Here is a 121,896-nt window from a genome sequence, read left to right on the forward strand (position 1 = left end):
AAATCTTGAAAATGGACAATGGGCATTGTGGATAATATGTTATAAAATGCACTATTTCTGAGACTTAAAATTTTTTTATTTTTCATGGTCATACATCTAGATGTCGAGATGGTCAATCAAAGGGTTTTTCAACATTAAAACTACCTTGTCCGATGGATTTTTGAGGTGCATCCGTAGTTCTAAATTATAAGGTTGCATCCTTATATAAGTTTGCATAACGATGCATCGTAGGTGTAGAGGTAAAATGCAACTTCAAATTTTATCCCGGTATATAATTTTGATATAAAATGGTCTTAGGATTATCTCAAAATCTATTTTTATATCTAATTATAAAATTTTAAATTTCAAAAATAGTTAAAATCAAGTAGACCTATAAACATATGAAAATTTTAAAAATAGACGGTGTAGATAATATGTTGTAAAGTGCGCTATTTCTGATACTTAAAATCTTTTTATTTTTCATAGTCATACATCTTGATGTCGAGATGATCAATCAAAGCATTTTTCAATATTAAAACTACCTTTGCCGATGGATTTTTTAGGGGCATCCGTAGTTCTACGTTATAAGGTAGCATCCTTATCTAAACTTTTTTCACATATATGAATTCATCATAAAAAGTTAATTTGATGTTAAAAAACCCTCTAATTGATCATATCGACATCAAGATATGTGGATAATACGTATGTGTGTTGATAATGACTTCATTGGATATTATTTGCATCATAAAATGTGTGTTTAACATTAGGAAAAGTTTTTAGTGAGTCTGCCAACTAATAGATCGGCCACAACTTTTAATAGCTTTAAGACCAGTAACACATCCTAGAACACTACAAATTCATCCCACAGATCCATGAATTTGGAGTTCCGAAAATAATGTAGACCTGATGATCTTCAAAGAATTGAAATAAATGGTCCATAAAAAGGATACATGATGAATTCAAGGGGCTTCACAACCAGGATCATCCAAATATTGACTTGCCATTAACGACTTTCTAAGAGGGACATAATATTCAACAAAAGGGTGGAATCCAGCTCTCTCTCTCTCTCTCTCGCTCTCTCTCTCTCAGGGAGATAATGTTTATTGTAAGAGTGTGGAATCCAGCTCTCTCTCTCTCTCTCTCTGAGGGAGGAGATAATGTTTATTGTACGAGTGTGGAATCCAGCTCTCTCTCTCTGCACATGTGTGAGGGTGTGCATGTGTTTTTCAGTCCTATTAACTGAGTTGTATCTTCTCTTTTAAAAGTTGTTTTTATTTTTTATTTTTTTGAGAAGGTTATAAGTTGCTATCTTGTTAGTTGTTAATCTTATTCTTACTATTATGTATTTTTATTGTTTCTCTAAGAACATAACAAGTCTCAATATTAACTGAGTTGTATCCGTTGTCTTTTGTAAGTTGTTAATTATTCTTAATGTCAGGTATTTTTATTGTTTCTCTATGAACATAAACAAGTCTAGATATTCAGTCCTGCCCTTCATTAATCTCCAAGGCACAAATCAACTCAAACCAATAACCTGCAGCTTCATCTGATCATGATGCATGCGTAACCTTTGCTTTGGAGCCTTTTACATAACATTAACGCTTCATTCTTGTTGAAAGTATCCCGTGTCAACATTTAGACACAATGTCAACATATCCAGTCACAGAACTTTAAAAAATGCATAGAGCAGAAGGCAGTTGAACCCAAAATGTCGGGTCAAATTCATGTATCAACCCCTTCACCAACCACATCTAAGCATAGTAAATATGAATTATTCATTTTATTGTTCATTTATATACATTAGGATTCTATTATTTTATTACAAAATAATAATCATATGAACGTATTTGGCTTTTTAGAACAGTGCACTAAACAAGCAGACATTGGATTCTAATACCCATCTTGTGTCTTGGTGTGTGCGTGTAGAGAGAGAGAGAGAGAGAGAGAGAGAGATAGAGAGAGAGAGAGAGGATTAAATTGCTCACCTAATATTTGTGGTCTGACAGCACAATAATCGAGTTTGTCAATGAATGTTGAGAAATCAAAGTTTTGTCCGTTGGAGAAATAAACCAGCTCCATAATGAGCACTGCAAAGAATAAACGTGAAACAAAAGGTTAATATGTAGAAGAAGCTGAGAAATCCCCTGAAGAGCAAATGGAAGCTCTGGTCAATTATAAGGATATTAAATCCGCAAAAAAAATATAGTTAAGAAGGCTATGGTTGATGAAGGCCTGAAAATATTAAAAGCATTTCTAACTCAAGACAGTCTTGACTAGCATGAACGAAATGCCAGTTATAGCATGTATTATTTTGCTAAGTTATGCCATATATATGTTATTTCCGAGATGGTAGCAGGGCTTTAGAACTTGGTGAAGACCGGAGATCCAACCCAGCCTGTGTATATTTTTTAAACTCGAGAAAGAAATATATAAACTTCGTGGGAGTTTTACCGAGTTCACCGTTTAACTCGGTGAGTCAATGCAGTTTTGGAAGGGACAGAGTTGATCACTGAGTTTGAATATTAAAAAACTGGCTTGAAGCCTTGAACTAATGGTTTAGGCTGAAACAGTTGCTGATCATTTCTTTTTAAAAAATAAATTACAACGACTGGAATGCCTATATGTAATACTCCCAGAAACCCAGAACAATGAACAGACACCTCAAAATGTCAAGAGTTTTTTTCTGGGACCAATCTGCTCTTCCTAGTGAGGGACTTCTATAGCAGACCAAATTTTTCTTTTACTGAAGATGTGGTAGATGCTTTGAACACTAGCCCAGGAAGGGAGATGAGGCAAAAATCAATCTCACTGGATTTTACCATTCTGCCCTCCCCATTCCTGCATTTGAACTGGACTTTTCTTAAATAGAAATAATTATTCATCTATTTCAAGAACAAGCTGGGAGGGCAAAATGGAAAAAGAAAAGAAGGAGAAGCGCCGCCTAAAATTATGGCTCTCGGCGATGCCTGAATCATATGCAAGTGTGCCAGCATTGTACTGTAATTTTCCACATAAAAAAGGAAAGAAAGCACAACATTTTTTTGTTTCTGTTTTTTGAAAAGTTGATATATATATATATATATATATATATAGAGAGAGAGAGAGAGAGAGAGAGAGAGAGAGAGAGAAAGAGAAAGAGAGAAAGAGAGATGGTTTGCACACCTGCATAGGTTTATACATCTAAATTTAAGCATGTGCCTAGATGTCTTCTTCATGCTGAGAGATTAGCCTGCAGTTCTTATTCTTGCAAACACTTGTTGATCACCAGTAATCCATGCAAGAGCAAGACCCCCCATTAAAATGGTGGAAGCGAATCCGATCCCTAACAATGATTTCACGCCCAAAAACCTTACTTACGAGCTTTGTAACAGAGTGGCAATCTCCACAGACCCTTAGGTTCTTTATCACTCTGATAGGTACATTTGGACCATGGCTCATAAATCCAAAAGCAATGGCCAACTTCTCACTATGCTCACTCACCAAACTCTCTTTCTCCTCCTCATCCACATCAAATGCCGAGCCCGATATGTCTGGCTTGTATCCCTCCAATCTCAGCTGTCGATTTATCTCCTCCCACATCTTGCGTATCTCTTTGGCAAGAGGGTGTTTTCTCTCTCCTGCAACAAACTCATGCACAAACCCATTCACCTCAATAGAGCTACTGCCGGGTGTTTTAGAGACCCCATTTTCCTTCATCATTGTCATTGTTTTCCCAGAAAGATACCATTTTCCAGCAGCCGCATAAATGTTTGAGAGGAGGGAATAAACCCCACTATGAGGCTCCAATTGTAAGAGATGATTTCTTGCTAGTTCAGAAAATCCAATGTCCCTATGATTCCTTGAGGCACTAAGCATAGCCCTCCATGCAATTGCTTCTTCAGGCCCATGCATTCTTTTTAGCATCTCTTTTGCCTCTTGGAAACGCCCTGCTCTACTCAAGAAATCCACAACGCATGCATAGTGCTCATGCTGTGGTTTGATACCATAGACTATGCTCATTTTCTCAAAGAGCTCGCACCCTTCTTCTACTAAGCCTGAATGGCTACAAGCAGTAAAAAGAGCAATGAATGTGAGATCGTTGGGGGAAAAACCCATTTGTTGCATCTTGGTAAAGAGAGCAAATGCTCCATACCCATCCCCATGCATCGCAAGCCCACCAATCATCACATTCCAAGAAACTACATCCCTTTGAGACATCTTATCAAATAGCTGTTTTGACTCCTTTAAAGACCCACATTTTGCATACATATCAACCAGTGCAGTGCTTAATTTGATGCTTAGATCCATTCCCCAGTGGATATTCGCATATTTATGAACCCATCTTCCCAAATCTAGAGCACCAAGTTGGGCACATGCAGTGAGAACACTCCCCAAGATGGCCTCATCGGGCTTTATGCCCTCTGCCTGCATTAGTCGAAACAGTTGCAGGGCCTCCTTGGAACAATTGTTTTGTGCATAACCAGCAACCATAGCACCCCATAATTTCAGATCTCTCACAGGAGCTCCTTCAAACATAGACCATGCAGAGTCCACATCCCCTTGCTTTGCATAGCCTGAAACCATAACAGTCCAAGAAACTAATGTCTTTGTTGGGCTACAATTAAAGACTTCGATGGCTGAATCAGTTCTCCCACATGCCATGTACATGAGGATCAAAGTATTAGCAACATATGGGTCAGAGCCAAACCCTAGTTTCAAAGCATTGTCATGGGCCTCTTCTCCAAATTCATGGTCACACATATGGGCACATGCCTTCAACACATACGGAAGCGTGTAATTATCAGGTATCACATTAGCCTGCAGCATTCTATGATAGATTTTCATGGTTTCCCGGAGTGCTCCATTGTTTAGTAAGGCTTTAAGCATGGTGTTCCAGATGCAAATCGGTCGGTTCTCAATCTGGTCAAAGAGAAGGCATGCATAGTTGAGGCTCCCTCGATTTGGGTTTGAGCAGAAGGCTACGAGCCTACTGAGTACATAATCATGGACTCCAAGCCCTCCTGTGATAAACTGTGCATGGGCTTGCTTCAGTTGTGCCATGGTAATGCATTTCTCCAGAAGGTTAAGGAGTCTCCTCCCAAGTAACATGGCATGGAATGACACAAGAACAGCTGCTATGTGATCATGCCATCATGGAACCAATACTAGTTTAGGAAAAGCACAGGGAAATGTGTTGCCAATACTGTGCACGGGCTTGCTTCAGTTGTGCCATGGTAATGCATTTCTCCATAAGGTTAAGGAGTCTCCTCCCAAGTAACATGGCACAGAATGACAAAAGAACAGCTTCTATGTGATCATGCCATCATGGAACCAATACTAGTTTAGGAAAAGCACAGGAAAATGTGTTACCACTTGTCAATGAATGAAATGGGTCTTGTTCACACGTTTCTTTTGAGACAACATGGCACCACTGCACAGGCAGGACATTTGGGAATGGCTTATGTAAAAGTAATTCCCCAGAGAAGTTTAAATAGTGATCCGAAGAGCTCTTTTGTTGTGGGAATCCTCTGGCAGCCATCTTGTTTAATTCCTTCCTTCTATGCATTGTATCCACTGTTTAATAGGGTTTATCTGATTCCCAATTGTCACAGGATGCTGTGATTAATAGTTCTTTGAAACAGCCCATCTCATAGTATCAGCATGCTCTCTTTACGATTCTTTGAAATGGTTTCTTTCCCTCCTCTTCCTGAATTAGAAGAAGAACAATTGAATTCCTGCTTGAGATCCCTCAAATACTGCAAGCAGGGCGTGCAATAAAATCATCACCAAACAACTACTTCAGACCAATTGCTTTACATATACTTGTACAAGTACATAAGATCAAAATATCAAATGCTTTCATCTTTTGCATTTTAAGGTTTCATATTTGAATGGAGAAAAAGAGCATGCAAAACTTATGGGTGCATGCAGGGGTTTTGCATCACCTCAAAATACCATAAGCACATGTTTAGAATGCACCATACATAATAAGTTTCTATAATAGGAACACTACACAAAAATAGCATAAATGCTCCGGTGAGAACCTTTTTCTAATGAATCCATTGGATGTGATGCATCAGTAATAATTAAGTTACTAATTTGACGTTTGATGCAATACGTATCCCAATCGAATTGCTTGACTGCATGTCACAAAGAAACATGAGTCTTTCATCAATGGTCGATCTTCTATGGCTATCAACACCTTGAATGACTGATTAAGGGGACTTAAATTTAAAGATTGTGGATGAAGCTATAACGTGTGGTCATCAATACCAGATAGGCTAAATGCTCATCACTAGTGAAACTAAAGTAACAAGGCCAAATCAAAAGGTTAGGTTACAAAAATGATCGATACCATTCTCATGTCTCAGATGGTTAGTGTTGAGGATTGATGTCTTGTATTCTGAGGAAATAGATCTGCCAAGGTGGAGTAAAAAAGACAACTCCGGAGGGCCGAAGGCTCTTGTACATGGGATTCGATATATTTGGGATTTAATATATATCCGTATAAGGGTATTTCGGTAATTTGTACCATCTATCTGAGACTGGATATATATTGGTGCGATTGGGGGTTCATCAAGGATTAAGGGAAAAACACAAATTACTTTGTAATCAGAGAGGCGTGAGGAAGAGAGCTTTTGTAATCCTATTCTCCATTGCCAGTAAAGAAGTTCTCAACTCCCGTGGACGTAGGCACGTTGCCTAACTACATATATCATTGCGTTGTGGTTGGTTGTCTCTTTCTTTTGTGTTTGTTTCTTCTTTCTAGTTTTCGTGGATTGCTTTTCGTTTCTACAGTTAGTGCCTCATATGACTCATGTAGCATACATAAGTCATGTACTAAAGTCAGCGTTACCCCGACACTTCAGTTTTCTTCTTGCGTCATGTGTCGACACTGATCATATCGACACAACCAGATAAGGGGCAGACACCTGGTCCATACATGTCTGACAAATTCTAGGCCGACAAGGCATGTCAACAGCTTATAAAACATGTCTCAAATAGAAACAATATCACATTTGATATATATAACATACCATTCACGTTCATGGGTTTTGAATCCATGACATCCTCAACTACACTTATACTTTATTTTTCAACAATTATTATAATAATAGCTAATAGCTAATAGCTAAAGTGTATCTTAGGACATAAATGCCCACTCCAACAACGCATGTGTTGGTGTAAAGAAAATAAACAATAAATTAAGTGATTCACCAGAATTCCCAAAAAAGTAGCATTTATTGAAAGCATTTATTGTAGTACAAAACATCAAAAAATTATCATATCCGTAGTGTTGCATGGGCACCAACCAGTTGTCATGTCTAGTACATATCTGAGGTGTTGAGGGTGTCAACCTAAAAACCCAATACGGCCCTAACATGTTAATACAAATTTTTATAATAAATAATATATACATAAATAATAAAATAATTTCAAAAAATAATAAATAAAACATAATAATCAGAGGTTTCTGTATATAAATTTAAAATATGATTTTATTTTATACAATAAAATTAGGAAAAATTATTAAAACACCGATAAAAAGTTCACGATCATGAGTTGAAATAATGTCAAAAGTGTAAAATGCTAATAGTGCATCTCTCATGGGTATTCTGATAAATTTTCCATAAAAATGTTATTTTTCTAAAGAGTTTCAAAAAATAATAAATGAAATATAATAATTAACATATTTCTAAAGAGTTTCAAAAAATAATAATATAATAATCATATATATATATATATATAAATATAATAATCATATATATATATATAAATATAATAATCATATATATATATATATAAATATAATAATCATATATATATATATATGATTATTATATTTATATATATATATATAACATAATTTTATTTTATGCAATAAACTAGGGAAAATTATCAAAACACCTATAAAAGCTCTAAAACGTAAATTTATTTTATACAATAAAAATAGGGAAATTTATCAAAACACCTCTAAAAAGCTCATTATCATGAGTTAGAATAGTGTCAAAAGTGTAAAATGCTAATAGTGCATCTCTCATGGGTATTTTGATAAGTTCTCATAAAAATATTATTTTGCTATTTAAAACCTTCTTAGTGATAATATTTTGCTGCACATCAAACAATTTTTATAGTTGTTTTGATAGAACCATTTATTAGGGGTGGCAACAGGTTGGGTTGGATCCGAGTCACCGAACCCTGAACCGGACCCGACCCTGACTGGGTCTGGAGTCCCCATACCCAAACCCGAATTGTTTATAAGGTACCCAAACCCAACCGGAAAATCAGAAACAAAGAGAGGAAGGAGAGGGAGATACAAAAAAGAAACTAAAGTTAGTTATGAGAGGATTAATCCCCATAATTCATCTTATAAAAGAATAACAGCGGGGATAACACATATTTCATAAATATGTTAAATATATATATATATATATATATATGTGCATTATTTACATGTTATAATACATATTTGAAGTAAGTTAATAAATTTCAGGTCGGGTCCAAGATTTCTTGGACCCGGACCCGACCTGCCAGGTCCAAATCTTGGACCCATACCTAGATCCAAGTCGGGTCTACCCGTCGGGTCTCGGATCGATAGGTCCCAATTGCCACCCCTACCATTTATATTCACCCTAGAAGAATGCAAGCTCAAATCTCTTAAAGGGCAGTTTACATTTTACATTTTAATATCAACCACATTTAAACTTTAGAAATGGTATTTTGAGTGTGTGGATGTGGGGCTATATTAACATTTGATTCCATTTGAGACCATTTTTTTTTTTTATAAAGCTTGTGACGAACTATAATAACATGATAATAATATGATTTTTTTTTTTTGGAGTCTCATATGATAACTCTTTAATGTTTTGTACTACAACAAATGCTTTCAATAATGTTGTTTTTTCTGGGAATCCCATGTAAATCACTTAGTTTATATTTTATTTTTTTGTACCACAGTACACATCGTTGGAATGGGCATTTATGTCTTGAGATACACATTAACTGTTAGTATGATAATTGTGAAATATAAAATACTTAATTAAGGACGAGGTGGCTACTACTTTCAATGTCCCATCAAAAGGTCAAGGATTCAAAACCCATGAATGTCAATAACATGTTTATATAAATTAATTAGGATACTACATGTCTATTATTGAGAAACGTCTTACAACCATGTTAAGACAGCATGTTGGCCCAGAAATTTTCAGACACATGCACTGAACCAATGTCTAGGCGTGTCAACATATGCCTGAGTGTCAACAAGCGACACAAGAAGAAAACTAAGGTATCGGAGAAACATTGCATATAAGACTCAAAAAAGAAAAAAAAAAAAAACTCCCTTATAAAGCATTCATGCATTTATTCCAATGTTAGAAAGTGCGATTCAGACAGGACCGAGCCAATTACTCGGGCTGAGTCCAAGTAGCTCGGCCCGATAAATGCCGAGTACTGTAGCAGCAAAAAAAGGTATAAAAAATATAAAAATATAAAAAAAATCCAAAAAAACAGAAAATGTATGTTTAAAGTAAGATTAAGATAAATAATTCAAAATGATGTTAAAAAATTAAAAAATAGATTTTAAAAAATCAACTTGTAATTGGGGGTATTTTTGAAATATCAGAAAAAGATGGGAAAATATGTGTTTATACCCAAAAACTTTCCAATCTTTGCCAAAATGATAGAAACATAAAAATAATAAAATAAGAATAATAATATACATATATATATATATATATGGAAAACACTACGCAATGCCTATAGGCGAAAATGAACAGTGATTTCGTCTACCCCCATCACCGTCCAAAGTTTATCTCGCGGTCACTATTGTCCAGTAGTATTTTATTTTATTTATTTTTCTATAAATCGGAATGACCTGAAATTTGGAGCATATATAGGGGAATCTTCAAAAAATATAAAAAAAATATTTTACATGAAAAAAATTGACCAAAATACCCCCAAAAAATTTCGTTGGTATTTTGATCAATTTGCTTTTCGCGGATAATTTTTTTTATATTTTTATTAGAAGCGCCTCAGTAAGATGTATATGCCATCTAAATTTCAGGTTATTCCGATTTGTAGAAAAAAAATGAAAAATAAAACACTACCAGACAATCGTGACCGCACGATGAAATTTGGAGGGTGATGAGGGTAGGCAAAATCACTATTCATATATATATATATATATATATATATATCCAAAATAAATTCCTTATTTTTTAGGATTTCTATGATATTTTTACATTTTTGTAATACCCCTGAGTTGGACACCCAAGCTCGGGGCAACTCGAGCCCGAGTAACTCGGCCAAGTAGAAAGGACTTGGCCGAACTTTCAATCACTGATTTGTTCATATGTTATTATCATATTAGTATGCTTCCCCACAGACTAGATTAAAAAAAAAATGGTCCAACACAAAATGTTAATATACTCCCACACAAAAAATGTTAATATTCTACCTTTTAAAATGTAAATTGCCCTTTAAGAATTTGAGCTTGCATCCTTCTAGGATCAGTATAAAAAACGCATCATTTTGGGGGGTAAAAAGAATAAAAATAAACTCTATTGTTTAAAATAAATTTCTATTGGTTAAAAATAAATTTAGAATACCTGCATGTATTTTATTGTTTAAAATAAAATTCTATTTTAAAATTATATACTTTAATTTTATTTATTATTTTTTTACTTATTTTATGATTCACGTATAAGCTAAATTTATATATAAAAAGTTGGACAAACATGTAGGGGCTATTCTAGGTTTAGGCCAAAGTATTAGATATCTAAGAGATGTACTAGACATGACATCCATATTGTTGTCCATGCAACACTACCAACAGGCGTATACCCAATATGGCTCATGTTTGTGTATAATCACCGGTACATTGTAATTATTCCCCACTCAGATAGTCCTCATCACGTGCTTTAAACCAATTGGACCTAGGGTCTGGCATTGCTCAATGCGACATTAGATCAATAACTTAGCCAACTTGTCATTGGATCAATGACTCAGTATTTGCTCAGCAAACCACTGACACAATATTGGTCGGTAGCAAAAAATTGCATTGCATACCCATCACAGATATGGTTCAGTAACAGCAATTTTCTGAACATTGAGGTACAAGACCCACTTCCTCATGGACATCTATAATCATCCCAAAAGTCAGGCGCAAAACCCACTCCATCGAAAGGCGTGTGTCTCGTTCTGAATAACGCTGAATGTGCACATACGACTTTGTAATCACACTTTCAATCCACTACTTTGATAAATGGTCTCATCTCAAGCAATCATCTCCACTACGTGACATATTTGCAAAAGCCTATAAACACCGGAAGGAGCTTCGCAAGACAGACTGAGACGAAGAGAACAGAGATAAAGAGCAAAAGAAAATAAAGAAAAGGAGCTGGGAAAAAAAGATATACAAACAGAAGGCAAGTCAAAGGAGCTCTAGAAATACTTGCAAGTATAATAAAATTTTAGGAGCAAGGTACAAGCGTAAAATACTCAAGATGTATTTTCTTCTCCAAAATTGTATTTCTTCCTTCTAATTAGCAGTTCTCCTCTCTCTTATTCGAAAGATGCAATTGTTTAAACACCACGGGATTGTTAACATGTGTACTTTTCCAAAATGACACATTTTGAGCAACTAAGATGCTTATAAATATGTTTATTGGAGCATACTAAGATTTTCTAAAGCTTTATCTAATACATATTTTTCTATTTGTAATGAAAATTAGGCATTCCTAGATTACTTTTGTAATCATGAAACATCCCTCACCCAGATAGAAAAATGGTGATACAAAGATTAATGGTTCTTGTCATAGGTATACTCTCAAATAGTCAAAGGTTGCATTAAAATTCATATTTCCAAAAGCAAATGATGGAATGAGTACTCAAAAACTTGAACTGAGTTTTTGCAACTCTCTGTTCAACTTGACTTACAAACCTCGAGTTTTCTTCTGAAAACATTTAGTATGAATGAGCTTTTCAATTTTTCAAAAAGATATGCATGAATTAATACCAAAATATCTTTTGGGTGTCGTGACTTGGTTTCAAATTTGGAATCCAGCTGACATCAGAAAATAGATACAATTGTGTGATTTGACTCGGTTGGCTGTAATCAATTTGGGGAAACAGTTTGGGTTTTTTATTATATATATATATATATATATATATATATATATATAGGAAAACACTGCAAAACGCCTATAGGTGAAGTTCTATAGTACTTTACCTACGGCTTTATCACTGTTTAAAGTTTATCACACAGTTACGGATGTCTTATAGTGTTTGAATTTTAATAGTTTTTTTACAAATCATAATTATCTGAAATTTTATAGGTGTGTGTGCCTTAGTGAGATGCACATGAACAAAATATAAAATAAATAATTTGAATGATAAAAATTACACAATATACACCTATAAAGTTTCAGGGGTAATTTTATCATTTTGTTTTATGATTATTATTTTTTAATAGTTTATTTTGATGCGACTTGGTCCTATATACACACGCCCCAAATTTTAAATAAATCTGATTAGTACAATAATTATAAAACTTCAAATACTACCGGACAATTGTGACCGTGTGATGACCTTTGGTTGGTGATGAGGTGTAGGTAAAGTCTGTAGAACTTCACCTATAGGCGTTATGTAGTATCTTCCATATCTACATATATATATATATATATATATATATATATATATATATATATATATATATATATATATATATATATATATATATATGTAAAAAACTTGGGTGAACCCATTAACTCACAAGAAAAAATGAGCCCAACGGCCCAGATTGAATCTCGGCGGATCTGACGATCACGGATGTTCGGTAGTGTTTGAATTTTAATTTTTTTTTCTACAAATCCAAATCACTTGACATTTTAGGTGTGTGTTCTTCTCATCAAGCCGCACCTAATAAAAATATAAAAAAAATAATTCGTGAAATTTTTTTACCAAAATTCCCCCGAAACTTTTCGAGGGTATTTTGGTCAATTTATTTCATGTAAAATATTTTTTTGATATTTTTCGAAGATTCACCTATGTTTTACGTACACACGCTCCAAATTTCAAGTGATTTGGATTTGTAGAAAAAAAACTAAAATTCAAACACTGACGGACATCCGTGATCATCAGATCAGTCCAGATTCAATCTGGGCCGTTGGGCTCATTTTTTCTTGTGAACTAGTGGGCTCACCCTAGCATCTTCCTATATATATATATATATATATATGAAAGATACTACAAAACACCTATAGGCAAAAATGAACAATGACTTTGTCTACCCTCATCACCGTCCAAAGTTCATCGCACGGTCACGATTGTCTGGTAGTGTTTCATTTTTCATATTTTTCTACAAATCGAAATAATCTGAAATTTAGAGCGTGTGTTCATCAAAAATAGGCAAATCTACTTAAAATATCAAAAAAATATTTCACATGAAACAAATTGACTAAAATACTCCCGAAAAGTTTCAAGGTCATTTTGGTCAATGTTTTTCAGGAATTATTTTTTTTATATTTTTATTAGGTGTGCCTCACTAAGATGTACACACACTCCAAATTTCAAATTATTCCGATTGGTAGAAAAAAAATGAAAAATTAAGCACTATCAGACAATCGTGACCGTACGATGAACTTTGGACGGTGATTAGGGTAGGCGAAATTACTGTTCATTTTCACCTATAGGCGTTGGGAAGACTTTTCCTATATATATATGATCTCGAGCAAAAGGTAACTATGTTACAAATAGAACCAATATAATTTAAGAGTGACATACAAGTTTCCTAAAACAAAAAGTATACTTCAAACGGTTTCCTATCCACATTGCTCTACATTCATTATGATCATATTTCATGAGTTTTCTCTTCCCAAAAGGTCATCTTCTTTCCTCCAAAACTTCTATATCATAGTCCCTAGCATGCTGGGGCCTAAAGGAAAAATGAAATATTGAATATACATAACCAATTAATCTTCACTAATTAATGTTCATAACATTTGATAAAGGAGATCTTCTATGTGATATGATGAGATGGGAATTGCAAGCAAATGTTATCACGACCATTAGAGGAAAGCAAGTATCCCTTACAACCCATGAAATTCTGGTAAGCCCTTTATACCACTTCCATCACATACTACTACAATCACTGCTCACTACTGCTGCTATCGTTACCACTAACACTACCCACAAGAATAAGAACATCAAGAGGAAGAACAACAATAATGAGAAAAAGGCCGTTACATCCTCCATAGATATTGCTATTAGTGACTTAGCAAATTGTAAATTTCATAGTGCATCAGGTGTTGGTGATGCAGTCATTTGGGATGCTCCACATAAACCGATGGAAGACTGATATACTGAAATCTCATTGTTCATTGGTTAAGACCTAACATGCCTGGTTCTTTATAAGAAGCCAGAGCAAAGATCGGACATGTTGCAAATACCATATTAAAAATCCAATGGGAAAGGACAGGTAAGATATTTAAGAGACTCTTCCTCTACCTCATAATACGCAACCTTCTCTAGAGTAGAAACTGAGATTATTAAAATTGAACTCCTCATGCATCATAAAGTTGATATTCATCATACCCATGATCAATAAGAAACCCATTAATTTCGACATCTAGTTAGTTACGACCACCCATCATTCATAGCCTAAAGCTTTCTATAGTAAGACCTAGCAAGCACCAAACCCACAACCCCCCCTCCCCCCCCTTCCAAATAAAAAATAAAAAGTACATAAAATTTAGACTAACCAACTCCCCTTCAAGATATATGTCCCCTTTGACAAATCAAAAGCTAGAATAGACAACACAACATGTCATTCCAATAGTTGTAGAGCCAACAAACAACCCACACATGACTTGCATATTAACCCATGAATAAACTCATAGCCTGGCCACTTTAACTGAATCTCAGCCTGAACATCATGAGTATAAAAGTACAACCACATCTAGATTTCAACCATGGTGTCCTTGACTCCTCCACCTTACCGACAAACTAAGCAAATCAATTCCTAGTTTGCGTTTTTTAACATCCCAACTTTATAAGAATGCATAAATATGACTCTTTCCTTCCTTCTCCATCACAGACATAACTCGTACAGATTTTTTAAGCTATTTCTTTAAAAGACAAGGAGAATGATAGGTCAGTTCCGAGCTTCCATAGGGTCACCCACATTCATTTCCTTGGAAAATCTAAAGTCAATAGTACTTCCGTACAAAATAGTCGCATCACTCATTCATACATCAAGAAAAGGAAAGAAAGAAACTAGGTTAGCTTGTTTGAGCTTTTTGTGACAAACTTCAAATGTATGAACCCTTGACTTCCTTCGACGAACCAATAGGTCTACCACTAAGCCAAAGCTAAGGGACTCCTTGCGCTTCGTGCCCCAGGTGACTCCAATATATCCATTTCAAAATTCAAGGCATCACTCACCAGTTAAAAAAAAGGCAACTGAGTGAGGTGCATCGAGGAATACATATCGTGCGCGCTAGTCAGGGATAATCATGAATTCGGAACATTGAATGTGAACCAGGCTGGTTTCTCAGGCAATGATGAGCATTATCAGATACAGTTTTGATGAACATCAAATACAGAATATATAAATCAGGACCTACAAGGCAGTTGCATCCGGTTCCTGCTATTTCCATCGCAGAGATAGCAAGAAATGGGTTGATAAATGCAAGCAGTGTATATTTACAAGGATCTTACAGTTGTGAAAAAAAGTCAGCAAATAATATCCACATGAGAAAGAAAAAGACATTGATTGAACAAGAGAAACTGAATGCGTAAAATAAATAATACTCAGAAAATTGATGGAAGCATAATGCAAGGCATGAATTGAAGATCGGCTAACCCAATTTTTTCAGAAATTTGCAGATGCATAAATCATGGCCAAGAAATCCAGGAAAAAAAAAAAAAAAACAGAATATCGAATTCATCAAAATTACAAGTAAAATGCATCAAATTGAACCAAAGCCCCAATCTAAAACTTCGAATCAGCTTTTGATGCAGAATTTTTGAGCATGGAGGCCGTTTGATAATTATTTTTGATTGGGAAACCTATCGCACAAACTGAATCAGAAAGGCTATCGGAATTTGTAAATATAAATTGACGAATTATTACCTTCATTTCTCTCATTTGTTCAAGCAAACCTTTGTCTCTGAACTAAAATTTAAAATTGACCCATCGGGAGCTAACTAGCAAGAGAGAGGGGGAGATTGAAAAAGAGAGACAGGAGGAGACAGAATACTGGTTATTCTGTTAAAAAAAAAGTTGTAGAAAGATAGAAACCAGGACATTCCATCGAATTAAGAGAGAGAGAGGGCCCGATTATTCCATCAAATAAAAGAGAGTGACGCAGAGAGAGAGAGAGAGAGAGAGAGAGAGAGTAACGTGGGTCCATAAGTCCATTTGACGGAGCGCGAGGGTTCATGTGCGCGCGCGCGAAATAGGTAATAAAACGAATGAGCGCGGTGCAAAGATATAAAATTACTAGAAATACATCTTTTTTCGTAAAACTTTCCTAAGGGAAATTTATCAAGGTTACAACCGTGTAAAGTAGAAGCTTCACTAAATGAGCGTTTCGAAGTTGAAAAACGTTCTAATTATTCATCTCTATCTCTAGACATATGCAGAGGAAAAAAATAATTATAAGAATGTTTCATTTCAAGATTTTCAAGTTCTTGTTCTATTCGATTTGCATCATTTTGTAAATCTTAAACTTCACAATTAGGGTTGAATATGGACTTTCAAGTCATCATAAAATTTTCAACATCGGAATTGCATATTCAAAACAAATTTAGAGGTGCGCCTTAGCTGTATAATATAAGGTGCTACCTTATACCATATATAAATGAGGTACATCTTTAAATTTTGTTGTAAGATGTAGTTTCGGCCCTATAAGTTTACAATGCCTTGAAAATCCAAGTTCAACTTTTATTATGAACTTTAAGATTCTAAATATAGTGAAGAACAAGTAGATTTGTAAGCAGTTGTTCTATGTACTATTTTTAGGATTTGAAAATATTTTTTTCTTTATATATATATATATATATTGATATTGAGATGTTCAATCAGAAGGTTTTCCAACTTTGAAAACTCCTTTCTACTCGATTATAAAGTGCACCTTATCTCTACAGTATAAAGTTGCAATTGCATAAACTATTTCCTTCATGAAATTACTCATAAGTTATGAGCAATTTAACATTTTAACCATAATTTTTTATTTATTTTCATAATGCTTGTGAAGGAATACATGCGCATGAGTTGGAATAATTCATCTATTGTGTGTATTTTGATAAATTTCTCGAATTTTGAATACATTAATGCAAGGAATGGTATACAAAGAGACAATATACTTTTAAGACAAGGAGCTCGCAAGCACTCTTATTCGTCATATTTAAAATCGGATGGTTGTAGATATGTTATTAACTACACTCAAAATTCAAAAGAACAATTCTCAAACTGTATTACATGCCTAAAGCCGTCCAAATTGACATCTAATGGGCAGGAGGAATTGTGACCGCCTAATAACAAAGAGAAATAATATCATAGTACCATCCCTTAATTTAAATAGTACCCTACATCTTTAGAATCTTTAAAAGTATACAAAAAAAGTATATATAAGGTTGACACATTAAATTGTAGAATTAAAGTGCACCTAAAAAATGCATTGGAAACCACTATTTTGATATTGAAAAATCATATAATCATCTTGATATCGAGATGTATGGATATATAAAAAAATAAAGATTTCAAGTCCCAAAATAGTACACTTGGTTTTTATAGATTTGCTTGATTTGAACCATTTATAGAATTTAAAAATTATAATTAGATATAAAAATAGATTCTCGAGCCATGCTACAATTCGTGACACCAAAACTTCATCTTTACTTACTATGATTGTTTATAATTGCAACCTTGTGCAAACCTCACCCTTCAAAAATTAATGCTGACGCCATTAAATCATATCAATGAACATTTGCTTCACTTAATTTTAATTTCAAAGCATGGGCTTTGGCCAAAAAAATAAAAAAAACAACTATGATAACACTCATGTTACCTACTGGACAGTGTGCCATGTATTAGAAATATTATAACACTCGTACTGCAGTGTACCATAAACTTATAAACCAGCTTGTATGTATTATTCAATACTCGTACCCGAGATCCAATCATGTGTATACTTGTCATTGGGCGTTGGACTACATGTAATGTGTGTATCTGTTACGTTTCTACTTGTCGTGAGGCCTTGGTGGTAGTACCAATGAATCCTATGATGAAGTTTTTGACTCCATTATTGTCAAAAAAATAAGGGCCCGAATCTTTTTTTTTTTTTTTTTACTCAAGCCTAACATCCAATCATATATACCTGTCCTTGTGCGTTGCAGCTTCAAGCGTGAGTTTGGATTCATTGAAGATTGTATTATGATTGATATTAAATTTGACTTATGATACTTCATTTTTTATGTGAGATTGAACATTTTACAAGCAAGATTCAAATATGGATGTAGACTAATTTCTCGTGGAATAATTTCCACACTTGTGTGTTACACGACTACCTTTAGATGTGTTTAGGAATCCGAACAAACGGGGTTTAAAAGCACAACAACTCGAACCCCCAATCCGTCGATAAATTTTAGCAGTGGGTCTTCAATATGCGGCAACAGGAAACATTTGTGATTGGCATAATCATACAAGTAAATATTTGTGATTGGTATAATCATGATTAGGGTACTCATACCGACTATCCATAACCCCATGTAAAAAGGGGTTAGTAGGTATGAGTACCCAAATACCATACCTTGTTATACTGGAGAAATATACTACCCTAATCATAAGTATGGTCTTAGGTATTCATATTCAACATCCATGACTTGTGGGAGACAAACTATTGTTCATATTCCAAAGTTGCTCCTATTTTTTCATGGGAACAGTTACTTTCCTTCCTCGAGACCCGGGACCCAAGGGGTAGACCCTATCCAAGTAAAAAATTTGAGCCCATAGGTCGGGTCCGGGTTGAAATATTGGACCCAAATGAATACCATTCGGCTCCCGTTTGGTCTAGGCCCGAATGATCGAGTCCAGTAATATTTTTCAAGTCCTAATATATGAAACATATTTAAATACATCAGTATTTTAATTTGTCGGTCATGACCCGACCCGACCCGACATATTGCCACGTAGATTACGCTGCTTGAAGCCCAAATGCATGACGTACTGCTTCTCATCTTATCCTACAAAAAAAAAACGTGCTGAGTGGCAGCCTAAAAGTTTGACTACCCTCACCATCCAAAAAATTCCAAGTGCAAAAAGTAGGGATAAAACTTCAACACAGATTCATGTTCCGTACGAAATTTGCTTGCTGCCCATATGTAGCAGGTGTGTGGCGGACCATTAAAACTCACATGCTAATTGTGAAAGCGCATATCCCATGTGCAGTACAAGAAGCAACAAAACTTCATGGAAAAGAAGACAAGAAACGATAAAGACATTCAATTACGGAAATACGTATTGTTTTCAAGAAGTGACTGATATAGGAAAAATAGTAGTCAGGAAAATATAGTATGTTTTCAAGAAGTAGTTGATATAAGGAAAATACCGTATAGTCCATTGGGTGTATACTGTAGCACAAGCCATTTTGAGCTTGAAAATCTGATGAATGAAATCTATATGTTACTGTTGTAGAAAAACTCGTTTTGAGCCGGATGGGATCGCTGGACCCAAAATTTGCACGTTTATAAGTCCCATTTGGATAATTAAAATTAAATAAACTGTTTGATATTATGTAAAAAAAAAACTTGGAAAAGTAAGGGATTGTCTATAAATACACCATTTATCTTATGTAAATGGAGGTCACAATTATTCTTATCTATTAAATTTTAAAATGGGTGGTTGTATAGGTGCCATTAAATAGACAAAATGTTTTAAAATAATTCTCATACTTCGTGAATCACACCCCCAAACCATCCAATTTGATATCTAATGAGTGTGAAAAAATGATTGTGATCTCCATGAATAAAAAAATAAATGGCTTATTTGTAGATGATTCCAATATATATGTATGCCATTTTTGATGAATGCTTGTATGCCATTTGGTGGATTATAATTCCATGCCTTTAAGAAAATCGGAGTCAACTATTATTTCATGATAGATTTATCAAAGTACCCATGAACATGAAAGATGGGCTGTTAACAATTTGTCCATGCCTTTTAGTTTTATTTTAAAATACCCATGAAAACACCCACAACCATGAGTGGAAAGCACTTATAAATGTGTAAAATGTTAAAAAATGTATTTTAATAAATTTGCTCCCAAACTTCATGGTATAGAAAGCTTCACCATGACATTATTTTGATAGTAGAAATATAAGGGAGGGATTCAATATCCTATTATTAAAAGTTAGGAGGATTCACCAGTTTTTTACAGACTCGAGGGCGGGATAAAGTCTACCAAAAGGAGGCGAGCGTACTGTTCCCTAACAAATAGCACTCGAGCCCTTCTCATTAGGAAAATGGTTCGATAGGGATGCAGCCTTATCAAAAACAAGTGAAGTATTGATAGGAAGTAAAGCCTCATCTTATAACGGGATGCAGCCTTATCGAAACAAGTTAAGTCTTAATAGGATTGCACCCTGTCCGAATAAATAAAGCCTCATCTTATAACTCATCGAAAGTAATTGAAGCGTTGGAAAACATTTAAATCCATCATCTTGACTCGAACATTATGGTTATGAAAAGTTTTATGATTTTAGATTTAAAAATAATGTATGTCGCAAGAAATCATCTAGACCATCTATTTTTCCCTGAAAAGAAATGTCCACATATCTGCAACATCTATAATATTATTTGAGTTTCGAATTTTATTATTGGTGCCGGCAATTGATTTTAGAGCCATTATTGAGATTTCTAATACCAAAAATACTTTTGAGACGGGAATTTGAAGTGAGGCTCATTTTGTTTTCATAAAGCCTAGGTCTTATAGAAACTTCATCATTTTATACTATTTTCAATTAATTGGAATCGGCTGAATTTCATTTTGCTCTATTTCAAATTAATTGATATTAATTTAAAATATTATTTAAAAAAAAAGAAACTTTATTTTCATAGAGCCCAGGTGCCACCGAAAGCGCATCCTTTCAATCAATCAGTTTCATAGTAACATGAGTCGGATGAAGTTTCTACAAGACCTAGGCTTTTTCAAAATAAAGTCTCCCTCTGTGTCTTCTTCTTATGTTTTTTTTAAAATAATATTTTAAATTAGTATCAAAATACCGATCCCAATTAATTGAAAATAGTTTAAAATGATGATGATAGATCAAATAGTCCGAAAGATCATCCCCAAAAAGGCGTTATTTCCTTTCAATTTATTTATTCCCTCTTCGCGGCTTTAGTAAAAAAGTTCAAAACGGTGAGAAAGGGAACATTTTTACCAGATTTAGGGTTCCTCCATATGAATTCACGTCTCGCGGGACAAGAATTTGGGTTTGAACTAGCATTACAAACCCCATATTTACTGTTCTAGTCCTAATTTCTGAATCATTAGGTTAAACAAACGCTGGATATCTGTGGCTTATTTGACGGGAATAATGCTTTTCATCTGAGTCTCTGTTCTAAGAAGCTTGATCAATGGTGCAGTCTCCCTCTTGTAAGTTTCGTCTCTCATTTTTATTTTATTTGTATATGTTTTGTTTATTTATTCACAGGGTTCTCTGGCTTTGTATGCTTCATCGGATTGAAATAAAATTTTGGACTTCTTTTGTGGGAAAATCAAGTTCTAGTTCAATGAAAATTCAGGGTTTTTTTTTTTTTTTCCAGAAGATCAAATGAATGCATGCCTTTTTGACATTGGAAATTGGTTGCATTAGGTAGTGATTTTTCTATAGGGGTTTGTGTTTGCTCTGCTCAGTGATGGTGCCATTATTGAATTACATGGATTCTGGACACTGGAATTTGGGGTTCATTGGCTAAATTTGGTATTTTTCTGTTTTGCGTATGGTTGTTTTGGAGGCTTATATTTTTGAAGAACGAGCACAAAGCTGCTCGTTTTTGGGGGGCCTTTTAATGGCATGTACGATGGATATTGTATGTGATTGTTTGTGTGTGTGTATGTGGGGTAAGTGTGATTATTGCATGTAGCAACAAGTAATTATAACTGGCACAAAACACCACAATTCTTCATTATCTGGTTCTTTGAGTTGGCCCTCTTTCATATGGAAGAACAAACCATACCCGAGCACTTGACACTGTACGGTATGCACAGGGATAACCACCTCTCGGTACTGATGATGGATGGTGGAGATTAACTGTAAATTGCGATGATGACAGTCACCAACATTATGATGAATCCCTTATCCATCATTGGGAATGGAAGGTGGATATCTTTGTAGCTATACCATACACCACCAGCATACAATATATTTACTGTGTCCGCATTCCACTCCCCTCATATCACATTGAATTTCCACGAAAGACCATCATGTAAGTATGACGAGACATTAGTCATTCAAGCCATGTTATGCATCTTTTTGAATAATAACACGTTCTTAGAGATCAGTCATTAAAAGGTAAGGTACTGATATATTTAAAAAAAAAAACCAAAAAAAAAAAAAAGGAAAAAGAAAGAAGAAGAATCAATAGGTATGGTCCTGCATTTATAGGCTCATATGGTTGCTTGTAGTAGGAGTCATGGATTGGTCATATACAAAGGGATGAGTAGTTGATTGAAGTAACAGTTAGGAAAGATGGGCCCCCACCTCTAAAGCAGATATTGTTCAATAAGATATAATGTCTATTACTGGACCATGTGTCGACAAAATTGGGCTTGCCCCCTCATCATATCACATGCAATAGATGGAGGCTTGACTAGTGTCTTTTAGGAAAGTTTGGTGTCTGAGTTGCGCTGCTCATGGCTGTTGTATATGCCTTTAGTCATGGGCACGATAGCCCATATGGGGAGGTGATATTGGCGATACATACTGAAGCCGCAATAGAGACATGACTAAGCTCAAATGTTGCTCAGGCCTGTTGTATATGCCTTTAGTCATGGGCACGATGGCCCATATGGGGAGGTGATATTGGTGATACATACTTAAGTCGCAATAGAGACATGACTAAGCTCAAATGTAGACTATGCAGGTTGAGCTAATTCATCACGTTTTTGCTAAATTTGATGTTAATGGGTGCTAAATATAATCTGCAGAGTAGTTAGTGGGTGGGAGCCACATTGTGCAGTCATCTATGTAGGGGTTATTGTTTTGGCATAGCTTCACTCAACATGGGTCGAGGAAGTTTTCCTATGACATAGGGAGATGGGTAGCTCATAGACCTTCATTTTGCCTGTGTTTTTTTATATTGTTGGGCTTTTGCCCGACCCTGGCTCTTGCCCTGTGGATTAGAATGTGGCCCATGTCCGCTGGTTTTAAACATGCCTTGTGCATGTTTTAATGTTCTAAAGTTTAGGTATTGTTGTTTTTTTTGTTTGTCTTACCATGCTTGTGGATAACGTTCTTTTTTTTTTTCACCTTTTCATTTGCAACTCTTTGTATCATTGTCATTTTCCAGAGTTTTCTATTCTACCCTGTGGTATATGTTCTCTATTGCATGTATGTCAGGGCCTGCCCTGAGTTATTTGCTTGCCTTTGCATATATCACAGGGCTTCAGTTATACTCAGTAGATATTCATATCTAGAAGCCCCTATCGTCCTTGGGGTTTTTTAGGCACCTATGGCTGCACCTCAAAATATCGCACTTTCAATTGGTCCCTCCGGTGTTTTAAAATGCGTTCCCGATGCGGTCAAGGGGGGGGGGGGGGGGTGAGGGATTGCGGCAATCACACTGATGTGGTCAATATATACGAAAAAATTCTAAAAAATCTCAAAAGAAAGGTTAATGCATGAAAAAAAATATGGAGGTGATTTATGTGATAGTAGGTATTTAATTTATTAATTAACTCCAAAAGTATCAGCTGTCAAAGATCATAGACTACACTAAAAAGTAGAAAGTAGAAACTTGAAACTTAAAACCAACTTCATAGAAATAATAGAACTTAGAAGACATCATATTATCATAATTCATAAACCTTCAACAACTATATCACAAATTCACAACTGCAAACTTTAAAGTTACAAACTAAAGGTCTATGAAGATTGAAAAGTTCAAAAGTCAAGAGAAATCATCATCATTTCTAAGTCTCTATTCTAAATCATCAATATCAACCTCGGCGGCCTCCACATATTCTTCTTCTTCCTCGGAGTCAGCCTCATCCTCCACCTCAACCTTTGGAACTAACAGGTGACTGAACCAAGCTTTTACTGTTTTGTGTTCTAGTGTTAGGCTATATTTTTTCATTAGCCCTTGCAGCTAGCTCAACATCAAAAAAATTTCTGCCATTCTTTTTTTTAATCAATTTAATGTAGAAAAAGCCACGAAAGTGGGTGTTTTTGCTGTTTTGGGGGGTTTAAACCCCCCCACCCCCCAACCCCCCCAAAAAAAAACACTTTCCCCCCCTTTTTGGGGGAAAAGTTACCTAAATACCTCTTTTTGAGGGTTTTTTTTTCCGTCATGCTGATGCGGTGCATAGCGGTGCGATGAGCTATGCAGCTGAATCCCACAAAAGTGCATGTGCATTTTTTTGATGCCTCCTGGCGCATACCGCATGATGTGGCTGTATTTTAAAACAATGGGTCCGTCCCGCCTCCCACAATGATCGTTTCCCTAGATCTTGAGAACATTTCTTACAAATTTTTTGCCACAAGAGGAAACACAAAAGGAAGAAGTCCCTTCTTCCTAATTATTCAATTGCAGAATTTGGTACACCTTGGTGTAGGGTTTGTAAAGCCACTGTTACTGCATGGGACAGGTCCTTTAGTGGTGGGGTGTGCTTTACGAAGAAGGCAGCCGAGCAGTCTGATGCGGAGGAGGCTTATCAATTTGTCAAGACCGTGGGTTTGGACACCTCAGCCAAGGAGAGGCTTCACGAGAGTACCAAGTTACATGAGTCTCAGAGGTCTGAAAACCATGAATTTAAACATGATACTAGAACTTGAGAAGTCGAATAACCGAAAATGAAATGAGGAGATAAGGCTCCTAAAAGAGGAGGTACTAGTCTCACCTCTCAGCTAGAGCAACTCATGGCTGCACATTGGGTTGTTCGGGTTGCACATAGTGAGCTATCTTCTCATTACCATGTTGTGGAAACTGGTGCCGCCCCTGTTCTTTACCTAGCAGCTTGCTAGTGGACAAGGCGGGACTAGCCTTATCACACTGGTCATGTCCTGCCCCAGATTCATGGATGAGGATATGGCCCTATAGGGAGTATATATGGCATTTTTTTGGGGTGCAACATTACACGTTTTTTTTTCCGCTATGAAGCCATACCCACTCTTTACTTTCTTATGGGGCTTCTTCCTCGGCGCTGCCCTGCTCCTTTCTGTTGTTTTTCTGGGGGTGCAACACCATGTTGTTTTGGAGAGCTCTTGTCCACTGGTTTCTTTTGGGCCTCTTTTATCCTGGCTGTCTCCGTGCTGCCCCTGTCTGCTGGTTTTTTTGGGGTGCAGCACTATATTGTTTTGGAAAGCTCTTGTCCACTGGTTTTTTTTGGGGCTCTTTTATCCTGGCTGCTTGTGTCCGTTTTGTTTATCTTTGGTACATAACCACTGTAATGGAAAGCTCTCTCCTCGCTTCCCCCCCTCTCACTATGCACATCCACCTTGAAAGTCTCTCTCTCTGCACTTCCATGATGGAAGGGTCTCTCGTTCTTTCCACCTCTTTTTGCACTTCCACGACGTACGTTTCTCTCGTTCTTTCTCACTCTGCACTTCCATGATGGATCTCTCTCTCTGCTCTCTGGCACTTCCTTAATATAAGGGTCTCACCATCTCTCTCTTGTTCTTAATCTTTCTCCTGTTTCTTACCTGGACTTCAGAATCGTGTAAGATTTCTCTTTTGTACATCTCACTATGTATATAATGTAGCACTTCTTTGTATGCTTTTGGCCCCCTCTATTTTTTTTTATAAATGTTTTGCTCCCTCACCCTCTATGTCGGTAGAGCGTTGAGGGAAATGGGGGGGGGGGGCGGTAACCATAGGCAGAGAGGGTTGAGAGAGAGACAGAGAGATACAGGACACTGCGTCACATGATAGAGAAAAACACTGAGGTTAGATAGGGAGAGATATGGAGAGGCCGAGAGGGGTGAGATAAAAGTGTGGCACATGGAGAGGCAAATAGAGAGACGGATATAAGGAGGAGAGATCAAGAGAGACAGAGGAAGATTGAGCCGAGGAAGATTGAGACTAGATAGTCCCCAAGAGAGAGGCGAGATAGGGAGAAACATAGAGAGAGATACATGGGGGAGTGAGATAACGAGAAACAGAGAGAGGTAGATAGAGAGGCAAAAGAGAGAATATAAAGATAGGTGAGATAGAGACATAGAGAGAGACTGGCCAGATAGTGGAAGAGAGATGGATAGTGATTGAGAACCTAGTATGCAGAGTTGCAGACAGAGAGAGGTGATCCAAAGAGAGAGAGAGAGAGAGAGAGAGAGAGAGAGAGAGAGAGAGAGGCAAGGTAGGGAGAGAGACAAATGGTTAGTGGAAGAGAGTAGACTAATAAGAATGGACAAGATGCCATAGAGGGAGACAACTTTGGATATGTTTTTTATTTACTTATCTTTCAAAAATGTGTTACTCTTAAAACTCATTTTTTTAACTCTTGTTTAGAAAATATTTGTGAATTCCACGATTGATACGGAGGAGGAAGGCATGCACGTCGATATTATTGGATCTGATAATGTGGCCAAGGTTATAGAAAATGAGATCTAGGAGCCCACAAACACTCCACTATGGAAATACCTAACCGTTATCGGTAGTTGTGGAAAGGGTTCCGGTGGAACAAAGAAGTGGACCTGTAATTTTAACTACAGAGAAATACATTTTGTTGGGTCCTATGTCCATGTAAGGGCACACCTATTGGGGTATCCCTTGGGAATTGGTCGAAGGAGATATCACATTGCCCCAATATATATAATGAAGAATGAGAGGCACATGTATTGTATGGCAGTAAATCTCAAATTCGAAATGAGGTATTGTTTTTGTTGGATATGTCGTTGTACCTTCCTTAATGCAATGAGAGTACTGACAGGAAAGGGAAGGGCAAAATTTAGGTGAAAGTCCCACAATTGTTAATGTCCAGCAATAGATGATGTAGACATTGCAGTTGTGCGAATTTTTTATGCCCATGGCATTTCATTCAATGTTGCAAAGGGACCCAGATTGTAAGAAATGGTTTCTGCTCTTAATCATGCTCCAAAAGGCTATGTGGTGCTGAAATATGAAAAGTTTAGGACAACCTTGCTTGACAAAGAGCGGAGTAGGATCGATCATGCATTGGGTTCAATTAGAATGAGTGGGGAACTTATGGAGTGCCGGTTTTGTCAGATGGTTGGAGCGATGTTAAGGATGAGCCTCTAATTAATGTCACGGCTGTGCCAGGGGGAAGGCTATACTCTTGAACAGTCTTGACTGCTCTTCGGTTGAAAAGTCGAACCAATTTATTGCAAAGATCCTTTTAAAAGCTATAGAGTCTATTGGAATGTACAATGTGGTCGAAGTTGTCAACAACAACGCTGTCAATTGCAAAGGTACATGGGTCATAATTCAATGCCGTTATCCTCATCTCTTTTGGTTGGGTGGCTTGGCTCACACATTGAGTCTTCTCATGAAAGATATTGGTAATAAAAATAAGAAAATCCATCTTTCGTTTTTGTTAGAAAGCATTGCAAGCAGACAAAAGCAGTGGTAAAGTACCTTCGTAACCATACTAGGTACCTTTACATTTTTTGCACTCATTCTAATTTCTTAAGGCTAAGAAGACCAGGTTTAGTTATCACATCATGCAGAGGAGCTTGATGGAAGTGAGGGCCCCTTGTGTTGGGCAGTGAGTGGGAGGGTTAAACATGGTGCAACAGATACTAAACATGGGTTGGTCTGTGATACAATCATGAACAATGAGATTTGGAAGACGAATAAATTGATACTATGTTTTGCAAGACCAATATGGAAGATGATAAAGTTTGCTTATAGTGGCAAGGGTGTCAAAGAAGATGCATATGAGCATGTGGATAGTATGCTGAACGAAATTGCAGTGGCCCTATATGACGATCTTGTGTTAGTCCAGAGGGTGAAGACATTAGTTGTGGCTCATTGGGACAGGTCAAATCTTCTACTGTATTGCTGGGCATTCCTTATTAGTCCCAAGTACTATTCTTGAGAGTGGTTGGCCATGCCCACTCCTTGAGGGGAATAGAGGATGAAGCCCCATCAAGATCCCAAAGTTTATACCAGTTACCTTGTAACTCTTAATGTATTGATTCCAGGTGATGCCGACTGGGGAAGGGCACGACAACAAATTGGTAATTTTGTCAGTAATAGAGGGGTTTTCTCTCTCCCAGTGTGCATAGCTGATGGGGTTATTATGCCACCTGTGTTGTGGTGGGACATGTATGGTGGTGGTGCTCCTGAATTGCATACAATTGTGGTGAAGGTGTTGTCATAAAGTGTCAATTCTTCATGTGCGGAGAGATGTTGGAGCACATATAGCTGCATAAATTGTGTTAAATGAAATCGGCTTAATGTGGATCGATCCAAGTCATTGGTAAGCGTTCATTACAATGACATGCTGTTAAGTAGATTACAGATAAATTATGAAGCTACATATAAGAATCAAGACTCTCATCCTGAAGACGATTACCTGGAGGACAACATAGAGGGTTTGACAACATTGGATGCATTTGTCGATGCTGATCATGACAAGTGTATGCCCAACGTCTTACCGACTTTGGGATTTGCAGTCTCCCAAGTACTTCAAGAGAGCCGCCAAGTACTCCAAGAGACATTGATGATTTGGCAATTGAAACCACCTTCCTAGCGCAAACCAAGCGAGCCTTTACCTAGTCCCTCTCAAAGAGTGTCTCCATCATCATCGTTTGTCACACAGAAGCTCCTCGCTGCGGCCCAAAGGGGCGGAAAGAAGAAGAAGAAACTGTAGCCTTGCCCCCCACTCTTTCTCTCCTTTCTCTCTCTCTTTGGGCAATGTTCTCATCAGTGTGTAATGAGGGCATTCTATCTTTTATTTGTTCTTGCACACAATATATTATCTCGTACTATCTTCCAATGTCAGAATATCTATCACTCTCTGTCAATGTGTGTGCTTGATGTTTAGACTTGCAAATTTTCCCTTGATGCTATGGTACATTGTTAATGTAAACAAAAAGAAAAAAAAAGAACATGGTGTCCAAGATCATGAAGGCTTGTCATTTTTTAAAATGTAATTGAAATAAAGAATAGGTTTGATTCGGATCATGTTTCTAATAGTGCTAGGACCGGCTCTGATCACATTTCTAATAGTGCTAAGATTGACTGCCTTTTTTAAAATATAATTGGTAAAGAGTTTTACTCAAATGGGATTGGACCATGGCACATACAAAATCCTATTCTGAACTATAATAATGAAATCAAAATCACTATAATATTGCTAGGATTGATTGCCTTTTTTTAAAATATAATTGGTAGATATTTTTACTCAAATGGGATTGGACCATGGCACATGAAAATCCCATTCTGAACTATAATAATGAAATCAAAATCACTATGTAAATATACATGAGATAATATTTGTATCTTTTGTAGACAATTTACCTAGTGGACTACGAGTCTCTATTAATTTACCTTACTTCTAATGCTGTGTCTAAGGCTCAATAGTCAATGCATTTTCTTCAAATCTAAGAGACCTCTTGTTCAGGTCTTAGAGACCTTTGATCTCGATCGCTTGATGAGGTTTTAAGTTATTACGGCCCAAGATGTCGTTGATGTAGGAATCTTGATTCTAAGTGGGTTGAAACTTGACCCCTAGAGTTACAATTCTCGATGGCCTAGTGGGTCGAAACTCTATTCCAAACTGATGTGAATTTTAATTCCAAACTGGTATGAATCTCGATTCCAAATACGTCAGAAACTCGATTCCAAAGATTTTGAAAATCGAAAAGGACTCTCGATTCCATATGGGTCGATTCCAAAGAGGTTAGAATCTTGATCCATATATGTAGGGATATCAAAATTTCATTTGGGTCAAATCTCGATTCCTATAAAGTAGGAATCTCCTTCCCGCAATTCCCCTTGTATGGATGTTAATTCCGAAACAGGAATCTTTTAGCCAACTGCAATTTTGTGATTTTGATTCCTGAAACGATTTGGAATCTCAGGTGTTTCCATCAACCATGTGCAGTATATGGTTCCCTTGAGTTAGCTCGGCAACGAACTCTACCTCTCCCTTGACTAGCAGTAGATGTTCTTCTCTTATCAGCAAGTAGTGCAGTGTGCTCATTGACAAACTCTTCCTCTCCCTTGACTAGGAGTAGATGTTCCTCTCTTGTCAGCAAGTAGTACAGGGTGCTCGTGGATTTTGCGAGTAGATGCCATAACCCCCCTTGTCTTTATGTCCTTAGGAAAAGATTGTAAACAACATCAAGGTCCTAATTATCTCATACTGGACGTTGTATCAGAAGTAACGACCTGTCTTTAGGTCATTTTTCATGAGCAAGAATTTGGCTCCTAACTATCTTATACTTTTCGTTGTGTCCTGTTAGTAATTCATAGTTTCTTGACTTTTTAACCTTGGTAATATATTTTTCTAGCCCTTTGAGGTTTAGAGATTAGGGACTTATTGTTTTTGGGATCTCCCACAAACTTGTGGGCAGTTTCGGCTCTCTAGCTTTCGCTCCTACCTTGGGACCTTTTCCTGGTATAACGGTGCTGAGCATCTTATATGGGATCGATTGCCACTTCGATACCGTGTAAAACCTATGAAAATCTGAAAAGGAATTGACTTCTTGATAATGAAAAATGTACTCAGTTACAGTCCATTAGGGCTTCATTGGACTATGTATGAGATCTAGTATATCTTTGCCCTCTATTCAGTTAGTAATTACACATTTGATTTTTGGACTACAATGACAATCTTACTGCTACGGTGCATAGTATACTCCACAGACTATATACAACCTATTTTGTACAGGAAAGTAGGAAAGTGAGAGAATAAAAAGTAATTTGGGAGAGAAAAAGACAAGAATGGAAAGTACCCAAGGAAGGGATATGTCAAGGTTACATCCGAATTCTGTGTTCCATTTCCATATAAAATATCCACCCTGTTGATAGCCCTTCCTTGTCCAAACTCCATTAGCTAGCACATCTGCCTCTCCATAAAACACAGAAGGGTTGGGTCCCTCTGATAGAAACCATTTTTTTTATAGTGTTAGATGCATACCCCTCTATGATCAGGGATTTGGTTGTAGAGATGGTCTTGAATAAGGCCGTTTTGGTTTCTCATGAGATTCTTATTATTGTGACAAAATATCTGTGGCAAGAATGTTCATGATGTAGTTAATATTCAAGATTCGGAAACTATTATTTATGTAATCTTTACTTATTCCTACAGAAAAGGACTTGGCAAGAAGCCGATTGGTTTTCCATAAAATGTCCCATTTAGTTAGATGCTTAGATAAAGGCTCTTTGTTCCCCTTCCTAGGGTTTTAATAATGAAGTATCCCACATGTATGGAGATGGAGCCAAAAGTACTTACGATTCACAAAGTAAATTTTTGAAGTCTATATTGATACATCAGGAGCGTATTTAGGTAGGAATGCTTACAAATGTAAGAGGAAACCATGCATGTCTGCGTTAGTTTATTTTCTAATATTGATCGATGGACATCATAAGTTATGCTATTAAGGTTGTGCTTGTTAGTGGAAATGGCTTGATAATGCTTAATGCATGCAATTTGGGGGCACTATTGCAGTAAACAGGATGTGGATGTGCAACTACAATTTTTATAATCCCTTTTCTTATTATTTATTTGGCCAGGCACGTAGTTGCACTAAATTTGAAGTTTGTTGCTAATAATCGGTGGACATTTAGTGGTCCAACATCTTAATTGTGTGTGTGGTTTATGGTTTTCTATTGCTTCTCCATATTTCAGGCTTTGAAGTGTGTTGGCAGTTACCCATTGTAAATTCTAAGCTCCTCGGGGCTTGTCGTAGCTCATGTTTTGATTATCTCAAGATTGTGTTTCTTGCCATGCAAATAGATTTGCTCTGCAATTTGGAGAACTTAGGTGATACTGACAGGCTGGATGATTTCTCATTTGGCCTCAATGCACCGTCATGGTGAGTTAGGAACCACTGGATATTGACTTCAATCTACGCTGCCGTAGAAATCTTTGTTTGTATATCTGATTCGCATTCTAAGTGTTTAGCAGTGTTGACTCAACATTTGCAGAATGAGCATTATTTGGAGTTCCCCTTCTGGACATTTTGTAGAAGGCTTGATTTGTATGGATATTGTTCACCTTTCTTCTTCGGATAGTGAAAATGAGACGGAAAAAGGGTCCCCAGTTCAGATTAGAAAGCTTCCAGCGTGGTCTTTTACTCCTGACCCCAAATCTAGAACTGAAGGTATATTCGATGCTTTTATTTTTCATAAGACCATCACATTTTTGTATTATTGTTCACTAAACTTTTACAAAATTTTAATGCAGGTTCTGCTGAATCTTTTCAAAAGTTGCCTATCTATAAGGAAGTCTCTGCTGATCGCTATGGGAGCTGTAAGGGGAACAACCAGCAAAGGATGGAAGGACAATTACTGCTCCATGCAGGATCCCCACCACTTTGTCAGATGAACGGACAGGTTAAATCCTATCATCCTTTACGAACTGGTAATGAAGCACTAGATGAGAAGGCATATGGGGAAAGAATAAATCCACTTGTTGAAAGCCATGCTCAAATGGTCAACTCTGATAACTCGATGGACCATGGTCAAGAACCACAACTTTTAATGAGCAGAGAGTCCATTTCTGAATCTTTTGGTGGATTAAGGGATGATTATCCCCGCATACCATTTAATATGGTGCCTGATAATTATTTAATTCCCAATGATGAGGCGGGGAATATTTTCCACTCTTCAAGAACCATTTTTCAAGGGACGCCAGCTTTGACCTCTCTCGAGATGCCTTTGTCTCAACAAACATCAGCGAGAAGTTCTCCGTTTTATATTCAGTTGACTGGGGTATCTAATGACACAGAGCGACCTCCATTTTTAATGCATGACAAGTCTGTTTCTGAGTCTAATGGTGGATCAAAGGATGATCATCCATTGGAACCATATCTTATTGAGCGTGATCGTCAATTGGTTTCCCCTGACCAGATATGGGATATTTCCCACAATTCAAAGGAAGTACTTAAAAAAACTCCTGTTTTTGCTACTGATGATATGCCTTTGCCTGAGCAGGCATTAAAGAGTTCTCCATTTTCCATTCAGTCAGCTGGGATATCCAACAATACAGATTCTTTTGAAAAGAATGAACGGGGGCCTCAATTCTTTGATTATCATAATGAACCCTATCATCTTAAAATTGGTAATAATTCACATCAAAATACTCCTAAGAGATATGATTTACACAATGACAATGATGAGGGCATCAAAGAGATGCCTTTGCCTCATCAGACATCAAAGGGCAGTCCTCCATTTTCTGATCCGGCAACTTCGGTAACCAATGTCACAGAATGTTTTGTAGAGAATGAAACTGGGCCTCAGCATTTTAATCATCTCGATGAGTTTCATCGTCCTAAATTTTGCATTAAATCATATCAGAATTTCCCTAGGAAAAATGATTTGCATATTGATGATGATGAGGACAACAAAGAAGTGTCTTTACCTCAGCGGACAACAAGTATGGGTCCATTTTTTAGACGGCCGACTATGGTAACCAGTAACATAGAACCTTTTATGAAGGATGAAACTGGAGCTCGATTTTTTGGTCATCACAATGAGTTTTATCACCCCGTGGTTGGTGATGAATCAGATCAGAATATCCATGAGAGAGATGGTATGGGCATTGACAATGATAAGCACATCAAAGACATGCCGGTGTCTAGGCAGACATCAAAGAAGAGTCCTCCATTTCTTTTCCCGCCAGCTGTGGCTGCGAATGTCCCAGAACCTTTTTCAAAGGATGAAAGTGAGCCTCAGCTTTTTAATAATCATAGTGAGTCTGATCCTCCCATAGTTGGCAATGTGTTGGATCAGATTACTCATGAGAGAGATGATCTGGACTGTGACAATGACAAGGGAATTGGAGAGACACCTTTGCTTCATCAGACATTAAAGCGGAGGCCTCGTTCTTTTATTTGGTTGACTGGGGAAACCAATGTCACAGAACCTTTTGTAAAGAATGAAACTGGGCCCCAGCTTTTTGATCAGCACAACAAGTCCATTCCTTCCATATCTGGTGATGTATCAGATCAGAATGCTCATAAGACTGATGGTATAAGCATTGATAATGATGAAGATATCAGACATATGGCTTCGCCTCATAAGACATCAGAGAGGAGCCCTACATTTTCTACTGGGGCAACTGGAGTAACTGATGTTTTAGAATCTTTTGCAAATGGTAAAAAAGGGCCTCAGCTTTTTTATCATCACAATGAGTCCAATCCCCCAATAGTTGGTGATAGATTGGATAATAATATCCGTTGGAGAGATGGTTTAGACATTGATAGTGAGAAGGACATCAATGTCATGCATTTGCCTTGGAAGACATTCAAGCAAACTCTTACTTTTTCTCGTCAGCCAACTGGGGCCACTAATGAGGCTGAACCTTCTGTAAATCATGAAACTGGGCCTCTGCTTTTTGGTTTTCGTAGCAATTCCAATTCTCCCAGAGTTGGTGACAAATCAAATCAGAAGATTTATCAGAATACCAATGAGAGAGATGGTTTAGACATTGACATTGAAGAGAAGAATAAAGACATGCCTATGCCTCAGCACGAATCAAAGAGAAGTCTCCCATTATCTCTTCAGCCATCAGTGGTGACTAAGGGCACCAAACGTTCTGTAAAAAATGAAACTGGGACTAAGATTTTTGATCATCGTAGCAATTCTGATCTTCTCATAGTCGGTAATAGATTAGATCAGAATACCCATAAGAGAGATGACTTGCACATTGACATTGATGAGGACATCAAAGAGATTACTTTGCCTCATCATATATCAAAGAGGAGCCTGCCATTATCTTTGCCGGCTGTGATCACTAATGATAAATCAGATCAGGATGCCCATAAAAGAGATTATTTTCACATTGTCATTGATGAGGATATCAAAGAGATGCCGTTGACTTTAAAGAGGAATCTTCCATCTTCTCTTCAACCGACTGTGGTAATGAATGGCACAAAAATTTCTGGAAAGAGTGACGCTGGACCTCGTCTTCTTGATCTACACGGCGGTAATAAATTGGATCAAACTGCCCATAAGAGGGATCGTTTGCACATTGACGTTGATAAAGATGTGAGTATCTGTGAAAGTGAGAGTAATTCAACTATCTTTGAAAATGCCAGTAATTCGAGACGCCTTCCTGCATATATGATGAATAGCAAGTCTATAACTGCCCCACAGTCAGCTGTTATTGGTGACTTTCGCCGTATTGGAACAGAAGAGAAGCCAAGGGAAGATGATGAGAGGCTTATTTTTCAAGCAGCATTGCAGGTAACACATTCTAGCGTGAACTGGTTATTTTAGTGCTTCATACAGCATTAGGATGCCTTTGGAAATTTTGCATTTTTTTTTTCTTCACTAGCAGTAGCTTGCGGTGCTTTAAACTGCTCAATACTTGGACAACCCTCTCCTGCCTGATCATTGAATTGGTGTCGTTCTTCGTTTCTTTTCTTTGAAATCATTCATGGGTTCCCATTGTTCATTTGGGGTTCTTAAGTTTTTTGAACTCATGGAAAATGTAAGTTGCTTCTTTATGATTGGCAAATGCCAAGTGTTGTATACAGAAAAGTGTTATATCTTGATATTTGTTTAGCTGTCTTTTCCTGATACTACTTTCAGGACATAACAAATTACTGGTTCTTTAGAATTGTTTTGGTGACTTGCTCGTGGTTGAGTAACTCTCTGTCGAAGGGAAGCATATTAATCAATTTCATTGAACATAAAAGTTGGGGCAAGGTAGTTTATGATGCACCTTAGGCTTAAGTCTTCGATCAGGATTCTTTTTCTTGTCTGCTAAATTATGACTTTTAAGGCCTCCTCAAAATTGACAATATTAATCCATACTACTGAAAGAAAACATGGGCGAGTCAACTCAGACTCCCGAGTCACCAGGACTTGGCAGCCTGCTGAGTCTGGAACAGCCCCCAACTTGGGGTATATTTTAAATTATTCACAAGTAATAAAATTCGTTTATAATTGATTCAATTTCGCTTAAAAGTGATTTATAGGTAGTTTTCTAATACTTTTTTTTTTATGTATGATATTGAATATTTCTTATGATTTTTCTATTGTTCATCATTATTTGTAGAATTTCTTAGAGAATCATATTTAACCAGTTTTCTATTTTTTTGAATTTTCAAATTTTTATATTCTTTTTATGTTGTTTATCATTTGTTTTTTCTTATTTTGACCTTTTCATATTTTTCCCAAAATTTTTGGATTTTTTGGCTCTTTGGAGGTCTCGGGTGACTCGACCCATATTCGCCTGAGTCACTTTGCTTGCCCAGGGGATGAGTTCCAAGCCTGAGCTATGATTGTTTTTCTTCCACTTAACTGTATTGAGAAATGTGTGCAAAATCTTGGCTATTTTTAATTTCTAAGTAGAAAAAATAATATAGGAATTCTGTGACAGATTATGTATTTCATCTCCAATATCTGCTGTCAGAGGTGTGCTACCACACAAGTTCGCCGAACAGCACAACTGTCTATCTCTTGCAGCATTGTGGTTGATTTATGATATTGTTAATAGATATATGTTTGATCTATGATACTGAAAATAATTGTGTTTTATTTATGATTCTAAAAATTGTCTATGTTTTTAACTTAAAATAGAAATAAATTTATGCTTTTTCAGGATCTTGCTCAGCCAAAACTTGAAGCTAATCTACCTGACGGTGTTTTGGCTGTTCCCCTTTTACTACATCAGGTAGGTATTTGCATTTAGAGAGAGAGCATGATGATCATAAGACAAGTTTAAGTGTTTCTCCATTGTAGTGAAAAAACATGACTTGCACTCTTAATGCAGAAAATCGCGTTGGCATGGATGGCGTTCAAGGAAACATCCAGTATTCACTGTTCAGGGGGGTTCCTGGCGGATGATCAGGTTATTAGCCTTGGCTAATTAAGTTCCTCTTTCTTTTATTGATATATTAAAGATCTTCTTTATTTGATATTTTCGTTTTCAATATTTGTTCTTTGACATTTTTAGCAAGACTTATACTCTTGTTATCTGACAGGGGCTTGGTAAGACTATTTCGGTCATTGCACTTATTCTCTATCAGAAGCGACCACCTGCTAAAACCACTGGTGATGAATTAACCCTTATTAAAAGTGAAGCTTTTAATTTGGATGAAGATGACGAATGTGTTGGGTTGGACAAAGCTAAACGACAAGGACAATCTGATGACCTGGACATAAAACCAACAGTCAAAGAGGAAGTCCATTCAAAATGCAAAGGGAGGCCAGCTGCTGGTACATTGGTTGTGTGCCCATCAAGTATTCTTCAACAGTGGGCTCAGGAGCTGAAAGATAAGGTTACTGATTCTGCGAGGCTTTCAGTTTTAATTTATTATGGAAGTTCCCGGACAAAGGATCCCTTTGAGCTAGCCAACTATGACGTGGTTCTCACAACATACTCCATCGTAAGTATGGAGGTGCCAAAGCAAGCTCTTGATGATGATGAAAATGATCAAAGAAATGGAGATCATTATGGATTGCATCCGAGTTTTTCTAAAAAGAGGAAAAAGCCTTCAAATGAAGGTATGAAAGGACAGAAAGATAGGAAAAAGGGAAGTAGTTCCTGCCTTGAACGAGATATCAGTCCACTTGCGAGGGTTAATTGGTTCCGGGTGGTCTTAGATGAAGCTCAAACTATTAAGAACCATAGAACTCAAGTTGCTAGAGCATGTTGGGGTCTTCGAGCTAAGAGAAGGTGGTGTTTATCAGGAACTCCTATGCAGAATTCAGTTACTGACCTTTTCAGCTACTTCAGATTCTTGAGATATGACCCATATGCTGTCTACAAGTCCTTTTGTTCTATGATAAGAGATAAAATATCCAAAAATGCAAATGATGGCTACAAGAAGCTTCAAGCAGTGTTGAGGACAATAATGTTGCGCCGAACAAAAGGTGACTAATTTGCATGTGATGCTCTTTTGTCCAAGTCTTTATAGGACTGTTGATTTTGTTATCATTGTTTTCTTTTCAGGAAATGTTTTATTTTTTTTTTGGAGAAGCTGCATGCCAATCTGCATTTTTTTTGAGGTTGTTTTGCTCTTAATCTTATCTTTCAGCTCCCTGCATAAATAAAGTAAAGAGATTCAGTGGTCTTCTGGTATCCCTAAAATTCTTTATTTGGTATACGTTCCACCATCTCTTCCCCTAAATTCCTGCACATTTGTTGGCTGTCCAAGACACTACATTGGTGGCATTATCATTGTTATCTGTCTCCGGTTTCAAATCAAATGTATTTATTTTGTATATCTTTAACCACATTGTATAAGGACTTCAAGTTGCTTTGGTATAATATTTGCATGGAGTTAGGGGTGTATTAATAATATTGATTCTTTCGGTGAAGGTACACTAATCGATGGGCGACCTATTATAAGCTTACCACCGAAGATCATTAATTTGAAGAAGGTAGATTTTTCTCCAGAGGAGCGCGACTTTTATTCCACACTAGAAGCTGACTCGCGCTCAAGATTCAAGGTATTTCTTCTTGTATTATGAGGATTTTGTGTGGCAAAGGTTGTCTGTTGTTTTTAACTTCTAAATCTAAGGGATATCTTGTTATCATCTAGTGTGATTTGATTAATGTTTTCTGACATGAGTCAAGACCTTTCTTAAGTATAAAAAGACCTTTGTTAACTTTTTTTATAATTCCATTCACAATTTTATATGTTTTGGTTTGGAATGACTCGTATGCCTTGTGCATTCCTTTAAAGTGTACCCTACTTGTTGCAACTATCTTAGTGTACATATTAATCTTTTGTGAAATATGGTTTAGTTCATTCAGGCCTAGTGGTTCATTTACCAAAATGTTGCGGTAATTCTACTGTCTTGCTTCTCTCCCTGCGAAACTTCCAGCTGCATGTGCTTGGTCAAACTTCTGTAAATACATAGGGATTTCAACCTTGATATCAGGAGATGCAAATCACACTTTAGGTCAGACTTTTGAATATTACATAATTGCTGCTGGAAAATTGAAATTTTTGGATTAGGATGGTAATAGAGCAGTGATCTATGTCAGTTTTTGTGGAAGTTCTTGATTGATTATGAACCTTATACTGCATACAATATTTTTTTAATTGTGTATTTTATAGTATTCTTTGGGCCTTATCTGTGAATGACATGTCTATGATTATTAGTTGGGTTTTCCTTTGGTGACTGATTTTATTATTTCAGGATTATGCGGCTGCTGGGACTGTGAATCAAAATTATGCAAATATTTTGCTGATGCTTTTGCGACTCCGTCAAGCTTGCGATCACCCTCTTCTTGTTAAAGGGGATCGCATTAAGAATGTTGGAAAGCCCTCTTTGGAGATGGCAAGGAAACTTCCAAGGGACAAGCAGATCAATCTATTGAAGTGCTTGGAAGCTTCATCTCCACTTTGTGGTGTCTGCAATGTATGTCCTCATATATTCTAATGACTTCTTCTTTCATGTGTTTGTGTATATATATTTATGCATGTATAACCTGCGATTTAGTTCAAGTGGAAGGCTCTAAAAGAGCAAGGGAAAGGCTTAAAAGGACATGGATATAATTAGTGAGAAAATATATGGTGACTTTTGGTAGTGGTTCTTGATAGAGAAGAATGGAGGAATAGGATTTATGTAGCCGACCCCAAATAATTGGGATAAGGCTTGGATGATGATGATGATATATAACCTAGTATTCATAGAATTCTGAATCCACTAGTCTCATGGGGAAAGAATCCCCAGCCCCATTTAGAATTTACTTCTCACGAAACCCTCTTGGGTTGTATACACGGTGAAAGATATCCGAGAACCTCCAGTAGGTTAATATGCTTAAATGTGTTTGATGCCCTGGCTGCTGCTGCTCCTTATGAAATCATCAGGCACCATAAGTAAAAAATCCTGCAAAACTTCCATGATCAAATCCACAATGAAATCCCAGGAAGCCTATAAAGTGTGGAATCATCACGGCCAAGAGCCTAATTCTAGTCTACCCTAGAACTGGCCTTGTAACTTAATCCAGGAAAAGCCTTTCAGTTCAGATCGTATTACTAGTAGGATTTTTTTTCTTCTTCCTGATTATGTGTTTCATCAGGAAGTTAGTCACTGAATGTCATTGAATTCTAGGAAACAAGCTAAATGCATGTGCATTTTAAAGGAATCATTTCTGATATAAATATCTTTAATCATCTGTTTTCCCCGCTTGGGTTTTATAATAGTATTTGAAGGTTGTAATGTCAAGAATTCCAATCCTACCCTGTCAACATTCAAACGAAAAGAAAGTATTGGAAGGTTGCATCTATTCTCAAGCGTACCAAGTGATCAGTTGAGCCTACCTACTCCCTCAACCTATCAGCTTTAGTAGCTGCCTTTGGAATAGATTGGAAGTGTAGGCGTCAAAGCCCTCGCTCGCAGGCTAGGGAAGGCTAGTCGTTCATTAACCAGTCCTTAAAGAGTGTGCCTACTCTGATGTGTATTATTTCTTGACAATTTTTTTCTTGTCATCATGGATGTTGTCTCTGTTGTGTACCTCGTTGCTTTTCTCGAGATTGTGTTGATGAAATTGCCACTTCGTGTTTTATTGTTGGCCAATAACTCTTGATGATGTTTGGGAATTAATTTCCATAAATGGAATGCAAAGATCGGAATAATGAGTCTGTTTCTACTCTTATGCTTCTGATATTAAAATTTGATTACTGCTGATGCAGGACCCACCTGAAGATGTGGTTATTACGACATGTGGCCATGTGTTCTGCAAGCAATGTGTATTTGAGAAACTTACAGGTGATGATAACCTGTGCCCTGCATCCGCCTGCAAGTGTCAACTTAGTGCTGATTCAATATTTTCTGGAGCTACTCTGAGAAGTTGCGTCTCAGATCATCAGCTTAGTGGTGGCAACTCAACCCATAGTATGGCCGAGTATTATGAAATTCAGAGTGAACAAAATACTACTTCCTCTAAGATAAATGCTGCTCTCGAGATTTTGTTATCACTCCAACAGGTGAACTCTGAAGACCGATCTGAGGCATGTGGTGAAACTTCTATAGAGAGCACAAGCGAAGCAATTGTGGAGTGTTCCTCTTCGAGTGCTTTTGGTGAAACAAGTTTGAATATACAGAGGAAACGGTGCAACGAGCTTTATACAGTACCAAGCAGCCAGCTTGCTAGAGTACCACGTAATCACCATGGTAGAGTGCCTGAGAAAGCTATTGTTTTCTCCCAATGGACTGGAATGCTAGACCTTCTCGAAATCCCATTGACAAATTTTTCAATACAGTATAGGAGACTTGATGGAACAATGTCTCTGGCTGCAAGGGACAGGGCTGTGAGAGACTTCAATAGCCTTCCAGAGGTTGGTTCAGTGCTTTTAGATTATGGGGTGCATTTTGCTGAGGACCCATGGGTCAAATTGAACACGCGTCAATCCATAGGAAACATGCTAGGGGGACTTTTAGGACCTGAAAATTTCAAATATTTTTTAATTCACCTTGTTATTAATTTCAGGAAAAAAAAAGATTTTGAGCTCTTAAAACTCTGGATCTTATTGTGAAAGGAATGAATGGTCCAAACTTGATGTAGGAGCAGGAATGGATTTGGAGCATTTATTTAGCTCCAAAACTTTTTAGAGATGAACAAATATCATATTTTTCAAAAAGAGATGAATAGATGTGATATTGAGAGTTTTGCATGGTTTTTGGCCCATGGGTCTACCTCCATGGTTCAACCTATATAGTATTGACCCATGTGTCATGTGTCATGGGTCTACCTCCATGGTCTACAAAGTTTTAGTGCTACAGTATTCTCACGCCTATTTTTCTTGTCTCTTGTTTTTTTTCTTGTCTTTTTTATTTATTAACTTATTAGAAATAATATTTTTATGATAGGTGACCGTTATGATTATGTCATTAAAAGCTGGAAACCTTGGTTTGAATATGGTTGCTGCCTGTCATGTCATTCTTTTGGATCTTTGGTGGAACCCAACAACTGAAGATCAAGCTGTTGACAGAGCCCACCGAATTGGGCAAACTCGTCCTGTGACTGTCTCCCGACTAACTGTAAAAGATACCGTTGAAGACCGGATATTGGATCTCCAGGTGAAGTTTTGAAAATTGTACCCTTTATATGAGTACTCTGTTTGTTGTTTTCATGTATGTAGTTTTTAAGATCAAAGTTTTATCATGTTCTTCAAATTGTTTGATATATTTCTTCCATATAATTGTTCTTAATAAACGAGGCATGGTTATCAAAAAGAAAAGGAAAAGAAAAAGAAAAAAAAAGTCAAAAGAAGTTGATTTTGTACGACTTCCAAAATGTCGGACTCAAATGCAATTTTAAGGATTTCTTTCTTCAGTAGTGGAATTTTTGTCTTTGCAAGATGAAAAGGACAAGAAGAAGAACTCTATTCATGTTAGAGAAAGAATTACCAAAAAACATTTAAGCGTTAAACCGGACCTTTCGTATGCTGGTCCTTATATCCAAGAGAATGGTGAACTTAGTTCATTTGGACAATCACCATCCATCAATGAAATCATGGAAGGAAGTGAAGAGTGGGACCGCTCACTATTCAGATTTTTATTCTATTTTGGTGGATCTCACTGTCTTTCATCCATCATTTCATTGGGTTTTTGATTTTGTGATATCCAAATGGACCATGAGTATACCAGAGTCCATAGGATCATAGTACATTTTCCCTTGAACATTACATGAGAAAAATTAAGATCTCTGATCTGTTATGCTATGTGTTCCCCTTCATATATCTGTCTTAATCCACAGGAAAAGAAAAGGAAAATGGTGGCTTCTGCCTTTGGTGAGGACCAAACAGGCAGCCATGCAACTCGGCTTACTGTTGAGGATTTAAGATACCTATTCATGGTTTGAAGGCTCGACTTCAAATCCCATATTGTCTGTGGTTCATACAAGATGCTCAAAGATGGAGAGGTGAATAGAATAGTGTAATAGCTTAGAGATTAGCTTTTGGTTCTTCGGGGCTGGCGAATTTTGTTTATATGATTAGACAGATGACCACCTCAAAGGCGTATCCCATTGTAAATATGCATGCATTCTCTCTGTTAAATTACCAAGGGAAAGCATTGTCCCTTTTTTTGAGTTAATGAAATGAATTTCAGGTCTAATCTATTTTGGAATTTTCCTTTCTCCCGTAAACATATTTCTAGATCTCCAGGTAGTATAGCCTCCTGGTTCTTTAGCTTTATCTCCTTCAACGGAAACATGGAATCGCTCTCCCCGTCTCTCTCTCTCTCACACGCACACGCACGCGATGTATTTCACAGGCACATCCCATGTGCTTTACAGTACTTCACACGTATACACACACCCCATGTACTTCACACCAGTGTAGGAAAAATCGAGCTGTTCATATTCAACCGCTCGGTTAGAATAGAATCGGCCATTGGCTGGTTTTGATTTCAGCCCGTTTTGGTGAACTTGTTGGGTATTTTAAAAGAACTTAAAAAAAATTATATAAAATTCTAAAAAGTAAGGGATTTTATTTGTAATGCATTTATAATTTTTTTATTATTTAGGCAAAGATTGGAAATTGTTTTGATTATAAATATTTTTTTATTTTTTATTTTTTGAAAAATTTCAAAAATAACTTTAGACACAAATCGATTATTAAAAATCTATTTTTCATTAATTTTCAATTTTATATGGACGTGCTTTGTTTAATCATGTTTTAAATATATTTTTTATATTTTATTAGATTTTTTTGTAATTTTTTAATTTTTTAAATATTTTTTTATTGTCCTTAGATTGATTGAATCCAAACTGGTTAGTACCGAATAACCGTTTCCGACCTATGTCCAGTTAACCATTTCGATTCGATGTTTCTTGTATTGCTTCACGCACAAACACCCCACATGTACTTCGCACACACACCGAGTACTTTGTACTCTTAAAACTTGAAGGTGAACGCCCTTTTGTTAGCGTCTTGGGCGTTTGGGAGCTTTCTCTGTCTATCAACACGCACAACCCATGAATTTTGTACTCTTTAAGTCTAAATGTCAACTACAAGTCCTGTCAATGTCCACTCGTGCCACGGAGAGTTCTCACCGTATTAAATTATCTTTCCCTCTCTTTTGGTTCTTTTCTCAAGAAGAAAGCTTATTGTTCCTGTTAGCTTAATATATTCAAAATGATCAAATAAAAGGGCGGAATTTCAGGCTGTGTTTCCTGCTACTTTTAGGAAGTTTCAAAGTTTTGAGTATTGCGAAAGATTTTTATCTTTCTAAAATACTTTTGGAAATTTCTCTTAATAATGGTTGATATTTGTGCTGCTTTTCCTAAATTAATATGTACGCATTGCTTTTGTTTGGTGTCCTTTTGACTGGAATATATATGTGATTTTATAATCCCATTTTGAACATGGTATAAACTCATTTCCACTTTTTAATTTCTTATTCTTTAGTTCTCCTTATATGCATATATTTTAATTTTCTTATTCAAGTTCCCTTTTAATATACTTAAAATTAAATCAGAAAGTTGAAAATCTCTTAACAAATCAGCTTGATAAATTACCAACAATTTGTGATTAATGAAAATAAAATATTTAAATAAAATAATTTTCAAAGGTTCTCCTAAATTATTGCTATATATATTTATATATAGGAAGAGATTATAAAATGCCTATGGGTGAAAATGAATAGTATTTTTGCCCACAGGCTCGACGCCATCCGATATTTTTGAATGCCGTGAATTAAAGACTGTCGCAGATATAGCATGTATTCAACGTTCATCACGGATATAGCATATCCGTGATGCGATTTTTTTCACACAAAATTGATGCAAAAAATATAGGGGGACCGTTATGGTGGTCTGTAGCGGTTTTTAGGCAAAACCATCACAGACATAGCATGTCCGTGATGGGAGCGAAACACTATAGCACTTCGCCTATAGGCGTTTTTAAGACATTTTTCGATAGTACTACAGTATTTCACCCCTATCACAAACATGTTATGTCTGTGACGGGTGTGCCTAAAAACCGCCACGGACCTACGGGAATCGTGGCAGCCGCCCTATATTTTTTACGTCAATTTTACATGAAACAAATTCCACCACGGATATGCTATATCTGTGACGGACTGCCACAGACATACTATGCCCGTGACAGTTGTCAATCCACGCTGTCTGAAAAAATCAGATGGTGCCGAGCCTATGGGCAAAAATACTATTTATTTTCGCCCATGGGCATTTTGTAGTCTTTTCCATATATACATATATATGTGTGTGTTTCTTGGAATGAACACTTGATAAGCTGTCGGATTGGACCTTGAATTACTAATTAAAAAAAAAGAAAGAGAAGAAAAAAGAAATAAATTTTTCTTAAAATAAAATCGTGGTGGATTCCTAGTGGAATGACAAAAATTATTGTCAAGGAACTGTTAGGGCGATAGGTTAGTGGACTATTAAATTTCGAAGTAACTCTTTAATTTGTAGCTTACTATTTCTTATCACGTTTATTTATTAATAATACATTTTATGGGCAAAACAAAAAAGATATCTTTTTGTAAACCATATTCTTATTTATTGATGCATCATCTTTAGGATATATTATTTTTCTTGCTGACTCCCGAATATATAAAATGAGGAGTGAATATGGGCGGTTCAACTTTAAAAAGGATAATAATCCAAAAAATGAAGTTCTTTTGTTAATGAGATGCATTTACCTCGTGCTAACGAAATTAGAACTTAAACTAAGAAATGGATGGATTGTGTTAGTTTATAGTCATGGTAGTGAAAGTCCAAAAAAGATTGGCCTTCACTAAATTTGAGATGTTCCTCTTTCTTATTTTGGGGGTCGACTCAAGCTACGGTCGCATACTCTTAGAACAATTTAGGCGTAGCCAAACTTTTGTCTTTTTACGTCTCGGGTTTAAGGTTTAGGGTTTAGAGTTTAAAGTGATCGTGACTAATATGCTCTCTTTATACATTTTGGAAAGAATGATTGTGATATAAATCAAAAGAAGTTTATTGCTTTTATGAGGACCAAAAGAGCACCTAAACTCATGAGAAAAGAAATATACCATTGCTTTCAAGAGAGCTGTTGCCCTTGGATGGGGACATGCAGTTGGCTAAACATGGTCGGAGTGGTTTCATAAGGTAATGGAAAAAATTTATATAAGGTATCAATTTTATATTATATGGGTAAGGTGGACATAAAAATTAAGTAGAAAAGGTTGTTTTTATGCTAGATAACGTTATTCTAATACATTATTTGGACCGTTTATTTTCAATATTTTTATGCGTTTATAGATTTGCTTGACCGTCACCATTTATAAAACTTTAAATTTCATAATTGGGGGGAATAATAGATTTTCATATCCTCACAAGACTATGCGGCACTAGAACTGCATTTTCGACAAAGTTTTGAGCTGCACCGTACTTCAATAATATAAAGTTGACACTTATATAAACTTTATCCTACTGTAATTCTTGATTCTTTGCCATTATAATTGTATTATCCACCTATATTGTCAATAAAGGTTTATGATCTTAACAAAAAAAAAAAAACAGATGGGGGGACATGGGTTTGGCCTTGGACAACTGACAAGTATGAGTTTGACACGTGTGCGGATTTAAGTAGCAATGATACGACCTTTGATGCATTACTGGGCCCCCACCACCAAGGTTGTGATGGAAATGATTGGTGACAAACATGCTCTCTCACGATTGAATTGGTCCCCATCTAAATAAAAGTTTTGGCATTTAAGTAAGAGCATGTATACGATGCTCCCTCTGGAGCGTACCTTCCTTCTACTCCCTCAGTTAGAGAGGATTTTTTCAATAATCTAAAATTTTGGGAATCGATTAAGAATTACTATACGTTTTGTTGTCACTTAAATATCATCATCTAAAAATTGGTTGGTCCCTATTCAACTTGAAATAGTATTGTTTTCAACTATATAGACGGTACAATTAATAAATTCTTTTTTATTGAGGTTAGTGTATGGGTTGAAGATGTTATATCTTCAAATTTGGAATCCTAAAATTAATTATAAGTAGGGTTCCACTTAAGGAGTAAATGAACATTATACTCTCGAAAGAGTAGAATATATTTATTTCGTCAAGAGAAAAGGGAAATTCGCATGTGTGAAGAGATTATATTTTCCATAGAACAAAATGCATGCTTGTTTTCTCTTGCAAAATTCTAGCTAGTAGTATTTTTGGGACTCTAAATTCTAGGGATGGCCAAGACCAACTTAGACCAAAAAATCTTTGATACACACCTTGAAAGTGCATGAAAAAAATATCATGCCTTATGATTATACATAGATTGTGCATATTCAAAATCTTTTTTCTCTCAAATAATTATATGATATTGGAAAGTGGATCCCAGAAGGGTTGGTAATGGGCCAGGCAGCCCTGTTCGGCCTTAAAAAAACTAGGGCTTGGGCCACAAAATATGGCTTTCAAAGCTGGGCCTAGACTGACCTAGAATTCTTCCCCCCCCCCCCCCCCCCCCCCCCCCCCCCCCCCCCTTCCCCTCCCCTTGTCTTCCTATTTGTTTTCTTGTCTTCCTATTTTTTTTCTTTTGACAGGGCCAGAGCCTCTTCAGCCCGGTCTTCCCTAAAGCGACTAGGGCTAGGGCACCCACCCTAGATCCAAAAAATTTAGTACCATAAAAATCCACCAAGGTAGGCCATTTGTCTGAGGGAGCAAATGTACACTGTACATCAAACAAACTAAATGTGGAATATGAGAGAAGGAATGCTATTATTTTAACGGTTTAACCTCTTTTGACCTGACAAAAAAGCAATATGAACAAGTACCAAAAGATGGTGAATGTGCTTATAAATCCCTAATTTTTAAATGGCCCTTTATGGACTTTGAAGATACAGGAAACATGGGCTTTACATTGATTAAAAATAGTATAAATCTTTTCAGGTGTCGCATGATGCCTCCCATTGAGTGTGGGAGGAACCAAGGATGAGTGTGAAGAGCCTAGATTTTGTCATGTTGGATTGGACGATCTAGATTTAGCACATCTCTTGTCACTTAATTTCATATTAGAATACTAGGGTGCTTGTGGCATTTTTCACACACGCTAAATGGTCTTATTTTATACTTTCTTACTCATTAAGGAAAGACTAGGGTTCGTATGAGGTGCCCACCTTATACTCTATTATTAACTAAACTTTACCGGAAGATATAGTTTCAATTTCAAAAACTTTATCATGGCTTGAAATTTTATGTTCAACCTTAATTATACCCACATCTCTAAACTTTGCCGGAAGATATAGTTTCAATTTCGAAAACTTTACGATGGCCTGAAATTTTATGTTTAATCCTAATTATGAAATTTAAATTTTAAAAAAGAAACACTTGAAAATCTAGAAACATAAATTCTAGATAACTTGCTACATGATCCACTATTTTTAGGACTTGAAATTTTGTTTTTTATATTAAGATATTTCGATGTCAACAATGATCAATTGAAATATTTTCTAATTTCAGAACACCCCTTTCTAACCTTATATAAATTTTTCCTTAAGGAAATAAGTTTACCTATTGACAATATACGATGTAGGGCATAAATTCAATTCCAATGCACCTAACAGCCACCAGATATAAGAAATTTTAATTTTAATGTTTTATAAATCATTTTGACCTTATTTTTTGGCAGAAATGTGCCTTAACATAGGTGAAAAAAAAAGTTGCTAAAAAAAAATGACCTTCTGACTCTCTATCCAAATTAGTAAACCTGAGCTATCCAGCCTATACTGTAGCATAGACCCATTGGCCAATAAATTCCACTCTCATTTTTAAATGAGGGTAGACGAAATCACTGTTCATTTTTACTTATAGGCGTTTTATAGTATCTTCATATATATATATATATATATATATAAAACACCAAAAATTTAAAGAAGAAACGAGTACAAAAAGGGAAAGAAAATGAGGAGAATTCAAATGGAGGAAACGGTGATGTGGCTCTTGATCTAACGCTTGGATCTTGTTTGTCTCCATAATGACCATTTAGCTTTAGGAAACGTTTATATAGAGCCAAGGCTCTAAACAATCAAATTTGAGCCTACCTCAAAAGTTTATCTAGAAGAGGTTGTTTTGATGTTCAAATATCCTCAAATTGATCATCTCAACATCAAGTTACATAGACACGAGAAAAAAAAGGATTCAAGCTTTGGAAGTAGTGTATTTTGTAATACATTTTTGGACCGTCAATTTTCAAGAATTTCAAGTTTTCGTAGATATGTTGATTGACACTCCTTTTGAAGCTTTAAACTTTATAAATAAAGATAAAAATATATTTTAAAGCTATCAAAATGATTTTCAATATTGAAATCACATTTCTCGATACTATTTGAAGGTAGGCTCTAATTGATTGCTTAGAGCCTAGGCTCTATACAAACTGCACCCTTTGACTTTTTCAATGTTTTTTTTTTGGTAAAAACTTTATATAAGGTTGATAATGATAGTGTAGAATTAAAGTGCACTTCATAAATCCATCGGGAAAAGCTCGTTTGATGTTGGAAAAAAGTCTAATTGATCACTTTGTATAGATATTAAAAAATAAAAATCAAGTCGAAAAAGTAGTATTTCTTGCAATACATTATTTGGACTGTCTATTTTCAAGATTTTCATATTTGTATAATTTTGCTTGATTTGAACCATTTTTGGAGTTTGAAATTTTATAATTAGAGATAAAAATATATTTTAAGGTCATCTAAAAAAACTTCGACACCAAAATTGTATCTTATGACAAAATTTGAAAATGTGCCTTGTTTAAAGTTGTAACCTTATACAAGCCACACGTGTTTTATTTTTTTTTAAAGTACTAAACTCTACCACATAACCTTTTTCTTTAACTTTAAAAAAAAAAATAGATGTTAAAAGCCAGCACTTCCTGTAGCATTTCATTTTAGAGAAGGCTATTTTTTGTCATTTGGTTTTAGAGATCGTGATGATGAAACGGCCTTGTAAAAACATGGGTTGATAGATCAACATTTGCAAGACGTGGTGATGAGTAACATGGGTTTGAAGAGGTCAATGTTATGATTTCCTTTTTTTTTTATGCATGGAGCACTGAAAAGCTCAGTTTGATTTTCTAAAATAAGGAACATAAACCAGTGTTCTAAAAATCGAAACTCGGGGCTTGCCAGAATGGCCTTGGATCAGTGTGTTCTTGAGTTTATGAACAAAATTTCGGGCCTCATATAGAATAGAATTTTCCCCTTTAATTTTAATTTCTTTGGTTAAAAATGATTGGTCTGATTTTTGCCTTGCCTGGCTTGAACAAAGTCATATTTTAATTTCTTTGGTTAAAAATGATTGCTCGGACTTTGGCCTCGCTTAGCGAATTCTGAGCCCATTTTTTAAACATTGGTAAACCATTAAAAGTCAATTTCTTTGGCTTAATTAAAAAAAAAAAGCAAAAAAAGAGTCCTTGAAGTCCTGGTCCTTTTCTATTTGTTGTTCTATTTCTTTAAATTCCAGATAACAAATAAAAGCTTACAGACCCCAAAAAGGAGGTAAGCCCTAACATTTGACTTAAGGGAAACTATCATTGTATCCCATCTTTGAAGTTTGGAGATCTCTCTCTCTAGTCTGTACATAAAATTGAAATGATGTCGTGCTCACCTAGGAACAAAATGTACAAATTGCTCGGTAAGGCAAATTCCTAGCTAGGATTATTGCCACCCAAAGTCTGCAGAAGTGACCTAATCTAGTGACCAATTTTTTTTTTTTGTTTTTTAAAAAAAACATTAAAACTATAATTTGGATTTACAGAAAAAAAAAAAAACATGCATCAATTGCACATGTACAAATTTTCAATAGTCAAATCTAAGTGTTTAGGAACTCAAAAATCAAATTTTTTTGAAAACTGCATCAGCGATTTTAAAGAAACTCATTTAGGATATGGCAAAGCGGACTGCATAAACTCATATCGATAAAACATCCAAGTCGGCTTTTTGCCCAAGGGAGCAAGTGTACAATTTGCTCTCACAAGAGCACAATATCCTCCCTATTTTACTTTTATGTTTTCTAAAACAACATAGTAATAGAGCAATGATTACATGCAAACCGTTGTATAGTAATATGATGTAACAATCCTGAAAAACCATTTTATGGATATTTGTTTGATTCAAATTTTGAAATATACACTCTTTTCATTCTAATGAACAACCACAAAAAAAAAAAGAAACAATTGAAAACACAACCTAGAAAGTATTTTTTTAGCCCAATTAACATAAACCATTCATTTTAGTGAGATGCCTAGATCTAGGACTTAAAAGGAATTTTTTTCATTTCCAAATTTTTGGATGGTTTTATTATCATTAGATGAACAATGTTGAAAAAGAAAAAAATGACTTAAGCTAAGATCTTGAAATGCACAAAATGAATGGTCTAGATTCGTTTTTGGAGGGGATTCATATTGACCATAGTTAGGGTTCAAATTGAACTTTTGTTTTTTGGGGGATTGATTATTGAGATAAAGAGAGTGTGTGTGTAAATTTGAGGTCATACAAATACCACAAACATGGTTTTCTAGAAGTGTCTTTGCATCATATTATGATACAACCGTTGTATTGGATCATTGCTCCATAGTAATATTTATAAAAAAAAGTTCATATAACAATCAAAACCTAAAAAATTCATTAGAAGAGGTTGTTTCGATGCCCAAAAACCCTTCAATCGATCTTATGAAACCTCAAGATTTATGGACATGAGAAAAACTGGAGTTCAAGTATTGAAATATTGCATATTGTAATACATTTTTTAGACCGTCAATTTTCAAAATTTTCAAGTGTTTATAGATCTGTTCAATATTCACTATTTTTAAAATTTTAAATTTTATAATTAGAGATGAAAATGAATTTTTAGGCCATCACGAGATTTTCAATACCGAAACAACTTTCCATACTACTTAAAGGTGCGCCTACTTTGATTGTTTAGGGGTCAAGCCTTATACAAACCACACCCAATATTTATCGACCAAAGGAAAGGCTTAACCATTCCATATCCAAAAAGAAAAGATGAAGAACAGTCAAAATTCCTAAGAAAAAGCATAAAAAAGCCCTTTACTTGGGAACTAGAGCACCATAAGCTTGGGAAATGAGAGCAAAACCCTAAAAACCAATGGAGAAAGGGAATCCATTGGCCCCCACCCAGCCCCCAACTTTGATCATGGCTTACCCTTTTCTCCTCAAAATGGGAGCACACTGCCCTACCATTCTCTCAAGTTTGGGCCCTCTTTGGTGGACCCTCTGTCACATGAGTTAGCAAGGGTTACTATGGTACTTTTGCTTTGTTGGACCTTTAAGAGCTATCTTTTGGGTGAAAGAGGGGTATCTATCTACTCTCTCGCTTTAACCCTTTCAATCAAATTCAAAGTAGACAGGTTCAAACCATGACTTTTGCAAAGGCATTCCGGGCTTCGTGCTCACATGACTAGCTATTTACCCTAAGGTAATGGTAGAGAGAGAAAGAGAAAGATATACGGTCTGTTAGTCCCTTTGGTTCTAGGTCCACAAGGTTGGTGAGGCACCCAAAGGTTTATTAAAGTTAATCAAGGGAACTCGTAGTCTTTTGGGATCATCGAGGTATATACATGCTCTCTCTCTCTCATTAAAGTTAGGAAACGGTTTATATAAGGTTGAGGCCTTAAATAATCAAACCAAGGCGCACATTAAAAATTCACTAGAAGAAGTTTCTATGCTGTAAAACCTCAAATCCGATCATCTCGATCTTGAGATTCATGGACGTAAAAAAAAAATGAACTTTTAGTCTTAGAAAATAATGTATCTTGTAAGACATTATCTAGACTGTCAATTTTCAAGATTTTCAAGACCTGTTTTATCTATATTATTTTTGAAGCTTTAAATTTTATAATCAGAGATGAAAATAAATGTTTAGATCAGCATAAAGGTTTTTTGTACTGATACGACATCCTTTACCACTATTTGAAGGTGCGCGTTATTCTGATTGTTTAGGGCCTCAGCCTTATACAGACCACACCCTTAAAGCTAATGAAGGGAACTCGCAGTCTTTTGGGATCATTGAGGTATATACATGTTTCTCTCTCTAAAAAATGAAAAACCAAAGGTTCATTAAAGTGAATGAAGGGGTACTCGTGATCTTCTGGGATCATTGAGGTATATACATGTTCTCTCTCTTCTTTCTAGATAGAGAGAGAAGATTTGCATGTTTGAGATTCCCACGAGGCAAGAGAACCAGTCATCGATGCTCTAAAAGTTGAAAATCATGGTTGCACCAAGGCTTGGTTGTCGAGCATATGAGTACCTCGTGCCTGCTCATCATTTACTCCTGCATGACCACGACAAATTTTTTTTTTGCTTTAATCATGCACTCGGATAAGCATCACCTATCTCTCTCTCTCTCTCTCTCTTGTGACCACCATTCACATAGTGCTCTACATTCATCACCATTCATTTATAATCATGGACCACGCTGTCTCCACTTCCTTTCATGTACATGGCCATCTCTCTCTCTCTCTCTCTTGTGACCACCATTCACAGTTCTCTTTAGTCTCCACTATTCATGTTCATAATCATGGTCCTCTCTCTCTCATGTATATGGCCGTGACTCTTCTCTCGTTACCACCTTTCATCTAAGCCTGTGGTTTGTATGACGTTGCAATTTTAAGTAATCAAATTAAGGCGCATCTTCAAATTTTATTATAAATATAATTTTAGTGTCAAATATTTTTAGGATGGTTTGAAAATCTATTTTCATCTCCAATTTTAAAATTTTAAATAGTTCAAATCAAGTAGATTTATAAACACTTGAAATTCTTGAAAATGAACAAGTCCAGAGAATGTGTTGTGAGATAAACTATCTTCAGAACTCGAAATCTTTTTTTCTCGATATCGAGATGATCAATTAGAGGGTTTTCCAACATCAAAACAACGTTTTATAATAGCTTTTTGAGATACACCTTAATTCTACAATTTAAAGCTGCAACCTTATATAAACTTTTTTTCTTTCATATAAATAATAATAATAATGCTCTCTCACTCTTTCTCTCTCTCTAAGTGTTTTCTACCTTTCATGTCAATAACATATCTTAGAGATAGACAAGGATTCATCTTTTCAAGGGTCTGGATATGACAGAGCAGTACAACGAAACTAAGTCCAAAGAAAACATAGTAAAGCTGCTGATATTCAAAAAAGTAATAAAAAAACTGTAAAGCTTCCTTGATCGTAATAGCAGGAGAATCAGAGTCAGAATTCCTTGGGTGAATTGTAATGATCTAAGGGGCCCAACTCATGGAATAGTACATGCCTAATGGTTGGATCGGAGAAGTGTTAAAAAGTGGCCGATTCGATTCAGAACTGCCTAATTCAAACAAGAACCGGTGGCCACCAGTTTTGGGCCCTAATTTTTCGAGGTCCTCGTTAAATCAGGGCCCGAACCTAGAAATAACATTATAAACATTTTATTATAAAAAGACTAGTATTTCTTAGGAAGATTTGTAGTTCCTAAACCTTTGAAACATTTTTAACTCTTTAAAGTTTGTTTGCATTTTCTAATCCTCTTTTATCTAGTTTTACCGAATCGGCCAACCAGACTCACCAATGTTGCCGATTTGACTCGGATTGGTGGGTGACCGGATCAAACCACTAGTTTGATTTTCTTTAACGCAGTTCATATTGAAGGATCATAGACAATGTTGTGTATTAAGGCCTTTTAAGATTTTTCCCTTTGGGACACCAAATTTTGCACACACCCATACCTATCTCAGTGGGGTTCTCTCATAAAAATGAACAAGATAAATACTCTCAAAATATAAGATCTTTGGCTTATAGAATCTTTATCCTTGATTGAAAATATAAAAATTAATTAGCAGTAATATGTATAAGTGAAATGATAGCGTAGCTTGTTGTTGCATGTCTCCAACGTCTGATGGGTCCACGATTGGTTAAGATTGATGAAGAATCAGTTGTTTGCAAGTAGAGAACACTCCATCTTCACCGTCCACCATTGGAAGTGGAAGGTGGAGATTACATTTAGTATACAAGCAAAATATATCATGTATTATATACCATCAAGTATTAACTCCCTTAATTTATTAATAATAAATCTCACGATTAGCATCTCTCTGTATAAAAAGCACAAAACCGTGGACCCTCAAAAGGTCCATACTCATCTCGATTGAAGTTTTCTCTCTTTTTTTTTTAGTTGGGTTTGATAAAGTAACCCAAGGGAAAATATTGGAATATAGGAAAAGATATCTCTCTCGATATGTGAGAGAATAATGCAAAATATAGTAAATTGGCCCACAACGGACGCATTGCAGTCCTTTCAATCTCTCTCTAGATAATAATGCAAACTTTACTACTAATAGGGCCATAAGGGAAATATTTACAAACCTTTCTCTAGAGAAAGATGTAAAATATACTACTAGTAGGGCCACAAGGGACACATTTACAAACCTTTAAACCTCCCTCTCTATGACACATCACAATCCTTTTAAACTCTCGAAAATAATGCAATATATATATATATATATTTTTTTGTTTTGACAAAGCAAAAAAAAAAAAACAACTTACATGATAAAAGCAAAATATACTACTATTAAGTAGGGCTAAGAATGAGGTCTGGATTCAAGGATCCATATGCATATCCAAAAAGTATACATGCGATCTAAGTTTAGATCTAGATCCGATTGGATAAAAAAAAATTTATATATCATTTTATATTTATAAAAAGAGTAATGATCATATAAGACCCTCCCTCACCAATATGTATAGAACCTCAAAGGATCACCATTAAATTAAATTTGACATGGATCTCTAAAAAAGTTATCACATGAGTGTGGAACTTGACTTTTTTAGAGATCCATATCAAATTTAATGGTGATCCTTTTAGATCCTACACATATGGGTAGAAGAGGGTCCTATAGGATCATTTCTTTTATAAAAAAATATAAATTAATTTATAAAAAAAAATACTATATGACATATATACATATATATATTATAATATACAATATATTAATAACTGAGTTGGATCCACTTGTGCGTGAATTCGATCCGAATTACCACTAGTATCAAAATCCAACCCGTTGGATCCAATCTCAAATCCCTACCCCGATGTGGATAGGATCCAAAATTTGGATCCTCTTATGTACCATTTATTTTAAAAATCACTCTCCCTTCTCTGCCAGAACGATCATTGGAAGGTCCAAGCAGGAAAGCCTTCACATTATGTCATATTAATAATTGAACAAGATATTACATGATTAAATACAATATTTACTCTCATGTAATTACTTCTAACCACAAGAAAAGAAACCTTTTTAAATACATGATCCGCATGATCACGTGGTTGGTTACAAATTAGAGTAAGCCACATAATCTATCTCTTTCTACTATTTTAACTACAAGGATACTTTTCCACAAAAATTGAATTTTATTTTCATCAGCAAGTGTTGGGCCCAAATCCAATGAGCCCATTCTCACTATCAAAGGATATCTGGATCCCTTCTTGCTGAATATTTCCAAAAATGGAGATTCCGGACACGGACGGTGCCAATGCGAGGCAAAAAGTCCCACCGTCGTCGACCGGAATCATATAATTCCCGGCCGGAAGCGTCAGGATGGGGCCACCGGCAAAATAGAAGGACACAGTAGGCACGGTGACCATCTCGAGGCCCCTCAAGTCATAGCACGTGTCGAATATGGACTGGGCAGGCGCTCGTGGCAGGGCTTGCGTGGCTGACACGAATGCGTCTCGCAGAGCCTCGTAGGCTACTGTGGGGAGGCGGGTGACCGCGGTGCCGGAATCAAGTATCATTCCTTTGACGGAATCAGACTGCCCGAAAATATTCTTGGACAGTGGTAACTGCCAGGAACCGACAGCGAGCCCAGCCAGGCCCACAAAATAGAAGGTGGGTGCGCGCAGGTCGCGGAGCATAGGCGCCTGCACTGCACCCAAGGGCATTGCACCCTTGCCAAAAACAAGCTCACCAGTCGAGCCACCGGTCGCCCCCCGGCTCACCAGACAATATCCAAAGGCTCCGCCCATCTGGCCTCCTAATTGTCCATTAAAGGACATAGACCCACCACCCAGACCCAGCAGGCCAGCCGCTCCGATGAACAACCCGTGGTTCTTGTGGCCGCATCCCATGGCTACATTCCTCACTGTTGTGGCCTGAAATGTTAGTGTCTCTAAGGCCAGAGTCCCCTTTGTGTATGACCCGTCGCCATAGCTGACCTCATAGCGGCACCGTCCAGCCCCGCACCCTGAGTTCTCGAGGCGGCTGCACACAGATGAAGTACAGCTCACCCCAGCAAACGTCTCAGATGCGGCTGGGTCGAACACAGGGTCTGCCTGCTGGTAGCACTGCAAGCATGGGCGACACTGCACCCAAACTATGTCGCTCCCTGTGTCGATGACCATGAATTGGTCTCGGGCGGGGGATCCAACACCGATTCTCACAAAGTATTCGCCGCTCCCTTGCTCCATGCCGGAGACCACCTCAGCTCCAAAGTCGGTGAGTTTGTAGCCCGACTCGAGACCCAATTTTTTAGCAAGTGCGGCAACTCGCAACAAGTCACGCCGCATCCTTGACTCGAAACGGTGCTTGTGGCTTGAGGAGTTGGTGGGCTTGAATGAGTCTCGATGCAGGAGCTTGAGCCTCAATAAGTTGCCGGGTTTCGAGGCCGAGGGTTGGCTATGGGGGGTTTTTGTCTCGGTGTGTTTTGAGGGTTGGCTAAGGTGGGTTTTTGACTCGGCGTGTTGTGAGAGCCCTTTGGGTTGGGTTTTCGACTCGGCTTGTATGGCTAAGGTTTTCAGGGGGGGTTTTGACTCGGTTTTAGTTGATAGGGTTTCTGCTGGGTGGGCTTGTGTTGACTCGGCCAATATGGCCCGGACGTTTAGGGTTTGGAACTGGGTGGCGGAATTAGCAGCACCGACTGTATTTCCATCCAGGAGCAGGAGCAGGAGGAGGAGGAGGAGGAGGAGGAGGAGGGGGGAAACAAGAGCGCCAGAAACTACCATTTTTTGGAGGATGGTTTTTTGCGGAGTCTTAGGCCCAGAAGAGGCACGAAATGGGGCTATTTATATTGGCTTCTTTCTCACAAATGTTTATGTCCGCTTTAGCATATTGTAGAATTTGATTTGATTACTATATGCAGGGTTCAGCAAGATATTCTTACTGTAAATTAAGGCTTAATTTATTGGGTATTGGTTTCACTATTTTTAATTTTTTTTTGTATTTTGCATGATATCCTAAGTATATATGGGTGAGGCCATAAACAATCAAATAAGGCGTACCTCAAAAACTCATTAGAAAATATTATTTCGATGCTGAAAAACCCTCAATTTGACCTTGTTGACCTAAAATGTATGAATATAAAATAAATAAATTTCAAATATTAAAAATAGTGCATCTTGTAATATATTATCTAAACCGTCAATTTTCAAATGTTAATAGATAGATATATTCAATCTATACTATTTTTTAATTTTAAAATTTATAATTAGAAGTGAAAATAAATTTCTAGACCATCATAAAAGTTTAAACAACATATTTCGGCACTATTTGAAAGTGCGCCCTATTTTGATTGTTTAGGACCTTGACCCTATACAAACCGTACCTTTAGTTTATTGGGCAATTTTTCTTATTTTATGATTTAACAATATTTTTATTTTATTTGTTGAGTATTTATCGGAATTATGTGTTAACTTTAGTGAGCAGAGGAGGGTTGGCCTTGGTTGCTTCCTTACTAAAGACAAGAGCTTCTTTCTCAGTCTTGGCAGCTGCCGCCACTGAGTGGAGCTTAAAAGATGGTGGTGCGAACTTCATAAATAAATATATATTTATTTTTCTCATCTGCCTTTTCCCCACTTTTCTACATTGAAAAGTTTCTAGGGTTTAAAATTGTGACCTTTAGACCGGCCAATTTGACCCTGACTGTTTCAGTTATGCCCCATTTAGTCCTCTAATCATCAAAATAAACCACATATCAATATAATCACTTGAATTTGTTGGCTTAAATACAATCACACCTCTAAACCCTACCAGAAAATGTACAATAGTGCCATGGAAAAAATGAAAATAAAATAATACACCTTACAACTGTATCAGAAAATATAGATCATGTGCGGTTTGAAAATATATTTCTACTTTAAAATTCCAAAAATTATGTAGACGTGTGAATTTACGAGCAATTGAAAATGGATGAATTTAGATATCATGTTTGAAGATTTATTATTTTAAGACTTAAAATCCTTTCTTTCTTTTCAAATTTATAATGATCAAAGTTAAGATGTTCAGTTTTGAGGATTTCTCAAAATTGGAAGTGCATTTTCTTTACATGCTTTATGCCAACCTTTTGCAATTTAGAATAAAATGTTTCTCACATTGAAATACCAACCATGATGTGTAGTCCAATGTTTTGGTATTGTTAACCATGGAAGCCAATACAAAAGTGATAATAACACTAATATGATCACATGTACTTCTTTGGACAGGTGATATGCACTAATGCATTACATTAGATCCATTACAAATCAAATTATTATATATATCGTGTGGTATGTGTATTTTATATATTTTTATACCAGGTTGATCCGGTGAGGTCGACCATGACCGAACAGGGTCCAATCAGACACGAACCCAAGTTGGGTTAGGTCCAACTCATTTGGTCCTGGGTCCGACCAGCTAGGTCCAACACATAGACTCGGATCCAATTCGACCGGCTGCCGACCTCATTTCTCAGTAACTGGACGGTGGCGATTAATCGCAGTTTATGACAACATTTTACAAATGTTGATAATCTCAACTGTCATTACTAAGAACAATTAGTAGCCATTCTTTTGACCAACCATGTAAATACAACAATGTCCAAAAACTAGGCTCGGACTTGAGACGCATGAGGGTTCCGAGACCGAGTTGTCAATTCAAACTTGGCCGAGTTTGTTGGATACTATGCCAAGTTCGTAAAAGTTGGGATTGTATAGACCACTTACCTTTAAAATGAGGTCATAATTAATTATAATCATTCGATGTGAAAGTCATAACTAATTATAATCATTCGATGTGAAACCTGATAGCTTAAGTGTGTTACGAAGTTCAAAAAAACTTTCTTTTGGATTCTGAGCTTCAAGATTAATTGTGACTACTTTGTACGAAAGGTAAATGGATTCATTGTATACTTTTCTGTACAAGTTATAATTATAAGATGGAAGAACATCTCAAGCTTGGCAGGTATCGAAAACTTATCAGATAATTATTGGGATTCTAATATATCAATCTAACTATGATCATAGAATGAATTGTTATTAAGAGGAGTAGATGTGTTGAAATTATCCATAACTAAAAATACAAGTATTCTAAAATTTTATTAACTGTTAAAGTTGTCAAGAAGTTCTAATGTATATCAAAATTAAAGTATCAAAAATCACTATCAAACTTAGTTCCTTCATGAATTCCTCAAGAAAAGTTATCCCATTTGTGTTATTGAGACCTTGGTGCAACTTTCAGGCAAGTAAACACCAAACCCCAAATTTTCATATTACTTAGAACGTCATCATCATGAAAGTTATTAATCACAATTGTAACGGAACACAATAGATTGATTTTACCAGGATTGAAGTTATAATCGGCTTTAGAATCTATCATGACAAAGTAAAATTCAAATGAACTTATGATAAAATTAACATAAATTAAAAGGAAAATGTTTAAATAAGGCAAAGATAGAGAAAAAAAAAGAGTAAAGCATCAACTCAAAACTCACCGGGCATCAGATAACCTTCAAATCAATCATCTTGACCTTGATCATTATGATTGTGAAAAAAAATAAAAAGGAATTTCAAGCCTTAAATATGTTGTATAATGTAACACTTCATCTACACTTTCTATTTTCAAGCGTTCACAAATCCACATGACTTGTAACATTTTTTTAACTACAAATTTCACAGTAAGCTGCTGCCGAAACAGATTTTAAAGCAATCATAGGGATTTCCTATACAGCGTTTTCCAAACAAAATTGACAAATTTCGAGGCAAGGCTTTACTCTTATTTTTTAGTATTTAAATCCTAGGCCTTATAAAAATTGCATTAAATTTATACGATGTAAAGTGTCCCCCTTTAGAGGGCAAGGTATATTTGCGGTTCTAAAGAAAAGAAAAGGAAAAAAGAAAAAGGTGGGATTATGTGATTTCCATCAGAAGAGAGGGCAATATAATCCAACATGAATGTCCAGGTCCTTATCATAGGCATACCCCTTTTACTATATATAAAGGTTTATACTTGGGCTAATCAGGTATATGTTTATGCGTGTGATGCACACGTGTGGCATGTAACTAAAAAGAGAGGGAGTAAGTGCGAGATCTTATAAAGGCATGCTTCCTTTATTAATTTTATATATAAATATTTTTTATTAATTTTATATATAGATGCATGAATTATCAAAAAGTGCGTCTAGCGTACTATTGCGAGAGAGCACGCAGTCTACGTGCTCCTTCAGTAAAAAGACCTACTTAAGAGTATTTTTTCAACCTAAGATTTGGATCCATTTTAGAATCACTAGATGAGTATTTTCGAAAGGGAAGAATATTGTATTTCGAGCTTTTGGTTAAACCTTGGGATTCTTTTTTAAAATGCATATGCAATGTATATGATTTTATTTATTTTTTAAAATTTGTGGAGATTTATAACTTCATTTGGGGTCCTAAAAATACCTCAAATTTTACCCGAGTACATGGACGATATATGGCCACTCGGGAGTACATAATCTTTTGGCCAAACCAAATACCAAAGACTTATCTTTTTTTCATTATTGAATTGGAACCAGGCCAAAGTTTTAGTTGAAAAGGTTTGAATTCAAATCTGTGTTCAGTGGTGGCTGCAGGTATTTGCTGAGGAGATTCTAGGGTTAGGGTTTGGGAGAAGAAGCCAAATGGGAATATTTGTTATGTAATAAACAATAATATAAGGATTGGGGGTGTAAAAACGACAAGGAACAAGAATGGTGCATGAACAAAAACAATGTTTAAGTGGGTATGTCACCACCAGAAAGGGGCCTCTGATTAATGCGAGTTGGAGAGCATGAGACATGGAACTTCCAATAATTGAGTTATCAACTCACTAAGTGGTACCATAAACACACAAATGCCCTCTCTAGAATGTGTGTGTGAGAGAGAGACTCTGTCACACACATTCATAAGAACTATCATGAATGCGAGAGAGAGAGAGAGAGAGAGAGAGAGAGAGCAAGAGCACTCTCACATAAGGGTGGCACCGGTCCGGGCCAGCCTTGGCCCTAACGCGACCCTTGGGCCCATAGGGCCGGCCCAAGCCTAGCCCTGACCCTGTTAGGGCCAGGCCAGCCCATTGCCAGCCCTACTCTCATAAACACAATATCTCTCTCTCTCATTTGAGAGATAGAGAGGTGGGGGAGAGACATGGAAGCATGAAGTTGGGATATTAGGAAGGAAAATGGTAGGTCAAGTTAGGTACTCGCAATGTGAGAAGTGAAAAATCTCTCTCCAAAGAAATCGCAGGCAGCTTTTAAGTAGCAAACTTCCCTGAACAAACTCCCAGGTCGCAACTTTATCACAGTGGTCCATTATGGCAGCACCTCACAATTAACCATCACTGTACAGTCCACACTGCTCTCCTGACACCTCTAGAGAGTGAGAGAGAGAATGTCTGTGTGTGAGATATAGAGATAATACGCAAGAATTCACACACTTTCCCTCTTACACAAACACTATGATGCAGATTATCAATCGTCTAATTTCACAAGCATGAGCAGAATAAATCCAAATTATTATCACGAAATAAGAAATAAGTCCAAAGTGTTTCATCCGGACTTTGAAAAATCTACCGAGTCAGCTCGGACTCGGCCGAGTTACTCATGCTCCACCACTCCTCCAACTCAAGGATCTTAAAAAAATTATTAAAAAAAAAAAAAAAAGAAACCTAATGTTACATGTTTATTTATGTGTTCTATCATTTTGGTAAAGATTAAAAATTATTTTAAAAATGCATAATTATTTTTATATTGAGTAATCATACTATAAAACCTTCCTACACCCACGTGAGTAGGCCTAAAAAAGTCACCATTAAATTTTGACACAGATCTTTAGAAAAGTTATTAATAAACCCATTCACCCAAGTCCCGATCCTTTGGGGTCCTACTCACATCGGTGTGAGAGGGTCTCATAGAGTCATTTCTCTTTTATATTTTCCTATCTTTTTTGGATTAGTTTAAAAATACCTCCACTCACAAGTTGATTTTTCCAAAATCTATTTTTTACTACTTTTTTAACCTCATATGCTTTGTTTAAACTTACTTTAAATATATATCTCTTTTTTTGTACTTTTTATTTTAAAACTTTTTAACATTACTGCTCTAGTACTCGACAATTCGGGCTGAGTTACTCGGACTCAGGCTGAGTACTCGACTCGAGCATGGGCCAAATACTAGGCCCGAGTCGTGCTCTCCCTCTCTCTCTCTTCCAACATTGGCAGCAATACATGCAAATCTCTCTCTCCATCTCCATCTCCATCTCCATCTCCATCTCTCTCACTCAGTGGAAGGCAGTCCCCTATATTCAATTTATAAGTGGCAAACATTATCTCTAGTGAGCCAAAAGATCCAAAGGACTCTTTGGCATAGCCCTTAACTTTCTGACATGTGGCGTGGGTTCAGTTACTTTGCACATACCACACACAAACACATGTTTATCTATGTCAGTATGCATGTATGTATGTGTGCACATGAGAATCTACGTAATTACATAAAGATATTCTGAAAGTTGATATATCCATTATACATTATACATATATTAAACATATATTAAGCTACTATTAAGGGGCGGGACACGTACGAGAGAGGAACCTTACCGAGAGAGATTTTAGGGTAGCGTCCCTAACTATTTATTAAAAAGTACCTGAAAATGAGAGTTTTCACATAACTCCTAATCCAATTCAATTTCTATCCGTCTAAAATAAAAACCTTTATTGATAATTTAATTGGATCTACATACATTAAGCCACAGTTTTAAGGACTACACACACAACAATTAACAAGAACAGGACCGTGTAGAGAAATAACTCGGGTAAGGTACCTATTGAGGAGGGGATCATCTACAAAAGGGGAATTTAAGGTGGCTACCTCCTAATCCGATTCTGTCAAATGGGACTTCCTTAAAAGAAATACCTTCATTTTTTATTTCATCGGAATAATTAAAAGGAAATCTAATTGAAAAGGAAATTGTCTTTTTAATTATATTTTATCTGTATTCCAAACTTAAATATTTTGGATGGATGCATGTACTAGTGATAGAAAACTCATCTTGCCCGACTTAGACTTGGCCAAGTTACAAAGAATCGGCAGCCTACCAAGTCTAGAAGAAAAACCCCAAGACCGTTGAGTCGTCGGATCCCCTAAGTTTCTTTTATATATATATATATATATATATATATATATATATATATATATATATATATATATATAATCTGAGATTAACCCACTAAGCTCATATGAACCCAACGTCCCATATTGAATCTGGACCAATCCGATGATCACTGATGTCCGGTAGTGCTTGAATTTTATTTATTTTTTTACAAATCCAAATCGCTTGAAATTTTAAACGTGTGTTCTTCTCATTAAGACACACCTAAAAAAAATATAAAAAAATTATTTACGGAAAGAAAAATGACCAAAATACCCCCAAAACTTTTTGGGGGTATTCTAGTCAATTTATTTCATGTAAAATATTTTTTTGATATTTTTTGAAAATTCACCTATTTTTTATAAACACGCGTCTAAATTTTCATGTGATTTAGATTTATAGAAAATCAAATAAAATTCAAACATTACCGGACATCTGTGATCATCAGATCGACCCAGATTCAATCTGGACCGTTGGACTCATATGTTCATATGAGTTAGTGGGCTAATCCTAGCTTTTTCCTCTCTCTCTCTCTCTCTCTCTATATATATATATATATATATATATATATATATATTAAAACACTCAGCCAAGTCTCTCGGGCTCAATCCCTAGTGAGTATGGAACTGAGTCTATGTCTTAAAACTTGCTATGTACACATAAAGAGAGATTCTTGAGTATAACTAATTTTATTGAACCAAACCCCTAATCTCCAAAATTTTGAGATTCTTCTTTCTTCTTCTTTTTTACCATTTTTTTTATTACGAATTTTTACCATTATGAGATTTTAATCACAAAATAGAAAGGTGCATTGCATGCATGTGCCTCTCATATCTAAATTGTGTAGGGAGCTGCAAATCCAAGGCAATATATTTTCCCCCCCTCATGCATATGTAAATTTGTTTCCCGAATAAATAAACTTGAAAGATGAACCATGTTTTCAGTCAATCTCATTCATATAAAGTTAATATCATGTTTGAGTCACATAAGAAGAGACAATTCATCATGTTTAAGATACATAAGTAGAGAAAATTCATCATTTTTAAGTTACATCATCATTACCATGGTATGCTTATCCCAACTATTTGAAGTATCATGTTTAAGTTACATAAGAAGAGAAAATTTAAAGAAAGCAAGCACCACTCTATCTCCGTGGTTACAATTCATTGTATATTCATAAACAACACAGTTACAACAGATAAAAGCAGGTCTAGTTAAAGCTCCAACTGTGGAAAGATGCAAGATGGGGATCTCCAAGTGCAATTACATTGCAAGAGCCTCTTCACTTTCTTTCTCACTCTCTGGTGATTATAATTTTTTCTCACAGTAACTTATCAATATCATGCTTCTCCTTGTGTGTGAAACCATGTAAAGAAGATGTAAAATGCAAAGCATATGTTACCTCATTCTCGAACTTGACCACTATCCAATAGAAAAAATCTTGAGGACCAATAAATCACAACTCAAACATGAATTACCATTTTAAGGGGGATAAACTCTCGTTCCGAACGGATTGGGATCGGGTTATTTGGGAAAACCCTGCAAGAATGTGGTTGAACCGTGAGCAAATGAAATCACCTCATCACAGACTCTTTCACGAAGGAACGTCCACCGGAGCTGGAAAAAAATTATTGCAAAGAGAATGCAGTGAGCTGGCTTGAAAAAAGAAAACTAATGTTAAAGATTTTGAATTTCATTCTTCATCAGTAAATAAATAAAAGAAAAGAAGACTCTTGACATGGTATCAGCATTTTTAGACTTCGGAAAAATATTGGGGCAAAACCCCCTCTCTCTCTCTCTCTCTCTCTCTCGTGAGTACATGCATGTCTCAAGGTATTATTGCATCTTGTGTATAGCTCTCTCACTCACTCATAGAATTTGCATCCTTTGACCGAAAATTCCCCGAATGGCCAGAACAAAATTTCCAAGCACAATGCAAACTCACGTGTATTCTAGGTGAATATTCAAGAACCGTGGATTCTCTTTGCTCTGTGAAAGGGTTAATGAGCCTTCGATGACCTGATCTTGCTTAACGTCCACTGGTTCATAGAAATAGAGCAAGGTCTGCAAGAACGTTCAATAACATTTACATAATGACCTTCCTAAAAAAACATTTATATAATGACAACGCATTACATACTAAACTTTCCAATCAACCTATATCCAAAACGAAGGAAATAAGTAAGCAGAAATAAACAATAAGTTTCCCAAAAGCTCTTATTTCTCAGCCTGCTAATACTAGATTGATGAACATAAGAGGAAGGTGACAGCACCAAAGAAGAAACATCATTCGAGGAGATATGTCGAATTTAGTGTAAGTTATTAGGCACATATCTTTCATCCTGAAGCTGGTTGTCCCAAATGACACTTAAACCAATCAATGGATTGTGTGGTTTCTATTAATAAGAAAACAAGCATGTCCACGAAAAATAAAACTAATTAAAAAAATACAAAAATCAGGTATTCTGATCACTCAAAGAATGCAGCCATATTCATTTGGGAAAATTCAAAGAGTGCCTCCATGTTCAAATGAGATACTTCTGTTCTTTGGGATTTCTTATCCTTGTGGGTCCCAATAATTCCCCACTACCAATTATCATGTTTAGTTTTGAACCCCATGGATTATTGATTTGCATACTATATCAGATCAAAGTATAAACTCTCTTTTTCTTTTGTCAAAGAAGACATCAACGGATCAGATACTTCTATACTTCTCCCAAAGGAAAAACAACATGACAACATCGTCTATTCTCAATATGGACAATTCAAGAAAGGAAATATATACAATGAAACCATTTATTTTTAATACATAGAGCTCACAATCATCATTGACCTTTAGATTTAAAATTGGGTGGTTGAGAATGTGTCACTGTTTATGCACAAATTCCAAAACAAAATATTCTCAAATATTATAACATACTTTTATCTATTTGATTTCACATCCAAGGGCTAAAAATAATTGTGCCCTCCTTGTACTAAAAATAAAAATAAATGGTCTCATAGTATTCAATCCCTTAAAGAACAAGAACAGAACAAACTCATATAGTATATACCTTTACTCAAAAAAAAGCTCATATAGTATATACCTGTTGCCAATGGGTTGGTTCATCCTCTGGTGCTGTAGACAATACAAGAGTCTCCATTGATTTTGCCCGTTTTCTTCTTTGATTTGAACCATTTGCACAGGCATCAGAAGACACAGTAGTGCTATCACCCAACAAGGATGTACTGCCTTCTCCCAATGAGGATGGGGAATGGTTGTCATTTGGCATGTTAGCAGGACCAGCAAATTCAACATCGAACCAAAATGCAAAGCCGTGCAGTGGAGCTGCCAAATAGCAATAAGTTAGCATGAATATCGAGCTTAAACTAATTAAGATGGGGAATTCAACTGCATAAAGTCAAGTAATATACATACATAAATTCAAGTAATATATATATATATATATATATATATATATATATATATATATATATATATATGTTATTACTATGTCCTATCAGAGTATGAACTTTAAAGGCTGAATCAGGGCTCATCCGATTCACGCTAGCATAATCAGTACTTCCTCTGGTTCTTTAAAAGTCTAAATCCAAGGTCCAGAACACGTTTAAAAGCAACTGACGTTGATCAAGACTCGTGATAATCCTGATCCAATTCAAATTGGGGAGACTTGGCCATGGCCGTGGCTGGAGGTGGGTTTTCAGTCAACTCGCCTCTCTCTCTCTCTCTCTCTCTCTCTCTCTCTCAGGTGGGATAAGCTACAAATTTCAACAAGAGAGCTTAAATTAGAAACCAAGAACTTCTTTTCTTTTCATGCTTGATTAGTGACACAAAGTGTTCCTAACATTAAGCCATTGCTTTCAATCTGAGCTCAGCTCAGATTTATGATACACATTCCTAATCATCATCATCACCATCATCCGAGCCATATCCCAACTATTTGGGGGCAGCTATATACACATTCCTAATGATGCATGCAACATCTTTCTTCTAAATTCGTTCTATGTTACTATTAATTGATTATCTCAGATTATGATGTATCGTTATCCTCTGGTCGAGGAGCGAGTATTATGGCTGTATCATTAGGAATAGAAAACGAATATAGAAGAAAGATGTTGCACGCATTGAAAAGTATACCTTGCATCATGGACACAAACTTATATTTCGCAGTGATCGTCTCAAGTTCCACAATTGTCACAGTGTAGCAATCAACATGCTTTACCTGTTTGCGAAATACAATTGCAGAATTTTCAATAGGCATTCAGGTAATTTGACAAAAGGAGTCGATCAAAACTAGGTATACTTAATCTCATAAAACGTACATCATGCAGTTAGAACTAGATTCCAAAGACCATTGTGGGTGATATTTTAATGTGTTTTATCACAATCGATGCAATATATTCATGTGTTCAGAACTAGATTCCAAAACAACGTTCTGGGTGATATGTTAATGGGTTTTATCATAATCAATGCAATATGTTCATGTATTCATTGTTTATAGAATCTAAATAGGGTTGAACTAACAAATCAGCCATTAGAAGTTATTGTGAAACATGAATAATCGCTTATTAAATCCAAGAAAAAGGCATACCATGCATGACAATCCAAGGATATATTCACATCAGTTCTCACAAGGATGGATGGAGATTAACCGTACCTTACTGCACCGAAGTAATGACGCTTAGGGCCACTTTCGTTAAGCTCTATTCATCCATTGGTAGGAACTGAATATGGATTATTAACCTCCGGATACCATATATTGTAGTCCACTGGACTAAGGAATCTATTCTGCAGATATTAAACTACAGTGAAGGGTAGAACCCATGGCACGGAATTAGAAACCAGACCTATTGTGAGTGAGTTTAGGGAGTGGGATCTATTAGAGAGACTTTGTGTGGCTCTTTCTATTCTTCATGGCTCTCTCTCTTTACCTACATGTGGATCTCTCTTTCCTGTCCTTTCTTTCCATCTTCCAAATAAGTGGAGATAAGCGTGTGCCCTAAAGCTGATCCTAATCTTTAGCCGAATAGAAGGACTCGGAATAAATATCCTAAATCTAAACCTCAATATGTCTGTAAAATAAGTTCAGAATCGAAATGTTGGCTGGCCTAATATAGACTCCGAATGTAGTATTTCAACCTATATTTGGGGTAGTAAAACGAAGCATAAGAGGAGGATTACTGCATCCTTTTTTCATTGAGCTTTACATGGATCTTTCCAGATCTAACTGTGTAGACTAAGTTCCCCTCAAGTAATCCATCCAACTAGAGAAATATAAATAAATTTTCTACACCTAATCCAAACACTTTTAACCCATAATACCAAAAAATTTACAACAAATATGTAGCATTGCTACCCAAGTTTTAAGTGGCATATTTAAAATAGATAAATTATTAATTAATTATTCCCTTAGACTCTTAGATTTTAATCCATAACAAATATACAAAATCCATGCTATATGTCAGATCTAAAATGAGAAGTATGGATGTAAAGATAGAGATAAAATTGGAGACTCCAATTTTACATTCACTGTTTGTTTTTTGTTTTTTTTATATCTTTTTTTATTCTTTTTTTACATTCCTAATTTTATGTGATTAGGTCTGTGGTCCTAAATTCCTAATTGTCCCTCATGGTTGCACTTTATTCTGAAGATCCATTAAATTAGGAAAATCATATTGTGTCCAAAAGTACATCAGAAAAGAAAAAATTTGTTTTACATTCATTCAATGTTTTCATATAAAGGTTGTAATTAGTAAACATATTCACATAACTCTCACTTACAGCACACGTGAGGAGCAAGTGCATTACACAAGTACTTCCCCAAAATGATATTTAAACTGGTGAATTATTACCTAAACGTAGATGCATATAGGCTATAGAACAGCAAGCTTTTATTCATTGTGCAATACATTTAGAATATTTGAATGTACAATTAACACAAAAAGGCCCAGAGGATCTCACCACAAACGGCCATGTCAGAACATTCTCTCCTATTATTGTCTCCACAGACGGCTCTTCAAATGCACACTGCTTTGCTAATGGCACCATAGCAGACACTACAAACCTCAAGAAAACAATCCTTCAATCATTATTATGTAATTAAAAAAAAAAACTCCACCCTTCCCCCGCCCCCTAACCCAAAACACAACCCAACACAATTTTTATGAGCCAGACAAAATTAGAGAACGGGAATTACTTGTCATGACATGATGTGACAGAGTAATGTGCTCTACTAAGATCCAAGTCCCAACACAATTAAAGGAGATATTTATCCTATATATATATATATATATATATATAAAGCGTAGCTTCTAGCAAAGCTTCGTAGACTCGACAAGTCACTTTTGGTCTTAAGCATCTTTGTGATAGTCATAAGGCATTCTGGTAGGAACGCCAACTCTATATATATATATATATATATATATAGCAACACCTACACTAAAAGTACAGGACATATTTATCCAAAAAATATATATATAAACAAAGAAGATAGTAACACAAACTTATTAGCCTGCCTGGCCCTTACAGCATAGATAATTATGGGAACACAAGTAGGATAATTACTTACTATCTATACCATAGACATTGCGCCAGAACTCAATGCTCTCATTATATCTATCAGAATGTGTGATTGGTGCCATGTACAACTGCAACAGACATGTAAGCAACATGAGAACTGACCATCCGGTGTCCCAATAAGAGCTCTCTCTCTCTCTCTTTCACTCTCTCTCACTCTCTCACTCTCTCTCTCTCTCTCTTTCTCTCTTTCTCTCTCAAACAAATGCCTATGGGTGAAGTGCTACAGTACATCACTCATAGGCTCCCAATCGTCCAATTGAATTTTAACAGTTGGGATCACATGATAGTCTTTGAATTACAATTTTTGAATAAAGCATATTCATATGGAATTCAGGGTGTTTATATATCTCACCATCAAGCACCCTTAAAAAAGATAAAATAAATAAAATAAAATAAAGAAACAAAACATCTTTGCAATATTACAAAAATATCTTGGTTATTTCATTTTAGGAAAATTGTTTCATGCGGGCTGGACCGCATTTCTACATATGCCGTCCAGAAAGTGTAAAGCATCCATCATAAAGATGGATGCAAATAGGTGTTCCATCTAAAAACAATGGAAACTAACGGTCCAAATTTTTTCTTACTAGAATTGTTATTTCTAGTTTTTAAAATTTATTTATTTTTTCACATTCATGATCTCCATGTTAGAGATTACATGTCCTTAAAAATTAAGTCCTAAAATCCATCTAAAAAATAGATTTATTAAGAGACCCGCATTTCTACATATGTGGGCTTGGCCGCATAGAAACCGGGTCCTTCATTTTATGTCAAATATTTGTTTGTATTCTTACGAGTGCACAAAACTTAGGTGCACTTACCCTCCAAAATTTCAGCTCAAATTTGTGTAGAGAAATATTAAATTTCCCAAACTCACACACACTCCTTGATCTGACGGCTGGGGCAGATAGGTGAAGTACTGTAGCACTTTGTCTATCGGCTTTTTTATGAGCTTTGGCCAATATATTTGATCGAAAGCCATTGATTCAAAAAGCGGTCCGCCAAGTGCTTAGGCGGCTGCCTAGGTGGGCTAGGGGAGCTTGGCCGCACCATCCAGGCCTGAGCGAACCAACTAGGCAGGATATCCTTGGGAGCTTGCCTAGGCCAGGTGGGCGCCCAAGGGACTACACCTTCCTAGGTGCAAAAATAGTCATCAGGTGGGGTAATTTTGGTGTTTTCTTTTGTTTGAGTTATAAAAAATGCATGAATATGCATTTTTTATACAAAATCTAGACCTAAAACAGGATTACTGGGCACTTTTTGCACCCTTTTGAACCTAGGCCGCCTAGGTTCTGGGCACCCGCCTAGGCGCTGGGCGGCCTAGATCCCCACCGGCAGCTTAGGCGCCGCTCTCTGGAAAACTGTTGAAAGCAATAAATGGCTAGATACAAAAAAATCAAAGGATACTCAATAACTATGGTCCCCATCAGTCAATTCACTAGAACTTGGGCGCATAGCCAAAATTGAATAGCTACACCCTTCTATACCGATATATTTGCAAACAAAGTCCATTCCTTGTTAGAAGCTTATCATCATTGCATGTGATATTTCTAATACTGTAAAATGCAGCTTGGGGAACTGAGCTCCTGCATCAGAAAACTGTTGAAATGTACATTCGCTCCGTATTGGGGATGCCATATTTCAACAGTTTGGGGATGTGACCTACTCAACTGAGTCAATGTACATCAGCTAGAAGTATTTCCAGGACCCCAAATTTTGGGGATGTGACCTACTCGACTGAGCAACCAACCTAAAAGAAGAAAAATCAATTCGCGCCTGGAACTGCCTGAAAAAGAATCACATCCTAGGATTGCATAAAGACTATCCAATATTGGATGGTCAAAGCTAGTCGTTCAGGCACTCAAAATCCTTTTCCTTGGAAAATGCTCATCTGCTGATTTTAAAGAGGGTTCCAGAATTTCAGATGAAAATCTTCCCAAGTAGCAAGTAGGTCATTTGCCTGATAGAGCTAATGGATTTTGTGCTTCTGTGGAGACACAAGCTCAATAAAAAAAATGTAGAATCAGTTCTAGCCTCTAGGTTACCGTGGCATGTGAAGGAAGTATTAGCCCTCCTGGTTTAAGCCATCGATCCCTTGCAGTAATAACACTTGACAGCATGCTCTGTGAATTTAACATGGGTATCAGTTCCAGCTAGTAATATTTGAGAACTTAAATAAACAATTATCTCATTAAAAACAAGCTACAGCACAATGGATTATAGAAAATCTGAGTCCTCTGGATCATCACCATCCATTGAAATGATGGATGGTAATGGAAAGCACAAAGTAAATTGGGTTGCATGGCTTGTTATGATGGATCCTGCTCTCTCCATCACAATCAATCTTTTCAGTGGACACTGCGACCCAAAGGAGCAAGGAACTTCCATAACCCGCTGATTTATAGTATGATTTCTGATTATCTTATGCATCAATATCAGCATATCAAATTAAACATTAATTTCTTACACAAAATCATAAGAATAACTCATATCGTGATTTCTAAAAGCAACACCATTCACCTCATATAAAAGCATGTAACCCATCCATTCCGAAATGATGACATCAACCTCCTCATCAATGTCAACATCCTGCATCAATCATCATCGCAACTAAATTTGAAAAAATTCACAAAGAAACAATATATTCTCTTTGCTGTTTACATTCTGCAGCTCTCACAAGTGAAGAGCACCACCATTTCTCCTAAAAGAATTTCAAAAAATTCTAAAATTTAAAATTCAAAAGAATAAAAGTAAAATAATGCAATGCTATTATTTTATTTGGATGATGCTTCTTAAACCTTATTAGCAACAATATTTTGGATAATGTATGATAACATCTTTGATAGTTGTGTTGGTAGAACCATTGATATATATGCTAGAAGAACGCAAGCTCAATCCAAGAAAATTGAGAGATTTGAGGAAGATGTTGCACATAGAATTAGAGCTTGGTCGGCAAATTGGAGATCTGCAACTGGAGTTTTATGTGATCGCCGCCTATACCAATGAAGCTGAAGGGGAAGTCTTATAGGACAGCTGTGAGACCAGCTTTGCCTTATGGGGCGGGATGTTGGACGATCAAGAAACAACATACCCATGAAATGGGTGTTGTTAAGATGAGGATATTGAGATGGATTACTAGCAAAGAAGGGATAGAAATCGAAATGAATAGATTCAAAAGAACTTATGTGTGGCTCCAATAGGCGATAAGATGAGAGAAAGTAAACTTAGGTCAGTTGGCCATATATTACGCAGACCCAGTACAACACTTGTTAGGAAGTGCTAGTTTGCTCAAGTGGACGGCTCAAACGGGCAAGGGTTAAGGGAAGTAGTGAGAACAAATATGGAGACTTGGCTTCACTGAGGGTATGGCCCTTGATAGAGCATAATGGCGGACCATGATTCATTTAGCCGACCCCAGATAGTTGGGAAAAGGCTCTAATGATGATGATGATATTTTGAAAATCATAATATAAATCACATTTAACATTTAGACATTAACATTACATTTTGAGTCCATGCCAGACAATATTAATGTGATAATAACATGCATTTGTTATAAATATACTTCCTTTTTTGGGTCCCATGATTTGTACTATTATATTATAGTAAATATTAAATGATGTTTTATACAACAATAAATGCAATCTCAGGCACTTATGTATTTTTATGTATTAGAGAGAGGTGCACCAACTTCAAAACCCTCAGGTGGTACAGGTACGTTCTTTTACTTTAATATTATTTTTCTTAACATTCTAGACTATTATATATGAGAGTTTCCATTCTGTTAATAAATAGTGACTGATGGACATGTAGCAGACCCACATCACTCTGTTCAAGGTGCCAAATGTTCAACTACCCTCACAAATCATTTTGACGGCTGTTTTTAAGTATAAAAAAGGGCATGCCGTGTATTCAAAGTTAACACTGCTCATAACAGTGGTGCCAAATGTTCAACTACCCTCACAAATCATTTTGACGGCTGTTTTTAAGTATAAAAAAGGGCATGCCGTGTATTCAAAGTCAACACTGCTCATAGAAGTGTTGGCACATACTATATGAGCATTATGTTACTAGACATATAAGGTCTACATGTCGATGACGTGCCTTCGCATGTCAACACGTGTCTAAGTGTCGACAAGCCACACAATGGAAAATATAAGTGTCTACAGTCTAGGTAAAACTGCACCTCTCCCTCCCCCTTTTCTCAGGCCTAACACCCACCTCACAATTCCTACCCCCACCATCATAGGAACGCTGTACTCTTATAGGGTAGGGACTTCAAACTGAAGCTAGCATTTCAGATGGACACCATAGAACTTTGCTGACAAGATATTCCAAATTTTAAAAATAATTTAATGATAATTTGGTGATTTATTGAGCGTTTCAATAGATACATCTAATCTATGTTTCATGGGTGATAATCCAAAGAATATGTTATCATATGCTCATCCACGTCTATTACGTGCAGTGTGCTTATAATAAAAAATAGGGACATCAAATAGGGTGCAATAACAGAAAAAATTAGAAATGACAGGACAATTAGTTTGGGAAGTGAGTCGCAGATGCCAATGTTCTAATGAAGTTTCACAAAAAAAAATGTCCCAAAAAGTTTCTTACATTGCCTTGTAAGGTCACAATCATGCAAGTCAATTTAAGTTTTAACTTTCAATAAAAAATTTGAATTACAGCTACTTGAAAACTGGTTTTAAATTTTAACTGGCATAGATGGCCACATCCAAATGATCATAATGAAAGCTGGCCTGAATGATATCACCATTATGTCATATATTACAGATACCTGAACCAAATGGCAAAAATATCCACATGTGTAACACTATATAGGCTACCAATACAAGCAGAGATATGCATGTCAACAAGTTCAAGCCTATTCCTCTATTCGCAACCACGGCAGAGATCGTTAACAGAAAGGATGTCAATAAATCCCTTCACAAACAATGACAGTTCCCATTCACTATGTAATTATTCACTGTTCACAAATAACTTCGAATTTGAAATACTTACGCAAAACACCCTTGCAAACAATTTCTAGCTTCAATGTTTATCATTTTCAAAGTGGATTCCTATACACAATGAAGTAATAGTACATGGCATATCTTCACATTAAGAGCTTCATGATCATTAATTCATTTACCAGCAATTGTCGAGGCACACCAAAACAAGACAACTTTTACAAAAGATTATGTGTGACCAAATCAACATCAAGTTAAAGGCATACCTCAACCCTTCCAAGCAGAACAATTATCTTATCTGACAAATTATTTGCTTTAACAACTTCATTTGCCTGTTGACATATTCAAGGAGAACACATCAGACATTTATAGAACATTAAATTGCACAAATCATAAAAACAAAGAGAACAATTTACACAAGGAGACCCATTGGATGCTCAATTTTGCAACAAATGATTTCAACAGTGATATGCTGTGGCAAAAGAAATTAGTTAAAAAATAAATAAATAAACAAAGAGGACAAGCAAAAAGAGCTTTGCCACCATTTCAAAGAAAAAGTCAGAACTCTACAAAAGAATACCGACAACATACGTGTCTCAAGCTGCTAGAATAGTGATTGTGTCATAAGAAGACCAATGGCATTCGCATTTTTCTACAGTGGACGAATAATTACTTAAACGCAATGTGTGGCACGTAAAACTATACATAAAAGGACACCAACAAAAATAAAGGCCGTCAACCCAGTATCTAAGAAATGAATATAATGCATTATCATTTCTTCAGTTGACACATTCGATATCTCTGAAAAGAGGAAGTTCACCAGGAATGCAATGAATTTGATCGATTAGTTTTCCTTTCTTGGATATCCAGCAAAGAGTTCAGGAATGAAAAAAGTTGCATAGGAATGAAATCTATGGAACATAAACTCCAAAACTAAGAGTTATAGGAAAGTTAAATAAATTACCTGGATTGCAATTTCACTTGCATCTACAGCATAAACCTGAAATGCAAAGTCGCAAGTCCTTAGATGAATGGAAACTAAATGCAATAAGGACCACATTGGATTTGTATCACAAGCAAAAAAGAAAAAATACTGAAATAGAAAGACACTTTCTAAAGTGTGATAAACATAAATTGTTTTGGTTTCAATCCTTTATCACTCATGTTCAGTAATAAGTATAACCCCTTAATGCATTTTACAAAAAAATTCCAGTGTGAGGTCCAAGTATTAATTTGACTATCTTTTGATTAACAGTAACCAAAATTCATAAGACAAAGGAGAAGAGGTTAATTCGCTCAGGGTGGAGGTGGAAAATAACAGGGACCAGTCGTTTCCTTGAGAGAATATACAAGATCCCTTTCAAAGCTACATCAAAAAGACTTGGAGAGGCTATGAATGCAAGTACGCTACTATTTTTACCAAGGCAATACTGTCAAAGGTAGGGTAATCTTGGAATGGGTGTTCATCGACCACGAAAAGGCAGAGAAAGTGGGCGGGGACAATCATGAGAAAGTTGGTGTGGGAAAGGTATGGGACCAGGAATTGGTCATTCGATAGATGAGATGTTGGAAAGAATGAGATAAGTGTTGCGATGAACTACCAAATCCTCCCGGTAAGTGCTAGGCACCTAGTCAAAAGTGCTGGAAATCTTAATACATGCAACTGACAACTCTTCCAGAGCCTTAGAAACCTCTCAGGATGTACCGAAACCAAAAGCACACAACCATATCACGGTGCAATTAATTGCAGGTCACAGGTATACGCACCACCTGCATTTGACATTGAGATGTGTGTCCATACAACAAAGCTGGCAAAATATTCAATGGCAAACATAGAGATGCATATAATATTCTCAACATATAAAACTCAAATACATCATGAACGAAATTGAAAGCAAATAGAAGACTGTGATGATATTTATGTTAGTTTCCACATGATGAACACAACTGACATTACGTTTTCCGTAACATGACTTACGCGTTTAGCACCAGCAAGTGCACAAAATATGGAAAGAATTCCAGTCCCACAACCTACGTCCACCACAACCTGCAAAAGGAAAACAAATTCATAAAGATTATGAAACAGTAAGCTGAAGCAATGGATACCAAAGAAAAATGATATCATTTTAAAAATAAAATTTAAAAAAAAGAAAACACTCTTGATTTAGCAAGAGCGGGATCAAAAGGTTCAAAGTACCATAAATTTTGTCTCAAAAAACAACAATGAAATTACAATCATGCTCACATGTGTAATAAAGAAGAACAATGGACTATCCAATATAACACTGACGGCCAATTAAACTAAAAAAAAGAAATAAATTTTATTACCTTCCCCTCAATGGCACTTTGATACTGAAAAATAGCTGATCTATAAGTCTCAGTTCTCACACGATCCTGTACAAGAAAGCATTCTGAACATTAACAAAATTTTCATGTTTAAGTTACTCAATCTATTGACAAGAAAAGTCAACCCTTTCCTAAGATATCATTATATCGATCAGGAATATGTAACTCAAAACTATCTAAGAGTATCAAAGCTAACACACGATACAATACAATGAAGCATCGCTATGAATTGTCAAAAGATGACTAACTGCAATGAAAAATCAGCCCAGCACTTAATCAAAGCAACACAGCACCAATATATGCAAATGCAATAATTATTAGAAACAAGTATCCAAACCAAAACTAGCCAAATTCCTTTGAACCTCCCAACATGTGGTCAATTGAAAGATCCCGAATGGTGAATGTAAAAACCTTTACATCGAATAATCAAAGAAAAACATATAAAAGTGAGAATCAATATTCAATTATGACCAAAACCAACACCATTTTTTCTACTCCAGAAGTGAAACGAAATCCCATAAACCAAATAGCCACACTATCGCATTACATCTTCTCCTCCTAGCTCTGTCTGGCACTGGCATGACCAATCACATGAAGTAAAACAAAGGGCACTAATACACAGTTCTGTAAAATTCCTCACAGACACTAAAATTTGCAGCTAAAAAGTAAAATTAACTCAATAGACGTATAAATTCAGTAACATCTGAACCCACTTGAACAATCAATCAAAAGAACAGAATAAAAATTAAAATAAATGGACCCAGTTGAAAAAATAAACTAAAACATAATTCTGCAAGCCTGAACCCATTCAACTAAATCAATCTAAAGAAAATAACACCATAGAACTTTCATAAGAATTAGTTTCATCGATTTTAATTTTAAGAAATATTCAAAATTCCCACTTCAAATGGGCAGTTTGATCATCACAATCAAGAGAACGAGAAACCCATTTCAAGGAAGCTCATGCAGAGTAAAAAGCATCAAGTTCCTGTATACGCTAAAAAATGCACTGAAAATAGGTAAAAAAGGAGAAAAAACCACCTTGATCATCTCTTCATGGATGCCTACATGTGAATACGATTGGAAATAAGCTGCGTCATACTCTGTGCACCCATTAATCCTAGGATTTCCTTGACCCGGAACCTTAGCGCCATGGCCATGCCTCAAATCCTTAGAGCTCCGCCCCCCTTTGCGAAGTTTATCTCTGTGAACTAACCCGAACTTTCTCTCACTTGAATCCTTTCGAAGGTAGCCATTGCTCATGCCCGCGCTCGGCAGCATTGCCACCACCTAGAGAGAGAAATTCGCAAAACAAAAGAGAGCAGAGCGGACGGACAGAGACTTTAGAGAGAGAAAGAGATCGAAGTTGCAGGGTTTTAAGCGGGAGGTTTCCGTCTCAGAGAGAGCCAACCCCTCTTTTGTTCCCCATTTACCAGATTTTGAAATTTTCCCTTTACTTTCGTTAAAAACAAATATTTATATTTTCTTGAGAAAGCATATTATACGAGGAAACATATCCCTACTATCTACGCATATACTACCCCTGTAATGCTTTGTAAATCACAGCCTTAACCCCAAAATGGTTTGTGTATGCAACCAATCCCCAAATAAAAAAAAACTAAAATTCTATTAGGGTGAAAATACCTTAGATATATGACAATTTGTTTTCAAGACAAAAGTCAAATTTATCGGGCACAATGTGTGTCGGACCGATTTTATTTTTAAAAAATAAAGCTAATCTAATATAATGTGTTTTGACTGAGTGCATTGTTTACAATAAAGCTATACAAGTACTAGTTTAAAAGGATGTCAGTCCGGCACATTCTATGCCAAACAAGCATCATTTAAAAAAACCAAGAGCGGTAAGAAAAATGAGGGTTGTTTTTAATTTTTTTGGGTGGGGGTTGTAAGAATAAATATTTTTTAGGTTAATGGTGTGGCTTACATAGTATATAGGGGGACATGTCTAGAAAAATAGGTCAAGGAGGGCATCTATAATTTCCCCTACTACATAGGATTGATTTTTATAAATAAAATGTTACGCTTAACTTTAGCCATCTGATATGAAATCTATTGTACCATCTTTATGTATCATAAGGACACACACTAGTAGTCTGATGGCTTGGATGTTTGTGACCCTATTGTTCGGCCTCATCGTATGTAATCTTTTTATTTATATTATTATTTTCGTAATTATTTTTGTTGGAAAAACACATTAATATATTTATATGGGATTGTATATAATGAGATCATTTACTTTTTGTACATAGATGTTACAATTATTTATAACCATCTCATGTGAAATCTGATAGCTTGGATGTGTCACAAATTTCGAAAAAAATTCTTTTTAACTTTGAGCTTAGTCGATGAAATAAATGCAGCCACCCAATTTCAAATATAGTTAAGATTAATTGTGAACGTCTTGTTTCAAAGGTAAATGGTCTCAGTATATACTTTTCCTATTTAATCCTCATATATTTCTCTCCGTTTTTAAAAATGGCAATCCCGGTTAGAATTTCCCAAACCAGATTGGGTGTGGTACATGGGCGATTTAGGCCTACGATGCTTGGAATTGCTGATTCTCACACATTATTTCTGTTGTTATTTTTCTCAATTTGGCCTATTCTAATAGCTCAGTTCGACAGATCTAGATCAGTTCACCAGAAGGTTGATCCAAACCTTAATCCTATATTTTAAATCATTGTTTCTATTAGATGTCATTGTTTGGTCTCCAATAATATAATTTATTTGATAACATTCGTTGTGTCCCTCTCAATTAAATACCTACTTGAATACCATCTGCCAATCCCAAGGCATGTAGCAGTGCCCCAGCTTCAACTTCATTGGTAGTACAATTATTACCATTGGGGCCTGAGAAGGTTAAGATGATTGTAGCATTTTATTCCTTGAATAAGATTCCAAACCCTATGTCATTAGAATTCCTCAAAGAGCTCCCACCAAAATTGAGTTAGATTTTACCATCCATGGTTGACAACAATGAACGACTTCACATCTTCTTTCTACTCTTGGTGTGATCACTTTCAAAGGCCTGGTTAAGCATGTCATTTTTAGATATTCCCCATAACATCTTTGTTATTTGGGCCCATTTAGTTGTTTTCTTTGAGCTCATTAACTCAAGTTGCTCTCCAGTTGGTGGTACCTTCTTTTTTTTATATAGGGTGAGGTTTGTATAAAGTGCCCATTTTATAATATAAAAGTAATAGCACCACTAAATTTTGCCAGAAGATGCAGTTCATGTGTCGGAAGCCTTACGATGAGTTAATTATTTATGTTCAACCTGAATTATGAAATTTAAAATTTCAAAGATAATGCAGATTGAGCAAACCTACAAACACTTCAAAATCTTGAAAATAAGCAGTTCAAATAACTTATCACAAAATGAACTATTTTTAGGACTCGAAATTCTTTTTCTTTTTACCATACCTCTTAAGGTCGAGATGATCAATTAGAAAGTTTTCCAACTGCGTAATCTCTTATGTGCTTAAGTTTTGAGGTGCACCCTACTCCTATTGCATAGAGTTGCAACCTTACATCAACTTTTTCCTTGTTGAAAGGGAGAAGAGAGACATTAAGAAAATAAATCGTCGAATCCATTGCAAATTTAGCAATTGTATAATCCAACACCATGAAATGTCATGGCAAGTAATAAAAATGTGGTGATAATGTTCTTCATGTGATTTACACATTAGACAGCATTTGGAATAATTTTACCCTTTTTTCTTAGGCCAACAATTTGCCCCAATGTAGCAACCATGTAAATGCATGTAATCTATATGGAGTGGGGAACTGCCATACCTTTGAGGAAGGTGAATACGTATGGTAGTAAGTTCCCATATAGTGCCATTCTTCTGCCAAAGGGTTAGGCCTCAAAGGTGGGCTTTGCCGGGGCCCGGAAATTTTAAGTTTGCACACCATGGTTATTAATAGTCTGCTGGATCCGAACAACCAACTGATGCTGTGGCTGGTCCAAAACAAAATTTTAGTTTAGTAAAAACCGGTCATAACTTATGTTTTTGACTGGTTTGGATAAGTTTGAACAACCGACTTTAACTAGTTAGATTGACTAAACAAGATCGAGTAATTTTTGTGTTAACAATTTCTTATTTTAAGCTAGTATTTATACTTTTTTTTCTCTTATAAAAACTCAATTAAACTAATCTCATTCTTATATCATATCAGTTTTGAGTGGAACAAACCTTTGATCAATTCCATGACAATGCTGCTATAATAAGACTCTCATAAACTAGAACAATATTCTAAAGACTATATAATATTGAGCCTACCCGTTACAAACAACAGGCCATGGAATATATGGATTAAGGACTGTATAAAGTAATGTATAGAGATTATAAAGACTATTGCCTATAGACAACTCAAATTTTGGGCCAGACCGCCTTTGGCCTAGCCTGAAAATTGTTTGGTTCTAGCATGCCTTGGCCACGGGCCATAGAGTGGTCTTATACGGTGGTTTAAACCCGGCCCGGCCTGTTTGACAGCAGAGATCACACTCGTGCACATCCACCCATCAACCTCGCTCTCTCTCCCCAACTTTGTGTGTGCAGTCTACACCTCCATGGCAACCTCGCACAAAACAAATTTACATAGCAATGCGTGACACTGCCCGTTTTATCATAGCAAAATAGACCGGGATCGATAAATACAAGCATATTATAATTTATAGGGCTATTTGGGCACATTTCGTTCATCGGAAATCTCTCTAGACCTCGGAGATTTCGGAGAAATAAATTTCATAACTTGCAAGGCATGAAACTACTTTTCATGAAACGACGTTATTCTGTAACGAGGTGTGATCATTTTAGATTTCTTGGGCACAGCTTTCCCATGAAATTGAGAAGGAACCAAGCATATCAAACTTGACTGAATCTCATGGCACATATGAGTGGATAGTCATTTTTTTTCTGCATTTTGGGCAGGCTCATTCAGGGTAGGGCTGCCCTATGGCAGGGCACAAAACTTCCCAGCACCCAGCCCAGTAAGGCCGGCACGGAAAATGTTATTGGAAGGCACTGGCAGGCCCGAACCCCCGGCACATGGCTGATAGCGGCCTTGAATTAGGCCCAGCCCAGGCCATTCACAGCCCTAATTCAGGGAAAGGTTGAAAGGATTACTCCGCTGTCGCCTCCACAAATTAAAATTAAACTTTTCTCTTATAGGCCATAAATTTTTTTTGAAATAAGTTTAGTAGCCGGCTTTTTTGAACCGGTGGGAAAGAGAGAGATAAGACATCACATTCACACACACAGAGTCACCAACTTGTATATTGCTTTCAATGCAACATATAAGAGGAGAAAAAAAGTGGGTTTGCAAATAATTCAGCATTCCTGAAACATAGCGTATCCATCAAAGTCCCTTTATGAGATTATATACTAAAAGACAATTTACCTTAAGTCCAAGATGCTCACAATCACGGCTAGCCATTCGATATAAGATCAGGCAGCTAGGGATGTGTCATATTTTTGCCCAAAGTTGAAAAAAGTTTTCTTGGACATTTGAACATCGACAACAGCACATCCCTGGTCACCAAATTTCATATCAACGTTAGGTGAATATGACCATCTTGTATCAACAATAAAGAGTCTCATTGTATATTTTCCCTCACTATCATTTTATCATAATGCCAAAACCAATTTGTTACGTAAGTCATTGAAATCCAGTTACATTCTGGGCATCAGCCTTTCAACCAGTAACATTTATGTAGTTCAACCAATAGTAACATAGTAATCCTAATGCCCAAAGAAAACAGAGATCAACATAATAGACATTGCCAAAAAATCATGCCTTTAGTGGTAATCAATGGTAATATTCAGTTTTCATAACATTTAGAAGGTTTGACAGAGTATTAAAAACAAAAGAAAAAAAGAAAAGTATTAATCGCCAATTAATCAGAGTTCTTTGAAATATGCTTCATGATGCTATACAATAGAAGTTGTTACATTTTTCTCGATCACTCTGACACAATAGAAGTTGCTATCAAACAAAATCTTTAATTGTGCAACAACTCTTTTATTTTTGCAAAATAGCATACAATTATGTTAGAGTTATTTTTTGAATTTTCATAATTTATAGTAACAAATACTTTTCATGAATTTTTAGGAGTATTCTATTTCCTTCTCGGAAAGGAAAAAAAAATATAAATAAATAAATAAATAAATAAATATATATATATATATATATATATATATATATATATATTTGTCAATGGACAGAAAAGGAAAATACTTGCACTGAAGCTGCCTGGTTGTTTCCAAAAAATTGAAGACATTTTGGCTACTTCAAAATTAAACGATATTATTTCAGTCATGACAATAAACACTCAGATAGAATATCTTTCTATAAAGAAGTGAGATAAAAATGTGAAATTGGGTATTCAAATAAAATTATTTAGTATATGTAGTTTATATATTTATACTAGGTTGACCCGACCTTACTTAATAGGTCCAAGTAAACCCAACTCCGGTCAGGTTCAGGTCATGTAGAGTTGGACCCGACCTGTTAGGTCCAAAACATGGACCTAGACCCATAGCTAGAACTCGTTCTACTCGAACCAATTGCCACCCTTTGAATGTAATCTTATTAGAAATTCCTATAATGGCCTAAAAATCTGGTTTGTGCCTTGATTATGGAACTTAAATATCTTTAAAATGATGTAAATTTGGTGAATATATGAGCACTTGAAAATGGACAGTCTAGAAAGATAATATGTGGAAAGAAATCCTTAGCACTTCATCATCATCATCTGAACTTTATCCAACTATTCGGCGTCAGTTATTCTTAGCACTTAGAAATTTTATTTAATTTTTTTTCTCGATTGCTAATTGATAATGTCAAGATGATCAATTATGAAGCATTCCATTACCGGAACAACCTTCTCTTACAAGTTTGTGAGGTGTGACCCTACTTTATTTCACAAGGTGGAGGCCTTATACAATGTTTTCCTTTATTTTTAGGCTTTTAGCTTTGATAATGCCACTAAAGAAGCGCCAGCCTCCTCTAGAGAGAGAGTGTGTAGCTATGTAAAATATCGATCAATGTCATCAAATTTTGGGTGGCCACTAAATTAGGTATGGTAAGGTGAAAGCCATTAGATTTTTTATTTTTGACACCAAAAGTTTGCAATCACCGATAACAGTTAGATGTGGGATAAGGTGGTACGAGGTATGACATACATTAGTTTAAAGTTTGCAAAGAGTTCTCTCATACATGGAGAATTGGCATTACTCTTGATAACCCAATTTCACATTTGATAGTAGGGGGATTGTGGCTTTTTTGTAACAAAAGTAATAAATCTTACAATATGAGATTGTATACTATAATATCATTAATTCGTACAAAAAAATCACAATCACTCCTAACAAGTATTCTAAAATTTGTTAAGCTTAAAAATGATAAGGTATCGGTCAGTGTCTTAGACCACCTGGTATTCTACTAGTTTTCACCGATTCCAATATTTTTTTTCTTTTTTATATTTTCAATAAAAAAAACTCTTTAAGCCAACAAGTTGATTGGTTCGACCCATCGGTTTGGTTCTAATATTAGATTTGAAACCAATTCACTTAAAGTGTGTCACAAACGTAAAATAATTTTGTGCATAATCCCTGCCCCAACTACTCAATTTCACGTTAAGGGATGAGTTTTAAAACCCGAGGATTCCTTATCCATATCGTCGATCCGGATGGAAAATCATTTTGGACTGAATTAGTTTCAGAATGGTACTGGTCCGTGTTCTCCACCTAAACACCCCCGTCTTCTTTTATTTTTTTCTTGATAATCGATTTGGATTAATTCATATTAATCTAGATCATTTTAATTTGCTATTTATTTTTTATATTTTTTAGATCGCCACTGATCTCATATCGTCAATACAGCAATCAAATGCGTGTATATGGGGTAAACGCTCCACCCCAAAGATCCAGAATTTGAGGAACTAATTAGACATAACTGACCTTCATTTTCCAACTTCTCCACACCCATGACTCTTGTGAATCTCACACGTTTCATGGAACAAGTTTGATTATAAAGTTTACAATGTCTTGAAAGCAACATTTCACTTCATTATAAAATTGAAGTTATCCAAAAGCTTTTAAAGGATCCCCCATACGTCACGGCACCCAACACATGAGAAGTCAACAATCAAGCGAATTTAACCAAACTATCTGAACTTATTTAATAAGGGTGCGGTTTGTATAGAGGCGAGGCTCTAAACAATAAAAAATAAAGCATATTGTCGGGAAATGTGGTTTTAATATTGGAAATCTTTGTGATAGCCTTAAAATATATTTTTATATTTAATTTTAAAATTTAAAGTTTAAAAAATAGTGCACATGGAGCAGATCTATTAAAACTTGAAAGTCTTGAAAATTGATGGTCCAAAAATACGTTACAAGATGCACTATTTCTAAAACTTGAAGTCTATTTTTTTCTCATGTCCATGCATCTTGATGTCAAGATGATCAATTTGAGGATATTTGGGCATCAAAACTATCTCTTCTAGTAAAATTTTGAAGTGGGCTCTAATTTAATTGTTTAGAGGGTCGGCTCTATATAAACTTTTTTCCATTTAATACGGGAAGAAGTTTCTATACTTAAGATTTATGAAAACAAAATAAAGCTTCATCTTAAATCTTCATATGGAAAGTACTTTCAGCATAAAAAATCCTCATAACGGCTCTAAAATCAATTTTTATACGGACAATATTATTTGAAACTCAAAAAATGGCACAAAACTTGCAAATTTATAAATATTTATTTTTAGGGAGAAATGGACGGTCTAGATGATTTGTTGCAAAATACATTATTTTTAGAATTTCAAATCCTAATTTTTTCCACGACCATAATGTTCAATATGAGATGATCGATTTCAAGGTTTTCCAACACTTGAATTGCAATTTTCCATGAGTTACGAGGAAGAATTTTACTTATTTTGATAGGGTTGTAGCCCTATTAAACCATTTGCCTTTAAAAAATAATTATAGTACATGGCATTTCTTAGAATAAAATAAATTTTAAATTATATCCTATAAGAAAGGAAAGGGATTCAACATATATTTAAGGGAAAAAGATGTGTGCCCAGGTGCGTTCTGCTACAATAAATGCCTACGGCCCAGATTGAATCTAAGCTGATATGACGATCATGGATGTCCAATAGTGTTTTAATTTTAATTTTGTTATAAATCCAAATCACTTGAAATTTTAGGCGTGTATTCTTAAAAAGTAGATGAATCTACTATAAAAAAAAAAAAAAAAAAAAAAAGATACATGAAATAAAATGATCAAAATACCCCCGAAAATATTAGGGGGCATTTTGGTCAATTATTCATTTACGATTTTTTTTTTTAATATTTTTATTAGATGCGCCTTGATAAGAATAACACATGCCTAAAATTTAAAGTTATTTGGATTTGTAAAAAAAAATTAAAATTCAAACACTATCGGACATCCGTGAACGTCAAATCGACCACAAAATGGCTCAGATTCAATCTAGGCCATTCGTGTATGGGCATACAGCAGTGACTCCCATATTTAAGGGATGAGGTTTGTATAAGATGCTACCTTATACTATACAAGTAAGGCACACCTCTAAATATTGTCAGAAGATGTAGTTCTTGGAACCCTTACGATGGCTTGCAAATCTCTATTCAACCATAATTATAAAATTTTAAATTTTAAAAAGGGTATAGAATGAACATATCTATAAACATTTGAAAATAATGAAGTATGATGGTCCATTAAACTTGTTATAAGATGCATTATTTTGAAGACTCGAAATTAATTTATTTTAATAATCATACATCTTGACGTCAAGATAATTAGTTGTACAATTTTTTAACTTCGAAAAATTATTTTTTACTGAATTTTTGAGGTGCATCATACTTCTATAGTATAAGGTGGTAACCTTATATAAGCTTTTTCCTTTTTTAAAAGGCAATTCTTTTGAGAAACGTAAGTTTCAGTGGACTGTAATCTTTATTCATTTAATTTATGTGAGGGTGACCTCCTTAGCTTGACAATGTACTACAAGAGATAATTCGACACATGGTTTTTGTCTTATTACAAGATGGTTTGTAATTAATGAGCTTCCACCTAAATTAACAAATATTTTATATTTATTAAATTTGGGTTTTGTGTTAATAGGAAAGTAGTTGTCTAAGAATAAAATTAGAATAATTGTTTGGGAATTTCCTCCCACTGTGAAATTTAAAAGGCCAACTAAAAAGCTTTGATTGAAGATGAGGGCCAATCACTTTTCAAGAATTCTATCCTATTTCAAACTAACCTAAATGCCATTTTATGTTAAAATAAGTGGTTTCATAGAGTAATTTGGGATTGTTGCAAAAGAATTCAAAGGAAAGGATGAGTAGGAGAAAATTAAGGAAATTAGAACTCCATGAGATTTTAGACAAATCACTAAGTGTATCTATATGCAAGAAGTCACGGTCAAACCGATGGTATGCATCTCAATCAATTTTACGTGTGACAACTAAGAGTTATAGTGACTTTTTATATGCCATATATAATAGGTCTTATTGTACTTCGTTATTAAATGAAGTGTCTAGATAAGCTCTTTCCCGACTTACCACAACTGCTAGATGTTACTGATATATATTTCTGACAAATAGCATTATGGGAATGTACATAAGGAGATTATTATTTTTCATACATGGAGGTGACAGCCACCCCACACATACAACTGAAAAATGCATCACATGTAACAGTTGGGAGTGACTGTATTTTTTTTTGTAATAAATATTAATGCTATGCACTCTTCATATCCTCTGGGATTTGATTTGACAGTCAACATATCAGTTTGGGTGAGGGAGCTCATAAATTTGGATCTTTGAAATTTATCCAATAAGCACCAATCAAACTAATCTAGCCTTTGAGTATTTTGTTATCAAATTGGATGGCTTTATAAGTAGCAATTAGATATTAAATTGGATGATTGGAGTATGTCATGAAGTTCTTTTTCTTTTTCTTTTTTTTTGGATAAATTAGTGGGGATGACGAGCCCCTACCCGTTTCGTTTTTATTAACAAATACAAGAGAAATGTTACATTACAGAGGAAAACATGTACAAGAAATTAAACAGGTCTTTCAAGGGGGACATTGGCATTGTCTCGTGAAATGAAAGGGCTGACAAAATCAGGGGGATGGGCCCACCAAATTGTGGCTTGAACCATGAATGCCGCCTGCTTACCAAACAATCAGCAGTCATATTCGCTTCCCGAATTGTCATGAAATTCTTAGAAATCTCTTTTTGAACTTTGAGTCTAATCAATTATATGCTCACAACTACCTGATTTCAACCTAAAGGATAACAGTGATTGTGACCTCCTCATGCTAAAGTAAAGAAAAAGTATAGAATGAGACCATTTACCTTTGATGCAATGTGGTCACATTAATTTTGACCACTGAATGTGAAATTGGGTGGTTGCAATTATTCTATTAACTAAGCTCAAACTTCAAAGAAAAAAAATTTCTCGAATTTTGTAACAAATCCAGGCTATCAAATTTCACCTCGGATGGTTATAAATAATTATGACCACCTTGTATCAAATATAAATTATCTCATTCTATAATCCCTATAGGCGCGCACACACACACAAAGTATCTCTCTCTTTCTATACACACACACCTATACAATATACAAAGAGATTAATTACTTCGAGCACAAGGAGGTCACATATATATTGACCATTTACAAGGTACATAAAGAGTTTATTTGCTTTTGGAGAATGATGTCATGCAACGGTTGTACATTAGTATCATGCAACCATCTTCAAAAATCATGTTAGAGATATTTGTTTGACACGATTTTTAATGAACATTGTTTTCATTCTAAATTACAATCACAAAAAAGAAAATTTTGAAAAAACATCCAAGAAAGTGTTTTTAGAGTCCAATTAATATAAGCCGTCCATTTTAGTGGGATGGTTAGATATAGGCCTCATAAGGATTTATTTATTCCCAAAAATTTTATATAGTGTTATCATTATTAGATTAACAATGTTAAAAATAAAACAGTGATTTTGAATTTGTTAAGGCCTAGATCTTGAAATTCACTAAATAGACGATTGAGATTCATTGTTGGAAAGTACTAATTTTGACCATATCTAGGGTGCAAATTGATTTTTTTTTTTTCTGTAGGATTGATTATAAGGATGAAGAGAATGAGTGTGCAAAAATTGGGGTCATACAAATGCCAAAAATGTGGTTTTTTAGACATGTGGTTGTATTATACTACTATACAACCATTGCATGAAATCATTCAATATATATATATATATATATATATATTTATATATTCATTCTAATGAACGATAAAAAAAAAAGAAAATTTGAAACACAATCTAGAAAGTATTTTTTTAGCCTAATTAACATAAGCCATTTATTTTGGTGAGATGCTTAGATCTAGGCCTTACAAGAATTTTTTCATTTCCAATTTTTAGGGTTTTATTATCATTAGATGAACAATGTTAAAAAAAAATTATTTATTTTGATTTTATAAAGGCTAAGATCTAGAAATTCACAAAATGAATGGTCTAGATTCGTTTTTGGAGGGGACTTATTTTGACCACATATAAGATTCAAATTGAACTTTTTTTTTTTTTGATTGATTATTGAGATGTAGGGTGTGTGTATAAAAAAATTGGGGTCATATAAATACCGCAAACATGATTTTCTAGAAGTGTCGTTGTATTATAGTATGATACAACTGTTGCGGTAGATCATTGCTCATATATAGGAAGAGAGAAAGAGAGAGAGAGATTCATCCTAAGATGAAAGGAGAATCAAGATACTTTCCTTTCTTTCATTTTTGACGAGAAGAAGAATCAAGATACTTAGTATTGTTCCAAAAAATCAACGAAAAGATAGATGTAAAAAATTCAATGATAGTTCAGATGTCAGGGATTTCGTGTGTCGGCCATAAAACTCGTATCACACCAAATTTCATGTTGAAAGCATTGCACATTTGTGAATATAGGCCTTGATGGAGACATAATCTTGTCAAAGTGCTTTAACCTTGAACCCTTTACAAAAACTAATATTTTTTTGGTCTAATCATGCATAATCAACAACAGCAACTGCAACAGTGAAGATGGTGTGGCACCCTAAGATGAATCTAGGGTTTCAAAAGGTAAGTGATGAAATGGTGAGGGTTTTCAATTTTCTCTTTTATCTTGGTCAAATGATGGCTAGAATTTTCATTTTTTCCTAGTCAAATGGTGGTTCAAAACCCACTACTATAAAAATCAACTATGTGCCAATTAGTTCTACCAAAACATTTCATGCTTCAGCAGGAGCATACTAACCATTTACTCCTTCGTGCATATTGTATTTTTATGACCTCTAATTTTAGGAATGTGTCCTCTTCAGCCTGGCTACTAACCTCAAAAGAACCAAAAAAAAAAAAGCATGTGTGTATAGAGCAAATTGTGTGTGTTCCGTAAAAAATTAATGTCCCAAGATTGAACATAAACCGTTCAATTTTTTTAGTGGGACATGAGAAGAGAGTGTTTCAAAAATCAAGTTTTTTTTTCTAAAAAAAGATATTATCCGGTGATTCTTATATAGATCCCTCGATTTTGGATCGAACAAGTCTTTCTAAGTAGGGTTTTTCACCCGAAGGAGTTAAGTGTGCAGCATTGCTCCTATGGAGTTATACACTCTTTAATTATGCGCAACCAACTTTGGAAAATGCAATTTTATTACCATGTTCCCTAAATTTCTAAGGCAATACTCATTGGGTGGCACCCTCACCAAAAATCAAACCCTAAAAATATTTCCAAAGTATATTATGGGCGGGTTACTTAGACACCCCATTTTTTCAAGGGTGCCCTGTATTGCAACATGGGTCAATACTTACACATTTTGTATATTCTTCCGAATATAAATATTATCATCATCGTCAAAACCTTTTTCCAACTAATGGGGGATACAAACATGAAGGGCATTATAAAATCATTCAAGCACAAAGTCAATGTTTGAAACCAATGTGTCTTATGTCAAGTTTAAGCAATTTACCAATCCACAATTGAATATAACAAACATGAATTATTTATGGGTGCAATTGGCATACGGATGCATCTGTAGCTATAGTGCACCTTCAAATTTTATCATGGTATATAATTTTTATGTAAAATGTTTTTATGATTATCTCAAAATTTATTTTTATATCTAATTATAAAATTTAAATTTAAAAAATGGTTAAAATCAAGTAGATCTATAAACATATGAAGATCTTGAAAATGGACGGTGTAGATAATATGTTGTAAAATGTGAAATTTAAAATCTTTTTATTTTTCATGGTCATACATCTCGATGTCGAGATGATCAATCAAAGGGTTTTTCAACAATAAAACTATCTTTTTCTGATGGATTTTTTATATGCATATGTAGTTCTACATTATAAGGTTGCATCCTTATATAAACTTTTTCCATTATTTATTGTACACTCGTTTTTTAAGACGAAGTATGAACTCATGCAAATACCAAGTGATACTCCGTATTTATGTCTATGTAACATAGTCTAGAATAATATAGCGGTTGTACTCATTAGTGTTATTAGGATTTGATTTACCATCAAACTCGTGACGGGCCTGATCCAGTCAAAATCAGTTCGACCCTCAATCAAACTAGTTGGTTGGGTTTTGAAAAAATAAAAATAATATCGTTAAAGAAAATAAAAAATAAGAATAATAATTTAAGAACATGAAATATGTTGCTAAATAAATGATCAACTTTGTTTAACCAGTCCGACTAGTCAAACCCAGCCTATTTACTCGATAAAATATTGAATTTTCCTAGCTTTCGACCAAGTCCGGTCCTTGCTTTGGACCGCACCCGGAGAAATGGCAATTAGTACTCTGATGGTCGGACATAATGGTCCGATCCAATGTTGATAACTATGATGCTCACACCTCATCAAAGCTCAACTATATAAGAAATAGCAACACTGCCCCTCTAAATTGTCAAGGGCTCTGATGACATCCAACAACAAACTCTCTAATATACTCACAACGATACTTAAGGTTGCATCGCTAACCTTTGTCCAATTTTGGAAATGCATAGGTATGTATCATTTCAAAGGGATACAACCAGGCGTTCGCAAGCTCAACCTGTCCAATTGGGAACCGGCCGATCAAACTGGAACCAAGCATTGGCTAATCTGGTTTGAGTCGGTTTTTCATTGTCCGGTCGGTTATTTTTTAAAAAATCCCAAAATAATTGTGTATATAAAATCCCAAGAAAATCCCAATTAAAAAGTATATATAAAAATCTCGAAAAAATAAGGAATTTGTTTATATTATGTTTTTAAATGTTTTTTTATTATTTTGACCGTGAAAACTTCTTTTTACATTTTCCCTTCAATTTTTTAAAAATTTAAAAATACCCCTAATTAGTTTTTTAAAATCAATTTTTTTAACTAAATCATAGTTTAATATACTTTTCATCTTTGTTTTTGTACTTTTTTATTTTTTAAGACTTTTTCGACCACATGTCCGGTTAGGCAAGTTGAGCCGGCCGATTTACCAGTTACTCAGATCGGCCCTTGACCGGTTCGATTTTTCAAACACTGTTTACAACAAACAAAATATGTTAGTTCATTGAAATGGGTTGATAGCATTAGATTGAGATTGATTCGAAGTGGGGCAGCTTTTATAGGGAACCACCACGTTCACCATAAATGTGCAACTTTCATGAACATAACAATGGTGGGGTAATTCTTTGTCCCCCGGTGGAAAATGGGGGTTGGTGTGTACAATGCTTCTTACAGGAGAAGAGATTCATGTACTCGCTAAGTCTAATAAATGACCAAGAGGAATTTTATTAAATGAGATTTTAAAATAGACTTCATAATCATCACATACTTGGGAACAACTAAAAGGAAATTGAGTACGCTAAACACCAACATTGGATAGTATATCCTTTTTTACTTTTCATGAAATTTATGATAGGTCATCTCTAAAATTTAAGATCCTAAAAATACTCCTAGCTATGGTTTTACCCAATGGGATAAATTTACAATTTGCCCCTACACCAGCATAAAATCTCACCCAATGGGACAAATTTACAATTTGCGCCTACACCAGCATAAAATCTTTTCACTTTAACTGTTGGCTAGAAACGTACAATAAATGAAAAAATAAAAATATTTGGTTGATTGGTTTATGTTTGAGAACTAAAAGATTGTATATAAAGAGACTATTTATTTTTACTACATGGAGGATACAATTACTCTTAGTTATTAGATGTGAAATTAGATGGCTTGGAGTAAGTCACAAAGTTCAAGAATATTTGTTTTTTTTAACTTTGAATCTATTAATGGCACTATTACAACTACTCAGTTTTAAATCTAAGAGAAAAACGTGTTTGTGATCTCCTTAAACAAAAAATAAATAGTTTTCCAAAATATATAAAAGTTGGAATTTTCCACCATGAATAATAATCTCCCAAGGAGTGTCATCTTCCACAACTACAAATGTCGCAACTCTCTTTACCCTTGGGTACTGACTTAGTAATTAGCCTGGGCTTCAAGTTTCAAGTAAGAAAATTGGCTTGATATGCATACGCCTCCATTCGGTTGCATAATTTTAAATATTCACAATTTGCATTTTTTTTTAATGTTAAATTGTTTTCTTTTTATTTTCTCACTATTGTAGATTTTATTCCAAATATTACTTTGTTATATCTTTGTACAATGAGAAGTAAACCATGCCAAACAACCATTTAGCGCTAAATATGAATGGATTTGCATTAATGTAATGCCCTTCATTGTTCCTCATTCCAAATAGGCATCTTTTTAGTCCATTGTTATATTTCTGGACTTCTCACAATCCAAAGAAGGTGACATTTTCATGGGGAGTTCATTTGTAGGTTTCAAACTTGGGATGTGGTGCTGCCATCAACAACACCTGAATCGGTAAATTCTGAGAAAGGTAATTATTGGTTAGCGTAGAAACAACTAGACATTGATGTAGGGAGAAGGGGAAAGAAAATAAATTTCATAAACCAAAAAGTAAAAAAAAAAAGAAAAAAAGATGAGAGATTATACCTTCTCTCGGACTTGCAACAGAGTCCACCGAAAAAAGATATTTTCACAATACCTAAAATAAACTCTTTTTCTCTTCTCAATTTTTTTTCGAGTCTAATAATTAAATAATATTGAAAAAAACAACTCTAAAACCTTACTTACTGTATAAGAAATCTTAATCAATATTAAAACCTAACACATTCATCAATTTAATATTTAACTTCCAACTATACCCCTAAATTCTCTACAACTAAAAAAGGCATACACCCCTAAAGAAAACTAGAAAGCCAAAATAACTCCAAACCTAAATTATAATATTAAAAAAAGCAAAAAAAAAAAAAACTCATTGTGCAATAGATAATCTGACTGGCGTGCCATCCATATTTTTGGCCTGGAGCGATTAAAACATGAGCATTAATGACAACACATGATCAAATGTATTCCTTGGTCAAATAAAAAAATGTACAATTGTCTTGTTTCTAGTAAGGGGCCAGCATTTCACAAACATATTTCATATGTATTTAAAAACATGGAATACTATAAAATGATTATTTGGTTGATAGTAAGCATACAATAATATTATACATTAATTATAGTCTAAATGACATGCGAACAATTCTCAATTGACTCACAATTCTCGGCTTAACTTCTTGTCACGCAATCGATATCTGATGATTATATAACAAATGAGTTGCATTCCATGTTTAGTAACGCTCCATCTCAAGTTCGGCTCCTACAATTGAACTAACCCCAAGGAGAGAAAAAACAAAAGAGAATATATAAGAACCGACTTGCTAGACACATGAAATTATAAGATGGAAAAGTATTATTGTCATAAATAATAATGACTACTAAATGGTTAGGGTGGCAGGGTGACACATCATGACATCTAGAATCCCATAGCTCTCATACTTCCCGTTAATGTCAATAAACAAATAAATAAAAATATTTCCCTATATTAGTAGGTACCTTATCACTTGATTGATTGTACTAATCCCAATTAGTAAATAAATAAAAATATTTCCCTATATTTGTAGGTACCTTATAACTGGATTGATTGTACTGATCCCAAGTAGTTTCTTGCAACCTAATTTATTGGCTAAGTATCATTATCCTAAGAAAATACAGGTATTGTAGTGGCTAAAGCATAACCACCAATGTTAGATAAAGACAATTGGGAGCACAAACAAATGCAAATTAAACAATAATACAACCAATATGCAAGCTAACATTAATAAATGGCTGATCCTTTGTATATACCTACAGTCACTTAAAAAATTATTGAGCTAGATCATGGTAGTCAATGAATGATGTGACAAACTGCTTGATGAAACATATATTTGTACTAAGGTGGGGGCTCTTTCTGTCACTTGATTTGTGACCATGTTATGAATTATTAGGCAACTTGGATAAAGTAGAGTTGAGAAAAGAGACCAAAGCCTTGGGACCTACTTCCAATCAATATTCCCATGCCTTATACAATCAATTTATTGCCACGTAGAGAGAGAGAGAGAGAGCCTATTGATTTAACAATATATTATTTGTGTTGCTCAAATAGAGAAAGAGAGAGGGAGGGGATCTATCAATTTTATCAAGGATGAAGTTTCTATAAAGCATGAGTTTTATGAAAACAAAATAAAACCTCACCTGAAATCCTCGTTTCGCATGTACTTTCGAGAACAGAAATCTCCACGATGGCTTTGGAATCAATTTCCAACATCAACAATAAAATTTGAAACTAAAAATATATATAGATCTTACGGATTTGTGAATACTTATTTTTAGGGAGAAATGGATAGTTTGGATAATTTGTTACAATATACACTATAATTAGAGCTTGAAGTCTTAATTTTTTCTTCACAACCATAGTGTTTAAGTCGAGATGATCCATGTAAATGTTTTTCAAATGCTTGAATTGCAATCTTTTATGAGTTATGAAGTGAGGCCATACTTATTCAGCCCTATCAAACCATTTCCCATTTAATAATACGAAAAACAGTCTATAACTCGGGGGAGGCATTTCTGTGTTTGTGTCCTTCCGAGATATCAAACATCCATCTTTAAGATGGATGTAAAGTTGCAGACCCTCTTAAAAGAAAAAAAATCTAACAGTTCAAAAAAAAAATAAGAAATTATTTTTTAGTCTTTAATTTTTTTTTTTTTTTATACATATTAATAATTTTCATGTTAGAGATTATATATATCTAAAATATTAGGTCCAATTACTATCTAGAAAATAGATTAAAAAGAGAGGCCACATACCTACATGTGAGTCCTAATACTCATAAAAACCTTGTCCTTAATAATATCGTACTTTTCTAGTTCAAGAGTGAGAAGAAGGGACTTATTAATTTAGAGAGAGAGAGAGAGAGAGAGAGAGAGAGAGAGAGAGAGAGATCTTACATGTCCGGGTCTAGACAACAGCTTTTTATGGTTTAATTTTAAAGACTCACGAGAGAGGGCTTTGGAGCCCTCAATATCGTGTGTTGCATGAAATCGGGTGATCCACTGTCTCATTAATTAAAGGAACTAGTTTGATAGGGCTGCAGCCCTATCAAAATAAGTAAAGCCTCACCTCACAACTCATCAAATATTGTAATTTAAGTGTTGCAAAACCTTTAAATCAATCATCTCAGCTTTAAGAGTATGGTTATGGAAAAAAATTAGGATTTCACATTTTAAAAAAGGGTATATTGCAACAAATCATCTAGACCATCCATTTTACCCTAAAAATAAGAGTTCAATATCCACATGATCTGCAATATTTTTTGAATTTCAAATTTTGTTATCGGTGCTTGGAATTATTTTTAGAGCCACCAAAAAGATTACCAATGCCGAAAGTGCTTTCCAAATGAGGATTTGAGGTGAGGCTTTATTTTGTTTTTATAAAGCCTAGGCCCTATAGGAAGTTCATCCTTAATTGAAAAATATATCAACGGCATTCAATTAGGTTAATCCAATAAATGACCAAGTTATAAGCCAAGACATCCCCATTTTTGGCAATCCCAACATAAGAAAATATAAATCACCCAAAGCCCATGATTTTTTTTGTTTTTTGTTTTTTTGGGGAAAATCAGTGCGGATGATGAGCCCCAAAGCCCATAATTTGAGTGTGTCTTGCGGGCAATTTTGTATGTAATAATTTATATAAAGACTCCGAGCACTAATTAAAGAGGGTCTATGGTGTACTCTAACAGGAGCGCACTAATCTGCTTACGCTCTCATGCTAAAGCCTACGTAGGAGTATTTTCTCAGTGTAAAATTTTGAGATCCATTTTGGAAATGTCATATGAGAACTTTAAGAAGAAAAGGAGATTATGGGTATCGAAAAAGGTAGATCTGACCGTATAAATTTTGGACAACATATGTTCAACATGGTGTTTGAAAAAATGGATTGGGGGGGACTCATTGATCCTCGGATCGCAAATCAGGATTGATGATCTAGAAAATTTTAGAAAAACAAAAGTAAACGAAATGAAACGTTGTCTATTGGTTGGGATTTACTAAAATATATGAAAAAAATGTTAGAAAAGCTGTAAGGAAAAAAAACGAACAAATGTATAAAAAAAGGGTCTTTTGGTGGGGGTTGAACCTGGCTATTTCCAATTCCCTCCTGGAACCAGTTCTGTAGGTTCCAATACTCAATCTGGATCTGGCAGTTCCCAATCAAGATCGCAATTTTCCAAGCACTACTTCAGGGGCTCTTTTTTGGTTCCAGGTACATATGGAGCATAGGTTTTTCACCTTGAGTTGGAAAAGTTACACCTAAAAGATTTGGGATCCCAAAAGTATTCATGAATAGGGTTTTACCTGAGTGATGAAGAGTGTCCCGCGTGCTCCCGCGGGAGCATATTCTTTTCCCCCCGAGCTAAATTGATTACTTCACAAGAAATCCTCAAATGGCAAGTCGGCATCACATACAATCTTTGGAAATATCTCAATTCATCATCAATAATTAACAACTATTTATGGCTTAGACACATGTATTAGATTAGTTATACAAATATATTTAATCTTTTTTATTAATTGTAATATATGGTAAGTTATTTTTTTAGCATCCTTAGAACTTTGATTATAGAGACACTTATGCTATAGTAGATAGTGGGACCCATATGTTTGTTGGAATTCAAGTGGATGGTTATGATCTTGTTTGAAATGATTGGGAAAAGCTAAACCATACAATTAAAAATGTAGTATTCATAAAATCATTTAGGCAAATGAAACTTGTTTATTGGGAAATACAATCCCCCTTACCGGGAAACAAAAAGGATGTAATCTGATAAAAATATCTAAAAATAAATAATTTAATTCAATTGATCCTTCCATTTACCCTGAGCCACACTATTAAGGGTGGCAATGGACCTGACTCAACCCTGGACTTGACGGGTATTCCCGACCTTGAGTCTAGGTATGGTCCAAATTTTGGACCCAAATTTCGGGTTCGGGTCCAGCTGGACCCGACACCCGTAGTCATAGAGTATATGATAGAAATCATTTGTCTTTAAACGTGTGTTAGGTGTTCATATTGTCATAATATGGACAACATTTACAATATTATTGGGAAAAAAAAAAAGCTCATAATCATAGGGTATATGATGGTAAAAAAAGGGAAAAAAAGCCAAAAAAAAAAAAAAAAAAGCTCATATTCATAGGGTAGCAATGGATCCGACCAGACCCAGGACCCAACGGATCTCGGTACAAGTCCAAATTTTGGACCCGAATACTATTCGGGTCTGGGTCTGGGTCCAACTAGACCCAACCCATTGCCACCCCTACATACTATGCAGTTGCAGGATAGAGTGATTGAACAACGACTCAGGCATGAAACATGTGTATCAAAAAAGCAATTTAGTTTTATACTAGGGATGTTAATAATTGAGGCTATTTTTCTACTTAACAACAAATTGAGAAGTTTAAGGAGAGGCGAAAAGACCTCCACATGATGTTTTATTGATCTATAGAAAGCTTATGATAAAGTACATCGAGATTTTAATTTGGTGGGTGTTGATAAATAAATGAGTCTCTAGATACTACATCGACATGTTGAGAGATATGCGCGAGGATGCGTTAACTAGTGTGCGAACAACTGGTAAAGAGACAAACAAGTTTTTAGTTACAAACGGTCTACATCAGGATCGTCATTAAACCTATACCTATTTATCTTAGTTATGGACGACTTAACTAGAAACCTACAAGATGAGGTACCATTGTGTATGTTGTTCGTGAATGCCAATTTTGATCAATGAGACCCAAACGATATCAACACAAAGTTAGAACTTTAGACGGATACTCTAGAATCTAAAGGTTTTAGAATTAGTCAGACTGAGACATCATATATATGGAATACAAGTTTAGTAATAATAAGAATATAGAAGATGAAGTAATTAAAATTGACAACCAAGAATACCAAAAAGAGCGTGCGTTCAAGATATTGGATAGATAATTCACAAAAATAGGGATATTAAGGAATATGTCATACATAGTATTAGAAATTGGTGGGCAAAGTGGAAATGTGCTAGCAGAGTTCAGGTGATCGCTGCATATTAGTAAAACTGAAGGGCTAGTTCTATAAGACAATTGTGAGACCAGTTTTGCTTTATGAGTGGAATGGTGGGCGGTCAAGAAGCAACATACCCATAGGATGCGTGTAGTTTAGATGAGGATTGTGAGATGGATGAGAGGTAAGACAAAAAATGATAAAAATTGAAGTGAATACATTCAAAATATATTGGGTGTGACACTTATAGGCAATAAGAAAAGATAAAGTAGACTTAGATAGGCTGATCATGTGTAGTAAAGTCCAATACAACACCTCTTAGGAGGTACGAATTGGTTCAAGTGGGAGGCTAAAAAAAGATAAAGGGGTAAGGCCAAAAGGACATAGTTGGAAGTAGTGAAAATATATATGAGAACTTATGGCCTTGCTAAGGGGATAGCCCTTGATATAACATAATGATAGATCAAAATTCATGTAGACTTATGGACTCACTGAAAGTATGACCCTTGATAGAGCATAATAACATATCATGATTTGTGTAGCCGACCCTAAATAGCTTGAAAAATGATATGAGAATGATAATGATGAGGATGAAATCTCCTATTTACCTCGCATAATAGAAAAATGTAGTTAATACCACTCCAATTTCAAGTAATTTAAGCTTAGAGAAAGAAAAATCTGAGTAGTTTCCCAATGTTTGATAGTTTTAGAATAAATTTTAGGGTTCCGGTACAAAGATGTCACAAAACATCCTCATCAAAGGTAGAACATGAGAGTTGGAGGGAGCCATTTATGTACAAAAGGTTGGAAAAAAAGGGAAAAAAATCAAACCTTTGAGCACACTCAAAAGACACCCTCAGCTGAGAATAGGTTCTAGCATATCATCAGGTTAGCAGTTTGACGCCTTAATCCACCGTTATGGTGGTGTGAGCTCGAATTTCTAGACGGTAGAGTGGATCTTAAAGAGATACCACTTCCTCATGAATTTATCTTGAATATGATCTTTTGGCTTAACTTTATCTAAGTTTTGCTGAGGGATCAATCCCATTTTTTATCTTGAATTGGTCAAAATACATGGAATTTTTTACTTTTCGTGGAGGACTAGATCCAGTAACAGGAGCTCTATAGTTGACGAATATTGGACACCATCATTTGGCTAAAGTATAGAATTGATTATTCCTGATGCCCAAGCAGCCAAAGGGGATGGACTGTAAATTCGTTGGCGATATGTCTACATTGGTTGAAATCCAGCTCGGCCCAAGAATTACCGACGATAGAACCAATTTTTTCTGAGGGTTAGCAAGCTGCGACGTGCTGTCTAGAATTCCATTCTCAAGTCTAAAGATAAAATTTAAAAAAAATTAAAAGATAAAATAAGCCTATTTTAATAGAAAACCATTTTTTCTAAACTTGAAAATCATAGTCTCATTTCCTGCATCAGGCATTGAAGTAATGTAATTACTTGCTCAGGATAATAGAAAAAATAAGTTTATAGAAATATATTTAAAAAAGCAATAATTTAACGATTTTCTTCTTTCCCACTATTCCAACAAATAATCGTGTGTTCTTTTATGATCATATAACTTTAAAATACAAAACGTTGGTAAATTGTGAAATAATTGAGTTATTGTTGATAAATTTCCAAAGAAAGCAAGTGGGGGTAAAAATAGGATAAAGACAAAAAGGATGGACAAACTTTTTAAAACGTTTTTATTACGAAAATTAGACTGAAGGCTGCACGTATGATTGGAGCAGCCTTTGCCATGCTTTTTTCTGACTTGATTTATCACTGGTACATACGTATCCGGACTCTCTCTCTCTCTCTATATTCCTCTCTCCAGAAATAGTGGAATCTCCATCGTTCAATCCGTCCAATTTTCTTTTGTATCGAATTTCAACTGATAATTAAGGTAAGTTTTGGTATAAAACTTGGAAGAAAAAAAATATTATATATGACTGTAAAAATTGATTTAAAAAAATTGATGATCTTAAACTTCTCTTAACTCATACTGTGCACTGGTAAAAATGTACGGTTGTGTTAGGTAGGCAATCATCGTAAAATTTTGTCAAAATTTATCATGAATCTTGATAAACCTATAAACTTGATATGTATTTTTTTGTTTATTAAAATATTTGCATATCTCAAATATCCACCAAAAAGGGTTGGTACAACGCTTTGACATTGAGATGTTTAGATATGGAAGAGGATTTTAATTCCTAAATGTAGCCTATTTTGTAACTCATTAATTTTAACCGGCAATTTCGATATTATTTTTTAAAGTTGATAGACTTGCTTGATCAACATCAATTTTGAGCTTTGATTTTCATAATTACAAATGGAAATAGATTTACAGGCTCGCCTATTCTAATAAAGAAAAAGTTTATATAGAGCCGAGTCTCTAAACAAAAAAATTTGAGCCTACTTCAAACATTTCACTAGAAGAGGTTTTGATGCCCAAATATCATCAAATTGATCATCTCGACATCAAGATGCATAGAGATGAGAAAGAAATGGATTTCAAGTTTTGAAAATAATGTATTTTGTAACACATTTTGAACTGTAAATTTTCAAGATTTTCAAGCTTTCATATATTTATCGATCTACACTATTTTGTAAGCTTTAAACTTTATAAATAAAAATAAAAATATATTTTAATGCTATTACAAAGATTTCTATACGAACCGCACCCTTCCGATAATACAAGGGGTTTTTTTTGGCACTGGATTTAAAACTTCAAGTAGGGTTAGAGGTGCCCTTATTTAGATTGTTTAAGGTTGACGCCTGAGAGCTTAAAGTGAGCTAAGAATATTATAATCATATTAGTTATTGCCCAACAAACACAAGCAACACTTGCACGTCACAGCGGTCTCACTTTCAACTCACTTGGCTTTTGCAGTTTACGTCTCTAAACCTTGATGACATTTATCTCCAAAAAATTCAAATTGATTTATTTTATCACGCTAAATAATGACGATAATGATTCTAATATTATCCATGTAAAATCAATCAAATCACGATAATTGAGGCTTTTCCAGTTAAGAAAAAGTTTATATAAGGTATTAATCTCAAAACGCACAACTAAGGTGCACCCCAAATTTACCCATTGATTATTTTGACAATAGAAAACCCTCTAATTGATCATTTCGACACCCGAAATGTATGAGTATCAGTAAAATATATATTTCAAGTATTATATATAGTGTAACACATTATCTAAACCGTCTATATTTGTAACACATTATCTAAACCGTCTATATTTGTTTTTGGGTAGTTTATTATTTAGGCTGTCATTTTTAAATATTTTCACATGATTATAGATCCTCTTGATCTGCATTATTTTTTAAATTTAAATTTTTATAATTGGAGATGAGAATATATTTTTAGACCAGAATTATTGACACCAAACTTCCATCTCATTACGAAGTTTGAGGAGGTGTGCCTTACTTTGATTGCAGCCCTCCTGTTATTGTCACGATTTCCGTTATTTGCGATAGAGACAATTTTATTGTTAATGTGGGCATGTACTATAAAGTATATTAACCTGGGAATAAACATGTCGGCACCTAAAACATGCCCATGTAGCAAATGAATAGCAATTTGCAGGGAAGAGATATTAAACTTCTAAGCTAAAATTATTAAGTTGGACAATGTCTTTTATAATAGTTCATCATTTACAGAGGATCATTATGTCGATGGTTTGGAAAAGTATATAATGAGACTATTTACCTTAGATACAAGGTGGTCAGAATTAATCTTGACCATTTGATGTGAAATTTGATGGTTGTATTTATTCCATTGATCATGCACAAACTTCAAAATATTTTCTTCTAAAACTTTGTGAGACACCCAAACTATCTTATTTCATATCTAATAGTTATAAATAATTGTGACATCATTGTATCAAAGGTAAATGGTCTCATTGTATACAATTCAGTGTATATATATTTTTATATCTATTGTTGTTAATAAAAGTTTGTTGGGGTTATGTGGTCTTTAAAGGCCTTATGAGATACTGTATAAAATATATTTAATAAATGAAACATAAACTCAATGGGATTGTGGTCATTTGTGGACCATACTAGGCAAATGTTATTTGTTGATACTCGGACTAGGCTCGACGAGCTAGGCCAGCTGAAGTTTGGAAAAACCCAAGATACTTGGGCATTAAGATCTAACTGATAAGGATTTAGCGAGTTAACCCTCAATAAGGTCGGTGTATGCCTGGATGAGAGCTGAGAGACCGTATGGCCCTTGCGTGTGATGAATAGCCTTTAGAGACAAGGCTCAAACATCATCGTTATATCATCACATGGTATGTACATAGATAGCCGTTTTGAGGTTCGTCAATGGAGGTGAATCGTGTACATGTGTGAGAGATTACCCTTTACACCATAGAATCATGGTTGCATCATGGTCTAGAGGACCATGATTTCTGTCTCTAGGGGAGAACTTGAATTCCATAAATTGAGATTGTGTACCCTAGTATATTGACTAACTTTGGTGGTCTAATCATGAGCCCCTGCAATGGATTGTGAGACATGAGAATTGCTGGGTCAATTTGAGAAATATAAGAGGATCGTGATTCGCAGTTGAAGGTAGAGTGCTCCCATATGTTAATAGTTTCCTAAATTGAACGGATCCGATTCCTATCAAAATTAATTAATATTATGTTATGTGATTTTTTTGAATGTTTATTTGAATTTTTGTAAATCTTCAGATATTTTATTTTTGTTATTTGGATTTATAAATCAAGAGAAATTTATTTTTTCAATATTTTAAATAAAATAAAATATTTAAAAATTCTAAATATAAAATAAAATATTTTATAAAAATATATGAGACCTCCATAAAGTATGGGGCGAAAATTTTAAAACATGTAGATTAGGTGGGGCCCATGGCCATCAAAAGGGTGGCATGCTCCACCCATTCACGTATTTTATTGGGAAGAATGTTTATTTGGAGACTCAGTGGAGTGTATTAAGCCTGGTTGAGGTAATCTCTGACAATTTTATCTTTTTAAATATTTATTAATGTTTTGATATTCTCTTCCCATAAAACAATAAAGTTGTTGAATAAAGAATTGTATTTGAAGATGTAGCAATTGATAACCGATTTTATTCTATTTTATTTATTTGAAAAGTGGTTTCATTGTATTTGAACATTGTAAATAATATTGCCGGTGTAAAAATAAATATTTATTTTTAAAAAATATATAGGCTTTGCTTTATCACAAAGTTATTTCAAAATTTACCCTTATAATAAATAATACATTAAAATGATATTTCAAGATTCATCCAATTATATAATACATGAAAATGTTTTGATCGGCTGCAACTCTAATAAGATTGGTAAATCCTCACCTCAAAACTCACAAAAAGTTGGGGTTTTGGCATTGAAAAGCTTTTGAATTGATCAAAATTGATTATCCGGCCTTGACCATGAGGTTGTGAAAAAAGAAGAAGAATATTTCAAGCCTTAAAAAATTTATATTGTAACATATTATCTAAATCGTCCATTTCGTCTTAAAATACTTAATCATGCAAAATCTATACCATTTTTTAGTTTCCAATTTCATAATCGGTATTAAATTTTGATTTTAGAGCCATCGCGGAGATTTCAACACCCAAAATACTTTCTAGATAAGAACTTGACTTCACTTTATTTTTCATAAAGCCTATGCCTTATAGAAACTACATCCTATAGTAAATTTCTAGATAAAAACGAGAGTATCATTGGTAAAATTCCCCAAACAATAATATCCACTAACAAGTGGCAACTTAGGAGATATGCGAAAATTCATCACTTAAATAATTGCCCAAATACATATAACAAATTTTATCCAAAACCCATATTCATTTTTATCTCATCAATGTTAAAGCAACAAAATGAACCAAAACATACAGCAATAAACTTTAGACAAGATCCACACCAAATCCATTTGAAATTTGAAGTTGTGGACAGTTTGATGGCAAAAATCCATTTGAAATTTGAATTTCCAAACCAATTTACGAAATTCCTTATCGAAAAAATATCCGTATTCATAACTTACAGTTTAAAAAAAAAAGAAAAAAATGACATGAATGAATATGTGACAGTGTAGGATAAATTCTTTAACTGCTACAAAAATTAAAGGATATTTATGTTAATTTTTAAAATTTACATTAATTTTTTTCATACGAATACACACTAATTTTGGAATTTTTTCTCTAATAAAATAAGTCAATTTCATTGCGTCTAATTTATGGCGCCAGAGACGTTGTTTTATTATTTGTGAGGTTGGTATAAGGTTGAGGACTAAACAATCGAAGTAAGGCACAGCTTCAAATAGTGTCTAAATATGTTTTGGTACTCAGAATCTTTGTGATGGCATCAAAATTAATTTTTATCTCTAATTATAAAAATTTAAACCTTTAAAAAAGATATAAATCGAGCATATCGATGAACAATCATGCATCACAAGATGCACCAGTTCCAATATTTGAAATCTATTTTTTTTAATGTCTATAGATCTTGAGGTTGAGATGTTATATTTGAGGAATTTTGGGCATCAAAATAACCTATTATAGTGAATTTTTTAAGTATACCTTAATTAGATTGGTTCGGGCCTCACCCTTATATATAAATTTTTGTTTTTATCATTTTGGAGATCATATAAATAAAAGATAAATAGACGGACCAGATGTTTCTCATAGGCCAGAATCTTCAATACCAACCGTTCCATCCATCATGGTAGTCATCGCTCGGCCTAGTGTAATTTATGGCAATTTTAAAAAGAAAAAAATCTGGATTTTATAGTCTCGAGTCTCCACACTCCGGAGTGAGGAGCTACTCGTAAAATTGAAACGCTGAAAAAACGTGGAAAACCGTTCAAGGGTTTGTGTGAGCATAGAAGATATTTAGCTTCCCAACTGAGAGCACTTTCTCTCTCTTCAATTTTCCATTTCCTCTCTCTTCAATTTTCCATTTTCTCTCTCTCATTCACCCCTCTTTCTCTCTCCTCCATTTCCCCTCCTGGCTACCCTCCATTTCAAAAGTCACTTTCTGTCTCACCATTTTCTCCTTTCTCACTCCTTACATCATCTTATACTGCTGTTTCATTTAGCTAAGTACCGTTTCTCTTCCCTTTCTAGGTTTTTTTGTTACTTAACTTTCTCTCTCATCTGTTTACCTTTCTTCTCGTATCTTACCTGTTTCACTCCGAGTAAGTACGCTTTCTCTCTCCTCCATCTCTGCTCTTTTTTTTCTCTCTTCTCCGGTTTTTATGGCTTGTGGAAAAGAAGAAAAAAACGTTTCGGTGGGGTATAGCCTTTATCTGAAACGAGAGATATTAATTTGAGATTCTGATTTCCGCTTTAACCAACTTGATGCTCTGCAATTCCCACTTGTCCCAATCCTTCCACCGCAAGTAGGCGTCTCTTTGGCCCCACCATGACCTAGATAACTTCATCCAAGCCCTAATTATCCTTCGCCTTGTTTTTATCTGTTTTTCTCTCTCTAGTTTTCTTACTGTGCTTTCTCTCTCTCGTTTCGCTGTTGCAATTTGGTGGAAATTCTCTCTCATCTTTAATTTTGTGAATTTGTTGGTTTCTCTATCATTAGTTGTCATATTCTTGGATATTCTCTCTCTAGATTTCATCTAGGATTTTTTTTCTGGCGTTAAGAGTTACCGTCTTTCTTTTTGGGTCTCTCTCAAGCTTTCGAATTGTCAAACCATGGCTTGGATCAGCAACACAGACCCTCTCATTCTATAGGGCTCCAGTTTTCTCTCTCTAGGTTCAAATTGTCAAATTTGTCAAAGTTTGTGTTGTGTATCACCTAGTATTAGGTTATTTCCTTTTAAGCATTAGAGCGTTTCTTTTTTCTTTTTTTTGGATTTTTCTCTCTAGCTTTCGAATTGTCAAACAAGGGGTTCCTAATATCATTTTGAGCTCTCACTCCATGAGCTTTCTCTGGTTTAATGTGAGAAACCTTGTATGTACCACTAATGATTAAAGAGTATGAAGAAATATCCGTGTTATGATATTTACGATTGAGGTTTTGAGTGTTGGTACATAAATATGTGGTGTTTGATTTCTTCCTCTTAGCAATCATGCTACCAAAAGAAATGATTTAGTATTTTTAGGGCTTAGGAAATTTTATTTATTTATTATGTCACAGTTAGCTCTTTTACTGTGTGGTTTTACTTTTTCAAGGTTCTTCATGTTTTAACCACCAAGAAAAAGAGAATTTTAGTTTTCACTACCTAGGTATAAACTTTAAAAAAAAAAAAAGAAAAAAAAAAAAGAAAGAAAAAAGGAAAGTTCATGAAGGTCTATGATTACTGACAAATGTTTAAACTGTCAACATTGGAGGCTTTTCTTTTAGGATTTTATAGTGTCAAAATATTTACGGGATGTAACTTTTAATGGGTATTTTTCCCCTTTTTCTCCAACTTGAACCTCCCTTTTTCTATTGAAGACATCTGCTCTCTGATTATGAAAGTCTTTTTCCTTTCTCAATCCAAACCCTAATTTCATTAAATTTTTGTTTCTCACTTCACCCTAATTTCATTAAATTTTTGTTTCTCACTTCACCCTATTTTTGTGAGGCTCCTGCTCCTGTGTCCATTAAATATGCCTGCTTTTAGAATCAGAGTTTTCTCCAAACTTAGAACAAGATATATATTTTTTTTCTTTTAACCCATTGCTCTCTAGAAGCCCCTATTTTGTTATAGAGAGTATCCGTTCTCTCATTTCTTATAGGATTTTTTAGTGCTCTCTGGTGTACCTTCTTCAGTTCTTTGGCCTTTTCTGGCTCCTTTTTTAGGGTTAGGTGGTCCATTTCTTATCGCTGGTCTGACACTTCTGCCTCCATGGAAAATGGTTATTTACTATCCAATTTGTGCTGTTTATACATGCAAATATCGAGCTATCCAATTAACCACTTTCTATTGATTCCCCCTGAATTTGTAATCTTCAGTGCTTAAACAGATCCAATACCTTGTCTAGGTCATATTTCTGAGAAATCTGAGGTTTTTCATCATCAACCCATATCTTCTTTCCTCCCACTTTGATCTTATAGAGACTCCCCTTCTTTTCTTCTCTAGTCTTTTCTTAGTTCTCTTAGTTCTGATAATTTGACAAGATTTGGGTCCGTGGGTTATTGGACAGAGGTCATATCTGCATTTGGGGTGTATTTGTTCTGGTATCGGATTTTGTGAGGCCTATGCTTTTGGTGAATTTGGGAATTCCTTAAGTGAATTTGTGTCTTGGCATTTGGGGCCTATTTGTTCTGATATAAGATTTTATTGGACGAATCCTTGCTTGGTGTTGGGTTTTCTTTCGTGGGTTATGCTTGTTTGCTCGTGCTAGATCTAGATGACAATAGATACTGTGGAGAGTGCTGCATCTGATAAAAAAAATAGCTCAGTGTGGACTAGGGAGCAAGAGAAGGCCTTTGAGAATGCACTGGCCATTCATTCTGAGGAGTCTGCTGATAGGTGGGAGAAGATTGCAGCTGAAGTGAATGGAAAGACTGTGGCTGATATTAAACGCCATTACGAACTCTTGGTGGAAGATGTGAATTGTATCGAGTCAGGAAGGGTGCCCCTTCCTTCTTATTCTTCTTTGGATGGCTCTACAGATTTGGCGGGAGAAACAGGGGTAGGAAAGAAGGGAGCACAGTATGCTTCCCATCTTCAAAGTTCAGATTCGAGCCCAAGTGCAAAGGGTAGTTCGAGGTCTGATCAAGAGCGGCGCAAGGGAATTGCATGGACAGAGGAAGAGCACAGGTATGGTTTCTTAACCATGGTAGGAACTTCAAATTTTTCTTTCTGGTCATCTATCGAAGGAGTGTGATTGGCTGAAAGGATACACTTTTCTGTAGTTAGTTCGTGGATGGTATTGGCTGATTATATTATTGCATCTTCTGTTTCTTTAAAACGTTCAATGGACATTTGGAAATCTTTGGTATGCTAATTTCTTTTGTGCTCTTTCTTTTTGATCAACCAGTAGTCGTGCTTGTTGGGTTCCATTTAGGGAGGGATACTTACAATGATTACATCTGTTGAGTGTAGTAGGATTTCCTTTTCCTTTTCTGAAGAAGTTAAAAGTATGATTTCTTATAAAGTGCATGCATGATAAACTGCATGCATGCCTAGATGATATTAAATTTAGGATTTAACTTTGTCCCTTGTAGAGAAATATTCTTCTAGATTTCCAATGTCTTGGTAGATTTTTTAAAGGATAGAAAGAAGAAAGAAATCTCAGAATTGTTGTTGCGAAGGCTGGATGTCTCCAAGTACAAATTGACTTGATACTTGCACTTGTTTTTTTCCTTATTTGCTGGGAATCATAAGCAAAAATGAGCAGGCTGATCGTCCACCTTACTTCAAAAACAAAGAAAGAAAATATGCTACTCATTTTTTTGAGAAATTACCAGGCTGATCATTGAGTTATGTTTGATCTATGAGATCTAAAAGCCGATTTTAGATTTGCTCATTAGAGTTGAATTGGATACTGAAACAAAATGAATGCAGTATATGAAGGACGTTCACAAATATACACATGCTCCAGTCCTCTTTATGATAAGATGGTCTTTTCTCTTTTGTATATCTGATCTTATAAACTTTAACCGAACAATTCTTTAGACAAAAACAATCACAGAGCATCGGACACTTGCTAGTTGTCTTAACCTTGACCATTAAAATCTGTCCCCTTGAAACCAATTCCCCTTTTCCCCTTTTTCCACTGAACACAGACCTTTTGCCTAGAGAATCATCACCCAACCTTTTTATGTTGCATCATATTGTAAGGCGCTGGTCATCAATAAATTTTTCCTAACAAAACGGAACATCTTCAGTTACTTTTGCATAATTATTCATTTTCTTTAACAGATTGAAATTGCATGCAAGTTTTTTAGCAGGATGAATCCATTAAAATTTGGATATCTCCCTGAATTGATGCAACAAATCTTCAGAAAGGTCCTGACAAAGTGACAAGGTCTTCAGTAAAAATATAAAAAAGAAAAGACCGTGTGCAAATGCATTAACTGGCATCGCCTGATATTTATGCGGCTTGTTGGAGCTGTGTTTGGAGGAAAACAGATTTTGACTAATTAAGGGAGGACCGATGTATTTCAATTCTTCTCCATAATTTATCGGAATTTTAACTAAAAACCTCAAACTGTTGCTTATTTTAACAGTTTGCCAACACGATTACGGATTTTAACATTTACCATATGATGTAAAGTGTCAGACTAGCAGGAGGGGCATTGCCTATGATTTTAACATTTACCATAGGCTGTAATTGTGTCAGACTAGCAGGAGGGGCATTTCCTATTCCTTCGGGCAGAATACTTGCCTTTTTAAAATATCTTTGTTTAGAAGATATTGATCTTAAATGCCAATACCTTTTCTTCTTTTTTAAGTCTAAGTATATTCCAAGGGTGATGTTATTTCTAACAAAAAACTACTTGAGATATTTGTGGTTGTAACACCAATATCTCAAGGCTTATAAAATATCTGTATTCTAGAAAACCAATATCTTGGATTACTATTTCGGAATAAAAACATTTTTAGTGAGGTACAATATTGGAAAATGTCCCTCCTACAAATTATGACATGGATACGAATGAGGTGAAAGGTTAAAATTGCCATCTCCTAGGCCTGATATCAATAAAAACCCTTTATGTGTATCATATTTTGGGTTCTTGGAATCTCTGGATCATTATAAATTGTACAAGGAAGAGGGTTTCTATGAAAGGATCATGTGAAGTTCTTGTAGTTCTTTTGCTCAATGATGATTTTGTTATGAAAAAAAAGCCTATGCAACGTCGTGAACATGTGCATTCATAAAGACATTCATCGCTTAATTTTCTGTTCTACAAAAATCGCTTCATATAACCTGAACATTTAACTACTTTGTGTCTGCATCAGCACCGTCTGTTTCTTTTTGTTCACTAGTGTCTCGATCCAACCTCTGTGGGTCATGCCTGTAGATTGTATTTGTTAAGACTGAGTCAATTTTCTATCCGATGAGTAAATGAAACATCAATTTGTCAATGGTGTGTATATCTAGCCTAGTTCTTCCAGACAACATAGTTACTAGTGAGTATTAAGGTGGATTCCAAAATATATGGCTACAGTCAGGTGTTTAAACCTGGGCAATATTCAGTCATTGCGAATAATGGTAAGATCAGCACATATGTTTGATGTGGATGATTGTCAGGTATATTAGTGAAAGATTGTCTACTGTGTGAGTAAATGCTCTATTGTGGACTAATGGGAAATTGGGACTTAGCGGTTGTAAACTATAGTTAGGAGTCCAGATACTTTATTGCCCATCTCAGAATGTCAAAATTGTTTTTATTTTGTGAAGGAAAAAGTTTATACAAGGTTGCAACCTTATACTATAGAAGTAAGATACATCTAAAAAATCTAGTAGAAAAAAGTGTTCTGAAGTTGGCAAAACCTTCTACTTGATCGTCGACCTCGAGATGCATCATATAAAGAAAAAAATGAATTTCAAGAGGAAACGGGCTTCGGTCAAGACGGTAGAGGCTAGGTTTTCATAGCCCAATGTCTCAAGTTCCATTCCTATGTAACCTTGTTAGGGAAAAAGGAATTTCATGTCCTAAAAATAGTTAATCTTGTAACAAGTTATCTGGACCGTCTATTTTCAAGATTTGGAAGTGTTTATAGATATATTCAATCTGCATCATTTTAACTGTCCCTAGTCCTTGCTGTAACTGCGGAAGTACAGGTAGAACTACCTTGCCTCTATTCCATGCTAAAATAGTTGTCTTATCCTTCAGCCTTTCCATAAAGACATCTATGGCCCCAACCCTAGAACAAGCCCTATGACCATAATAAATGTTAAATAACACAAAGCAGGAAAAAGTGTGTGCTTTGATGAGGAGTAATGTCTCCCCTTGCCATGGTTCTTTTTTATAATAGTGACTTGGAATAAGAGAGACTTGTTTATTAATATGCCATTTTAAGGAATTAGAATTCTCCAAACTGGCAAGCTCATGCAGAGCCCACCATCGAACAATAGACATTGAGCCATCTTGTGTAGAGGTGGGATGGCAAATTAGTGTCAAAACGCAAAAGTTCCTTTAGGAGGAGCAGACTTCTTGGAAATTCAATAGAAAGCCAAGTGTATGCCTTACTTTACAGATACACATAAATAAACACGATTTTTTTTTTTGTAGAAAGGTTAACTGTTAAATAAACATGGAAAATTATTTTTGAAGTAGCATCTTAATTGAGATTCTCCATCTTCAAACAGAGTGGTCCTCCAAAGATGTAATACTTATGTTAGGCCCAATTTTATCTCTTCCTGCTTGGAAACATTGATTTCTGCAATGGAATGCTTTGTAAGGAGACAGTGGTCTCCAAAACCTTACGGTTTAGTGTATTGTGCTTTTGAGACTCAAATAAGGAATAAAACGAAACGATCAATGAAAGGATATTCTTGATTGACAGGGTGTTTCACTGGAACTACATATCAAAGTTGGTCTCCAAGATGATGATGTTTATATTTTGGCCATGTTCGATCTCTTGATGCTAGGAAACATTGGATCTATCATGGATGACATATTTAATGAAGTTACTTGAAACATTTATGCATATAGTGGAGGGTAGAATTATGATTCTCTTAATGATCTTTTAGTAAAGTCCTCTATATATTTTTTTATTATTCTGAAGAGCCAATACTAGTTTTCAACTCCTTATGCATAATTTCGTGAACATGGCCTTCTCGGACTTCTCATCTCTATCTGCCATCACATGTTGAGCTTTACACTGAAGCCCTTAGACAGCTTTGTTGATATTTGCGTTGACAGTAAATCTTACTCAGTGATCCCTTCTCTGGCATATCTAGCACTGCTATTTGTGGTACCTGCACAAAACAGGTGGAGGGATAGGCTGGTGTCCTTCTGAAGTAGACCCCAGGTTTTGTAGAGTGCCTGTATAGCCTATTGGACAGTTTGGAGTGATTGACTTCTTTGTGTTAGCCTTGGAAAGCCCTCAGTGATAGAGTATTTTGTGTGCTTTGGAGAAAAAAACTTCATAATTTGGCATCTGTGTCATCATTGGCATTGGTTGAATTTTCCCGATAGTTGCCTTTGCATATTCAAGAAGTTTTCTATATGATTTATTGCAGTTCTGGGCATTGACAGTAGAAAATACCTGGTGTTGACTGAGTTCCTTTGTTTCATCCTGACTTTATAATATCCTACCATGCTCATGGTCATGGACGTCTACGTAAAGACATGGAGGCGAAGGGGTGAAAGTAATGGGCATCCAAGAACTAGGTGGTGGAATTTAAAAAATGAGAAAATAGAGTTATTTAGGGATAAATTAGTTGAAGAAAGAAAATGGAACTTTGAACATGATGTCAATGTAATATGGAATGAAATGACTGAACGTATCAAGAAAGTGGCAAAAGAAGTATTGAGAGAATCTAGAGGGAAAAGAAACTTCGATAAGGAAACTTGGTGGTGGAATGATGAGGTTTAGAAAGCCATTAGCAAAAAACGATCTCGTTATAAAACTTGGCAGTGTAATAGAAACAATAAAAAATTAGAAGAATATAAAAATGCTAAGATTAATGCTAAACAAATAGTAACTAAAGCTAAACTTAAGGCATATGATAATCTATACAATAAATTGGGAACAAGAGAAGATGAAAAGATATCTTCAAATTAGCAAAAATAAGAGAGAAAAAGTGTAGGGATCTAATCCATATTAAATGCATTAAGAGTGAGGGTCAAAGGGTCTTGATAAAGGATGAGGAGGTCAACGAAAGGTGGAGAGTATTTTAAAAAATTATTAAATGACGAACAAAATGAGAACATAGTGGTAGAAGTGACTGTTAGTACAAGTGATAGTGGAGGTCATAGATACATTTGTAGGATTAGGATGTCGGAAGTGAAAGAAGCTTTGAAAAGGATGAAGATAGGAAAGGCTTTAGGACCAGATGATATCCCGATAGAGGTTTGGAAGTGCACGGGGGAAATTGGCATTGACTGATTGACAAAGTTGTTCAATAAGGTGTTGAGAACAATGAAAATGCCAGACGAATGGAGAAAAGGTATTGTGGTACCTATTTACAAAAATAAAGGAGACATACAAAATTGTGCAAACTATCAAGGGATCAAGCTTATGAGCCATACTATGAAGCTCTGGGAAAGAGTCATTGAGCAGCGACTAAGGCATGAAACAGATGTATCTGAAAATCAATTTGGTTTTATGCCAGGAAGGTCAACAACTGAGGCTATTTTCCTACTAAGGCAACTGATTGAGAAATTTAGGGCGAAGAGAAAAGACCTTCACATGGTCTATTTTGATCTAGAGAAAGCTTATGATAGAGTACCTTAAGATTTGATTTGGCGGGTGTTGGAAAGGAAAGGCGTCTCTAGTCTTTATTGATTTAGAGAAAGCTTATGATAGAGTACCTCGAGATTTGATTTGGCAGGTGTTGGAAAGGAAAGACGTCTTTAGATACTACATTGACTTGGTGAGAGAGATGTACGATGGAGTGGTTACTAGTGTACGAACAACTAGTGGCGAGACGAGTGAGTTTTCAGTGACAATAGGTCTACATCAAAGGCCAGCATTGAGCCTGTGCCTCTTTGTCTTAGTTATGGACGACTTAACTAGGCACCTACAGGATGCGGTACCGTGATGCATGTTGTTCGTAAATGACATAGTTTTGATTGCTGAGACCCGAAACAGCGTCAACACAAAGTTAGAACTTTGGAGGGATGCTCTAGAATCCACAGGTTTTAAAATTAGTCAGCTACGACAGATTGATGACCAGGAGGTACAAAAAAAAACTGCACTTTTGATATCTTAGGTTGATAATCCAGGCAAATAGAGAGATTGAGGAAGATGTTGCACACAAAATTAGAGCTAGGCGGGCGAAGTGGAGATGTGCAACTTGAATATTATATGATTGCCTCATACCAATGAGGCTGAAGGGAAAGTTCTATAGGACAATGGTGAGACCAGCTTTGCTCTATGGAGCAGAATGTTGGGGGGATAAAAAATAATATACCCACAGAATGAGTGTAGCAGAGATGAGGATGTTGAGATGGATGTGTAGCAAGACAAGAATGGATAGAATTCGTAATGAATCTATTTGAGAGAATTTGGGCATGGCACCAATAGACGATAAAATGAGAGAGAGTAGATTTAGGTGGGCTGGCCTTGTGTGGCACTGACCAAATACAACACCTGTTAGGATGTGTGAATTAGTTCTAGTAGAAGGACTATAAATGACGTGGGGTAGGCCCAAAAGGACGTGATTGGAAGTAGTCCGAAAAGATATGGGGACTTATGGTTTCACTGAGGATATGGGCTTTACTAGCGTAGAATGGAGAACCAGGATTCATGTAGCCGACCCCAATTAATTGGGAAAAGGCTAAAATGATGATGATGATGATTTAGACATCTTTCACATGCAATAAGTATTTTTTATTAAAATGCGGTTCTCTCAAATTCGTGTACGAAAATGATAAGTAGACAATGACTTGACCTCTTATCTGACATAACCACTATTGGAAAAACCGGTGATCTAACTGCTAACCGCCCAATTAGACCGGAACCGGTTTTGGGTGATTTTGGTGATTGACTGGCATTTAATTTTTTATTTATTTTAAAAAGTATATAAAATTCCAAAAATAAGGAATTTGGTTTGTAATGTATTTTTTAATATTCTTTATATTATGGTAAAGATTAAAAATTGTTTTGGTCATTAATAATGACTTTTATATTTTTTCATCTTTTTAGAAAATTTTAAAAATACCCCTAGGCACAATTCTATTCGTTAAAATCCATATTTTTTTTTTAATTAATTTTCAACTACATTTGAATGTGTTTTGTTGTAATCGTTCTTTATATGCTTTTCATATTTTAGTAGTTTTTTTTTTTTTTTTTGATCTTTTTTTTTTTTTTCAACACTTCTTTGACTGCCCGAGACTTGCCCAGTTAGAATCATTGAATTGGCCGGTTTACCAGTTAAGCCAGTTAAACCGCGTCTAGGCCTGCCGGTTAATCATTTCGGCTCGATTTTGCGAACACTGGACATAACACATAAATTGTTTACAAACTTTATTCAGTGAAAATGTTTTTGTTTGGTAATCAGTATGATGGCTATGATTTTAACCTAGACTATGTACTAATTGAGACCAACAACTGAGGCTATTTTCCTACTTAAGCAACTGATTGAGAAGTTTAGGGCGAAGGGAAAAGATCTCCACATGGTCTTTATTGATCTAGAGAAAGTTTATGATAGAACACCTCAAGATTTGATTTGGCGGGTGTTGAAAAAGAAATGAGTCTCCAGACATTGCATTGACTTGGTGAGAGATATGTACGATGGAGCGCTAACTAGTATACGAACGACTAGTGGAGCGACGAGTGAGTTTTTAGTGACAATAGGTCTATCATCAAAGGTTAGCATTGAGCCCGTACCTCTTTGTCTTAGTTATGGACGAAACACGATGAGATACCATGGTTGTTCGCAAATGACAGTTTTGATCGATGAGATCCAAAAAGGCGTCAACACAGAGTTAGAACTTTGGAGGGATGCTCTAGAATCCAAAGGTTTTAAAAATTAGCCGGACTAAGACAGGGTATATGGAATGCGAGTTTCGTAATAATAAGAGTAGAGATGAGGAAGTTGTTAAGATTAACGGCCAGGAAGTACTAAAAAAACTGCACTTACGATATCTTGGGTCGATAATCCAGAAAATGGAGAGATTGAGGAAGATGTCGCACACAGAACGAGAGTTGGGTGGGTGAAGTGGAGATATGCAATTGGAATATTATGTGATCACCACATACCAATTAAGCTGAAAGGCAAGTTCTATAGGACAACTGTGAGACCAGCATGGCTCTATGGAGCCGAATGTTGGGTGGTCAAAAAACAATAAACCTATAGAATGAGTGTAGCGATGATATTGAGATAGATGAGTGACAAGACAAGAAGGGATAAAATTCGAAATGAATCCATTCGAGAGAATTTAGGTGTGGCACCAATAGGCGATAAGATGAGAGAGAGTAAGCTTAGGTGGGCTGGGCATGTGTGGTGCCGACCAAGTACAACACCTGTTAGGAGGTGCGAGTTAGTTCAAGTCGAATGACTTAAAAGGGCAAGGGGTGGGCCCAAAAGGATATTGTTGGAAGTAGTTCCGAAAGACAAGGGGACTTATGGTCTTACTGAGGGTATGACCTTATAGAGCAGAATAGTGGACTAAGATTTGTTTAGCCGACCCTAATTATTTGGGAAAAAGCTATGATGATGATGATGATGACTCTGTACTAATTGAGCTTCACAATGGTTTGTTACCGTAGGGCTGAACATTTCTAAATGGTATTTTTCAATTGTGGGTATATGTTAAAATCAAATTCTTGGGTGGACTTGAAGTATTAGGACTTATTAATTGAGGAGGAACCAAACATTACATTCACACTAACGGTCTGCTGTTTAGGCATCTTTTGCTTAAATAATAATTGGGAACAAATGTTGGTATGAATGGAAAGAAAGCATTATATTATACATTGGACTCTTAATTGAGTAGACCAATGAACTGATCGAAAATAAAAAGAGAGAGAACGATGGATAGATACCAGACGTGTGTGATCACTAAACATTCTGAAATGGAAGTGAGCTCCTTTTAAGGTTTTTTAATTTTTGGTAGCAGAACCCCTTGACGTACTTATTGTTCTGGCATTCTTGAAGTTCAATTTGGTGGAACTTACAAATGATATCCATATCTGAAATTGCTCAGATTGCTCGCTTGTGCTAGAAATAACTAGTGTCATACCTCTATTTTGGTTATTGATGGAAGACATTGGTGGTATTCATTGTTTCTAGCGCAAATACCATGTGAACTTTCTTTACTTTTCTGGAAAGAACAAAGATAACTCTGTATCTTGCACTTTTGATTTGTGTTATGAAAGTTGATCTTACAAGAGAGAGAGAGAGAGAGAGAGAGAGAGAAGATTGTCCCTTGATCTCCTGCATGCATTATGTGGTTATCAAGAAAATTGAAATAACGGGCCCTTATCCGGAGCCATTTTAAAATGATTATTTTACCTTGATCAATTAACTTAGCTCATTTGTCTCTTACATACTGGATTGGCATAAAATATTGGTTGAAGAAAATAAGCTGCAATACTGCATGTACAGATGTGTATCTTGACTTGTCTTTTAAATGCTAGATTGGGGTAAAATAGTCATTAAGAAAATCTGCTTGAGAATTTCATGTATTGTCCTGACTGTCTTGTAGAAACAAAAGAGAAATGTGCTAATAAACCTTTTGATTTCAAACCTCATGCCAGTGGCCCTTAATTCTCATCTCTACGCTCCATTTATCAGAAAACATAAAAAAAAAAAATGATATTTAGATTTATCGAAGGATAAATCGATCTTTATGCTTCATTTATTCTTGGAAATTCTTATTGCTCTTTGATGGTTCTATGGAAACAGGTTGTTCCTGCTGGGGCTTGAGAAATATGGCAAGGGTGACTGGCGGAGCATCTCAAGAAATTTTGTCATCTCCCGAACCCCAACTCAGGTAGCAAGCCATGCTCAAAAGTACTTCATTCGCCTCAACTCTATGAACAAAGACCGGAGGAGATCAAGCATCCATGACATAACCAGCGTAGGCAATGGCGATGTGTCTTCTCCTCAAGGCCCCATCACAGGCCAAACCACCCCAACAACCCTTGCAGGTGGGGTGCCTGGAAAGCCCATAAAGCAACCTTCTCACCCTGCGACTGTACCTGGTATGGGTGTTTATGGCACGCCAATAGGGCAACCAATAGGTGGGCCTCTTGTATCTGCTGTGGGAACCCCAGTGAACCTACCTGCACCAGCTCATATGGCCTATGGGGTTAGGGCGCCAGTGCCAGGATCCATTGTACCAGGTGCCCCTATGAACCTTCAGCCGATGGCTTACCCTATGCCCCAAAGGTGAGATCAAGCGCATGCCCTCCTCTCGACATGTAAAAAGGAGAGGGAGAGAGAGTGGTCACTTTGGATGGAGATTTGGAGTATTTTTGCACAAAATAAGGTACACATTTTTCAAATGATGCAAAGGCTGCCTTCTAGAGTGGTGTTAATGCTTATTTATGTTGGGGGGTGACGCCACTGGAGGATGAAGATGAGAGTTTAGGCATTCTCAAATGAGCTTTATGCTGCTGATATATTATGGTGGATCGAAGATAAAATGAGAAAGTTCTGGTGTTTTTGTGGTCTTGTCAAGGAGAGAGCTTTCCAACTTTTTTTTTTTTTTTTGTATATGCGAGTTATAAAGAAAGGGTTGGGTTATGTGCTCCATATTTAGGTATTTCTGTTCCAATTTTCCTTTTTCTTTCTAGCTTTTTAAGTCTGTATCCATTGTTGTAAGGCTAGATGTGTTGTGGCCCTAAGGCCCTTGATAGAGGACAGCTATTGAAGCCAACATATCTCATTGGGACCCCTATGTAGTACTTTGCATATGAGATTCTTGTTATCTTGCTACTTTTGGTCCATGCTATAGTGTTCTAGGGTTTTGCACTAGTACGGTGTCAGTGGCAGCCCTACCCTAAAAATGTAGGGCCTGGGCAACAAATTGTTGCCCAAGGGCCTGGTTAGGGCTAATCCCTGCCCGACACTTTTTTTTCCTTCTTTTTTCTTTTATTTTTCTTCATTTGTTTTTGGCCTGGCCAGGCTTGGCCCTATGGGGACAAGGGTTGAGCTAGGGGTCATGGTTAGCCCGGCCCAT

The 121,896-nt window shown here is 35.6% G+C and overlaps 4 protein-coding genes and 1 pseudogene across 8 annotated transcripts; 2 read left to right on the top strand and 3 right to left on the bottom strand.

Annotated features, from left to right (window-relative positions):
• Positions 1-1,562: 1,562 nt before the first annotated feature.
• LOC105420868 (pentatricopeptide repeat-containing protein At5g06540 pseudogene) lies at positions 1,563-16,433 on the bottom strand (annotated as a pseudogene). Of its 2 annotated transcripts, none has more exons than XR_016040901.1 (3): positions 16,091-16,433; positions 3,142-5,665; positions 1,563-2,066 (listed from the first exon to the last, which is right to left on the bottom strand). The product of XR_016040901.1 is annotated as a pentatricopeptide repeat-containing protein At5g06540 pseudogene, transcript variant X2 (transcript). The 2 variants fall into 2 exon arrangements; XR_016040900.1 differs by having other exon boundaries at positions 3,142-5,714; positions 16,091-16,393.
• A 17,718-nt stretch (positions 16,434-34,151) lies between these two features.
• LOC18437983 (SNF2 domain-containing protein / helicase domain-containing protein / zinc finger protein-like protein) lies at positions 34,152-43,393 on the top strand. The gene is made up of 9 exons (XM_011626477.3): positions 34,152-35,557; positions 36,921-36,992; positions 37,092-37,169; positions 37,303-38,194; positions 38,643-38,773; positions 39,470-39,691; positions 40,969-41,613; positions 42,146-42,355; positions 43,035-43,393. Exons 1-9 carry the CDS (start codon positions 34,376-34,378, stop codon positions 43,137-43,139), a joined length of 3,537 nt encoding a protein of 1,178 aa, XP_011624779.3. The 5' UTR covers positions 34,152-34,375; the 3' UTR covers positions 43,140-43,393.
• A 13,055-nt stretch (positions 43,394-56,448) lies between these two features.
• LOC18437522 (Eukaryotic aspartyl protease family protein) lies at positions 56,449-58,299 on the bottom strand. Its single transcript, XM_006847727.4, has one exon. The coding sequence runs from the start codon at positions 58,261-58,263 to the stop codon at positions 56,683-56,685; it is 1,581 nt and encodes a 526-aa protein (XP_006847790.2). The 5' UTR covers positions 58,264-58,299; the 3' UTR covers positions 56,449-56,682.
• Positions 58,300-65,608: 7,309 nt separating this feature from the next.
• PRMT6 (protein arginine methyltransferase 6) lies at positions 65,609-79,943 on the bottom strand. 3 transcript variants are annotated; one of them, XR_016040902.1, is made up of 13 exons: positions 79,609-79,943; positions 78,550-78,615; positions 78,200-78,268; positions 77,186-77,221; positions 76,488-76,553; positions 73,772-73,840; positions 73,297-73,374; positions 71,241-71,319; positions 70,634-70,736; positions 68,810-68,894; positions 67,758-67,999; positions 66,617-66,735; positions 65,609-66,288 (listed from the first exon to the last, which is right to left on the bottom strand). XR_016040902.1 is itself a non-coding variant. In XM_006847728.4 (13 exons), the coding sequence occupies exons 1-13, from the start codon at positions 79,846-79,848 to the stop codon at positions 66,246-66,248; spliced, it is 1,287 nt and encodes a 428-aa protein (XP_006847791.1). In that variant the 5' UTR covers positions 79,849-79,943; the 3' UTR covers positions 65,609-66,245. The 3 variants fall into 3 exon arrangements, 1 of the variants encoding a protein (XP_006847791.1); XM_006847728.4 differs by having other exon boundaries at positions 70,634-70,728; XR_002281610.2 differs by lacking the exon at positions 68,810-68,894 and having other exon boundaries at positions 70,634-70,728.
• Positions 79,944-109,592: 29,649 nt separating this feature from the next.
• LOC18437565 (Duplicated homeodomain-like superfamily protein) lies at positions 109,593-121,652 on the top strand. Its single transcript, XM_011626310.3, has 2 exons — positions 109,593-110,908; positions 120,618-121,652. The coding sequence occupies exons 1-2, from the start codon at positions 110,496-110,498 to the stop codon at positions 121,105-121,107; spliced, it is 903 nt and encodes a 300-aa protein (XP_011624612.1). The 5' UTR covers positions 109,593-110,495; the 3' UTR covers positions 121,108-121,652.
• Positions 121,653-121,896: the final 244 nt, after the last annotated feature.

Source organism: Amborella trichopoda, chromosome 9 (genome assembly GCF_054954075.1).
Source record: "Amborella trichopoda isolate Santa Cruz 75 chromosome 9, AtrichopodaSantaCruz75HAP2 v2.0, whole genome shotgun sequence".
Lineage (NCBI taxonomy): Eukaryota > Viridiplantae > Streptophyta > Magnoliopsida > Amborellales > Amborellaceae > Amborella > Amborella trichopoda.

Coding starts and splice junctions, on each gene's coding strand:
- PRMT6 (XM_006847728.4), bottom strand. CDS start 79,848: ATGCTGCCGAGCGCGGGCATGAGCAATGGCTACCTTCGAAAGGATTCA. Junction 76,554..77,185: donor CAAGTGAAATTGCAATCCAG/GTAATTTATTTA, acceptor ATATGTCAACAG/GCAAATGAAGTTGTTAAAGC. Junction 73,841..76,487: donor TTCTGCTTGGAAGGGTTGAG/GTATGCCTTTAA, acceptor TGATTGATGCAG/GATGTTGACATTGATGAGGA.
- LOC18437522 (XM_006847727.4), bottom strand. CDS start 58,263: ATGGTAGTTTCTGGCGCTCTTGTTTCCCCCCTCCTCCTCCTCCTCCTC.
- LOC18437565 (XM_011626310.3), top strand. CDS start 110,496: ATGACAATAGATACTGTGGAGAGTGCTGCATCTGATAAAAAAAATAGC. Junction 110,909..120,617: donor TGGACAGAGGAAGAGCACAG/GTATGGTTTCTT, acceptor CTATGGAAACAG/GTTGTTCCTGCTGGGGCTTG.
- LOC18437983 (XM_011626477.3), top strand. CDS start 34,376: ATGGCTTCGCCTCATAAGACATCAGAGAGGAGCCCTACATTTTCTACT. Junction 36,993..37,091: donor TTCCCCTTTTACTACATCAG/GTAGGTATTTGC, acceptor CTCTTAATGCAG/AAAATCGCGTTGGCATGGAT. Junction 37,170..37,302: donor GGTTCCTGGCGGATGATCAG/GTTATTAGCCTT, acceptor GTTATCTGACAG/GGGCTTGGTAAGACTATTTC.